Below are 144,179 nucleotides of genomic sequence, written 5' to 3' on the forward strand. Positions count from 1 at the left end.
CCATATAACCATGTATGATCCTAACTTTGTTTTCTTATTCTACAACTTTCAGCGAAGATGTCTCCCCTTTCTGAAGATGACATCCTGCATTTCCGCCGCGAACAACAAGCGTTGAAGAAAAAGCAATCCCCTGCTAAGTCTCTGAACGAACCTGAAGGGAGTCAGTCTGAAACTGAAAAGAATCCAGCTTCGAAAAGAAGAAAGAAAAACCAAAATACTGAGAAGTCTGCTGAGAAAGCCACCATTCAAATTTCGCTGGAGAAATTTACAACCAAAGGGGCGAACCAATATGGTTCCTCAAGCGCTCCACCTCCCTCGTGGAAACACGAACTGAAAGAATTCGAAGACATGACTTCAGAAGAAATCACTTCCTTATGGGATTCCCGCATCAACTTCAACTCCCTTGTGGAGACCAACCTTGTATTTGAAGCTGATAAGGAAAAGATGAGGAAAATTGGGCTTCAAGAAGCCTGCCAAGCCGTCATGACTAAAAGTTTGGAAAATTGCTGCCATTTCCAAGATGATAGAAATTGAGTCCAGCAACTTTGATGGGCTTTCTAACGCTAAGAAGCTGGAAGATAAAGAAAAAGAAAATGAAAAACTGAAGTCCACGATGAAGCTGTTGGAAAAATCTAACAAGGCTAACGAGAAGAAAGCCGCTGACCTGGCTTTAGAACTTGAAAAATTGAAAAAGACCCTGGAAGAAGGTGAAGCCTTACTTAAGGCGAAGGAAGAAGAAACACAAAAAATGAAGGAAGAGGCGAACTCCTTGGCCTTCAGAAAAGCAAATTTTGAACAAGACTGTTGATGATCTCACTGCCGAAGCGGCATCTTTGAAAGCCTCCATTCTTTCCCAACTTGAAGCTGGCTTTAACAAAGCTAAGGAACAAATCTTGTTCCTAAATCCTGACGTGCCTATCAAGACTGAAGGCGTTGATCCTTATGCTAGGATCATTGAAGGAAAGTTAATCACGCCCAACTTTGATGAGGAAGAAGAAGAAGAAGAACAAGAAGAAGAAGAAGACAAAGACAACAATGACAACAACAAAGAGGGCGAAGGGGAAAGCAATTGATCCTTCCTAGGAAAAGTTGAAATGATATTTTGTTCCCGTTGGTCTTATACCAAACGGTTGATTAGTTTCCTGCTTTTTATTTCCTGCATTCCCCGCTTTTATTTAAATGTAACGCCCCCCTCTAATATTAATGCAACAAAGTTTAAGTTCAAAATCTCAGCGTCACCCCTATACTATGCTTTAAAAACACTTATCTTCCTCCAAAATCTCTCATTCCTTTCCTTCTTAAAAAGTAATAACTCAGTAATCTGACTCGAAAGTTATTGTGTTCTCTAAACTTAAATTACTACTCTAACAGCATAAGAATATGAAAATAATGTACTGCGAAAATACCTTTCTTCTGGATTCGGTTATCCACAAAGGCGTTGATCTTAAAAAATTGTCTACCTTATGAAAAAAGGCTTTGACAAATTCTTACAAAACTCAAAGCCCTAGGCTTATTCAAAATTTTCTGTTTCAAGAAAAAATTGATTTTTCTTTAACAACTATTCTTTGAATTCATAAGGCCTTTGCATTTTGAAGTGAATCAAAAATAAAAAGATCAGAAGCGCAATTTGTTCTGATATAGAAATTTGCTCGCTTGGAGACTTTGTGCTTAAGTTGGACAAGCTTAATCCAAGTTAAGGCTATGCTTATGAATTCGTGGCCAAACGCTCTAGTTTTAAGAGACTTACTCTTTCTCAATTGTCTGGAATCGCCCAATTGATAGACCTAAGTTGAAAAGTAACTTAAATGCTAACAAAGCACTCAAGAAATTTTTTAAAGGTTATGCCTCGTTAAAAACTCTCCCGCCTGGGGTAGAGCAAAGAGTGCATACCTGTTTTTTCATTAAAAATTAACATCATGCCTCGTTAAAAACTCTCCCTAATGGGTAGAGAAAAGAGTGCATGCTACCAAGTCTTAATAGACAAACCACATAGTCTTGACACTTAAACAAATACAGAAACCACAAACAACGAACACGACGTAGTCTTTGAACAGAATAAAACACACTGAAACGAAACAAACAGAACACAACTTCAACTGTAGTAATAGCGCAAGTGTTGTGCATTCCATGCCCTTGGAACCCTGCGCCCAGATAACTCCTCCAAGTGGTAAGCCCCTTGCCCCAAGTCTCGCAGAATTCTATATGGACCTTCCCAATTAGGTGTCAGCTTTGAATCGGCTGGACTTTTTGCCTTTCTGCGTAATACCAAATCGCCCACTTTCATGCTCCTAGGCACCACTCGTGTATTATAACGCCTTTCTGACCTTTGTTTGACTGCAGCCTCCCTTAAACGGACTTCAGCTTTTACCTCATCCGCCAAATTCAAGTCCACTAGAACATTTTCCCGATTATGGTTTTCTTCATATGTAGCCACTCGAAAAGTCATGTCTTGTATCTCCACTGGAATCATTGCATCAACTCCGTAAGCCAACTTGAAAGGTGTTTCTCCAGTAGTGGATTGGGGTGTTGTGTTGTAAGCCCAAACCACTGTGATCAATTCATCTGCCCACAACCCTTTTGCTTCGCCCAATCTCTTCTTCACGCTATTCAAAATCACCTTGTTTGCTGCTTCAACCTGCCCATTAGATTGTGGATGTTCAACCGAGGCGAACCTGTTTTCAATTCCCATCTCTGCACAAAAATCTCTGACCTTCCTGCTTGTAAACTGTGTTCCATTATCAGAAACAATTGTTGCTGGCACTCCAAACCTGCAGATTATCTTCCTCCAATAAAATTTTCTAACCTTCTCGGCTGTAATCTTCGCCATTGACTCTGCTTCAATCCACTTCGTGATATAATCCACCGCCACCAAAACAAACTTGACTTGCGCCCCTGCTGGAGTGAAAGGACCCAGAATATCCACGCCCCACATTGCAAATGGCCATGAAGAACTCATTGAACTTAAAACTTCAGGAGGTGCCCTGTGAAGATCAGCAAAAACTTGGCACTTTTCACATTTCTTAACATATTCCATACAATCGCCCTTCAAAGTTGGCCAATAAAATCCTGCCCTCAACACCTTCGAAGCCAAAGATCTTCCTCCTATATGACTAGCACAGACCCCCTCATGCACTTCAAACATAATCCTTTCTGCATCCTCTTTGCTAACACACCTTAACAATGGTACTCCTACGCCCCTCCTGTAAAGTTGTCCACCCATCATAGTATAATGACTCGCCTCTCGTATCTGGTCCTTTGAAAACAGAGCTAAATCTGATCCATCCGCTTCCAGGCACGTTCGAATTCTATCCATCCAATCCAAAGTCGCTCCGCCTGTTACCATCATAACATCATCCTCCTTCACACTTGGACCCTTCAAAGTCTCTTGAATCACAGACTTGTTGTTACCTGGTTTCTTCATGCTTGCAAGCTTGGATAGTATGTCCTCCCTTGTATTTTCCTCCCTTGGAACATGATTTACCTGAAACTTGTCCATCTGCTTCAACAATTCTTGAACCTTTACCAAATACTTAGCTAACTGAATATCCTTCGCCTGATAATCTCCCTTTATCTGATTTGCCACAAGCTGAGAATCAGTTTTTATTACAATACAACGTACGTTCATCTCCAAGGCAAGCCTCACCCCTGCTATTATTGCTTCATATTCTGCTTGATTGTTGCTCGCCTTGAAGTCAAACTTGAGAGATTGCTCAATAATTACTCCACCTGGTCCCTCCAAAACTATACCAGCTCCACTTCCTTTCAGATTTGATGACCCATCAACAGACAAAAACCATTCCATTTCTTCTGGTACTTTTTCTTCCGGAGACATCTCATTCACAAAATCTATCAAGCCCTGCGCCTTTATTTGTCCCTTCTTCTCAAATACTATACCAAATTCTGACAATTCGACAGCCCAAAAAACCATATGCCCTGCTAAATCAGGCTTTTGAAGTACTTGGCGTAGGGGAAAGTCAGTTTTGACTTTGACTTGAAAACCTTGAAAATAAGGCCTCAACTTCCGAGCGGTGATAATCAAAGCTAGTGCAGCTTTTTCTATTTTTTGATACCTTATCTCAGCCCCTTGTAAAGCATGGCTCACAAAATATATAATTCTTAACTCCTCTTTACCTTCTTGCAATAAGACAGAACTCACAGCATTATCTGATATGGAAATGAAAATTGACAGCGGAATACCTGGAATTGGTTTCGACAATATGGGAGGCTTAGCTAGATGCTCCTTTAGAGTTTGGAAAGCCCGCTCGCACTCATCTGTCCATTGAAAAGCTTTGTTCTTCCTCAAACACTGAAAAAATGGAGCCGCCTTACTCCCTGAGCATGGTAAAAATCGTGATAAAGCCGCAATTCTTCCTGTTAACTTCTGTACTTCTTTCACTGATGTTGGGCTCTGCATTTCTAGAATCGCTTTGCACTTATCTGGATTAACTTCAATTCCCCTTCGAGTAATCATAAAGCCCAAGAATTTTCCACTCTGAATTCCAAAAGAACATTTTTCCGGATTCAAACGCATGTTATGCTTCCTGATTTCTCCAAAAGCCTCAGCCAAATCCGCACAATGACCGCCCATTTCCTCTGACTTGACCACCATATCATCCACATAAATTTCCATATTACGCCCCACTTGTTTTTCAAAGACTCTGTCCATCAATCGCTGATAAGTTGCTCCTGCGTTCTTAAGCCCAAACGGCATGGTTTGATAGCAATAATTCGCTTGATTCGTCATAAATGCTGTTTTCTCTTCATCTGGCGCATACATTCGAATTTGATGATAGCCCGAATACGCGTCCATCAAACTCAACATTCCAAATCCCGAAGCCCGATCCACCAACTTATCTATGTTTGTCAATGGGTATGAATCCTTTGGGCAGTGCTTGTTTAAATCCGTATAATCTGTGCACATTCGCCACTTTCCATTACTCTTCTTGACCATGACAACGTTAGCCAACCAAGTAGGATACTTCACTTCCCTTATAAAACCTGCATCAATTAACTTGTTAGTTTCTGTTTTCACCTCCAGTGTTTTCTCTTCGCCCATTTTACGCTTCAACTGGGCGATCGGCTTCACACCAGGGTTCAATGCCAATTTGTGGCAAATGAACTCTGGATCAATTCCTGGAAGATCGCGTGCACTCCAAGCAAACAAATCCATGTTCTCAGCTAACAATTGCACCAGTCTGCCTTCCTGAATTAAAGTTAAATTTACCCCAACTTTCAAATTCCTTTCGCCCACCTTCACTGTCTTTGTTTCCTCTTCCGGGGTCACCTTGAAATCTGAAAAACCCTCTCTCGGGTCCAAACTAACCTCATCTTGTTCAACATCAACTCCAAAAACTCTATGTCCCTCCTTCACTGCTCTTTTCCCCATGTGACCATACTGCTTGAAACTGTCAGAATAGCACTTCCTAGCAACCACCTGATCAGCCTTCAAAGTTCCAACTCCGCCCTTATCCAATGGATACTTAACTGTTAAATGTCTTGTTGAAATAATCGCCCCAAGCTTGTTGAGCGATGGTCTTCCAATAAGCACATTATACGGCGATGTACACTGTACCACAAGAAACTTAATAGCAAAAGCTTTCTCATTTTTACCTTCACCAAACACAGTATTTAGCTCCATATATCCTCTAACAAATACCCTCTCACCTGAAAAACCAACTAACGCCCCATCATACGGTAACAGATCAGTTTCCGTAAGCCCTAACTTTTCAAATGCATCGCCATATATCAAATCTGCAGAACTCCCTTGATCCAACAGTACCCTCCCAATTTCGTAATCAGCAACTTTTAACATTACCACAATGGGATCATCTTCATGAGGCTGTACTCCCTCAAAATCTCTAACAGTAAATGTAATATCGGGCTGATTGATTCCCCAGCTTCCCCAATCGTTTGTATAGACAGCATTAATGGAATGGACATACCTTTTCCTTGAAGAATTAGTCATACCTCCTCCTCGAAATCCTCCAAATATAGAATGAATGCGCCCTTTAGTTTCACCTCCAGCTTGCTTCTTTGATTCAGACTCTTCAATTTCCTTCCCTGTATCATCACGCTTCGTTGAGGTTCCAGCTCCCTCTGACTCTTTTCGCCCATCCAGCTGACGCATGTAGCCTGCTTTTATTAAGGCCTCAATCTCTTTCTTTAGGGTAAAACAATCATCTGTATTGTGTCCCGCGATTCGGTGGTACTCACACCACTTACTCCTGTCCACGTTGCCTGGTGGGCGTTTTGGTTGTTTAGGAAAACGAATTGTGTTCTCCTCCAGACACATGTGCAATGCTTCAGTTAAAGTAACCGCGAGTGGGGTCGACCTGTCTTGTTGGTTTCTGGTCCACGTCATCGATCCATAACCGCGATTTCCATAAGGATGAGCACGATTGCGAAAATTAGAGCGGTTATCAAAACGACTTGAATTATTGTAACCTCTCTCTCCTTTTGTAACCGCTCCGCCCGAACGCTGATCATTAACCACCGCCTTTTTCGAATCTAACTGCTGTTGTTGGCCAGTTACCGCCGCACTCTTACGGTTTCTCTTTTTGCGATCACTTTGCTCCTCCCGAATGAAACCCTGTACCCTGCTTCGCAACTCCGCCATTGTCTACACGGGCTTACGACTCAAACTACTGTTCAAACTTCCTGATTGAAGACCCAATTCAAAAGCCGCAATGCAAATTTCAGGCATTTTATCCTCCAAATGCACGGACAATTGATTGAAACGCCCCATAAAGGATTGAAGGCTTTCATTATGCCTCTGTTGCAAATTAAACAAGGCTGCTGGAGTCACTTTTTGGGCGCGACTAGTTGAAAATTGGGACAAGAATTTCGCTGATAAATCCATGAACCCTGCAATTGAACGCGGTGGAAGCGTTGTAAACCAAGTCATTGCTGACTTCTTAAGAGTTGAAGGAAGCATTTTACACTTCAGAGCATCTGAAGCGCCCACAATAACCATCTTGGTGTTGAAATACACCAAATGATCCTTGGGGTCAGAATCTCCGTAATAAGAATCAAGAACCAAAGTCTTCAAATTATCTGGAACGGTTGTGTTTGCAATGTCTTCTGTGAACGGTTGGAAATCTACCACCATCTCTGCCATTCTACGATCGCCCTCATGCAAGCCCCGATCTTGGTTGATCTCAGCAAGTTGAGTTTGCAGTTGTTGATTGTGTTGACGAAGATCAGTTAGATCCGCCATGATCTGTTGCAAAATGTCGGGCTGAACATTTTCATGGTTAACATGATTGTCCCTTCCGTTTGCTCCAGATCGATTCACCATTTTCAGTGAGTTTGAAGCCTAGGATTGAATTCCTCGGCCCCACGGTGGGCGCCAATGTTCCGGTCTAAATCTCCAGTCAGGGCTAAGCAATTAAGCAAAAAAAGTAGAAAATGACAAGATAGCAAATGAGTAAAAAAGTGTTGGATCCCCCACCGCATGGGCGGTGTCCTCTTTATATATTATGAAGTTTTGACCCGTTCGGGTCATGGGTCGCCTGGACCAATAGTACAAATTCGGTAAGCCCACCTGATACAAATATTGTAAGCCCAATAACAGTACATATGCGATATGATAAATGATAAGAGAAGAGAGATAGAAATAAAAATTATGAAGTGTTTTGAAAATGAGGTGTGTATATATCATTGTTGCTTCTTTCCAGTTTTACCAAAAAAGTTTTGATATCTCAATAAAAAAATATGATATGTCAATTAATTATAATTGGACAAAAGTTACAAGATCGATGGCACCTTAGATAAAATGTGTACGAGGGAAATTATAAACATTAAAAGAATTACAAACACAAAGAAAATGAGTGGCTGATCTTCTCGTTTGGCAAAAGTTGCATCCAAGTTCTATCCTTTAAAATTTATCATGTAACTTGTAATGACTCGCCCAGGGCCGTCTCAACCCTTAAGCCAGTAAAGCCCTCGCTTTAGGCCCCAACATTTTTTAGGCCCCAATTGTTTTTTAAAACAAACTAGTATATATTTCAAAGTAAATTATCCAAAAATAGACAAATTAAATAACATATTGAGTGCCTAAAAGAATGAATCTATTAAATGCAACATTAATTTTTAATTAAATTCAATTTATTGAGTATTTTGAATTGATAAAAAGTAGAAGAGGAGTGTGACCTTTCATTTGATCTCTTTGAATTCGTCTTAATCTTGAACGTTCATTAAAACCTAATGAAAACTCAACTATTGATAGACTGGATTTATTTACATAACTAAATATCTTAAAAGAAATTACACATGTAGAAAATGATACACCAATTGACATACTTAATTATGTAAAAAAGAATTGATTCTTTCCCAAATGCATATATTGCTTATAGAATAATATAACAATTCTTGTAAGTGTTACTTATGCGAAACATACTTTTTCAAAATTAAAATTAATAAAATCATATATAAGATCAACAATATCTCAGCAAAGATTAAATGAGTTGACTTTATTATCTATTGGAAAATAAACTTTAAAAGAATCGATTATGATAATTTAATAAACGATTTTGCATCTCAAAAAGCCCGAAAATAAATTTTATTTAAATTATTTATATAAAATTAATTAATTTTATAAAGGCCCAATTCTTAGAGTTCGCTTTAGGCCTCAATATTGCTTGAGACGGCACTAGACTCGCCCAATCTGGTTCGCGAGCCTCCTGGATTTGATGTTTGATTCTGAATGCTCTTTGCGAAACTTTCTAGTTTATTTCTTTGCAGGTTGTAGGCCCTATGAAATGATAGTGGTTTTTCCTTCACCCTTTTCTATGCCATATGGCATGAGCAAAATGAGTTGATTTTCAGGTTCATTCCTTCCTCTTCAGAGCATATCCTCAGCGTTTGGGAGCATTCTTGTGTGGGCATTTTCAAGCTCAATTTCGATGCCGCAATGTTGCAGACAAGACATCGGGTTTGGAATGATTGCACGCAACAACAATGGCGACATCTTAGCTGTTGCAACCTGTCTTGTTGGGCCTGTTTCGTCACCTCTTGTTGAGGCCCTTTCCCTTCGATGGACTTCCTCCTTGGCAATGGACCTTTGCTTTCACATAATCTATGTGGAGACCGACTGTCTTGCGTTGTTTGATGCCTAGAGGCATGGTGGTGGTTCTTCTATTTTAGCTACCATTCCTTAATGATTGTCTTTTGTTGTTTTCAAACTTTGATGTTTTTTATTTCTTTTTTGTTCATCGGACGAGGAGTAATATTATCGCTAACGCTTTAGCTAAGGCTTCCTTTAGTCTGGGTGATTCTATGTGGATTGAGGAGGTTCCTCCAGTTTTTATTGGCTTAGTTCAATCTGATGTATTGGCCTCAATGACTCGTTTATTCTTAATTGAATGAACCACTTAAAAAAAGATTCTATTAGTGAGATAACTATGAGATAGTTAGATTGCAAGTTTTTGTCTGCTGTGAGATTTCTTTTCTGACAATTTGAGTTGTCAACTTAATTACAAATTTGTTGGATTGGACACCAACTTCTTTTTTCGGAAAACTCAACCTCGAGTTGTGTCTGATTTTGTTATGGCTGTCAGCATATACACCATGTTCCTCGTAGTCAACCTTAGACATCTTGCTTCCACTCATTGCATATTCCCTATCAATTCTTGATAAATGATAGGGATTCAGCAAGCGAAACTCCCAAGTTAGTATTGTACTTCAGGAGGTGTAGGTTACCAGCTGACATATGACCCTCTTACAACATAGCACATCTTTTGTTCATGACCAACGATACCACATTTAAAACAAAACTCCTATAGTTTCTCATGCTTTATCATCATAACTCATGCCTTGGGGTAGATTCTTCTTGGGGGACCCATAACCTAGTGGGTAAAGATTTTAATGATATTAGTGTGGATCCTTACCCTCAGTTTAGGGTTTTCTATCGTAACAACTTCCCCTGTCATATTATCTATTTCGACAGCATTTTTTGTAGACTTTTTATCAAGAGGTAGTCCATTAAATTGTGCCAAGAAAGCTACCAAATCCTAGTTAACTTCAAAAATAGATATATGTGGTGTCCAATTGTTAGCTCGTCAAGTGGCTCATTATCTGCCAATGCTCTTCTGGTTGTTTCCTCCTCTTTAAATGTGAACATTAACTTATTGACTAACGTATCTATCATTTGCATTCCTTATGGGTTGACCCAGAGCAATAAATAATAATATATTTCATAGCATTCTTGTTCAAAACTAAAACATATTATCCTACCTACAATGGTTCTCTTAGCAATATCACTTTTATCTTCTCTATTTGCAGGTGCAAAGGTCGAACTATCTAGTTCCTTGAATGTATGTCTCTTGCTCAACTGGGTCCATACATGCTATGAAAAAGGGTTTCACTTGGCCCGCTAGTGAACGTGGGCTGGATAGCCAACCCACACCCACTAAATTGCTGGTTTCTCCATTTTCTCTCGTGATTAATAGATTTGATTGTTGGTAATACAACATGCAGCGAAAAGTTAGAAGTACAAAAACTCATTTTCTTCTCTTGTGAGAATTTGAACTCGAAAACTTGCAACAAATCCAATACCAATAGTGACAACAATAGAGATAATAAAGCAAAGTAGAGACACAATGAATTTTTAACGTGATCTCAATGTGAGATCATAAAAAACGGCGAATACAAACCAGAAACATCAATTATAAAAAATAATGCTTACAAAATAATGTCTTCCTAACAACACTAACATCACTAGAGACATCTAAATCATCACCTTCAAAAGTGGAAACAGACACAATAAAATCCAAAAAAAAAACACATTACCACATATAATAGAGAAGGTGAAAACTCAAACAAAGTACATCAAAATAATGAGCTTTTGTGACAGAAATAACATACTCAAATTTGAGCTTAAACGGAGTACGAATGGTGTGCCACAAACTCCTATGTCTGTCAGTGTCACTGTTCTTCTTCCCACAAGAGTTGATTGTTTTTGGACAAAGATCAAGGACCCACAAAAGTTTCAATCTCGTTTTCTTCCTCTGTTGCACTCACTGTTGCAACATATTTTAGGTTTTTTTGTTGTCACATATTCACTTTTAGGAGGTTTTTTGTTTGTCACTTTTACAAGAGAAAGATGGGTCACGGCCCATTTCAAAAATAAAGGGTCACGGCCCTAATAGAAAAACTTTAGTTTCCTTTTCTTGGTATTGGAAGTGGTCCCACAAAACATAAACAAGGAGGAGAAAACAGACAAACCCGAAAAATCCGGATATCGTATATTCATTCATTCGGACCAGAAACGCGTATACCCCCATTTAGTTGCACGAATTGAACATGCATGCTGGATTGTGCTGTGTCCTTCAATATTATGACAAGAATTGCGGAAAAAGAAAGACAATTTCCTTTTTATGTTCCATTTGCTCCAAATCCAAGAGTGTCCTGTCGTGAACAAGTCAAGTCAGGTTGTTTCTTAATTCAAAAATTAATAATTAATATGATAATAGAAATATTGTCTTTATTTGTTTGTGCATATACTAAATCTATATTTTTCAAATGCAACTTGTTATTTTGAGATCTACATATAATTGTTTTTCTTTGAACAATTAACTGGTAAGAAATATTCGTGGACTACTCTATAGTGGCGAACATCTTAGACACTTATGTTTGTGGCGGTTTCAAACACCCACTTTTGTGAAACCCGCCACAAAAGTGGGTGTCCAAAGTCCAAACACCCACTATGGTTTAGGTATCACCACTGATTAACTGGTAGCCGTAAAATGTGCGTGCATATATGCAATAATAAGACATATAATGCTAAATAGTACATACACTTTACGAAATATTTTCTCCCTCTTTTTTACAATTGCATCTCATATCACTTATCTCTTATTTTATGGTGGATGTACATCAATCTTTATTAACATATGTGTTTTACAAAATAATTATAATTATAATTTGGCAACCTGTTGTTATTGTTTAAAAGTCCCTATCATTTTTTTTTTGAACGTAAAGTCCTTATCATTTTAAATTTGCAAAAATCTTTTTAAATATTTTTATTAAATAAAATTATATGAGAATCTTTTTTGTCCTTAAAATTATATGAGAATCTAATCTAATTAATAAATTATGGGTTCAAATTATTTAATACAGTTGATATAATATAAAACTTTACCTAATAAAAGATAGTGTTGAAAAAGAAAAGTGTATAAAAATCCACTCCACCATCCGTTCCTTATTAACCTTTTAACTTTTTTTTTTTAGTTCAAAAAAAAACTTTAACTTTTTTATGAATATACTATTTGTTTGCTTAAAGAGATTTTTTTTTTTCTATATCATTTATTTAGAATTTTAAAAGAGTATTGATTTATGTTTTTTAAAAAAATGGTCTTGTGAAAGAATAAATGGAAAGAAATAATACTGAGTAGTTAACTTGGAAATAATCGAAAACGAACTAAAGTGGAAGCATAGAGTCTACCCTTGACCACCAAACAAAACCAAACCGGTTCCAGAAAAAAACACAAGCTTAAGCATTTCTATCTATGTCTATGCCATTCGTCCACCAGAACTGACCAGGTAAACTCAAAGGTTCTTCAACTCTCTTATGCTTCATTCTTCAACTTCATTTTCTGTTTGCTTCTTGAATCTTTCTATTTTCTTGACCTTCATTTTTTGCCTTTTCAATGTCTGATTTATGCTCCTTTGATTCATTATTTTTCAAGGGGTGTTCTTAAAATTCATTAAATTTGGATTCTTTCTTCACTTAATTACCTGGTTGTTCATTGTATGACCCTTTTACCAATTTTTAAATATTTAGCATTCCCCCCACCCCCTTTTTTTGTCAGTAAAGTTTTGCTGATTTATCATTAGCAATCAAATTTTTGTAAACTATTTTTTATTTTGATAAAAAGCACCTTTCTCTAGTCCAACCACATATCACTCTTTTTTTGGATGATGATGAATCTTTGGATTTCTTGCTTTTAGCAAGTTTTTGATACAATATATATATATGGGGTTTGACTTATATGTACACTATCAAGGATTTGAAATTCATGTTCAGATCTTGTGTTAACAGATGATGTAGGCTTTTAGATCCAAGTGATGAAAGTTGAGCAATTGGCAGCAGAAAATAATTTAGTGTGAAGCAATATGGGGAACACTTGTGTTGGTCCTAGCATTTCGAAGAATGGTATTTTTCATTCAGTTTCTCAAGCAATTTGGCGGTCCGAAGCGCCTGAAGGATCTGTGTCTACTAGAGGATCTGTAAATGAGGGAACAGCTAATGAGCCTGAATCACCCTTGCCTGTCCAAAGCAAACCTCCTGAGCAGATCACTATGCCGAAACCGGAAGCAGTGCAAAAGACGAAATCAGAAACAGAACCGGAACCGGAAAAGGAGAAGAATAAACCAAAGAGACCTACTTCTGTGAAGAGAGTTTCCAGTGCAGGACTTCGCGTTGATTCTGTGTTACAGAGAGAAACAGAGAATTTCAAGGAATTCTTCAAGCTAGGGAGGAAACTGGGACAGGGTCAGTTCGGGACAACATTCTTGTGTGTGGAGAAGGCTACCGGTCATGAGTATGCCTGTAAGTCTATCGCGAAGAGGAAGCTGGTAGCAGATGACGATGTTGAGGATGTGAGAAGAGAAATTCAGATAATGCACCATTTGTCTGGGAATCCCAATGTAATTTCCATCAAAGGTGCTTATGAGGATGCGGTGGCTGTCCATGTTGTGATGGAATTATGTGCTGGTGGTGAGCTTTTTGATCGGATCATTCAGCGTGGGCATTATACTGAAAGAAAGGCAGCTGAACTTACTAGGACTATAGTTGGGGTCGTGGAAGCTTGTCATTCTCTAAGTGTGATGCATAGAGACCTTAAACCGGAGAATTTTCTCTTTGTCAATCAGCATGAGGATTCACTTCTAAAAACCATTGACTTTGGGTTATCTGTATTCTTTAAGCCAGGTATTTTCTGATGCTCATACATACTATAGTATTACGACTAAAAGTGTAAAGTTTGAGTTTATCTCATATTTAGGGTGCAAGATCTACAAATTTAACGTAAAAATGCATACACGCATATGAATTAAAACATTTGTAAAGGCCCAATGTATAAAATTAAAAGTTGAGCCGCAAAAATTGAGAAAAGGCATATCTTGAGACCAAAATTGTAGCTTTCCATGATTTTTTTGTATGTACAGAAAGGGAGCATGGGTGGGGATGGAGATATCATCGGCAGCTGAATTTGGTCTCAAGGCTTCAATCATCTCTTGAATTTCATGATATGCTGAATCTTTTATATGACATATGCTTCATTAAACTGGATTAGTAATTTAAGGTGCTTGGAATTTGCGAATACGCAATGCATTACTATTGTCGTGTATGAACTTCCTAAGTGTTTTTGTCCTATAGACTTTTTAGTTTCCAAAAGCCTTGGTAGTTCTCTTCGACTTTGAATATCTTTGAAGTTTTGAAGATTTTTTCATCTTCTATATTCTATGATACTAGGAATAATAGTAAGTCCTTATTAGTATTGATGTACTCATTAGGTATGAGTTATGACTGTTCCTTATGTTCCTGGGACTCTGGGAGAGAATTTTTTTAATAGGCTATGTATCTAGTTTTGAGTTCTATATGGGATGTGTCATGTGCGTGCCTTTGATTTATACTGTTAATTCTGCCACTTTGTAGATATTCATCTAAGTGGACTTGTGTATACTGTAACTATACAGTTGGTGGTGGATCTAAGCTGCTGTTATTTTCCAATTCTTTCTTCATTTATTTTTAGTGTATATGATGATAAGAATCTTTGGTGAACACTGAATGCTGGCATCGCGCCACTTGCTTGCGGCTGAGATACATGGTGAAAGACTTTGACACCAAATAATAAGAATCTCGGGAGAATGATAGGAACAGAGAATTATATTATAGAATAATTATACAAGTGCTGGTTTTCGAGAGCCAGCCTCTCCTAGTTCTGGAATTTGAGAGTCCAGACTCTCCCACCATAACACACAACTTCTGAATAATCCTAACAGAAGATACAACTCCTATTTATAACCACTCTTATATTATTTAAATTCAAACCATAGCAGTTACCTAACTGCTTTAATCATAAAATTACCCAACTAATAAATTAAATAATAACTTCCTAACTGCTACTGTTCACGAGTACTGTTCATGCAGTTTCCTATCAGAGAACCACCCCACAAAAGCTAGCTGTTGTAGTTGGAGAGCCTAAAGCCTTGAACCTCACTCCAGAATCCCATACTTCGGATGGGAACTCCCATACCTTGCAATTGGATCCTAACCATATATGATGTGACAATAAAATCATATACATTGAAAATCTTATTTTTAACATATATACTTTATCGGGTTTCATGTATTGTACTGGTTTCACTATGTGATTAACTTGTACATTTTTTAACTTAAGCTTCATACAATTTGAAGAAGTAAATTAATACCTTGGCGAAAAACTGATTATATTTTGCTTACAGGTGATATATTTAATGATGTGGTTGGCAGCCCTTATTATGTTGCTCCAGAAGTATTGCGGAAGCGTTATGGTCCTGAAGCAGATGTGTGGAGTGCTGGAGTTATCCTTTACATTCTTTTGAGTGGAGTACCTCCATTCTGGGCAGGTGAGATCGGATCCTATGGATTTATTTGAAAATTGTAATTTTAATCTTCATTCTCTGATTCTCGTAAATTTATGCTCATAATTTTCTGATTATTAATTTCCCTTCCCTCTTCGTATGCTTATAATGGTTGTGCAGAAAGTGAACAAGGAATATTTGAACAGGTTCTGCATGGTGATCTTGACTTCTCTTCAGATCCCTGGCCTGCAATTTCTGAAAGTGCAAAAGATTTAGTAAGGAAAATGCTTGTTCGTGACCCTAGGAGGCGGCTGACTGCACATCAAGTATTATGTAAATACGTTTTTACTAGTTTATTTTTAGTGATTATCTTGGCATTATTTGGTTTGTGCAAGGATATGGGAGTTTGTTGAGCAATACTGATGTCAAATTTTGTGGCTTTGCAAAAACTTGCTATGAAGTTGATGTTAGTCACTCATGAAGAAAAGGTCTTCTACCAAGCTATGTAAAATAGCTACAAGACTTCTGCCTGGGGAAACCGGCTATGTTCGCAAACATTTGCCTTTTATGATTCTCAGCACAGAAGTCTTGTATACTTTAACATTGAAAAGTCTAAGTTACCTCAAGAAATGGTAATTATTAAAACATATTTTTGAGTATTAAGCCTTGATTTACCTTCCTAAGCCATGCTCTTGACATGGTCTACTATTTCTTTTGCGTGTCAATGGTGCATTCTGATTGTTCATAGTGCTGTTTGTATTGTAAAAGGAAGTCTAAAAGATTTGACATTATAGTACATCTAGATCAAGTGCTCATTTTAACATTCTTTTAATGTCACTGCAATATATGATGTTTGTGTGTGGATTGCTTGTCCTATTTATATCACAAGATTGATTGAGCTTCTCCTTAATGAATAATAGTGGAAGAATGATATCTCTTCCGTGATCTTGTGGATTTTAACCATTTCTATGCTTTATGGGAAAGCCCAAGCCAGTTGTTTGGACAAATTATTTCCAATTATCATTACCAGATTTGGAGTAATATGGCATTCCATGACACTTCTTTTTTCCTTTGTAGCTTATAGATGTTTAATTTCCTGCAGGTCATCCTTGGATTCAAGTTGATGGTGTAGCTCCTGACAAGCCACTTGATTCTGCTGTCTTAAGTCGCTTGAAGCAATTTTCTGCTATGAACAAGCTTAAAAAAATGGCTCTTATAGTAAGTATCTGGATGTGGAAGCTTCGAAGTTATTTGATATATGATTCGAACTTGATATCCATGAAATTGAGTACCAAGATACCTATAATAAATGTGTTAGATTAGAATTGGAAGTCTTATTACGGATATTTCGATGCAAGTTGAAAATGAGATTTTATATTATTTGCACCTTCTCATTTCATTATCCTTTGCGTTTTCAGATTATTGCAGAGACCTTATCTGAAGAAGAAATAGCTGGCTTGAAAGAAATGTTTAAGATGATAGATGCAGACAATAGTGGTCAAATCACCTTTGAGGAACTTAAAGCTGGTTTGAAAAGAGTGGGCGCTAATCTAAATGAGTCAGAAATTTATGATTTAATGCAAGCGGTAAGTATCATTCTAAGCATTGGTATAAAATAGAAACAAGTGTTATTATTAGACGATGACAAACGGAATGAATGATAAGTGAAAATCTTTATAATTGTTAAGCTTTCTATATTTAAACTAGGTCTTAAGTCTTACAGTTCATTTTGGCATAAATTTCTTCCCCTTAACAGTTAGATCTGCCATCCTAGAAGAATGGCTTGATCATAAATTCATAATACATTAATTAGCGATTCTTCGTTAATATCTTTTTAAGTCCTAATTTGTAATTTTAAATGAGGCTGTCTATATTAAGTTATCATTTCAATGGGAGGAGGCATTTTTGACACTGGTGAACAATACTTAGTGGAACAGGCATGAAAATCAAATCCGAACCCATGGATATCCCCAACCCCGACTTTGACAGTGAAAACCAGCTTTGATCGGAGCCGACTCCGACATGAACCCAAAGAAGCGGTGATGGGGATGGGTTTGGGGGTGCTAATATCCCACCCGAACCCACCCAGATATGATAATTATATAACTTGAATTAAAATAGTAGAAAAATAACAATATTTAACTCAAATTTTGCTAAATGTATGATTCTTAAATTTCTTATTTTTAAATATTTTTTGAATTAAAATGTAGTTATTTAAATTTATATATAAATGAATAGGATTAAATAAAAAAATTAAAATAATGAGGACATGGGTTCCTCTGGGTTTCCCCGAACTCGGCCAGCTCTTAGTATGGGTGGATGTGAGGAGAGCTATACCCGCCTCGACCCGCCCCGTTGCTATGCCAGGAGAGGAAAAACAGGTAAGGATAACTTATTTTTCTAATTTGGGTGCACTGCAAGCAACAATACTATCCTGACAAAATTTCATAAAATCTTTCGTGAAATTATTCATTTGTTGACTTGATGTTGGCAGAGTCATTTTTAATAAGTTATCTTAAAAAATGTCAAAGGGATGTCTGAAACATGGCAAAAAGACTTGTTTCATATAAAAGTGTCTTAGAAAGTGTTTTTTCTCCTGTTGCGTCGATGAAAATGTAAAATAAACAAGGCTTAATTGCAACTTTGGTCCTCGACGTTTACCAATGCCACGATTTTGGTCCCCCACCTAATTTAATTACATGGATGGTCCCCGACGTTGTAGGTCGTGTGCAACGTTAGTCCTATCGTTTATTTCTTAATGGAGGAGACTTACGTGAACGTTTAGTTGGAGAGAAAAATGAGGTATGAGGAGAGAGGGAAGCACGTGAGTATCATGTGAACCTTATATGAACCCATTATACCCAAATCTGAAACCCTAGGGATCTAAATCGTGTTACCTTCTTCGTTCTAGGGAGGTCAGGAGTTTGAGTATAATGGGTTCAGATAAGGGTCACGTGATACTCACGTGCTTCCCTCTCTCCTCATACCTCCTTTCTCTCTCCAATTGGACGTCCACGTAAGCCTCCTCCATTAAGAAATAAACGGTAGGACTAACGTTGCACACGACCTACAACGTCGGGGACCATCCATGTAATTAAATTAGGTGGGGGACCAAAATCGTAGTATTGGTAAAAGTCGGGGACCAAAGTTGCAATTAAGCCATACATAAATAGATAAAAATCATATGAACTCTAGTCTGAGCTGAATTGGAGCTCATCATGGATTCCTTATGACATTCATGAAAGAAATCTCAGACTTATATTTAAAATATTCAGAACTTTGGTGTACAGTCAAAGCATGTGGGCAGACATGGAATGGAATACTGCACAGAATGGATTTGGATAGTTCCTTAAGAATAGGCAAGAATATGACACATGAATTGGGTCTGACAATTACACACCTAAATGTGTATATTTTTTCTGCTGGGTTACCAAATCTATGGCAGCATAGACATGTACATTTAGATATATACTAAAAAATAGTACAAGATGGAAATTTAGATCAACGACAAGCAACATTGAACGCTTAGGTTAGCTCTAACATATTATAAACAAAATTCAAACCCTGGCATTGAATGAGGTTGGCTGGGCATTGATCTTTGAACCAGCAAAATTTTGGTTATATACATTAGGATCAATATATTTGAACAAGCATGAGAACTCAAAAATGCTTAGAAATCACTCTAGAAATGTCATATATAAATATTAAATAACTTTTCCGAGGAGAAATATTTAAAGGTGTACAAGTTCAGACTTTGTGTTGTTCCAGAAAAATACTAGACATGGAAACAGTTTGTTATTTGGATTGTGTTGGTGCTTTACTTGCTTATATTTTTGGGGGCAACAACCTCTTTGCCCTGACTTACATTCCAATCCTCCTACACATGCTGCAGCCATTCAAGATAATTATAGTACACATTTTCATCTAGCACCACATGCTATGATTTGTTTTTCATTCACATATCTGATGCCAAAGTCATGAACTTTGATGTTATTAGTAAGATTTACCATATTCACTCACACTGGATAGTTAACTAAGAAGGGGATTTGATGTTTCTTAGAACTATCATAGATTCATAGTAAAAAAAATTGATGTATATTGTTTGATATGCTAACTCAAATCTCTGACGTATTACTATAACTTGAAACTGTAGGCTGATATAGATAACAGTGGGACCATTGATTATGCCGAATTCATTGCCGCTACATTGCATCTTAACAAGGTTGAAAGAGAAGATCACCTATTTGCAGCCTTTAATTACTTTGATAAAGATGGAAGCGGATTTATTACTCAGGAAGAACTTCAGCAGGCTTGTGATGAGTTTGGCATAAAAGATGTGCGCTTAGAGGAGATAATCGGGGAAATTGATCAAGATAATGTTAGTGGTTTACAATTCTGTACACTTCCTTTTCCTTTAGCACAAATGAATTACTTGGTTTGCTCATTCTTACTAGCTACCTTCTCTTTAATATCATAAGCTCAAGACATCCCTTGATTAACTTTTGTTGGCATTTCTCTCTAGAAACTTTTTCTCCATACACTGAAGGGTCCCCATGCATAGAGATTCGTTGTCAGTTGAAAATGGTTTTCGTCATTGTTTCTACTTATTTTGGATGGATTAAAATCTTCCGTCTCATATTCCTGTCCCATCTGTGAAATTTTGACAGTCTGGTTATAAGGGTATTTTTTATTGACATGGCAAAATCTTATTATTGATGGGAAAAAAATGGCACAGGAAATGAGGACGAACGATTTTGATCCAGTTTGGACATCATAGTTTTGCATCTTGATACATATATTCGGTTGTTTGTGTGGATTGTGAACAAGCCCAATTAAAAGAATGCAGGGTGTTATGTTCAATGTTTTACTCAATAATTGAACACCTTTTAGTAAAAATTTGATGCTTCTTTACATTTATGATTGATATCAACTTTGTGTTTCCGTATGCAGGATGGACGCATAGACTATAATGAATTTGTGGATATGATGCAGAAAGGAAATCGTTCTCTGGTTGGTAAGAAAGGCCTGGAAAACAGCTTCAGCATTCGCTTCAGGGAGGCATTAAAATTATAATTTCCATTGTCTTCATTGAGAATTTTTTTCTTCTTGCCTTACGTCCACTCTTATTTCCCCTTCTTTAATTGATCTCATGGGGACTAGTTGGACCTTTCTTTACTGCAGTTTTTTTTTTCTTTTTTCCTGTGTCAAAATTATAGTATAAATGGATTTTGTAATTACGAGAATGTATTGAACAGAGATACCTGATGGAGTTTTACTATTGTAGAGGGAATTGATTATTTATCAATTGGATTAATAGTGAATGCAAACACCTGCGGTGGTGGCTTGGCTTGGCCATAGTTTATACTCTGAAGTATGAGGAAATGTGATGTAAGAGATGAAAGAGAGGTGCTATTGTTAACTGTTAAGAAATGATAGTGATCCTTATTTGAGAAAGGAACAATCTCTCTAAGATGAATGTCATAGAATGCTAGAATCTCGCTTATTACATTCTCTGATTCTCTAAATAGAGCTATGTAATGATTATTGGCCCTAAATAGTTAAGGGGTGTGTGTGAAGATGTTGCCTCTACCACCACATTATGGTACTAGGGAGGCGTATACGTTTTAGATGAAGAAAGGTGATGCATCCTTTTAGTTTATTAGAGTTTCTTTTATTTTAGATAATTAACACTTGAGCCTCTAGGGTTCCCGAATGAGAGCTCAAGTGAAGGTTGGGTGAGATGAATGGTCCAGGGTTCGAACCCTTATGATGACTAATTTACTAACATTTATCTATTAAAGAAAACTTGAGCCTCTAGGCCCAAATGTTGGTTTTATGTGAACAAAAAGGAAACTAAATACGCTTTCTCCACATCTACATGCAGGTCATACACTAAAAAAAATACACCATCTCAGCTCGCCTAAAAAAATACCTTCAGGAGTTTTTATCTATCACAGTCTAAAATGCAGAAGCTACTTTTATTTTTTATGCTCTACAGTCTAAAATGTGGAAGCTGAATATACACGTTTCATTCCACAATGTCCTTTTAGTGCGGTATACAAATTAACAAAATGACTAACCTCGAATGGTTGGTCTATTGGAACATAACAAGGTCTCGTCCCTCGCAGATCCCAAGTTCGAAGCATCACCAATCCTATTGGATGAGGAAAATGTAAGTTTTTTGTAAGTGCTCTTTGAGCCAGTAGGTTTCCTTGCTTTAAATTGGGGCACCATCTCCTCACCCTAAATTTAATTTAACCAATTTTTTTTTAACAAAATGAACCACATTTTTTGAATTTACGAAAGCTTGTATGATGTCTCCTTTTATTGCTGCCACAATCCTAGCGGTTTACTTTAATATCATCCGACAACAAAGAACCCAAACAACTTTAATAGGTATCGTAAAATAATTTTAGTATGTAAAATAGCTTCTAAAGTTTAAACCCCTACGAGAAATTTAACATAAATTATAAATAACATATGACCACATAATGTACGAGGTAGCATCAAAACTCTACTTGACCCCTCCATTATCATGTCGCTGCTATCACCTATAGTTGTGAATTCTTAAAGTTGATAATTATCGTGACTATTATGAATTTACAAAATTGACAACTAGTTTTTAAAACTCAAAACCACAAAAAACAAAAACCAAATTCATAAAACTCAAAACTAATTTTGATTTTAAAAATTTTCAAAACATAAAACCAAAAATCACTTAATCTTTTTTTTTTTTTTGAAAAATCACTTAATCATTCAATGATGAATGCCTTCATTACATGAATTATTTTTTAGAACAAATAGAGTGAGGGGAAAAAGTGAATTTATTTTGTTTTTATTTTAATTTATTTTTTATTCTCCTCACTTTTTTTTCCTCTACCATTAAAACCCTAATTGTTCACGCTCCACCACGTTCTCTCAATTTTGAACATCCTGTACCGTTGTTCTCTCTCCCATGGCGACGGCGCGTGAAGAGAACCCTTACGAAGGCGGCGGCGGAGGGTTCGGTAAGTTCCGCAAAAGACCGTTCCGGCGAACCCAAACGACGCCGTACGATCGTCCACCGACAGCGCTCAGAAACCCTACCAGGAACAACGGTTGGCTCTCGAAGCTCGTTGATCCCGCTCAGAGACTCATCACTTATAGCGCCAACAGGCTCTTCTCCTCCGTTTTCCGCAACCGCCTCACTGCACCTCCTCCTCCTCCTCCTCCAGGTTTCTTCTTCTTTTCCCTTTTTTATTTATTTCAAATTTTCAGTTTTGTCATTTTCTCTCAAATTTTTAATGTGAATTTGTTATTTGTAGTTTTTTAATGTGAGAATATTGATCACTTTCGGTGTTATTATTGCTAATTAATAATGTCAATGTCTTAAATTTTGAGGGCATGCAAGGTGGTGTTTAAATTAACATTGTTGTTGTTATGGCTTCGAAAACAAATTCAGTTTAGTTTGTCTTTTAGGATGTTATGTTATGTTTCTGAAAGGTTGAACATTTTGAAATTGTCTGATAGTATGTCTCTGTTCTGATGTTTACTAAAAAACCAGACTTGTGTTGTATGTTTTCGTCGTAAGTTGTGTGTGCCAGGGCAGTGCTAGAGGGTGCTATACTGATCAGTAGATTGTGGTAAAAGGCTAAGTGAATGGTTAAGAAATCCTTGTTATATATTGTATTGAAATTTTAGGACCAAACAGGATCTGAGTCACTCTCTAGCCTATAAGAAGTGAGATAGGTGTGTGTATAGTTATCAAATTGGACTGCATTACTGAACAGTGAACAGGCTAGGATTAGCTTTGGGTTGGTGCGTGGCACGAATGAATTGGATGCAGAGTGTTGGACTGGTCATCCTACCCCGATATGATGTTAGTGTGTAAAACATTTTCTCGAAGAACTTGATAAATATGGTATAATTTATTTTCATTAATTACGTTGTTCCTCAGCACTAAGGCTATGAAGGTTTTTGGTGGGCTTGCCATGGTTCTTTTCTTTTGGGTATAAAAATGTGGTGATTTGTCATAATGGTACATACTATGGGTAGCTTGTTAGTTGTAGCTTTTCTCTGATTTTTCAAATTTTATATCCTTTTCAATTTTTTTTGTGCTAGTCTTCTCGGATGTTAAAGTGAATATCATGATTCATTGTTTTTCCTTTATGACACAGAAACAGTTCCGGAAGTGAGGGAAAATCATCACCAGGAATCAGCTATCACTGTAAGTAAGCTTGCTTCTGATATGTTTCCCACTTTTTGCATCTCTTTGGGGATAATTTTTTGGATGTGATGAGCATGTATTTGAATTTTGAAACATCTCGTGTATCATTTTATGTTTTCATAGTGCTACTAATATATCTTGGTTATTCCTCTGCTTAACCACAGCTTTTAATATGATTTAGTGGACCCTACATGAGTTTTGATCAATCGAAGAGAGGGTTAGAAAGAGTGTTGCTAGCATTTCTCTTGGTTGGTAACATCAAATTAGACAATAGTAGTAAATAACTTCATGTTTGATGGGGCTTCTTGTAGTCCTTGTTTGATCATTCTCATGGTTAGGAACTCCTCTGTTCTTTTAGATAAGTGAAAGATTTGATGGTCTTTACTTCCATATTTCTTATGCAGTTTCTTGTGTAATTTTCCTTCTTTTTTACATTGATTTTGTTTTTGCTTTCATTATTATTATTATTATTATTGTCGTTGATATTTTGTTTGTTTGTTATATTAGGAGGAACAGGTTGCTAATGAATCCAACGGCAAGCAAAAAGTAGTAGGTGAAAGTAGTGTTCAAAATAACTGTTCTGATGGAGGTGGATTAACTGAACTTGAGAAACTATTCAAGCAAAAGACATTCACTAGGTATGTTTTGTATGATGTGCATGTGGTACCACTGATCTAGCATTTGGGTTGCTTGATCTGTATTTAGTTTCTACATTTAATTAATCTTATTTCCAGCAAATTTTGGGTGTAAATATGTAATTTTTAACTTGAAAGAGTGAATTTTTTTATGAAGGCTTGTTATTTGTATAAACTCATAGATGTATGTGTGTGTGTGTGTGTGTGTGTATATATGTAACGTATATGCACATGTATGTTTATATGTTCCTATATAAATAATACATTCCATGTTGTGCATGGCCATTAACTATTTTTGAGCCCCTCAACTCCGACAGACAGTCTGAAAGATTGAAATTTTGAATTCTTTCGCCGTGACTTGTGTTTACTTGAATTTGCTCCTTGCATGCCTTTTGTACCTGATTTGTGTTATCTATTTATTACCTATTTTTGGTTGACTTGTTCAGTTGTGTACGAAGTTTTGTTGGGGAATCTGCTGCTGACATATAACTTAGTTGAATCTTGATAACGTGGGTTGAGGAACAACAATACAGTTTCATTTTTAATTGAGAGCCATGTCATTATGTGGTCTATAGTTGAGCCCACCTGGTGGGGCATGCTTGTGGCAGTTGTTATGTAATTTTACTTCCTGAATAATTTGTTGAAGCCTTTGAAGTTCTTGTTGCAAGCTTGCAATTTACTTTTTCCTTGTCCATATCAAGTTCATGTTGTTCTGTATTCTTTGACTATATTCCTTCTTGGTGGAAGCTTATTGTTGATGCCATGTGTTATGTGTTTATTATTCCACAGATCAGAGATTGATCATTTGACAGAACTCTTGCGTTCAAGAACTGTGGATTCACCTATTGGGGAAGGGAAGAGGACAGAAGTGGTTCCACCAGATTCAACATTGCCTTGTAAACAAAAGGAAGAATATTCCCAAACTCCTGTGCTAGAAAATGGGATTGGAAGTGATCTTGTTTCAACCCCATATGTTACCTCTAGTGTATGACAGTTTGCTTCCTCTTTGATATATATATATGTGTGTGTGTGTGTGTGTGAGACTGTGATTGTGTGCGTATGCTTGTATGCTTGTATGTTCTGGACGAGAAATTATCCCCTATCATGATCCATTTGACATGTAGAATCATATACTCTGTATAGGTTTCTATTGAGGATGTTGCTTCACCTGCCGAGCTTGCAAAGTCTTACATGGGAAGCAGACCTTCCAAGATAGCTCCATCAATGTTAGGCTTGCGAAGTCCGCCCAAGGAGGATCCTAATTTACTAAAAAGCCAACACTTCGCTCATAAATCCCCTATTATGTCAATTGTGCCAAGGGCTACTACTACCGTTGCTAGGGTTCACGAGAATGGTTTTGTGCCCCCAAGATCTCGTGGAAGATCAGCAATATATAGTATGGCTCGAACACCTTATACCAGAGTTCATCCAGCCTCCACACTCAAGGTTTTCCATTTACTGAATGGTATTTTTTATCATGATGTTTTTGGTGTTAAATTTTATATCTGGTTCCTCTGTCTTACAGAGTGCTAGGGTTGGAGTTGAAGGTGAACTTTCATCTTCGTCTCAGTATGCATTGGATCATGATATGCTTTCTGGATCTAAACAAGGGGTATATTTACTTGTGATCATAGTCCTATCCTTTCATTGTGTATTTAGGAACTTACTCACAGGGGTGTTACTGAATCTTTCCATTTTTCCTCCCCAAATTTTGCAGGCATTAAAACGGAGAAGTTCTGTATTGGACAATGATATAGGATTCTTTGGTCCTGTACGTCGAATCCGTCACAAGTCTAATCTTCTGTCATCTAAAGGCTTGACCTCACCTCATTCAGGAGGCCATCTATCTATAACTAGGAGTGAAGTTAAGCATGGCCATATGAAATTGTCAGCTGAAAATATTGATGATGCCATGCCTAGTACTAGCTTTCCTCCTATACCCTCAAAATCTAGCGATACAGCCTCAAAAATACTGCAGCAACTTGATAGATTGGTTTCTCCTAATGAGAAATCATCAGAAATGAGGCTACAAGCTATGAATGATAAATCTCCAACAAAATTGTCACCATCCATGTTGCGAGGAAAGGCTCTTCAAAGTATGGAGACAGTAGATTCATCTAAATTGCTCAATAATATCCGAGATAGTGACATAGATGACTCACATGGCTATTTGTCTGCTAGTGCTAAAAAGTTATCAAAGATTGACAAGGTTGAAAGTGGTCCATCAAAGGTTGTTTCTCCTGATCATGGATTAGTTCCTTTTGCAACTGATGCAGATGCTACAGTGACAAGAAATCAAGATATGTCTACTGTAAAATTTGGAGATTCTTCCGTGACAAAACCTGTTTCTTATCCTCCCCAGAAAAAGAGGGCATTCCATATGAGTGCACATGAGGTTTGAGATTGGATATTTTCCTTAATTATTATTTGTTTGATGGTTTCCTGTATTATCTTCATTTTATGTTATTCTAATATTTGGCTTTATGTGAATTATTGTTTGATATCATTGTGGGAAGAGGTGGTACTATTAGGGCCCATTCGTTTGAGTTATTAAAGAATGAAGGGTTTCTCATATTAAAATACATATTTTATAAATCTTATGATTGTGTAAGTTCTTTGAAAATTAGCAAAACCTTAATAGATCTGTTTTAGTGCTTTTCTGAGAACTTAGAAATTAGACGTAGTAGCTTCCAAAAAAAGCTTAAACAGAAGTTGTATCATAGAATCACTTTTTTAATCTTAAACAAAATGCCCTTAACCATGTTGATGGCAATTGTTTGCCTTTCTCCATTTAGCCCTGCATAATGATGATTGAAGCAATTACTGGAATATTTTTTGTTTCATTATTACTTTTGATTTTGATTCCTGAATTCTAACACAAAAACTTGAGTTGAGTTTCCAATTGAGAAATATGATTTAATTTTAGATCATGTTATTTACTGTCATTTCTCTCTCTCAAAAGGATTTTCTGGAGCTGGATGATGATGCTTATCCTAATGGAGCTGTATCTCCTTTCTCTACGTCTGGGAAAGAAGCAGGGTCTACTGCTGTGTTCGATAACTCTGCCGCTGAAACAGCTGTACAGGGGATGCCCCGTAGTTCCTCTGTAGAAATGCCATCCAAAAGTTCAATAGATGGTAAACCTCATGTTAGGACTGCTGATGGATCTATAGTTGATGGGAAGGTCAATGCACTGACCTCAGTAACTTCATCTATTACTGATACTACTGTTGAGACAACTACGGGTGCAGTTAAAGCTTCCACACACACAATTTTTGGTTCTGACAAGTCTGCCTCGCAAAACGGATCAGTTGGTAATCCTTCCCTGTTTACCTTTGGGAATAAAATTGTTCCATCAACAGAGCTCGCAGGTGCTGAAGCTCCATCAAAAGAGTCTATTAAATCAGGTCCAGTACTTGGTCTGGAGAAAGCTGCATTGTCAAAGGAGCAAAGTACTGATGCTCCATTAGTTAGTTTTGGCATAAACAAAAATGTTGACAATGTTCCCCAAGTCCCATCATTTGTATTCTCTTCACCAGTTGGTGGTAACTCTGCTGGTTTCAAATTTGGTGCTTCTTCTGACTCAAATCTGAGATGCTCAACCAGGTCAGTGTATGTAATCTAAGACTTGCATTTAAAATTTCTCTCAAAATAACTCTTTACTCATTTAGGTTATTTTTCTAGATTACTAAACGATTTGTGTCTGTTCCTCTTGTTCTGTTGAGTATTTGTCTGTGAAAAAAGAATCAGTTGCTGAAATTTAATCTCATTGGGAGCATGCCTTTTTTCTTTCATAACTAATATGTACAATCCCCCATGTTTTCTATGATAAGCTTATGTGTCTTTTATCTAATACCTTTCATGGTTCCCTTTTATTTCTCTGGTGGTGGATTGATTTGCAAAACATATTGCATTCACAGTTTGAGGGTCACAGACTGGTTGATTCAGCAAATTTATCACAGTTTTTTCTTTGTTATGTTGAACTTTGAATTTATAGTCTCATTTACAATAAGTTTGAAATTTTGTCCTGTTTACCTTTTGCAATTTGACTGATTTTTGTTTTGTATCATAATTTTTCTTATTTGATGCATTGTTGAGATGAAATTGAAGGAGATATTGCAATAATCAATGTGCTAAATCTGCCCTTCATTTGCAGCCCAACTCCTGTTGCTGGTACTGTTGATTCATTGCCAAAAGTTGGTGAATCAGATAATGCTGATGCGAAGACTACTGTAATTGCTGGATCCTCTGCTTGGTCATCAGAACCAGCTGTCTCCTCTGCAGCATCAACATCATTGTTGACATCACCCACAAGCATCTTTACTTTTGGAAATGTTTCAAATAAAAATAATGGGCCTGCTGTTTCAAGTCCTATATTTTCCTCTCCATTTCCATCTGTGGCTACTAATAATTTTACAAGTCAGAATATATTCAGTAGCTCATCCCCTGCAGCAAGCAGCAGCGCCACTGCAACATCCACTAGCAGTGGCATGACATCTAGCAGCCCTGCTATATTTGCATCCAGCAATAACAGTTCTTCCACCCAAATGATGAAATCTTCATCTCCAACAACTTCCTTTTTCAAATTTGGATCCACTCCTTCACCGTCAGCAAGTTTACCTGTACCATCCTCTGAACCTGTGGAAACCAAGAGCAGTCAGGATGCTGGATTTGGTAATCTAGGCAGCACTTCCTTTGGAAGCTCTTCTGCTGTTGGAAGTACTGGGAATGGTACTTTTGGGTTTAGTTCTTCGGCAACTACAACTGTAAATAGCAAGTCTCCGGGATCTGTCGTTGGCACTAAAACTGAGTCTGTCCTTGGTACTCTAGCACCTTCTTCTACTAGTGGTTTTGCAACTTCCACTCAGATTCAATCTGTGTCCTTTGGCTCATCTGCATCATCCTCGTTATTTGGGTTGACTGGGAATACAACTGTTTCTTCAGGGAGTTCATTGTTTCCTTCTGCAAGTTCTGCCTCAAATATTTTTAACTTTGGTACAACTTCTGGACAAAGTTCCCCTGCTTCCTCATTGGGAGCCAACCCTGTTAACTCCAATAATGGTACGAGTTCTACTTCATTTGGACTTTCCAGTTGGCAGCCTGGCAAGTCTTCTCCCTTTGGTACTTCCTTTAGTTCATCATCTTCATCCACCTCAGGGTTTTCCTTTGGAACAACCACTCCTTCTGTTGCTACCACCAATTCTCCCATGATGTTTGGATCATCCACTGGTGCATCAGGTCCTCAATTCTCATTCACTTCAGCTGTGGCTACGACCAACACGCTGCCTTCTTTTGGAAGTCCTAGTCCTGCTTTTGCATTTGGTTCCACTTCCGTTAATAATGATCAGATGAGCATGGAGGACAGTATGGCTGAGGACACAGTTCAAGCAACTCCACCTGTGACTCCTGTATTTGGTCAGCAGTCTGCCCCAGTTCAATCAAACTTCGTATTTGGAGGAGGATCCACTCCAACAGGAGCTAATCCTTTCCAGTTTGGGGGTCAACAGAGTATTGCTCAACAGAATCCATCTCCATTTCAGGCTTCTGGAAGTCTAGACTTCAATGCTGGAGGGAGCTTCTCATTGGGTACTGGTGGTGGTGGTGACAAATCTGGTCGAAAGATTGTGAAACTTAAACATAGGCAGCGTAAGAAGTAGGACTATTGTATATTGAAATGGTTATTTATGTCACTGCTGCAGTCCGCCTTTCATCAGTGCAACAGATTAATAAGTTCAAAGGTAAGTGATTCCTGAATTTGGCTGTTCAACAATCTGGAAAGGGACACTATCACAACATATGCCAGCAGCAAGCTTATCATTCGCACATTTTCTTTGCTTCTTATACAATGCAAAGGCTTAATTTATCACAATTTTGTATGGATATGATAGAACATCATCTGCTTACTTTTAATGGTTTTAGGTCACAATTGGAGATCGAGATTTGGTCAGTTATGTTCACGGAATCCATGTATTTGTTACATGTATCATAGGCAGATAATAGGCGGCATGAATTATGGTTTAGTTGGTTGTCATAATTCAATGCCCTACTTTGATGGATTAGATAGTGAACTGTCTGTACTCTATGTGTTAAGTTTATAAAATACTATTATCAAGAGGAATGTTGCTATGGACATTTTTGTTGAGTGATCATCATATGCTTGTAATTTTTCTTGACCCAATTTTGGAAATCCTATAGGTGTTTTACAATGATAATTGTATGGTACAAGAGGGTGTCCTTCATATTTGATATTCCCCTTCTGCCTGTGAAAACATTGTGCAATCTGTTTCTCCTTTCTCTTCGAACAACTATTAACACAAGCACGATTCTGCAAATGTTGTCGAAGGTGAAGGAGTTGGAAGATGGCTTGCAATGGAGGTCATACTGTAGCTCTTAATTTTGTTTCCTTGGGGCTACAATTTTATATTTTGTAGGTGAATCGTGATGAACACAAGTTTGCAGGCATATCCTGTCAAAATGTAACAACTATGGATTACACAGCAATGTCACCACCGAGTGATATGCATAATTCTTGTATAGAATCTTTAGTTTAACATACTTGCGTCCTGTCCTTTCTATTGTGAATGTGAGTGCATAGATTAACCAATGATCTTATTCACAAGAGGGCATATGGGACTTTTGATATGTTTGTCCTTTTAAAGTCTAACAATGTCTGAGCACCCTTATCCTAACAATGACAACATGGTGAAGTACAATAGAATAGATGCATGAATGTGGTTCATGAAACATAATGGTAATTGTTTCTCCTTTTTCCATAATGTTGGTTTTGCATTTTGACTTGTTATTTGAATCTTGCTGCAAGTTAACTGGACGTACTCTGGACCAAGTATCTCAAAAGTTAACCATGATTTTCTTTGGAGCAAAGGCTTCCAAGCAAGCTTTATTGATCAAGAAAAACAAGGCATCAGAATATGGAAGTATGAAGAAAATTTATGTTAAAGATAATGATAGGGTGTTTAAAGTGGGGTGTGTCATATCCAATATAATGTTGATTTCTATGGGAAGATATAGGTGATAATTTGTTTAGTTAATAGAGATTTAGTAGAATTACTCATTATAAGCTTACTGTATAATGGAAACAATGATATCAATGATAATTTGTTCATCTCTGTTTAGTTCCCAGCACCTTCTTCAGCTATGTATTGATTTGTGGCTACACAAACTAATTCCAGATACTGGGTTCTACTTTATGTATTGATTTGTGGCTACACAAACTAATTCCAGATACTGGGTTCTACTTTCACTAACTAATTTATTCAATGGTTTTTGCTTCCATAATTTTACAGAAAAAATCAATCTATAAAGTGACTGATTTATTCAATGTATTAATTTCACAGTTTGATATAAGCACTGGCCTGCAAAAAGACAACCCAAGAAGGCTCCGAACTCCGAACTCCGAAGCTAAGACGATATTTAATTAGAATTTTTTATTAAAATTTTAACTATGAAAGATATTTAATAAATAAGTGAGCAATTAAATTAAAATTGAAAATTAATTAGGTTAAGCACAATTTATTAAATGCTAAAACTTAGTTCCCGAAGAATAACTCAAGTGGTAAGAGCTGAGCGACATATGGATTGGGGAGCGAAAGATCCAGGGATCAATCTCTGGCGAGCGCAATTTAACTTTCAGATGTAGAAAAAAATGCTAAAACTTAATTTTTTTTATGTCGAAAATTATTAATTTTTTATGTAAAAATGTTAACAACAAATGCACAATCTTTTAATTTTAATTTTTTTTATTATTAATGAAATGCTACAACAAAAATAATTTCATTCTTTTTAGAATTTTATCATATATGAAAACTGCAGTAAAAGTGCTGGTAAATTAATTTTATCATATATGTAAAAATGTTTATCTGATTGGGGAGTTAGTTCTCAAATAAGTATCACTAGCATTATGATCATGCATCTCGTTTCGTAATGTTGAGTATTTCTCATTTTCATAAACTTGGGAGAATGTCTTTTTAGAATAAGCTCAAAATAGCTTATGAGAGAGTTTGTTATTTTCATAAGCTCTCCCATGCATACACATGTGTAGATGCTTATACTTTAAAATAACATGAAAAAGGTTGTAAATTAGTTCTGCCAAACGCACCCATAAAGGTGTTACTTTGTCAGGGTTTATTTATAAAATGTTAAAACAATAAAGATTTAATTAAAAAAGTTTTAAACTGTGGGATTTTAAATCAAAATTGGTTGCAACTATAGGGAATTGTAGATTAATCTAACCATAGTTTTAACAAAACACAAATTGTTGAGCTGAGTGGCGCGGAATCAAAATCAAACATCTTGATTTGCCAATATGAACAAGATGCAAGATCATGACACTATTGGCTAGATGTTTGAAATATTCCATACCACTTAAAATTATCAAGATCATGTAAGATGTAATAAAGCAAAAATCTTTGGGTTATTTCATTTCATGTTTTATAACTAGTCCTATGCATTTTTCAAATAGCTTTATTTAATTCTTAATTAACTTTTGATTACCACTATCCGTTTGGCCATAAAATACAAATATACACAAGAGCTAGGTGCACCTTTCCAAGCACAAACTGTCTGAACTAAACAGGAAAAAAATGTTAACAGATAACAAAGGTAACAAGATCGCAGGTTACGTTGCACGAGTCCTGAATCTACAATTTGGACCTTTTCCATTACAACTCTCTTGATTACTTTGAATTCTGAGTTAATTTTTTTTATCAGTCTCCCTAATCCCTATTAAGATATCATCCCTCTCCACCTAATTACAAAGTCATAGGGTGTCAATGTATTAAAAACCCAAGTTTGTTCATTTCTCCAAAAGCAGAAAACTGTCATGAAATGAATACCTTATCAACCATTTATCTTGCTGCTTTTACGGAGGTGTTTCTGGCCCATGAATTCATTGAAAACTATTATTACACAAACAAAATAAAAGGGAAAATCTGTCAGCCATTTATCTCTTTTGAGTGCATATTGCCATACCTCATGCCACAGCTGAATAATTTGGCACCAAGGTAATGCTTTTAAAGAAAGTGATTTCAAAATTGTTAGTGATCTAGACAAACCAAGGAATATCATCCTTTCCTCTTGAGCCATCCAACCAAGTCTGATGTAAGTGCATCCAGGTAAACTCATTTGGTGCATCAACCTGCCAAAATCCACATCCTTTTTAATAGGTAAACAAATATCAGAATATTCATGGAAAATAAAGTACTAAAAATATAAGAACAGAAATGTGTAAAGACGGTGTAAAAAGATATACCTTTGAATTCATCAAAACCTTTGTTAAACAACACCTTAAGTCATTCCCTGATTTTGGATGACAGAGTTAAACAAGTCAAAGAAGTACAAGTAATAGAAAGAGGATTCATAAAATCACTTTATATAAGGAATGAGAATTTTCAAATACTTATCTATCTAAAGAGGCTAAGATGAGCTGCCTAAGTACAATGCAAATGATCAAAAATTGAAAACAAAAGAAGGAAAATCAGCACACTACATTAGATTATGCAAATTTCTGGACAGAATCACATATGAAAGTTAGGCAATCACTCAAACAATCAATCTTTCATATCATCTAATCCAATAACAGTTTCTGTGAAATAGGCACTGCACCTTGAAACTAAATACTAAATAGATATGTATTTATCAATTGCAGCCACATATACTCTAATACTATTTTGTTGTTACACTTTCAAACCTTGATCTGTTGATAATTATGAAATTACTTGTGTATGTCAATGAGGATATCTGCAATAAATGATTGTTTCCTATTTTATGTTTGAGAAATTAGGAAATAGAATCAAGAATATTCCTATTTGAATGTACAGAATTAGACTTCCTAATTTAGGTTGTGCAAATTAGGAATTAGGGTTAATTAGTCATTATTGCTTGTAAATGTAATTGTATTATATATAGAAGAGAATAGAATCAGAGAAGGATCAAGCCAATTATTCTTGACATGGTATCACGAGTCTTCTCACTTCTCTTGTGCCGTTTCCTTGTGTGCTAAGAGCGACACGCTCTTGCTTCTCCTATCCGTATCAACATCGTGCCTCCTTCGTGGTTCATCTTGGCTCTCTGGTTCGTTGCTCTGATTCTGGTTCGTGTTGTGCTGCTGTAGCCCATCCTGGTTCGTTGCTTTTATTCCTGGTTCGCTGCTCTGTTTCTTTTCTTGCTGTTCTGTTTCTGGAACGTTGCTGTTTTTTTTGTGCTATCTTGTTTCTGGTCAGTTTGCTTTGCTCCTCATGGCTTCCGAAAAGACTTTTGAAAACTTCTGTGTCAGCTTTACGGGCAAAAATTATGGCGCTTGGGAGTTTCAGTTCCAAATGTTCGTGAAAGGGAAAGGCCTTTGGGACGATCATGTAGCTCAGTCCACTGCTCCGGCAGAGAAAACGGCATTGGCGGCGTGGCAAACAAAGGACGCCCAAGTTATAACCTGGATTCTGGCTTCTGTTGAACCTCACATGATCAACAACTTACGTGCTTTCTCTACTGCTAAAGATATGTGGGACTATCTGAAGCGTCCATACAACTACTTAAACAGCAGCTTCAAGCTTCCTTTCACATGAAGGATCTTGGGTATCTTCACTATTTCTTGGGGCTTGAGGTTCATTCTGACTCCAAAGGTATTTTTCTCAATCAGCACAAGTATACTGAGGACTTAGTTTCTTTGGCTGGTCTTCAATCTGCTGTCCCTGTGGATACTCCTCTTGAAGTTAATGTCAAATATCATCGTGATGAGGGTGATCTTTTGCCTGATCCTTTATTGTATCGTAAATTGGTGGGAAGTCTTAACTATTTGACTATTACACGTCCAGATATTTCCTTTGCAGTACAACAAGTTAGTCAATTCATGCACACTCCTCGTCATCTTCACTTGGCTGCTGTTCGTCGCATCATTCGCTATTTGAAAGGAACTTCTTATCGAGGATTATTTTTTCCGGCCAGTACATCTCTTACTTTGCTTGCCTATAGTGATGCTGATTGGGCAGGTTGTGCTGATACACGAAGGTCGGTGTCCGGTTGGTGCATGTTCCTTGGTCCGGCCTTAATTTCTTGGAAGAGCAAAAAGCAAGCCCGCGTTTCCAAGTCATCCACTGAGTCTGAATATCGAGCTATGTCCACTGCTTGCTCTGAAATAACTTGGCTTCGTGGTTTATTGGCTGAACTCGGATTCCCTCAAATCAATGCGACGCCTCTCCATGCTGACAACACAAGCGCTATTCAGCTTGCTACTAATCCAGTTTTTCATGAGCGCACTAAGCATATTGAAGTGGATTGTCACTCCATTCGTGAGGCTCTTGATGATCATGTTATCTCTCTTCCTCATGTCTCCTCGCAGCTTCAGCTTGCAGATATCTTCACTAAAGCGGTTCCTCGTGCCCGTCACCAGTTTCTTCTTAGCAAATTGATGCTTCTTGACAAACCGCATCAATTTGAGGGGGGATGTCAATGAGGATATCTGCAATTAATGATTGTTTCCTATTTTATGTTTGAGAAATTAGGAAATAGAATCAAGAATATTCCTATTTGAATGTACAGAATTAGACTTCCTAATTTAGGTTGTGCAAATTAGGAATTAGGGTTAATTAGTCATTATTGCTTGTAAATGTAATTGTATTATATATAGAAGAGAATAGAATCAGAGAAGGATCAAGCCAATTATTCTTGACAGTGTATTTGATGATAAATTAACTGCGGGATAAATTTTGTATCATGATCTCTTGTAATAAAGAGTAACAGAGTTGGTTAGTTAGTTTCTCTTTCTGTTATGATATGTAACTAGTCTATTCTGATCTTATAGATAGAAGCTTCTATCTCAAACATCCATTTAGAATACAATTCAAAAAAAATTATTCTCTTCTACGCTCTTCTCTCTCGAACTCTGATGGTATCAAGAGCTTGATTTATCAGATACCGTGGCTGATGCCAGCTCTCCTCCATGTGCTTCACCGCTGCAACGGTCATTTCCAGTCCGAGCAACGCCAATTTTCACTGCTCCTCTGGTGCCGCAGATGGCCATTCCGATGCCAACTGCTGCGTCATTTTGACAAGGGAGGTATTTATGCATTTTCAAATGGATTTCTACAAAAAGAGGTCTTTATGACACAACCACGAGGATTTGAGTCAGCTGACAAAAGTCTAGTTTGTAAGCTCAATATAGACATCTATGTGCTAAAACAAGCTCCAAGCTTGGTCAGAAAGACTTCAATGAGCTCTTTTACAGCTTGAGCACATTTGAAGCTGTTATTATCCATCGCTATTTGACTATTTGTCCATAGTGCCAATTTGTCTACAGTGCCAATTTGTCTATGTGGATGATATCATAGTGATTGGCAGCTCTTCCACTCTTGTTCATCAGTTTATAGATAAGCTCAATTCTGCATTTTCTCTAAAGCAATTGGGCTAGTGGAACTATGTTCTGGGTATTGAAGTGAAGTGCTCAACTTCTGGAAGCTTGGTTCTCACTCAGCAGAAGTATATTTATTACCTCTTAAACAAAGCCAATATGCTTGGTTGCCGCCCTATTTGTTCTCCTATGGTAAGCACATCTCAGCTCTTACAAAAACAGTAGAGTTCCATTTCCTGATCCTTCATATATAGATCTACAGTGGGTGCCCACTACAGATATTATTATTACCCTTCCAGAATTAAGTTTCCCAGTTAATAAAATCTAAAATCCGATAGACACAACACAAGTTTGATAGCCGTAAAAAGGATTCTTCGGTACCTAAAGGGTACTATCTCATATGGTCTTTTGCTAAAACCTGCAACATATTTTCCTCTTCAACTTAGAGGATTTTCTGATGCTGATTGGGTTATAGGTGTTGATGATAGGCGTTCTACATCAGGTGCGGGTTTATATCTAGGGCGAAATCTTAATTAATCGTGGTAAAGAAACTGACTAGGGCACATTCTTACTTAATCGTGGTCAAGAAAACTGACTGTTGTTAACACAACTCTCAGCTGGGGTACTTTGGGTTCAATCTTTGTTACGAGAATTAAAAATTTCCACTATTATTACCAAGCTGTTTTGTGATAATTCGAGCAATGTTTTCTTAGCTCATAATCCAGATCTTCATGCGAGAACTAAACATATGGAGCTTGGTTTGTTTTTTGTTAGAGAAAAGGTTAAGAAGCAGCTTTATGTTCAACATTTTCCTGCTGATCTACAGGTTGTTGATGCTTTAACAAAACCCTTATCTACTCAGATTTGGTACTCTAAGGTCCAAATCAATGTTGTGTATGGGTGATGCATCTTCAATACATCAGTTACAGTTAGTTTCTCTTTTTGTAATTATCAGCAACTAGTTTATTCTGATCTTAAATAGATGCTTGTATCTTAAACATACAGCCAGAAAAAGTCATAATTTCTCATTCTGTTTTACCCTCTTCTCTCACTCTATGCTACACATCCACAATTATATCTTATCAATGCCAAGAATTTTAATAAAATAAGAAGCTACTTCAATGATTATGATGCTGATTGCAAGAGGTAAGCTGAACTAGACAAACCTGCACTAAACAAGGGAGTTCTATGGAATAATTTAGTGTCCCTTTCTGATCCTAATATATGATGTCTCAAAACAGAACAAACACAAATTCACATATTACTAGCCTGCTCTTGCAAGCCTAAACATTCATTTTAAAAAATTCATGAAGGAAATAAAGATGCAAAGCTACAAAAAGGAAGATCATAAGGAACAAAATATAAGATTAGTTATTTACAGTTAGAAAATAATCTCACCAGATAACTCCCACTTGTCAAATTTGACCAGCCATGAGCCCAAACTAATTTCTGCAAAAGACGTACGATCAACCCAAACCCGAAAGCCTAGGCCCTGATTCTCACCAAACTGCATCTTTAAGGTATCTATAATTTGGTGCATAGGTCGGTCAATTCCAGAGGGATGGACATAATTTCCTGTAGAATGCTACATATAGACAAAAATTTGAAATTAGTGGTGCCTCTTCTAGTTTTCAAAAGCTACATAAAAGGTGACTCTAGTTTCAAATTGAAAAAAACACCTACCCTCATTCAACTTTTCAAATAAACAGATGAAAGTTAATTGGACTATTGGAGATATAAAAATCTGAACTTTATAGACCACATATTAACTGGAACTTCATATGTTTTGTTTCTCCTTTAACTCTTAACTATGATAAAACATATGTCAGGTCAAAGTGATGGAACCCTGATATTATTCACAACAGAAATGTACAAGAATGCTGAGATATTCGAGAGTCTCAGCCACTCTCCCTAATTCCCAATCCCAAATGATCCAAAAGATACCTAAACCCTCTTCACACTCTTGTTTATAGGCTAACTCTTAACTAACTAACTAACTAACTCACTCTATAGGCTAACCCTTAACTGACTAACTAACTCCAAGTACCCATCACAAAGCAACCAAGAGTCTTCGCACTTGATTTTAAACTTCTCTTTGCTTTCTTTCAATACCCTATCGGTTTCAAATTATTCCAATTCCAAAAGTAACATTAAATACCCAAGCATGCGAGACACTCAGCTCTGGCCAGTGGCCAGGCTTAGCAGTAGATTTCTAAGCAATTTTGCAATTGCATTTAAAATATCCAAATGGGACAAAACTTACTAAGACAGATTTTAAATATTGCATATACTGCTCAGAATTTTCAATTTCTCCACGCATCCATCTCTCATAAAATAGGTAGAACATCACTACTTCATGGCTAGGACTAAGAACTTTCGTGTGGAACACTGAGTCTCTAACATCTCTTGGAGACAAATGTGGACCTAGAGAGAAGTTACCAATGGCTTGTATAATACCAGCCGCACACCTCTCAGTTGCATGAAGTATTTGTAGATTGCCCCTTGCATTTTCCGCATACCATTGAACCAATTCTTCCTGTGCATTACTTACCTGCAAAAGTGCAAATTAGGGAAGTGGATGATAATTTTTCACAGTATAACCAAAGTTAGGAAACACGACAGACAAGTATATGGTAAATTTTACTAATTCTAATGATGTTACGAACCAGCACCCCATAAACTTCAGGTACACTGAACAGTTCAGCATCATTTCCAGAATCACCACAAACAAGGGTGTTGTGTGGTTGTAGTCCATCAGCTTTTAACTTTTCAAGCAGAAAAGCAAGAGCTCGTCCTTTGCCAGCAGCTTGGGGTAATATATCCAAAGCAATACCATTGCTATAAATGATTTTCACATCTAACTGGAAAAGAAAGGAGGAATATCACATATCACACTGTTAACCATAAATATAATGAAATTGTGCCATTTAAAAGAAAAAGACTACCTGATCAGCTATCTATACACACTAGATAGCCTGTACAGAAAAGAGAAAGAACGAGGATTTTAACCTTTAAATGTTAACCAAAAAATAAATATCTAGGTAAAGCTTTTAAATGAAGCACAAAAATTCCTGCCACTGAAGTTGTTTTATGAACTATAATCTTATCATGTGATTTTATAAATAATGATAATAATATTCTTACCCCGCGTTTTTCCAAACAATTTGAGAGAGCTTGCATGACTTTTGATGCCTTTCCTTTCTCCAAATAAAAGCTAACCTTGTGAGGCCGTTGCTCTGTATCTGACTGCAGTTACACCAGAAATTTATAAGATAAAAAAATGGATGACAATGTTTTTAATAGATAATACAATTGTGCATTTAAGGTCATTTTCCCGAGAAGGATTCAACTAATAAGAATTCTGATAAATGAGGAGTAGATTAATTTTCATAATTAACAGATTCCATGATAGATAGATACATACTTGACTAACTAGTTCACGAAACTTGGCTGTTTCCTCCACAACTATGTCCCTGTTCCACTTATGATCCAGATACTGTGTCCACTCATCATCTGGTACCATGGATTCGCCATATGTAATCTCAGTCCCCACAGACATTATTGTTACATCTGGAGTTAACAGAGGTTTTTGGTTTCTCAACTCTCCATATATAGTAGGTGATCTCCCAGTGGAGAAAAGTAGCAGAGAGTTTTGACGATAATAAGCTTCCCATAGCGCATTAAACCTAAGAAGAGCAAGGTTTTCTGGATCATCATGGTCAACCTGCAATGAGATACACAGGCTTCACCACACTTAACCTCAGACATCATTCCAAATCACTACCAAAATTATGATATCTACCATTGTCAAATCAAGATCAGACACTATCATTAGATTGGCAGAACCGCTGAGTCGATCCATATAGTTCTCTTTGCTTTACTAACACAGGAAACCCCTGAAAGTTAACCTTGTAAATTCTCTACAAGCATAGATTCAAAATAATGTGTTCCATCTTTAAGTCCTATGTTCTTTTATTCAAGAATCTATAATATATGCAAGAATAGGAACCAAATCTCACAAAAAACAATATGGAAACCTACCCAGGATTGTTCCAAAAAATTAAAATGCATATATATATTTTTTGCCACCATAACTTTCCTTCAGTCACAGTGTCATTGGGTTTCACTTCATTTTTGAAACAAAGAAAGATAAAAGGAGTAAGGGAAAGCATAGGTACCCACTATCGTGCATCAGAAGGAGATGATTTGCAGCTCAAGTCGGTGATCCCCAAACTCAACAATCAACATGAACTCGGAAACTGTAGTACAAGCAATTTTTGTTACACTTTGTTTGGAAGGCGAGAAAGTGAGAATAAAATAAACACAATTCTCATTTTTCGATAAGGTAGAGTGTCAGTGAAGTGAAGCAATAGCATCTACCTTTTCTTTTACATGCAAATTGCAAACAACTTATTTTCTATTTTTTTTTTTAACTTTAGTAGAACTCAAGGTAAGGTAAGGAATTTAAGTTCATCTATTTATCATTGACTTAATGATAAAATTAGTCAATAATTTTGTAAGCGAGTTTAATTTTAGGTTTTTGGTGGAAAAATGACGTTTAGTGGCGGTTTTCGCCGAAATATGACGTTTAGTGGCGGTAAAAAACAGCCACTAAACGTCATGTTTTCACCGAGAGACTAAAATCAAACTCACTTATAAAATCAGAGACTAATTTGATCATTAACCCATTTAAATTTCATATTTTCAAAAGAAAAAATTCATAAAATTTAGATTTTGATATACAGTAGGTTGAACATTGAATCCGAAAGGGCAATTAAGGCTAAGGTGGAAAGATTAAAGCGTTGAAAAAAAGTTGTCAAGTTAAACGGTAAGTTATTTGGCGGGGGAGGGAAACATAAATAAAATCTCAATATCTAATCCAAACGGTCAATTCTTGTTCTTCTTCTTTGTAACAACTGAGAACAAACCCTCATTTGGAAACTCAGAACAAACCCTCATTCATTCATTCATTCCAATCATCTTCTTCCTCTTTTTTCACTTCTTGTTCTTGTTCTTGTTCTTGCTTGTTGGAGAAGGAAGCGATTTCAATTTCATCGAAAATGTGGAGTCTCGATCGTGATTGGTACTCTCCCAGAAGCCTCTTCAGTCCTCCAACCCATTACCATTTTCCGGTAAGTAATTCTCATTCTCTTGTTCATCATTCTTCTAGGTTTTCCATTCTGCGACGACTTTCCTCACTTTTTGTTTCAATTACAGGGTGATCGTTTCATACCCAACAGGAGCTTGATGGATCTTGATCAAGCTCACACTTTGCTCACAAGCAGGTTCAACATAACTCCTCACAACCCATCATTCAGTGTATGTAATTCTACTTCTATTCCCTCTGAACTCTTTCTTTCTTTCTTTCTTTCTTTCTTTCTTTCTTTCTTTCTTTCAAGAAGTGGCATGTATTGAGGATTTATCTCTTATAATAACAGGAATCTTACAGACAGAAACTGGATGAGACACTCAATTTGGGTTCTGATGGGAAGCCATTTAGGATGTTAGTCTTCAGAGGAAGTTCTAAATCAACTACAAAATCTATTCGTCACATCGATCAGGTGCGACAAGCAGACGCAGCCGCACTTCAAAACAGTATCAATCAGCCCCGCCCTCGTGCAATGCCTAAGGTGATTGAATGCATATCTATCTATCCAAAAAAATACTTTTATTTGTCATTGGTGTTAACCTTGTTTAAACTGTTCCTCAATTTTAACTGTTTCAACTGAAAATGGAATGTACTGTCTAAGGTAGCATTATAGCAGCATAAATACTTAAATAATTCATTGCAGTGTGATTGAATACAGTGGTCAATTTACTTTTTTTGTCTTCTGATTCTGTTTTTCTTGTTTCCTTTTTGTTTGAGATAATGCAATGCAAGTATTATCATTTTGTTAGTAAAATCCTAATATCTCTAAGTTTGCCTTCTGCAATTTGCTTTCTCTTGCTGTACACTGATTTGATAAACTGAATAACTATGCATGCAGAAAGAGGCCAAGGTCTTGGATGCACCAAATATTAGAAATGACTACTATTCAAACTTCATGGATTGGGGGAAAAACAATATTCTTGCTGTTGCTTTGGGATCAGAAATTTACCTTTGGAACTCTGTGAACAACAATGTACATAGGTTGTTTGAAGCCACTCACAATGATTGTCCCACAAGTGTTGCCTGGTCACGGGATGCCAAACTTTTCGCAGCAGGATTTATGCACTCTAAGCTTCAACTCTGGGATGCTGAGACTTCTAAGCCAGTATGTATCTCTCTATTTATCTGCTTCTCTAATTATACAATATGAACGTCTGGACTCAATTCCTAGTTTTTAACTTTCAGATAAGAGTCCTAGAAGGTCATCGTCAAAGGATTGGAACCATTGCATGGAGTGGCGATACTTTAACTTCTGGAAGCCATGACAAATCTATAATCAACCATGATGGTACGTATAGTTCTTTTTAACCCTTTAGATATATTTTGAGTACAGAAAGCTATTGATTAAATGTGATGATATAACATCTTGCTTTATTACGTTACTGTGAGCAGTTAGAGCAAGAAGAAATGTTATTTCATGGGTAAAAGCACACGGAGCAGAAGTTTGTGGCTTAAAATGGTCCAAAAGGGGAAATATGCTGGCAAGTGGCGGCAATGACAATCATATCTACATATGGGAATCATCTAAAATGAATTCATCGAGTTTCTTGCATTGTTTTAAGGACCATTCTGCTGCAGTCAAAGCCCTTGCTTGGTGCCCTTATGATTCAAATGTGCTTGCTTCTGGAGGTGGTACAAATGATAGGTGTATTAAGATATGGAATATTCAAAAAGGAACTTGCATTCGCAGCATAGATACTACAGCTCAGGTAAGATACTTATTGTTTGTTTTTGGAGAATTAATAATTTCCATTCACCACAAATAATTAATCACCATTGTTTTAATTGATTACTATTTAGTCTTTTGGACAAATGCATCCATTGTTTACTCTTGCTGAATGATAGTTTGGCATTATGTGCAGGTTTGTGGATTAGAATGGAATAGGCATCACAAGGAGATATTAAGTGGCCATGGATTTAGCACAAGTACATCCCACAACGAACTTTGCTTGTGGCGGTATCCATCCATGAATAAAGTGAGAGGCTTGGACCCTCATGCTTCAAGAGTCCTCCATCTATCTCAGGTATATATGCTTCCTATAAGTAAAAACTTTAACAGTTTGTTTATTTCTCTCTTCTTTTCCTATCACACCACTCATCATATATCTCACTTCTCTCTCTTTTATTCCAATGTGGTGTGGGGTGGAATTGGGGTGTCAAAGTATTATTTTCCATAACTTAAACTCTAGAACCTGGTCCAATTATAAATATTTAAAGCATGTAATGTAAGGTATGCAATCAGGAAGAGCATCTTCTGTAGTACCTGTATTTGTTTGAACACTAGTGCCATATTATGCTGATGACTCCAATGAATTAATCCATTTAAACTCAATCCTGGCAATTATTTCTTTCAAGTTAACACTAGGTTCTTATCTCTTGCAGAGCCCAGATGGGTTAACAGTGGTGTCAGCTGGGGCAGATGAAACTCTTCGCTTTTGGGATATTTTTGGGCCACCTGCTACTGATACATCAAAGATCTCACATCTGGATAACCTTTTGTCCCTGAAGATATCCGCATTAAGATAACATTTTCTTTTACGAGCTTGTTTGGTTGCGGACCAAAGAGCACTTGTTGGAGCTTATCTAACTCATTTTTTAGTAGCTCCAATAAGTGTTCTTTAGTCCGTATCCAAACGCGCTCTATATATTTTTTCTCATTTTGCTTCCTCACTTTTCACTCTAATTTGTTTTAATTTTTCTGTTTTGTGAAGGGTGATCGTTTCACTCCCAACAGACGTGGGGCTACTAAATTGATATGATCTTGTTGCATGCAGTTGGGAGGAAACGGCCTTTGGAAGTTCTATTGAGCTAGCAGAGGGAGGGTGTTTATTATCATCAAGACATACAGGCCATTGACAAGAGACTTTGGCCTATTAGTTTCATTGTATGCTATTATGCATATTATACACAGTTTCCAATTATTAAAGACAATTTGTATAGATTAGTAGTGACTAGGCAAGGCAGAGATAGTGCTAATTAGTACTGATGCAAGACATAAATTGCTACCCATCAGTAGCATCATTTGCCTTAACAGCAATTGTAAAAGTTCACAGGATCACTATTAGTAATAAGTAGTAGTACAAGGACTATATTGTAATAATATAGAAGTTCATTGTAAGCTGACATGAGCTGGCATGTTAGTTACTGATTAGTTTAGAGTTTGTTAGGTTGTTATATAATTAGTTAGTGTCTAATCTAGGTATAAATAGCTATCTACAGTGTTGTATTGCAATTCAGTTGAAATCAGAATATCAAAGTTTCTTCTTCTTCTTCAATCTCTCTCAATCTCTCTCAAGAGTTCTCACATTCTTTGATGGTATCAGAGCCCTAGATTGGGCTCTGCCATCACCAGCTTCCGCAGAAATGGTGCGAAACGCACAAATCAACAACAACAATGGAAATCAGCAAGCACATGTGGTTCAGGATCCAGCGCAAAATCCGATTTCGCCGTATTACATTCATTCCGGTGAAAATCCGTCGGCTACAATGGTATCTCCACCTCTCAATGGAAGGAATTACAGTGCCTGGGCTCGATCGATGAAGCGAGCACTTGTGGCGAAGAACAAGTTCAAGTTTATCAATGGCGAAATTCCAGTTGCAGTACCTGGTGATGCCAACTACGATGCTTGGGATCGCTGCAACAGCTTGATCCATTCATGGATACTCAATTCGGTAACTTCTACAATTGCTAATAGCATAGTTTTTGTTGAAAATGCTTGTGATGCTTGGAAGGATCTTCGTGATCGATTTTCTCAGGGAGATTTAGTGAGAATTGCTGAATTGCAAAATGAAATCAGTAGCTTAAAGCAAAATTCTATGTCAGTAAACGATTATTACACTGAAATCAAAACTCTTTGGGAAGAATTGGAGCACTATCGACCAATACCTCAATGTAGATGTACTGTTCCCTGTAGATGTGAAGCCATAGAGCAAGTAAAATTGTTTAGGGAGCAAGATAATGCTATTAGATTTCTTTTGGGACTGAATGAGAATTTTGGAGTTATTAAGTCTCAGATTTTGATGTCTAATCCTCTGCCATCCATAGCAAAAGTTGTTTCTTTAGCTATGCAACATGAAAGACAGTCAGATTTTGAAGAAAGTGATGAATCAAAGGTTATAGTGAATGTTGCAGAAGGAAGAAAGTCATATGGCAGGGGAAAAATGCCTAATTCTAGTTATTCTGGAAATTCTAGCTATTCTGGATACAAGGGTGCAGGAAAATTTTGTACCTATTGCAAGAAGCCTGGTCATATTATTGACATCTGCTATAAACTGCATGGTTATCCCAACACTTCCAATACTAAATTTACTTCTAATTCCACTACTCATGTAAACAATGTCAGTGGAGGTAGTGGAGGTTATGATACAGAAGATGATCAAGGAGATGACTCAATTCAAATAAAAGAGAGTGAAGAACCATTCACAGCTGATCAGTACAAAAGAATAGTGTCTATAATTCAACAAGTTGCTGGTTCATCAAAGAAAGTTGCAGAAACATGACAAGTTGCAGTTAATCATGTGATCAGAACTACTAATCATAATTCAGGAACCACAGGGCATGGTAAGCATTTTGCTCTCTCTTGTTCACAAAAGTATGATAGTAGAGATTGGGTGATTGACTCAGGAGCTAGTGACCACATTTGTTTTAACAAGTTGTGTTTTGAGACTCTAGCTGAAGTAAAGCCTATAAGCGTTAGTTTGCCAAATGGAACAATCATAGATACCTGTTATGTAGGAACAGTTAGACTTACAAGTCTAATATTGTTAACTCATGTCTTATTTGTTCCTGAGTTTAGCTACAATTTAGTTTCAGTACATAAATTGGCAAAGAGAAATCATTGTGACATCATTTTTGGTGAATTCACTTGTGATATTCAGGAGGTGCATTCCCAGAAGAGGATTGGTTTGGGTAGCTTGAAGGAAGACAAGTTATACCATTTAGTAGTTACAAGTCCTTCTAGTGTATGTTTTAGTGTTCAGCATTCTGTTTCTGAAATAAACAGCTCCACTCAGGTTATTCCACCTGGAGCTTTGTGGCATTTTAGGTTGGGACATTTGTCTCATGATAGGATTCAAGCTTTGAATAAATTCCATAGTTCAGTAAATATTAGTAGTTTACTAGTATGTGATATCTGTCATCTGGCCAAGCAGAAGAGGAAAATGTTCCCTGACAGTTTACATAATTCTAAGAATTGCTTTGACCTTGTGCACATGGACATTTGGGGGCCACTTGCTATTCCCTCAGTACATAATCACAAATATTTCCTTACTGTTTTGGATGATCACAGCAGATTTGTTTGGATAGTCTTGCTTAATAATAAAGGACAAGTTCAGCATCAGGTTCAGTCATTTGTGGCCATGGTACAAACTCAGTTTGGGCATACTGTTAAAGCTATTAGAACTGACAATGGGCCTGAGTTCATCATGCCATCTTTCTATTCTGCAAAGGGTATTCTACATCAGAGAAGTTGTATTCATACACCTCAGCAGAATGGGAGGGTAGAAAGGAAGCATCAGCACATTCTGAACATAGCCAGAGCATTGCTTTTTCAGTCTAAATTGCCCAAGAAAATGTGGAGCTATGCTGTGTTACATGCAGTCTTCCTTATGAACAGGATACCAAGCAAGCTGTTAAATGATAGGTCACCTTATCATTTACTTTATCAAGAGAAAGCAGATTTAGAGAGTTTAAAAGTGTTTGGATCACTATGTTTTGCTAGTACAATATCCTCTCAAAGATCTAAACTAGACCAAAGAGCCAGGAAGTGTGTCTTCTTGGGATTTAAGCAAGGTGTAAAGGGATTTGTTTTGCTAGACATATCTACTCATGAGATCATAATTTCCAGAGATGTGGTGTTTCATGAACACATTTTACCTTATAAGAGTTCTACACTACCTACTTGGGAGTGTTTAGATTTGCAAGCACAAGACAAGAAACCTGGAGATATTGAGAAGTCAGAAGTGCCACAATCTATACTTGAAAGTCAGATGCTGCAGAATGAAAAAGATTCTTCTGTTGTTCCAGAAGTGATTACTGATAATTCTCAGGCAGAAAGGCTAACTTTATCTCCTCAGACTGAGAATCTGAACTTGCAACATTCCATAGATCTTGATGCTACAGAGACAGAGAAAGAAGGGGAAGTTCCAAGTTTGAGAAGATCAAGTAGACAAGTAAAGAGGCCAGCTTTTCTACAAAATTTTCAATATAGTTCATTGCCTTCCAAAACTAGTACAGTACATAGCATCACACAGTACTATTCTCATGATAAACTCTCATCACCACATCAATCCTATGTACTTAGTATCTCATCAGATAAAGAGCCTACTACTTTTGAAGAAGCTAATAAGCATTCCCACTGGCAAGAGGCTATGAAGGCAGAGATATTGGCTCTAGAGAGAAATGGAACCTGGAAATTGGTAGACTTACCAAATGGTGTAAAACCTATAGGGAATAAATGGGTTTACAGGATTAAGAGGAATGCAGATGGCACTTTAGCTAGATACAAAGCTAGGCTGGTAGCAAAAGGATATAATCAAGTTGAAGGACTGGATTATTTTGACACTTTTTCTCCAGTTGCCAAACTCACCACTGTTAGAGTAATACTGGCCTTAGCAGCAGCACAGAACTGGCATTTGCATCAGCTGGATGTAGACAATGCATTTCTTCATGGAACTTTAGATGAAGATGTGTACATGCAAGTCCCGGCAGGAGTTTTGACAGAGAAGCCTAATCAAGTATGCAAGTTGCAAAAGTCACTTTATGGACTTAAGCAGGCTAGCAGGAAATGGTATGAAAAACTTGCTGCTCATCTTATACATCTTGGATACACACAAACTGCTTCAGATTACTCTTTATTTGTTAAATTTCAAGGAGACATGTTCACAGGATTGCTTGTTTATGTGGATGATGTTATTCTGGTTGGTAACAGTCTCTTAGAATTTCAAATGGTTAAGGATTCTCTACATTCAGCATTTGGTATTAAAGATCTAGGTGTTTTGAAATATTTCCTTGGCCTAGAAGTAGCTCATTCTACCTCTGGAATCTCATTGTGTCAAAGGAAATACTGTTTGGATTTGCTTCAAGAAACTGGAAATCTTGGTAGTAAGCCAGTTTCCACTCCATTGGATCCAGCTCTCAAGTTAACAATCGATCAAGGAAAACCTTGTGAAGATGTCATGGGATATCGCAGATTGGTAGGCAGATTGTTGTATTTGACACACACTAGACCAGATATTTCTTTTGCAACACAGCAACTGAGCCAGTTCATGAGCCAACCTACTGATATACATTACACAGCAGCACTTAGAGTTTTAAAGTACTTGAAAGCATCTCCAGGACTTGGTTTGTTTTTTTCCAGGAACACTCCAATCACTTTACAAGGTTATTCAGATGCAGATTGGGCAGGTTGCTTGGATACGAGAAGGTCAATATCAGGGTACTGTTTTTATCTTGGTAATTCACTCATATCTTGGAAAGCAAAGAAGCAGGTCACAGTATCCAGGTCTTCTAGTGAAGCAGAATATAGAGCTCTTGCCTATGCCACTTGTGAACTACAATGGCTACTTTACTTGTTGAAAGACTTGAGAATTTCTTGTCTTAAAACACCTGCTTTGTTTTGTGATAACCAAAGTGCTTTGCATATTGCTGCCAATCCAGTGTTTCATGAAAGGACTAAACACTTGGAAATTGATTGCCATGTTGTCCGAGAGAAGTTGCAAGCTGGAGTTGTCAAGCTATTGCCTATTCCAACAGCTTTGCAAGTTGCAGATATCTTCACTAAAGCTTTGCAGCCTCGGATCTTTCAGGGATTTCTGGCTAAACTTGCAATGATCAATATCTTTCCACCTTCAGCTTGTGGGAGGGTGTAAAAGTTCACAGGATCACTATTAGTAATAAGTAGTAGTACAAGGACTATATTGTAATAATATAGAAGTTCATTGTAAGCTGGCATGAGCTGGCATGTTAGTTACTGATTAGTTTAGAGTTTGTTAGGTTGTTATATAATTAGTTAGTGTCTAATCTAGGTATAAATAGCTATCTACAGTGTTGTATTGCAATTCAGTTGAAATCAGAATATCAAAGTTTCTTCTTCTTCTTCAATCTCTCTCAATCTCTCTCAAGAGTTCTCACATTCTTTGAGCAATTGAAACAGGATGCTTCAATTAGTTAATGATATTCTGTCTGTTATCTTCTGTTTTCGATATCAGTATGTCATAGTATTATTGGGTTTGTTAAGCTAAGTTGTTACAGATCAACATGTATGATGTATGGAGTGAAGATGAATGAATTAGAATTTATTTCATCAAGGGATCTTCAACTTAAGAACATGGGAATTTTCCTAACCTCTTCCTGAATTCCAATTTCTGCATATTGCAACCTTTTAGACAATAACATAGTTGTGATTTTAATTACTTGTTACTTGTTAGTTATATTACTTATTGTGACATCTAACACTAAATAGCTTTTGGACAAGAGTAAATTAGTACTGTGTATAATATGATAATTAATCCGAATTTGTTTGGTTAATTAATTCACCTCATGGTGAACCCAGTCAAAGAAATTGAAATCAGTTCAATATTTTATTTTTTGGTACATCGGAAAGAGAATCGATCCCTGAACCTCCCCTACCCAACCCATATGTCCCCCAGCTCCTCCACATGAGTTATCCTGCGGGGACAGTTCAATTTTTTATTTGTTCTAAAACTTAAACAAATCTGAATATGTGATTAGTTTTTTTTCATATTTAAAATTTATATTTATATCGCTTCCACTTTTATATTTGTTTCCTATTTTTATCCATTTTAAATTTGCCATATTGATTATCATATTCATTATTCAAAAAATAAAATTAATTAGATGAAGGGGTAAATGAGTTATGTAAAGTTTTAATAAAAATAATAATATTAATCAAAAGTGATATCAATATTTAAAATTGATCTTGATCTGACTATTGCATAAAATTATTAAGGAAAAATGAGTTTTTTTGTAGCGACATAAAATTCAAATTTATGTACACAAAAATGTTTCTCATTTTGCTATTTTATTGTTACTCTGACTTCAAGCTTCTTTTTCAACACTCTCGTGTTGACTTGAGCGTCGAAGTGCCTTTAGAAGGACCTCACCCACCGTGGCAACATCTCACCATATAGTGCCACAAAATCCTTCATAATCGTGCACCACTACGAAAGATCAAGAGCATCCAGGAGTTCAAGTTTAGAATTACAACTTCAATGAAATTGTCGAACAAAGATAATGGAATTTTGAGACTTATCTTGGACGAACCATGACAATTCTGGAACACATTAGTGATAACACTTAAAAATGGGCAAGTGGATATTGATAGGTTGAAGATGGAGAAGGGGTTGACGACATTAAAAGACTAAAATTGTGTATGAAGCGAGTGACGTGGCTTTAGGGGTGTGTTTTAAGGAAGTGGGCGAAAGAGTGTGTTTGTAATATTCCTCATTTGCTAAAATAAAAACCTTTTTTTTCCTAGAAATATTAAAGATTGAGGTGATTACACAGTTAAACTGTTAAGCACTTTAGATTTGGGAGGAATCAAGCTATAGAAATTATAAAATTTGTTGAGGATTAAAAAAAGTCACATGTTGTTTAAAAAAAACAGTCACGTGTTAATTAGAGATATGAAAAAAGAAGTCCTTCTAAAGGACAAAAAAAGTTAACAAACTTGATTCATGCAATATTTAAAATAAAAAAAATTCACTAGGAAATTGTCATTATTTCATTACATGAATAACGAAACTAATGACATTATTGAACAAAATTTAGGATATCGACCATAGAACAAAATTTGCAACTTGAAGTGATTGAACCTCTCTATAACACACCTATAACTGGTGCTAAGGATTAGCCATTTTGAACTCTTTCTAGACTAAACTAGAAGTTTTGCCCGTGCGTTGCACGGCGAAATATTTTATTGTGTTTATTGCTAATAAGCAAAAATAAATTAGAAAGAAATGCCAATCATAATAAGTAATTTATGGCTTTAAAAAATTTAAATTTATTTCACTGAAGCAAATATTTAAGGTTTAAAACTGAGAACTCAATCTTAAAGAGATCAAAATATGAGGCAAATAATTACTTAAATAAAAACTTAGATTTACGCAATTAAAGAAAATATTTGAAGTTTAACACTGATAAACTCAATCATAATCTTAAAAAACCAAAATAAATCAACATAAACATGTCCAATAGTTCAATTCTAAGAGTGTGAAAACAACTATTATATATCTTCTAAGAATAAAAATCTCGAATGTAAGATGTTCATTAATTACAAATAGTTAGTTATTTTCCAATATAAAACACTTGTGTGCTAGCACAACTTTATGTAGATTGCCCTCAATCAAATCAACCATTTACAAAAATATCGTTTTTAAAATACTACTTTTAACGAACCTATTATAATATTAATCTATAGATGAGATTACATTTAGTTTTTCTTAATTTATTTATTATCATTGATTTAAATTAACTTGTTTTGAATAACATTTCAAACATTATGTTATTTAGAAAATAGTAATTTATTATTATTGTTATAATAAACATTCCTCCCCAAACAAATGTCCAGAAATTTAATAAATTAAACATGTACGTTAAACTGAAAAAATAAGTCTTGGGCAATTGAATCATTTGAAAAAGAAGTCTTGTAACATTGATTTTACAAATGGGGATCAATAGCATTAAATGATTAAACGACTATATATTGAAAACTGAAAATTTAATTATAAATCGAATAGCCATGAATTCAAAATTCTTATTGGATAGTACTCCGCACATACACATTAACCCTATACCTCCAACTGAAAAATACATATACTCCCTCCGTTCCAATGTTTAAAGATGCCTAAAGAAAAGAGCACCTCCTAAGCAGTTACCGAATCTTTGGTTTTAAACAATCTACTTCTTCCTTTGCCACCATATCTTTCCTTAACACATCAAAATTTTATTTTAACATTGTAACTCCCGGCATAGAGATTAAAGCTCATCTCTGATAGCAAGAGATGTTTGAAAAATTGATCCGTCCAAATCAGTAACCACAACAAGTACACAATCTAATTAAAGAAGACAAATAATGAATACAAATTCAAATAACTGGTTTAACATGTCCAGTTTTTGTTATACAACTAATACTAGCAAATAGCCCCCAGTTTCCATCACTCAATCTACCATCGTCTGTTATTTAACACCTGAAGAAAACAATATTTCATAGAAAAATATTAGTATCAGTCAAAGAATAAAAACAAGGCTTAAATAAGTTTTTCGTCCCTAACCTTTACATAATACCTGGTTTTCGTCCCTTGCCGGAGCAAAGGTGGGGTTTAGTCCCTAACCTTTGTCAAAACGTTTGGTTTTCGTCCCTCCGGAGCTTTGGGTCAACGCCGGAGCTCCGGTGGCCCATGTGGCATGGCCACGTGGGATTAATGAGGCCACGTGTTAATTCTTTTAATTTTTTTAAAATTTTTAAAAAAGGAAAAAATTATATTCTTCAAGCATTTTCTTCATCATCTTCATTTGAATCTTCAAAAACCCAGACAAAAATTCCTTCAACAAACATTGAATATTCATTCACTTCACATATCTTCATCTCCAAAGTCCAAACCCAGAATATAATTACCCCAAGCCTGGCAGCCCCCCAAATGCACTGAGATTTGGGAAGTTTTAATTTGCAAAATTAGAAGCAGATTTCAGAAACCTAAACCTAAGCACAAAGGGGACAAGTTAATTGCAGCAAAGGAGTGAGTGAGAAAGAGAGAGATAACAGGGTGAGAATAAAGAGAGCAAATTGAATTGAGCACCAAAGGCCACTGGAACCGGGGCGGTGACTGCAACTGGTGGTAAGTCCCTGCGTCTCTCTCGCACAAACCTTCTTTGTATCTCACTACACTCAGATCTAACAACATCAACTCAGATCCACAAAACCCAGAAAATCCATATCGAAAACCAATCCCTGCCTGAAGGAGAAGAAGGATCCATCAGCGCTGCTTGTTTGGGCATTTTCAGCTTCGTTCTTCAACCTTCAGTTTCGTTCTCCAGGAATCTACAATTTTTGGGGTTTCGTTCTCCAATTTGGGCTACTGTGACTCTCTATGCATGCTTCATTCCTCAATTAGGGTTTTTCTTCTTCTTCCAGATCAACACCACCATGAACTTGAACATCTTCAAGAAGAAAACCTCATCCAAAGGTAAAACCCAATCTCTTATCCTCTCTTCACAATTCCCCGTTTTTGTTGGAGGTTTCAATTTTGGGATTGTGTGCCCGTTCTAAAAATTCTTACTTTGGTTTCTCGTTGGCCAAATTGGCAATTTTTTGGGTGAGCGTGAGAAAGATTAGAACAGAGGTGAGGGATAATGGTTGGGGTTCTTTTGTGTGTTAGATGATATAGTGTGTTTATTTTATTTTCTGGATGTTATGATGAAGATGTTTGAGGAAGATGAAGAGCTAATGAGTATTTTTGGTTTTTTATTATTATTTTCTTTTTAAAAATTAATTAGATTTTTTTAATTTAAAAAAAATAACACCTGGCCTCATTAATCCCACGTGGCGATGCCACATGGGCCACCGGAGCTCCGACGTTGACCCAGAGCTCCGGAGGGACGAAAACCAAACGTTTTGGCAAAGGTTAGGGACTAAACCCCACCTTTGCTCCGGCGAGGGACGAAAATCAGGTATTATGTAAAGGTTAGGGACGAAAAACTTATTTAAGCCTAAAAACAAAGAGTAAAAATAACCCTGACAGAGTAAAAAAAACATAATGCCTATTCCTGATAAACAATCTTTGTCATACAAAAAATAAGAGCCATAGCACTATAAAACCTCGTGCACCCAGAACTCCTTCAATTTACAAACTCCTTCAATTTACAATTAGCTTTTAGCTTCAACTATAATATACTGATTTACAGAAAAGAACCACATTCATAGAATAAACCACTTTTACCCTAACTAAACTATACAGATCTTTAGAAAAAATTCTCATTAATAGAAGATACAACTGATACATTATGATAGAGTTTCTATTTTTCATCACAATCTTCCTACTCATTGATTACTTATTGCAACATTGTAAATTGAGTTAAAAAATGATAAGTGACAAAAATAAGGCCTCTCTCCGGCTTCATGGTTGAACTCATATTTAAACAGTCACCAATCTAAAATTATAATCATATGTTATATCTTAAGCTATCAAAAAACAGACACCAATCAATCTCCACTACATGAACATGACTCTTGCTTGTGCTATTAAAATGCTCTATAACTTATTTCCCATTTCTCAGATTCCCTAGCCTATTTTAATAACCACTACTTCAAAACTTGGATGAGGAGTGCCCTTAGAATCAGCCCTTAGGCTTTGTTTGGATTGATGGAACATAATGGAGCGGAATATAATGGAGCCGAATGGAATGGAATAAAAATACCATTTCATTGTTTGGGTATTTTATGATGGAGCGGATCAGAGATACCATTCCATTGTTTGGATAATAGATGGAGCGGAATGAGTTATAACTTTTTTATTCCTATATTACCCTTTCTTATATTTTTTATTTCTTTTAAGTTTATGCATATATGATTTCTCATATATAATTTAAACCAACAACCTAATTGAAATGCATCAAACCCACCGCTGAAAAATGGACTAACCACCAAAAGGAAATCCTACCTGAGACAATAGCACAAGAAAAATGCAACGCCAAGACAACTTAAAATTACAAATTCACACTATTAACCAAAACACAATAGAATGGATCTACAACAAAACAACACAACCTGACAACTTGACAGCAAATCAAAATTACTCATATAATTTCAAATCTCACAAGGCAATCGAACTGCCATACTACAAGTACATACTCAAATAGTCATAAATAAATAACAAGTTGACTCAAATTTTAATTCATATCCAGCATTGTCTATAGCCACACCTCATAGTCCAAAAAAACAAGTTTCACAAAATAAATAACAATTACAATCCAACAATTATAATCCAGAGTCAATATTTTAACCAATGCTGGTTGCAAACAATAAAGATAAATATGGTTAAGTCTCCAATGCTAGATAATATTCTTCTGCACGACCCGCACAAAATCTGCACACAAAAAAAAATAGGCTAATAAGGGGAAAAATCATATGAATATACTACCATAAATTAGTCTCTGTGTCATGGAAAAATAGACTAGTTTTAAGTGTCAAGAAGAGGAAAAAAATCATATGAATATACTACCATGAAATTCAAGAGGCTAATAGGAAGGTCGATAGTTTGGCACAATAAAAGGTAACATCTCCTTGCGCATATGAACTGGAACTCCAATGAAAGCCTTCATAGCATCTGAATGTTGACTAAGGTGCATGTATACATGAGGTAGTGAAGCAAGTTCAACACCTATCTCCTCCAATTGTGCCCAAAGATTCTCAACACCAGTATTTTTCATTTGTTTAACCAGCTCAAGTGTGCTCTTTTCATGTGCATCAACCAGTCTATTAATAGCAAGAGCAATATCACTCATCTGTGTATCATCTTCCATGACTTTCCTTGCACGTTTTTTACTCTTAGATGATGATGAATCTTGAGAAAAGCCAGGAGAAGGCCTTTGAGGAGAAGTATTGAGATGAATATCCGCACCAGCTTCAAAACTCTCTAAAGTAACCTCATTGGCAGACACTAAATTGTCAATTTCTTCTATGGTTTCAGGATACATGTTTCCATTATTTCTAGCCTTTCTAGCCCTAATTTCAGTTGCTGTTTCTGCATGTTCTCCCGTGGCTCGATCTTTCCCGAATAGTTGAGCTAATTTATCATAAAATAAGATTGGTTTGTTTCTCCATTCAGCAGCTTCAGGTTTAGCCTGAAATTTAATTAAAGAATAAAACAACTACATGACAAAAATTGGAAAATTAAACATTATAAAAAAAAAATACAAAAATGTAATGTTTTTACTTTAGTCATACCTCAATAAGCTTCTCCCACACATCAGGGTCAGCAATCCACATATTTGTTGTTGTGTCCCAAGCAAACCCACTCAAACCATTCTTGAAAAGATCATAACAAGAATTGAACTTTGTTTTTAAATTTTTCATGTGATCTTTTATCTTTTCTTTAGAAATAGGTTTCTCTGGGAAATGCTTTTTCATCTCTTGTAGAATGCTATCCATAGCACTTGTTGTCATAGCGTTTCCGTTTTTGTTTCCCAAAATTTGTTGATGCAAATATGCATCGATCAAGACTTCATTCATAGATGGTGTCCAACACAATGTGTCACCACTTTTCTTTGGCCTTTTCAGATTCCCTTCCATATCTAAGATAATATAAAAAACAATGACATTTACCACAAATTATTTTTAAACTATAGCATAACAATCAATAAAAGCTTGCAACTCTATATTAAAATGCATCAAGTCACTAACTCAAACCAAAGTAGAAAATTCAAGTATATAGTCAAACTGAATCTAATAAAATCACATCAAACAACAATAAGTTTGAAAATTGTACAATCTACCAAACAGAATATGTTTTTTAGTAATGTAGCCACATATCATTTGCAATGTTATCTCTATTTAACTCTCCATTAGCTGAATCCTCATTATCTTCTCTACGGCGTTGATTTTCTTGGACACTCCTTTCATTTGCAAGCTCATGCTGCACCTCATCTATGAGAGTTTGATCTGGATCAGCACCCATCAAGTAATTGTGCAAGATACAACAAGCAACAATGATTTCATTTTGAGTCGTAACACCAAATGTGGGATCAGTTGTAGTTTGTAAAATTGGAAATCTCTTTTTTAGCACTCCGAACGCGCATTCAATGAAAATTCTCAATGATGAGTGTCGGTTGTTGAATAATTCACGAGAATTTTCAGGTGGATTTCTAGAATATTCTTGTAAGTGATACCATTCTCCCCTATAAGGTGTGATGAGGCAAGACTTTAAAGGAAATCCGGCATCAACAAGATAATATTTTCCTAAAAAAAAAGTTAGTTTATTAATTTGGTAAATGATAAAGATAATATTTTATATTTTTCATTACCTGGTGGAACTTTAAGAGGATATTCACGTGTCAATGCACTTTTCACTATCCTTGAGTCTGAAGCTGTTCCTTCCCATCCAGGCAAGACATATGTAAATTTCAAGTCAAATGAACATGCCGCAAGCACATTTTGTGTAGGGTAATCTTTTCTACCACGATACCTAGGGGCGTGTTCCTTTCGAACTTTAACACGCACATGTGTACAATCAATTGCTCCAACACAATCCTGACATCCATTTATCTCATTATACATGTTTTAAAAAATCATTTCATTAAAATATTTTAAAAGTTATGCTTACCTTAAAATAAGGGTAGAACCTATGGCTGTTAAGTATCTCTGGAGGAACACGCATCCCATCGGGTTATTTTAAATATATATGTAATTCTGGCTACACACAGGACAGATGTTGTGCCAAATGTCTAAGACATCGAGTACAACATATGGCAAGTAAAAACAACACAGAGTAATGAATATAACAGTAAAGCAATATAGATGGACACCAAGAATTGTTAACCCAGTTCGGTGCAATATCACCTACGTCTGGAGGGTTTTCACCCAGAGAAAGTTCTTCCACTATTATAGAGAAATTGTACAAAAGAGTCTCTCAGAACTGCCACAGTTCAACCCTTTCTGCCTAACTCTACCCATGAAAGAATACTTAGTCCTCCCCCTAAGTATGAGAACCCCTCTCACCTTCTCTAAACCACTGCCACAGTGATTTAACAGTTTACAACAAATTTAAGCACAGATCTCATGATCAAACACTAAGACACTCAACTCTCAAACAAGAATGAAACAATTGAAATGCTGAGAGAACAACAGTACAGACTCACAAGAGTAAAACCTTATTTTTACTCAACAGAAGCACTACTAAACAACTAGGTCTAGGTCTTCACATATAGCAGCCGTCCAGGCCTTGTCTTCAATGGGCTTGGGCGAAAACACAGAGTCCATACACAGCCAGGGAGTAAAACAGGAAACAAATCAGAACCAAAAGTCTTCAATTAAAAGTTTCCTTTTCCAGAAATAGAACTCCCACAATTCCTCAGATCAAATCATTAAACCGGATTTGATCATAGTCAATAAAGTCCTTGACGGCGCACAGAAGCTTCCAATCAACCCTAGTTTGATTACTGAATAACCAAACACAAAGCTTCACAGTAACCCTAGCCAACTCACATCAGACCTCGCAGGGACAGATGTCATAGACAGGATGTCATGACATCGGGTCCGACATTTGGCTTTGAAACATACATTAGCTAAAATGAAGACAACCATAACAAAGGAACAACAATCTCCCCCTTTGTCAAATTTTAGCTAATACAATCCACTACCTTAAAACTCTTCAGAACAGTTCTTGCAGCTTGAAAAATCAGTGAAGAGTAACCACACTAGCACAAGGTAGTTTACACAAAAACACACTTCAACATAGCTAATAGCAGCAGCAGCCATGCACATTTTAACATAACAGAACCATACTCACCCCAAACACAGATCCACACACAGTGCAGTGACATTTTCCATATCAGAGTTTTAGCACAGCCAGCACACACAATCAGTATAATGCAACAGATCAATCTACTGCAACACATCTTCAGAGTTCAGCACATCCATCAGCAATCTCCACAACAACCAGAGTTCAGACTTCATCAAAACAACTACACTGCACTACTACACTACACTACTACTACTCCCCCTTATTAGCACAATTTGACAAAGGATCAGAAGAGTAGAAACTAAAACACTTATCCATTAGCAATGAAAGAGCATTGTAACATCACAGAGTGCACACATCTGAAGTACTTAATTAATACAGACCAGTAACCAAGTAGTCATGAAGCCAGCAGGCAGTAGTAAAATACATCCAAACAAAAAAAATCAGAGAGATGTGCTGTGAGTGGGTGAACTGGTAGAGCCAGTGACATCCTCTTCCTCATTGTTGTTATCCTCTTCTGCTTCCTCTTCATCTGCAGTGGCATACATTGCATCTTCTTCTCCTTCAGCATTGTCATCATCAACTCCAAGATCTGCAACCTCATCATCATCTGTATCCTTCTCAACATCCTCTTGGGCCTTAGTCAAGGTCTTGATCAGTTGATCAACATTATACTTCCTCACTTTGCTTGCCAAGATTGTATCATGTAGGGTCTTGGAAATTTCTCTCATTTCAGCAACAATATCCTCCTTTCTAGAGCTAGGTGCTTTAGAACCACTAGCACTTGTAGTTCCCTTAGCAGCAGACAGTGTGATGTCTGGAACGTGTGTCCCAGCAAACAAGCGATAATCAAATTTCAGAGGCAGAGGCTTCTTACCTTGAGGCTCATTGGCTCGCAAAATGTCAGGATGCTGATGAACCATAAGTTCTGAGAGAAGACAAGGAAACAGAATAGGCAGCTTCACAGCAAATGACCCAGCATGTTTGAGAGTCTGCTAAAAAACCAACTTACCAAAATCAAACTCACCACCAGTTCCAACTAAGTAGAGCATTCTGGCCAAAGGTGGAGTCACACCTGACAAATGATTAGTTGCCATCCAGTTTGCAGTGCCAATCTTGTACAGCACAGCATACTTGGCTGTCAGTTTTCCTGAAGGAAGCAGACCTTTTGTGGGCCATTTTCTAACCAGCTTTCCAGTAAGGGTGTTAGCAACCCTATTCAAGTTTGGTTCCTCCTCAGACACAGCACAAGGACTTCTTTCCAAAAATTCATTCACCACTTCAGGAGAAAAATTAATGCACTTTCCCCTCACAAACACTTTCCTGTACTCATCACTTGATTCATCATCACAGTCAGCAGGGATGTTTACAATGAACTCCCTTACCAAATTGGTTAAACATCTGCCAAGACCCTTGACAGTCTTCATTAAGCCAGCAGCATTCAGAACCTCCACAATTTCCTTGAGTTCCAAGGCATCTTCATGGAGTTCTTTCTCAATAGCCATCCTCCTTTGAACCACAAATTTCCACCTCTGTGCAGACTCAGCAAAATGGAAAGACACATTATCCACAGGTGCATCAGGCACATTTGATGGAATCCTTCTTCCCTTCATCCTCTTTCTAGCAGTGGTTGAGATGTCAGGAACATCTGGCTCGACATCTGACTCAGAATCAGAAGCATATTTCCTCTTCCTTCCAGTGGAAACATCACATTTCTTTTCTTTCTTTTTCTTCTTCTCAGGGACTTGGACCTGAGAGCTTCTATAGGTCTTGGGAGTCTTCGTATTTTTATTCTTTTTGCTTGAAGAAATAGCAGCCTTCTTCACAGCTCTTGCAGACACAGAGACTTTCTTGATCAGAGTTTCATCATCAGAGTCCTCTGCTTCAGAATCAACAATCACTTTCTCTTTTCCTTTCTTGGACTTGGGTAATAGAGATTTCTCTTCAGGGATCTCAACAGAGGGAGTCTTCTCACTAGAAGATTCAGTCCTTGCTATATCAGAATTATTCCCTTTTTCCTCATCAGCACTTTGTGACTTTCCTGCAGAATCATGATCCTCCTGTGTTTCAACATTTGATGTGACATCCTGTGCAGTTGCAACATCAGCACGAGTTTCCAACACATCATTGATGACTTGAGTTGCTTCAGCCTTGGACATATTTTCTTCTTGATCCACATTGACATTGTGATCCGATAGGGAATCATCAGAAATATCCTGAACACTTGTAGCTTTTCCCGTGCCCTTCTTGACAACATGCTTGATTCTCATACTCCTTGTCCTTTTCGCTGGCCCAGATGATTCGGGAGAGACAAAAGTAGCAGAAGAACGCGTGACTCTTAATGGTGTGGATGATGAGGGTTTCAAACCAAGAAATTTTACACCATGGACATTCTTGATAGTTTTGGGACCGGTGGCACTCTTTCTTCCAGAATCTTGAGACATGGTTAATTGAGACAACAGAGATATCAGAAAGTAACCGTTAGAGGTTAAGCAATTTGAAGAAGAACAGAATTCGAAACAAGGAAGATGTGGAATGACACGATCATGAGTGGTTAAATAGACCACAATATAGCCGTTGCCTATGACAAGTGTCATTAACTGCTTTATGTCAGTTAATTCACAAATCCCTAACTTCCTTTTTAACCTTTCCAATTTAACCACAGTTTTGGCATAAATAACTTCCGGTAAAAGGGTACTTTCAAGATACTTCACCACAAATTTTCCTTCTATGGACCTCATGACATAAAAGTAATTCAATTTCTTGCTCCTATCTGATTGTGCCAGATTTTTCAAGTAACTGATTACTTTCTGATTATCCGCACACGATGTCCTGACATAAGTATTGACATCACACTCTTTTATCACATTAGTCCTTGTTGATCCAGTGATTCTCAACACAACCACCCTGGTCCATGACCCATCAGCTCCTTTCATCAACCAACATTTTTCAGAAGTTTTAAGCAGATTATCTGATCTCTGTAAATGAGCATCTAGATGATTCAGCATGAATTCTGTCAAGCAAACATCAGCAAAAATCTTCTTGGGGCTTTCTAGGTCAAGATTTGAGATGAGACACTTATCTGCACAATTTTTCTTACTTTGCTTCTTTTCAAGAACCTCTAGCATTCTGATGAAGGTGGCCTCCAACTCCCTCATATTCCTGTTTTCTTCTTCTGAATCATCAGTAGTCATGATTCTTGTGTCTGGATTTTGAATTATTGAAGTTAATTCTGCATCTCTTTGTTTAGCCCTTGCATCTACTTCCTCTTTCTCTGAGTCTATCCTTCCTCTTTGCATATTTATCTTTCTGGTGATGATCTTTTCACAAACTTTCTGAGTTTGACATCTTCTGCCTTGCTGGTCAAATATCCTGTGGGCATGCCTTTGTAATGAGGACACCACCTATAACAATTATCCTTTGTTCTTTCACCTTTCATCACAACCTCTTTGATTTCATTTGTTACTTGACATCCACGCTTACCAAAAGTCACATCCAAATCCAAATCACAAAGTTGGCTTATACTGATTAAGTTAGCTGTCAAGCCTTCTACCAGTAACACTTCACTCAGTTCAGGTGAAAACCTATCATCAAGCTTTCCAGATCCTATGATTTTTCCTTTGACTCCACCACCAAAAGTTACATCCCCAGCTCCATGTGGTTTCAGATTAGCAAAATACTCTTCTACTCCTGTCATATGTCTGGAACAACCACTGTCGAAATACCAATGCTCTTCCATAGATGTAGAGCCAACAAGTGCATTCACATTATCTTTTGGCTTCCATTCTGAATTCTCTTCCTTCTGAGTACAAAAAATCTGAGGATGCACATGTTTGACCTCATGTTGATACATACGGTCTGACAGATGCAATGCAGAGCTTCTTATAATAGGAACAAACTGATGAGTTGTTCCCTTGAAAGCATGAGTGTTGGTGTTACACTCATATCCCAGTCCTTTCCAGTCTCTGGTTATCTTTCCTGATTCTAACATCAAATCAGACATATCAGTATCATTATTTAACAAACATACAAGTTTGATCATACCTTGAACTTTACACTTTGACATTGACACTTTCTCCTGAAGATTATCATTTGTGCTGTGAAAATCTTGCTTTTCTCTTTCGAATTTCTTTCCATAGTTACAGGCCTTGTGCCACCTTGTAGATAAGAGCTCATGATTTTCAACAAGTTCCTTTTCAGAGACCTTCTTTTCAACTGAGTTCATCTTTGAGTTACACTTCACCGTTAATCCCATTACAAGATCCTCATTTCCATCTTCTGAGTCATCATCTGACCAAGTAGTCACCAAACCTTTTCCTTGCTTCTTCAGAAAAGTAGCACATTCACTTCTGATGTGACCATACCCTTCACACTCATGACACTGAACTCCTTTTGATTTGATGAACCTGTCTTCCTCTTTGTCCTTCAGTGGAATCTCAGAATTTTTGATAGTGTCTGACTGTTTGTCTAAGACATTTGGTCTGTATTTTCTATCAAATCTTCTGATTACCTTGTTAAATTTTCTCCCAAGCAGTGCAATAGCCTCAGAAAGGTTTTCATCTGACTCTTTCTCACTCAGATCATTATCTGCAGTATTTGACACAAATGCAATGCTTTTGTTTTTTTTCTCTGATCTTTCACTGAGAGACATCTCAAAAGTTTGTAATGAACCAATGAGCTCATCAACTTTGATGTTTCCAATATCCTGGGCCTCCTCAATAGCAGTAACCTTCATGTCAAATTTCTTAGGTTGAGACCTGAGGATTTTTCTGACAAGCTTCTCTTCAGACATGGGTTCCCCCAGAGCAAATGATGCATTTGCCATATCTCGCACCTTCATGTGAAATTCTGAAACAGTTTCCTCCTCCTTCATTTTCAGGTTCTCAAATTGAGTAGTAAGAAGTTGCAGTCTTGACACTCTCACCCTTGTAGTACCTTCATGAGCCACCCTGAGAATTTCCCAAGCATCTTTTGCCACAGTACAGGTATTAATCAATCTGAACATGTTCTTGTCCACTCCATTGAATATTGCATTCAGTGCTTTTGAATTACCTAAGGCTTCTTCATCTTCTTCCTTTGTCCATTATTCCTCAGGCTTCAATTCAGTGGTTGAAGTTCCTTCTTTGTCACTCTTCACAGGATGCTTCCAGCCTTTGACAATAGATTTCCAGGTCTTGCTGTCAAATGATTTCAGAAAGGCAATCATTCGTGCTTTCCAGTAGTCATAATTGGTGCCATCCAAGATTGGTGGTCTATGAACAGATCCTCCTTCCTTGCTGTTGTCCATGATACCATAAATATCTCCCTGAATCTCACCCAAAAACAGAACAGGGGTGCCTGCTCTGATACCAATTGTAATTCTGGCTACACACAGGACAGATGTTGTGCCAAATGTCTAAGACATCGAGTACAACATATGGCAAGTAAAAACAACACAGAGTAATGAATATAACAGTAAAGCAATATAGATGGACACCAAGAATTGTTAACCCAGTTCGGTGCAATATCACCTACGTCTGGAGGGTTTTCACCCAGAGAAAGTTCTTCCACTATTATAGAGAAATTGTACAAAAGAGTCTCTCAGAACTGCCACAGTTCAACCCTTTCTACCTAACTCTACCCATGAAAGAATACTTAGTCCTCCCCCTAAGTATGAGAACCCCTCTCACCTTCTCTAAACCACTGCCACAGTGATTTAACAGTTTACAACAAATTTAAGCACAGATCTCATGATCAAACACTAAGACACTCAACTCTCAGACAAGAATGAAACAATTGAAATGCTGAGAGAACAACAGTACAGACTCACAAGAGTAAAACCTTATTTTTACTCAACAGAAGCACTACTAAACAACTAGGTCTAGGTCTTCACATATAGCAGCCGTCCAGGCCTTGTCTTCAATGGGCTTGGGCGAAAACACAGAGTCCATACACAGCCAGGGAGTAAAACAGGAAACAAATCAGAACCAAAAGTCTTCAATTAAAAGTTTCCTTTTCCAGAAATAGAACTCCCACAATTCCTCAGATCAAATCATTAAACCGGATTTGATCACAGTCAATAAAGTCCTTGACGGCGCCCAGAAGCTTCCAATCAACCCTAGTTTGATTACTGAATAACCAAACACAAAGCTTCACAGTAACCCTAGCCAACTCACATCAGACCTCGCAGGGACAGATGTCATAGACAGGATGTCATGACATCGGGTCCGACATTTGGCTTTGAAACATACATTAGCTAAAATGAAGACAACCATAACAAAGGAACAACAATATATCCTCCAACTGTATGATAGCTTGTAAAACTCTATGAAAATGTCGACTAATAGTTTCACCAGAGCGTCTAAAGAAAAAAGACATTACGCGATTCCTCACATTGTGACCTACAATATGAAGAAACTTTGCTACTTGTTCTTCAATTGTTGCTCCTCGTGTATGTTGAAGTCCACCTTGATCTCTTAATATGGAACACAAGTTTAAGAAAGCACGAGGGCCCATACGAATTATATCACGACAACGATCACTACCCACAATTTGTTTCATTAGTTCATCTCGAACTCTTTCTCTATGTTCTGTGATATGAGGAGGTATTTGGGGTCGTCTAGGCTTGGTTTTTAGTGCACAAAGTACAGCTACAATACATAATATTTGAGAAGCTGTTGTTTGAAACATGTGAAATAATAGCATACATTTAGATCTTATATCTTCATCATCCATCTACAATAAAATATAAAACATGTCAAGTTTTTAAAAACCGCATTGAATGGTAAGACTATGTAAGACAACTAATTATATCATAGTATCTACTAGTTCTATCTATCTAATTTTTTACCAAAATTGCACAGACCTTATGTATATGTACAAAAAAAATTAGAAAGCTTGGGGGAAATATGCAAAATGCACGAACAGTACTTGTGGGGTGAGCAAAGAACAAGATAAAAAAAAAGGTATTAAATAAAGCAAAACCAATCAAGAATGAAAGACGAGCAAATATCAAAATATCTCAGAAACATGGAAGAATTGGGGAACTATGAAACAAAACGCAAGACATGGAAGAATTGCGAAACCAGGAAAATAACTCAAAGAATAATGATAAAGGAAACAATCAATTTACCTTGGAAGAAGAACGATGGAGAGACCACAATGAAGACTGTTGCAGAGATCAGACCACACAGGGAAGAAAGAACGATAGAGTTTCGTTGGAGGGAAGAAAGTGTGACAGTGAACAGTCAAGTTAGGGTTACTTCTATCACTAATTAGGGGTAAAATTGTAAATTTGATTTTTTTAAAGGAGGGAAAATGTGGTTCCATTCCATACCCCCATATTGGGAGGGAACCAAAATGATGGAATTCAATGGAATGGGATGGTTCACCTCCCACCCCTTCCCATCCCATCCCACCCTCCATTAACATACTCAAACAATGAAATATAAAAATATTCCATCCCATCCCATCCCACCCCACCTCATACCATCAATCCAAACAATGCCTTATAGTTTTATCATTCGAAATTTCCAATCACTAAACCAAAGAAAGTGATCGGAAAAGTAAGGTCAATGATGCATTTATTGCAATCTATAACCTACCAGATGTGATTCAGGTTTGGACATGTATCATAAATCATCACAATTATCATTATCATAAAGTCACATCAATTCTCTTCAAAAAGCAAACTTTTCAAACATGCATATCCATGAAAAAGGTGTTGGGAAGAGCTCAATGTGGTTGATCTTCGAAATGTAGGAATTACATATTAACCGGATCAATACTAGCAATTAGAACACCATAATAAAATTAGGATAAATTAAGTACCTCTTTCTTGAAGATAACTTACAGGTCCTTTTGATTTGCTGAAGTATGCACACAATTGTATGCAACAGCAGCAAGATCTTCCACTTGATCTCTTGTCTCTAGCAAACTACTATTTGATGGAGAAAGCAGTTAAAGAACGTTCAGAGTCAAGTGGGGATCCTGCCCTCTATTAATAAAACATGGAAAACCTAATGTCCATCCATCATGGATATTAGGCCCATTGGGCCCTACACAAAAGCTTACACACACTTGTCAATTGGGCTCAACCCAATAAACTTACATGCACATGGTGATTCCCATAATAGCCTATAAGGATCACATTAACATATAGACTCACAAGGAAAAAACATATCAGACAACATTCAACTCATTTTAATAAAATAAAAAGCCATCAATCAATATAAGCTCAAATTAGAATAAAATTCTAACATTCTCCCACTTGGGCGATATTGATTGAGTTTTATTTATTTTTCAAATTCATTTTTAAAAACGACTCTTGAGTTGAACAACTGTGGCCACATAAATAATCTGATATAATCACCATAAAAATACATGACCATCACAGCCAACAAAATCATTAGCTAAGAGCCATAAGTAAAGATAAACTATTCCAAGTTTAGTTTACCTATAACTACATAACCAACAATCTCATTAACATGATCATAACACAAGTGTGCAGTGTAGGTACACAACATAGCATAGTATGTGATCATCATTTTCATGCTATCGTGTATAGATCCACATTGTGTCTTCCCAAGAAAACACAATCAATCTCGCCAAGAGATTACAAGCAAGTTTCTCATGAAACATCATTTCCATATAGGAAACCAACATCTTTCAAATGAAAGATCAAATGTTTTCCACCAAGAAAACATCAACATCTCCCCAAGGAGAAAATAAACATGTTTCACATTTCACAGGAAACATCAACATCTCCCCAAGGAGACAGTAAACATGTTTTATATTAAACATCATTCCTTAAAAGGAACAAAACATCTTTTGGTTAAAGACCAATGTTTTCCCAAGAAAACATCACCATCTCCCCCAAGGAGACAATAAACATGTTTCTTAACAAAACATCATTCCTTAAAAGGAACAAATCATCTTTTAGTGAAAGATCAATGTTTTCAAATAAAACATCATCATCTTCAGATATTATAATCATACCAAAGTATATTATTATAACATCATAATTTATAACCATATGCATATAACAACAAAAACATGATATTCATGTGAGATACAATTACAGATAGATTTAATCTCAATTTCTAATCAACTCCCACTAACCCATCATATCAAGAAATCATAAACTACATAGGTTTATATAAGTGATAAAATAACAATATCACTAAACTATCACACTTTCTTAAGAGAGTGTTTTGCACATCTCTCACTCCAGAACCAAAACAACTGGCTTCTCTTTGTATTCATGTTGTCAAATTTCTTGCATGACATAAATAAAATAAAATAAAACACAAGAATATAATCTAACAATCTCTTGATTAGGCACAATCATATTCTCTATAAACTTCAAACATATGCATGTACAACCTATTTTGAGTAAAATATATAAAGCATATTATGGCTCCCACTTTTCAAGCCAATTAACACTTTCTTGTAAAGAAGAAAATCCACTCAAGTTTAAACTTAAGCATATTCTCACGGATAAAAGTTCATATCCATCATGGCAAAAGATCATCACTTTATAGGTATCTACCATTTTGAAGATTTATAATTCAACTTTAAAACATCTTATCTAGTCATTTATCAAGGAAGATTATGATATGAAATTGAGAGTAAACACACAATCAAACTGATTAAATGGACAATATTTATTTAGTCAAAGAATTTTAAAACATATGAATATAAACTCCTCTGTGGAAGAGCATATACCATATACAACAGTTTCAGAAAATTTGACACATGTGGGTGAAATTTTCACTGTCTCGGCAACAGGGATTCAATAAATTTTGAATATAGGTTCTCATGTACGTAGAACATCTACCACATACAACAGTTCCAGAAAATTAAACTCCTGTGGGCAAGTAATTTTCACTGTCTCAGAATCCCAAAATAAAATTTCATGTTACTCAAAACAACTCATGCAATAAACTTCTTGTGAGTAGCCTAATGCACTATTTGATTCGAGTAACATGATCATCTTCAAGTTAAAACGACAAGTACCTCCATTAACATCAAAAACTAGTCACTGTGGTGACAATCATTCATATCCATTAAAAGCACTTTAAAAAAAATAAGGATGAAATTATAGTCATTCTCAACTTCATACATATTTTCCTTAAATCATGTTTCCCAAGAAACACTCTGTAACACCCCGATTTCGGTGACGTCACTTTAGTAACCAAAATAAACTTAATGCGGAAAAACGTAAATATATTTTTTTTTATAATAATAACTAAGACAAGACTGAATTAAATAAAACCCAAAAGCGAAAAGCAATAGAACTAATATACAATATATAAACAGCCCCCGCTGTAAGTAACAACCTCGTCACGAGTAACCTCCAGTGACGGAAAGTAGAAAAGTGTAACGCCCGTAGGCAAAATGTACAATCCCAAAATGTTAGGTCAAGTGTCAGCAACACAAGCCCTCAAAAATAAGAATAAGTCAGAGCTAGGACACTAACACCCAACCTTAATAGACTCTAATCACCCATCCCCCATACTTCCATCATCGACTCCCATCTGGTCATGCATGAAGTCCGGGTCTACGTCGAAGGCTCAATAGTAGTCATTTCGCTCCGGGTCTTCCCCGAACGACGAGGAATCACGGAAGAATCCACCAACGACATCTGACAAAAAGGGCATACATAGCCCCCCAAACACAGGTAGCACGTGCAAGGGTCAACTTACGGAATATAGGATAGAGAATACAAGACACCAGATAAAGTATAAGGGGTATATATATATATGTTGTCTACATACATATAAGTTCTGCATTGTCTACCCTAAGGTTTAAACATAGCATGTTATCAAATCTCTAGTACAATTCCATCATCAAAGCACATAACGATATCTATCAACATCTACTCATCAAAACACATAACGATGTTTATCAACATCAACTCATCAAAACACATAACGATACAATTAGAGTGCATGATATGTCAATGCAACGTCACTCTTGACGGTTCCAGAAAGAATAGGCTGGGCACGTTTGGGTTGGTCCTAACACTGGCATTGTGTCGACCATAACCCCGGAGTGTCACTTACAACCTTGACATAGCCGGATCAGTCCTAACCCTGCGGGTCGACTTTTCCCTCCGCTATGCCCGACAATCAACAGGTCGATCCTAACCTCACGGTCGATCATATCCCCCGTCGATGTCCGAATTACCCGAAGGTATAAACTGTACCCGAAGGTATAAACTGTACCCGAAGGCATAAACTGTACCCGAAGGCATAAACGGTACCCGAAGGTATAAACTGTACCCGAAGGTATAAACTGTACCCGAAGGCATAAACGGTACCCGAAGGTATAAACTGTACCCGAAGGCATAAACTGTACCCGAAGGCATAAACGGTACCCGAAGGTATAAACTGTACCCGAAGGTATAAACTGTACCCGAAGGCATAAACGGTACCCGAAGGTATAAACTGTACCCGAAGGCATAAACTGTACCCGAAGGTATAAACTGTACCCGAAGGCATAAACGGTACCCGAAGGTATAAACTGTACCCGAAGGTATAAACTGTACCCGAAGGCATAAACTGTACCCGAAGGTATAAACTGTACCCGAAGGCATAAACTGTACCCGAAGGCATAAACTGTACCCGAAGGTATAAACTTAACTCATGATGATTCCTCGAATCATCCGACTCATCTCTATCCGATGGTCAACACTGCTCAACGAGCAAAGAGCATCAACATGCTCGGAAACTACCCGTTTCCCGGCTTATCTCTCAGATAGCCCAACAACACAACTGCTCCCAGAGCACAAGAGTATCAACATACTCAAAACCTCTCAATATCTCAACACTTGGATCCGACGACACTTCTCGTTTTTCCAAAACTAAGATTCGACTCCTAAGCTTCCTTCGAGATTATTATCATTACTTAAAGATTTAGAGGTTGTTTAAGGTCTTATGAGTTTTCTTCACAAAATAATATCCTTTTAGCCTTATCGCAATTCTTATAAGTTCTCGGGATCTCCAAATCCCCAAATGACTCCAGAGAATGTCTCGATCCATAAAACACCATAACAAGGCCCGAATCTCATTCGTCCTATCAAACTTTCCCCAAAACTCTCAAAATAAAATCGGCATGACCTGCCCGCTATTCTCACTATTCAGAAACTCAGATTTCATTGCTAAAGCATAAATAACTCAGCACCATCAATCAACATGTCATATATCAGCATAATAAGCAATAACCACATAGCACTTAGCATATAAGGCATGCACCACACATCCTAGATTACCCACATAGCACATAGCATGTAAGTCAATCTCCAAAAACATTCAGTAGATGAATCATCTACATTGTCAGCCGAAGCCTCATAAAACATTTTCCCAATCATACACAAACAAGTGCATAAACAGTAAATCAAGTCGAATGCGTCGACACCTAAAGCATTAGCTAGTAAGGTAAGTTGCCCTTACCTCTAGTTATTCCAGCGTTCTCCTCAAACGTTCCTTCACAATGAGCTCCTTGATCTTCAGGAAATTCTTCAAAAGAACCTTTAAAGTAAAACCACAGAATTCTATCAAAATCTATCGGAAACTAAGCTATCAATGCTCACTAAGGTTACACGAAGTAGTTCATACTCCGAGGTACGATAATCTAGCGCGAAAGGACAAGTTTTCGGAAAAGGAATTTTCCCCCTCCTCCCCTATAGGGCTCGGCCACTTTTCACAATTGTGGGGCTCGATTTTTCTTCGATCAAACTTGGTTCCTATGCTTTCATTAGCCGTAACTAAGGGTATTCTGAACTCGGAAAAATTATCGGATCAAAAACTGTCGCAGGGGTATTTTGGTCATGATTTTTAACTTAGAAATTTCAAAACTGAAATCCCAAAAACCAAATTTTGCAGGGACGTTACTAACGACGTTTATGACAACTAATCCTACTAACACTAAGCTAAGGCGATAGTTTTTAGCCTAAAGGTTGAAGCTTTACCTCAAAAACTCCAAAAATGGGTATTTAAGACTAAAATTGATTCCGGCGGAATTCCGGCGACATAACGGAAAATCTAATCCGGCAGAAGTGATCTTGGGCACATATAGAAGAGGTTTAGAATCAGAAATGAAAGATTCAGGATAGTTTTGCAAAAACCCATAAACTATCCACTCAGAAAACTCTACAGAAAAGCTATGGAAAAAGCGATCAGAGGTAAGGATTAGCGACTATACCTCGAAGCCTTGAAGCAGCAACTGATTAATCGACGATCAAGCAAGAGATGAAGAAAAACTCTTCTTCCTTCCTCTTCAATGGAGCTCGCGGGTTTGGGAGAGAAATGGAGGAGTTCTTGTAAATTTCCTCACCTTTCTTGCTATATGTAGAAGATGGAAATTCGCGGCGAAATGAAAGTTTCGCGAATCTGATTTTTCCGGCGTCATTCTTCATGAATTCTAAGATATGTTTTGGCGAAAGAATTCCAAAACTAAGATGAGGTCTCCTTATATTTTTGGCAACAAATGCATAGTCGGTGTAAAACTATTTTACCCGATAAGTTGCTTTTTGCACCGAATGTCGGAATAGAAAACTTCCTTCGGAAGAAAGATTGAAATCATCAAGAGAAATGGGTGTACACGTGTGGAATATTCATTTGAAGCTCTGAATAGATAAAGTCTTCATTGTCGAGAAATTCTAGGGTTTTGAAATACCAGGGATCCGGTTTCGGCAAACTTCCGATGATTGGAATCGGACGATCGTAGATCCTAGAGTTTCGCCTCGAAACGATTTTGATATATGGAAAAAGAGAAGTTCTAACATTTCTCTGAAGATTTTTGGAATTAACTTCCGTCGTGCCTAAAAGTGAAAATTAGCTATATACTAGGGTTTCTGACCTAGGTTTAAGCGTAAAACGTTCGTGCTATAACTTTTATCGATCATAATGCAATCCTTGAACTTTTCCTGAACTTTCTCCTTCATAAATATATTTCATTTAATAAACTTTCGTTCAGGTTTCCCTTCACATTACATCAAGCCTAATCGTAAATGGAAATCTCTTCCACTTATTCTAAGCTTAAAATCTTGGGTCTTACACACTCAACAAACATTCAGTTAATTTCTATTAACATCACACCCTAGTCATAAAACTTATAACAAAACATGCAACCATATACCATAAAATATAAGACATGGTATAAATATAGTAACAACCAACTAAGTTGAATATGTAGAATTTCATATTCTGTTGCATGTCAAAATAACACAATTTTATGACCATGTTACAATTCTCTCCCTCGACTGGAACACAGTCGCAAAAGTAAAAGATATAAACTTATACATTATATTAATTGCATATGAAAGTTCAAGAAATTTTATAGCATGTGACAATATGGTTCAACAACTATGAGAATAGGCTCAACTTCACTAATTGTCATGTCTATATCTAACAAATTGAGGTCAACTCAAAATCATAATTCCACCTCTTCATTAATTAATTACTCTATATAATTCACAGAGTTATTCATGGAAAAAGTCACAGGAGCTGAAAATACACATCAAGAAAATTATTAACATGAGCAAATAACAGGTAACAACAGTTACCAAATTTGATAGGGATAACACATAATATAAACTCCCCTGTGGGTAGAGAATATATTATACAAAATCAACAGTTACAAAAATCAACACCTGTGAGTGAGGATTTTACTGTCATGCTCATTCCACAAAATAACATGTCACCACAAATTAATTATGAGTTAACTCCCTGTAGGTGAGGTAAAACACAATTTAACTCAAATGACATCATATCCCAATCATATTTTAAAAAAAAAAACACAGGTAACCCCATTAATTTTATAAATGACACACTGTGGTGGGACATTTACTAGATTAATAGAGCTCCAACCAGGATATATAATTGCCCAGATTTTTTTTTTCTTCCTCATTCAGCTCCAAAAATTTTCAAATATGTAAAATATATATGAATCTGTCCTTCTGAAAGAATTCAGAGTTCTATCATCGCTCACATATCAAGAGTTTAGGTAAAAGGTTGAAGAAAATAAATAATGTGAATTAGTATACCATTAGTTTCATAAGGACCAAGATCATCAATAACATAAACACCACAGCCCACAGGTCCTTCTTCGTTTTTAGTTTTTCTTTGTTCTTTCATTAAAAAAAAATTTCCAATCTCCTCACCGGTCGCAGATCAGAAAAGAGGAGAAAATAATTCACAAGAATATGGATTCATTATACCACTTAAGGCAACACCGCAAACAGTCCAAACAATATGGATTCAATACACCACTCTCTTGAAAATCATTTTAAACAGGAATGGCTTTACCATAAATCCAATTATCACCCGTAATTAGAAAAGAGAGGCATATAGTCTCTTGAAAAAGAAAAAAAAAACGGCACCCAGGTAAAATATTCATCACGATCATATTTCCATCGACACACGGACAAAGACAAGAGTATCACAAACCACAAATACCCACTAGAGGTTTTTACATCGGATTATTTTAGAAATTTTCAATTGATCAACGAAAATCTATTCTAATCCGCTGAAATAGATTTCTATTTTCTAATTCCATAATTTCAATTCATCCAGAAATTCTAGGTCCTAATCCTAGTATAACCAGGCTCTGATACCACATGTTATGAATTACATATTAACCGGATCAATACTAGCAATTAGAACACCATAATAAAATTAGGATAAATTAAGTATCTCTTTCTTGAAGATAACTTACAGGTCCTTTTGATTTGCGGAAGTATGCACACAATTGTATGCAACAGCAGCAAGATCTTCCACTTGATCTCTTGTCTCTAGCAAACTACTATTTGATGGAGAAAGCAGTTAAAGAACGTTCAAAGTCAAGTGGGGATCCTGCCCTCTATTAATAAAACATGGAAAACCTAATGTCCATCCATCATGGATATTAGGCCCATTGAGCCCTACACAAAAGCTTACACACACTTGTCAATTGGGCTCAACCCAATAAACTTACATGCACATGGTGATTCCCATAATAGCCTATAAGGATCACATTAACATATAGGCTCACAAGGAAAAAACATATCAGACAACATTCAACTCATTTTAATAAAATAAAAAGCCATCAATCAATATAAGCTCAAATTAGAATAAAATTCTAACACGAAAATATGAACTTTGGTTATCCAGGGACCTTTTACTACCACGCTCTTTTAATAAGAGCAGAACCTGAATATAAAAATAAGAATATCATATGAAAAAAAAAGAATATTAATTCCAGTAGCAAATTATACCTCTAATTTTTCTTTACCTATCTTTTTCATTGGGATGGCGGTGAAATAACTGTGAACATACTTTAAGCCTTAGGAAAATACTTAATGGACCAAAATATAATGTGCTAGGCACCAATTACATGATAATTCTTGCATAGTGTGTGACTCTATATGATAAAATTTTCATCTGAATGAAGCAATTATGCAATATGTTAGGCTGCAAATTTCAGGTGGTAAAATGCTTCACTTGATAAAAAAAAACGACCAAAATTCAGTCAAAGAAAAATTGAAAGAAACGTGAGAGTGAGAAAGGAAACGAAGACATCAACCTGCTGGATGGAACACATGCGCTGGGATGAAACTCTGTAGCTAGCTCAAAGAATGCTTCATGTGAAAACATTATCAGCAAGTTTGATCTGCAAAAATAAATTTTTAAATATACACCAATGACTAGATACATTCATTAAATGAATGAACTTAAAAAATGTTTTTTTGTTTATATATGTGACCGAGGGTGTAGTTCATAGTTCAATTCAAATTCCAATATTGTACAAAAGACAGATACAATAAATTAAAGAAGCTATTAATAGCCATGGCAGAAAGGAGGAAATTTGGAAGACAAGGAGGATCCTGAAATAATGAAGCAAGAGTTGATACAGCAAGCTACATACCTAATGAACCTTAAATAGGAGAAAAGAGACGGGGAATGGCTCCATCTCTAAATTGAATTCAGGAGTCATCTCCATTAATGATGGTTGATGTTCCCAATAACCCATCTCTGGTAGAGAGTGCGGGAGTTATGGCTGAAAGCAATTGAAAGGGGAAAAAGTAAGGTTACTTTGGGCGGCTGTACATAGAAAGAATGGGAAAGCCCAAGGTTTTTCCGGCTCCATTACATGGCATTTGAACCACACGCTTATCAAACATAGTCGAAGGAGAATTATAGGGACTCGATGAAGGAGATTTTTTTCGGTTGGAGAAAAAGTAGGATATGAAATAGCATAGAAAAACAGATAAAGGAGAACACCAAAAAATGATAATTAATATTTGGGTGAGAAGTTGTTGCTTTTAATTTAAATTAAAAGTTGAAAATTCAAAAGGAGTAATTAAAGTGCTTTTCGGTATGCGTATACGTGATGATTATTAGAATATGGAGGTAGAGAGCGAGGGTTTTTGCGAACAACAGAAGACTGTGCCACCGGCTGGACGGCCGCCGGAGAATGCAGGTCGGAAACCAACTTTCAAAGAAAAGGTGTTTGGTGCTAAGAAGGCCAACGAATCCAGCGAGTTCGTGAATCTGGTGGATAAGGGTGTCATGCGTATGGAGTATGCACATGGGAATATTTCTTTCCCTATGTTCTCGATGGATCCCAATATGTATAAGGAGATTTGCAAACCATGGGAAGATTGTTTGGTGGTTAAGCTATTAGGCAAGCACATTGGCTATGTAGCACTTTGTGAGAAACTCAGAACGATGTGGAAGCTCATAGGAGGGTACGAGATCCGTGATGTGCACCATGGATATTTCTTGGTGAGGTTTGATAAAGAGGAGGATAAAGCTAGGGCTATTTCTGGAGCACCATGGCTCATCTATGATCACTATCTGGCTGTTAAGCCTTGGACACCGGACTTTGTTGCGGCGAACTCCAAGATTAGCACCACGCTGGTCTGGATAAGGATTCCGGGGTTAGGGTTCCAGTTCTATGATAGAAACATTCTTCTCACACTTGCATCAGTGGTTGGAACTCCCATCAAGATTGATTTGAACACCAACGATATGCAGCGGGGGAAGTATGCTCGCATCTGTCTTGAGATCGACCTCACGAAACTTGTATTGGGCGTGGTTGGTCTCGAAGGAACGTGGTATCATATTGAATATGAGGGACTGCATTTACTTTGCCGCAAGTGTGGATGTTATGGCCATATGGCACGAAACTGCCAGTCAACAATCCCTAAGGAGGCACCAGGAGGTGATGCTAGTGCTGCGGCAGTGACACCAGAACCGATAGTTACACAGAACAGTGGTGAGTCGCCGTCGGTGATGGTGGTTGGCAAAGAAACAGTATGTGGAACCCTAGCAGGTGGTGGCAATGACGCAGTTATGGTGCCCGATATTCTAGCCGTAATTCCTGTAACAGAACCTAAACCGCTCATTAAATGCCCTGAGCTGGCACATGGAGAGTGGCTGGTTGTAGAAAAACGTAAGAAGAAGGTCAATGGGAACTTGAATTCAAATCAGAGGAAGCAACAAACAGTTAAGGGGTCCGTAACCATGGAGAAAAATAAGGGGAATAAAATCGCTGCAATGAGGGAGGAGATTAAGGGCTCCACTGGAGGGAAGAAAACAGAAATTAAGGAGAACATACCAAAACCGTTAAAGCCACATAATGCTGCCACGATTCAATTCAATGCGCGGCCATTATTCAATGATGGGGCTGCTGACTCAGCTACTATTGCTCAGAGAAAGAAACGCATGAGGAAAGAAATTCATCTTGGGGAGGGCCCACCCATGCACATGATAACAGCTTTCAAAGAGACTCAAGTGAAGCCAGTAGCAGTTAACGGTGACACGCCAATCTTCATGGCAGCTGACGGCACTCGCTCCACCTTGCCATTAGTTGCAAAAGGAGGCAATAGATGTCAAGTGTTTGCTCTCTCGGAGGAACCACAAGGTATGCAGGCCATGGGTGACCAAGCTCTGGGAAATGGGGTGTCATTTGATTGTGGAGAGGTAGCGGGCGTGCAGGGGAAGCCTTAACGTGTGTTATGGCTAGGGCTCGCATCGCGATTATGTGTATATGGATAGTGACAACTTCAACATAATCGCTTAGAATGTACGGGGAGGTGCTGGAGCCCGTGGGAAACGAAGGTTGGAAGATTTAATCCAAACTTATCGACCTTCTTTGGTGGCACTGTGTGAGACACACTGCAAATTTGATCGCGTTTCTGTGTTTTGGCAGCAACAAGGCTTTGAGTTAATTCATGAGGTGGAAGCTTTGGGCCACAGTGGAGGTATATGGCTGCTTGCGCCGCAACATAGAACATTTGGGGTAATCTTCTTAGAAGCACATGATCAAGCCCTTTCGGTGGAAATCAATTCGAATGGAAGGAGATGGGTATGCTCTGCTTTGTATGCAAGCCCTAACCCAACTAGACGTCAGGAGCTATGGAGATACCTCGCGGACTTCCGGGGGAAATGTGCTAGACCGTGGTTGGCTCTAGGGGATTTAAATGAGGTGTGCTCTCCGTCGGAGGTGGTTGGTGGCGAGTTCTCTACAGCAAGAGCATCGAGTATGTTGGGCATGATGGAAGAATGCAACTTCATAGACCTGGGTTTCACTGGTGCACGGTTTACATGGGAACGCAAGGTCAATGGCATACGCGCGGTGGCGAAGCGTCTTGACCGAGCTCTCGGTGATGTACCATGAAGGTTTCTCTTTGCGGAAGCCTATGTTGAACATCTTGCCCGAGTTTATTCTGATCACTCACCTCTTCTCCTCCGATGTCATGCACAATCTGGGAAACGCTATGCTCGTCCCTTCCGTTTTCAGGCGGCATGGGTCTCTCACCCGTCCTTTGAGGCGTTGGTGGATGGAGCGTGGCAGAGGGAGGAGAGCACCATCTTGGGAAGGCTCAAGAATGTGCAGACGGCAGCTTCAGACTTTAATCGTGATGTGTTTGGACATATCCATAGACGCAAGAGAAGAGTGGAAAGACGCCTCCGCGGAATCCAGCAAGAGTCGGATTGGAGAAATTCAAAGGCTTTGATCCGATTGGAGAGATCCTTGCAGAAGGAGTATGGGGAGGTCTTGTATCAAGAGGAGATGCTATGGTACCAGAAGTCTAGGGAGAATTGGGTGCGGTTTGGGGACCGAAATACTAAGTTTTTCCATGCGCAAACTATAGTGAGGCGGAAAAGAAATAAAATACACGGACTTTTTCTGGAGGATGGAGCTTGGTGCACGGACCCAGTTGGCCTCCAAAATGAGGCACGCCAATTTTATAATAATTTGTTTGCTATTGATGTTCAGGTACAGAGGAACCAGATCATGGAGAATCCCACGCCTGTTATATCTTTAGAGGAGAGGGAGAACTTGATTGCACCAGTGACTATGGAGGAGGTTAGGGGAGCTATCATGTCCATGCATTCTTACAAGGCGCCGGGCCCGGATGGCTTTCATGCTCTGTTTTATAAACAGTTTTGGCACATTCTGGGTCATGACATGCATAATATGGTGGCTTCGACTTTTCAGAATGGAGGGGGAGACCCAGGACTTCTAGAGACCCTTCTTGTGCTCATTCCAAAGGTGGAAAATCCAGTTAGGCTGAGGGATATGAGACCGATAAGCCTTTGCAATGTCTCTTACAAGCTGATAACCAAGGTGTTGGTGAACAGATATAGACCTCTATTGCAAAAGCTAGTGCACCCACTCCAAGGAAGCTTCATCCCTGGTAGAGGGACAAGGGACAACATCGTACTTGCACAGGAAGTCATGCACACTATTCACAAGCAGAAGAAGGGTGGTGGATTGGTGGCCCTCAAGATTGATTTAGAAAAAGCTTATGACCGAGTCAATTGGGATTTCCTTCGTGCTACACTATATGACTTTGGGTTTCCACCACCGACTGTGGAGCTCATCATGTGGGGAGTTAGAACCCCTAGTATATTGGTGCTATGGAATGGCTCCAAGCTGCCCTCTTTTGCACCTCAGAGAGGTCTCCGTCAAGGCGATCCGCTCTCACCATATCTGTTTGTTCTCTGCATGGAGCGGTTAGCTATTCAGATCCAAAGGCTAGTGCAAGGAGGGGAGTGGCGTCCGATCCGGGTTACGAAATACGGGATTGGAATATCACATTTATTTTTTGCTGATGATGTACTGTTATTCTGCCAGGCTTCTAAGGATCAGTTGCGGCTTGTGAACCAGACATTAATGGAGTTTTGAGCAGCATCAGGTATGAAGGTTAACCTTGATAAGTCAAGGATGATTTTCTCTAAAGCAGTTGATCAGAGGAAGCAGCGAGAGCTATCTAGTATTGCGGGAATCTCTAGAGCAAGCAACCTAGGGAAATATCTTGGGCTGCCGTTGTTACAGGGACGGGTGAAGCGAGATCAATTTGCACCACTCATTGATAAGGTGAAGGCTAGCTTCGTGGAAGAACAGTCTCTTGAATAGGGCTGGGCGTGTTTGCTTGGCCAAATCGGTCCTTACATCCTTGCCGGTCCATATCATGCAATCTCTTTGGATCCCGGAGTCGGTGTGCGAGCATGTTGATCGAGTGGTGAGGAATTGTGTTTGGGGAAAGGGAGGAAACACGCGTAGCTAGAATCTTGTTGCGTGGAAAGACATTACACAGCCGAAAGCTAAGGGAGGGCTTGGAATTCGAAGTGCTAGAGAGAATAATGAGGCGTTATTGGGGAAGCTGGTGCATAGCATGATGAACGAGAAGGGGAAGCTATGGGTCCAGGTCTTGACGGAGAAATATTGCAGAACAGATTTTATTTTAACAGAGCAAGTGAGGCTGGGCAACTCTTATGTGTGGCGTGGAATTTTGAAGGCTAGAGATGCGGTTCAACATGGGTTTGGTGTGAAGCTTGGGGATGGCCAATCCTCGCTATGGTACTCGAATTGGCTGGGCACGGGGAAACTGGCTTGCAAGGTTCCGTTTGTCCATGTTACGGACACAAACCTTGTAGTGGCAGACTTGTGGCAACATGGAACTTGGCACTTTGATAGATTATACACTATTCTTCCGGAGGAGATGCGTGAGGATATTGAGAATATCACGGTTCCTGCTCAACCAAGTGGGGTTGATCGTGTGCTCTGGAAGGAGGAGGATAGCGGGATCTACTCGGCTCGTTCAGCTTATAGGTTGCTTACTGATGATGATGGCCAGGAGTCGAGATTTTGGAAGATGATTTGGAAAGCTAGTGCTCCAGAAAAAATGCGTTTCTTTCTCTGGCTTGCGGGTAGGAACGCTTTGCCTTCCAATGCACGGAGGCACCACAAGCACCTTGCCATCTCTGCGGCGTGCGTTAGGTGTGGCGCAGTGTCAGAAGACGCTGATCATGTACTCCGCCAGTGCCCTGGGTCGGTATGGATGTGGAGCCTATTCGCGAGGTTGCTCGCTAAGGTGCCTGTAGCAGCCCCTCTCCGTTTCTGGTTGTATACTCACCTTCAAGTCCAGGATAATGCTCTGTTCTGTGCCGTCATCTGGAATGTGTGGAAGTGGCGCAATAGTTTTGCATTTGATCATACACCATGGACGTAGAATCGGTCTTGATGTCAGTGAGTTCCATCATTGGGGACGTGATCCAGCTCCTAGTTTGAACATTCCTAGCCATGGTGAGATGGGAGTGATGCTGCATACGGATGGCAGTTGGGCTCGTGATGTTGATAGGATGGGAGGCAGAGGAGTAATTCGTGATGCACATGGTAGATGGATATCAGGTTTTGCTGCTGCATTTGGCCACGGGGATGCCTTCAAAGCTGAGCTGCTGGCGGTGATTTGTGGTTTGACTCACACATGGGAGCTGGGTTTTCGACAGGTTATGTGCTATGTGGATTGTCTCCAAGTGCAGTCAGTTATGACGAGTAGTGTGAATGTGGATAGCTACTGGCATCGTGAGGAGATCCTTGCTGGGCGAGCGTTGCTAGCACGACAATGGAGCGTTCAGGTTATTCGAGTTTCCCGGGATAGGAACATGGTTGCAGACGCGATGGCGAAGATTGCAGCCACTGAGAATTGGGATTGGAAGGAATGGAAGATCCCACCCTCAGTTGTGGTTCCCCTGCTTTGCCAGGATGTAGTTGCTTAGTTTGTTTCTTTTCTTATTTCCAATTGTTACCAAAAAAAAAAGTGCTTTTCAGTTAGAGCACATGTGGTGGGGTTCAATGTGTGTCGTTTATTATTTTTTTGATGGCAATGTGTGCCGTTTAGATAGAAGGGAGATGAATGAAATTAATAATTTGCATTAATGGTTAATTATATTATGGCATTAATTAGCATTTGACCGTGGGAGAGAGAATTGTTAGTTAATAGTGGAAGAGGAATTAAAAAATAAGGGAAAAAACCTGGTGAGGACACGTGTGCAGAATTAACAATGGAGAACTGTGGAATGGACACGTGGAATTCCACTATGGTGAGATTGAATGAGAGAAGAGAATGCACCAGAGTGCGACACATCAGCATTGGGTTCTTATAACCCTTACTCTTTTAATATATGTATTGATAATATTGACTTATAATAACTCTTAATTTCATTTTATCACTGTTGTTCGTATTTCACACTTTGCTTTGTAGTTCACACTTTGGAGTGAGAAATAGTTGTTCCGTTCACTTTCAGGATAGCTAATCATGTCTCTTGTGCTCATTGAAGAAGTTGATAATGTGGCTGAAGGGGATCATATCAAGGTGGATAATGTGAACAAAAATCATTGGGTTCAGGTACTCCCTCCGTTCCAGAAAGTTTGTAGTTTAAGGTTGTGGCACAAAGAGTAAGAAAACAATTATTGATAGTATAATTTGACTAGATTGCCCTTATTTAATTTTACTAGTATAATGTGCAACTATTAAATTATACTTAGATAGAGAAGAATGTAATTAATAAAGAAGAGTTGTGGTTGTTAATATGAAAGGTGATAAGTAAGAGAAAATGTATTAAATGAGGGTATAGGTGGAAAAAATTAGCATAAAATGCATTGGTTTTCAAAAACAATAAACATTTTGGGATATTGAAAAATGGTGCAAAACAACAAACTTTCTGCAACAGAGGGAGTATTAAACATGTTATACTTATCTAATCTGTAATAATGTGTTTTCATGTTATACTGGTCTAATCCCAATCGTTTTCTTCATAAAGGTACAATTAAAGGGTGACCATCCAATCCTACGAACTGCTCACCAATGGAGATATCATCGTGACTCAGATGTAGTGGGGTGGGAGACCTCTTACAAGGGGCGAATGACTCAATATCAAAAAGAACTAGAAGGACAAAATTGCACAAAAGAACTAGACTCATTTTGGTGCATAAAGGAGGGTGGGGGATTAATTGAGGGGGTGTTAAAACTAATGCCCTTTTATTATTCTCATCATTTCTAAATTAAAATCTCAAATTTACCTCAATCTCAACAATGAAAGATCTTGAAACCCATAAATAGAAGAAACTCAACTCCGTCTTACTTATTTTCTCTCCCTTCGGTTGTTCCCATCTCCCTCTCCTTTGTTCCCTTTCTTTGTGGGCTTCTAAAACCAAGAAACTAACTCTCCCTCTCACCTTCTCTAGAAATCCCTAGAAACAAGATTCAATCAATAAATTGATATCGGATGACAATAGAGATGTTGAGACTGCCTCAACAACAATGAGTTTTGTGCACATTTTTTTCATTGAATTATAATTGATAACGTACTTGTTTCATTGAATAGTTATTTAATTCTTTTGCTGGGTGTTAACCTAGAGTTTTGCCAAGGCCATGATTATGGACAGTGATTTCACCATAAGAAGATTTATCGACAAATGGTGAAGTTGGGTGAAAGTCACAACGCATCTAATACTAAACGCTAATTTAAAATAACAAGGCAAATCGCGAGAAGTAAAACTTGACAAGCTCAACGGATGGAGCAGTTACCGAGTAGTGGGCGGTTACCAACACGTGCACTCACCCACGATGCAAGAAACGGTTGAAGAAGAAAGTGCCTTTATCGACAATGTCATGCAACCCACGTTGCGAATGAGCAGTTACAACACGTGCACAAAAAGCTTCTAGAACAAGCAATAGAACGTGGGTATGGCGCCAAACATTCAAAAATCCACTAGCCCGCTCATCAGAGGGAAAAAACCGCCAAAGACGTGTGCAGCGACAGAGTGCTATAAATAGGAGAAGATTTGTCAGAAAAAGGGTTCCCAACTCAACTCTAAAAACTCACTAAAAAGCTCACACGTCCGCATCAATGAGACTTCAGGAGCCTAACATGATGATGAAGGAGTATGTTGCAGAACCAACCTTTTACAATTCTTGCATTTGATGCTTTCAAGCTTGTTGGTCTGATCACTTTTCTGTCGATTTTCACTTTTATGTAATTTCCTTGGTTTATTTTCAACCTGTTTGCTTTGTAATTACGTTTCAATTGATAAAATCAAATTTCCAGTATTATAAGTTAATCGCTTTCTTTTCAAATTGACTCATTCACTTGCGTTTGCCGAAAAACACCTAATTGCACACAACACTTTGACAAGACGTTTTCCCAAAAGAACCCTTAATCTTAAACTTTTTCCAGTCGAATCTGGAGAATGTTTGTTTACCAAAGATCACTGTAAACACTGGGTAAGTTTAATCAACCGAAGAGGTGGTTGGATATAGCTTCAGATATAAATAGATTAGGAGCACCATATGTGTCATCAAAGGTCTGGGTAGCACTTTAAAATATGTAGGTTCTAGATAGTTAAGCAGGGCATACACAAGGATTTTGGTGTACCAGAGGTCTAAGAATAAAAATGGCAACATCACATCTAGCTCTAGATCTAGATGATTTGGATCTTTGTGATTATGTTGTTGGATAATTATGTTAAATAATTTGTGTTTATCTTTGGATAATTGTAGTCAAATAATTTGTGACTAATGTTGTTAGATAGTTGTAGTCAAATAACTTTTAAATGTGAAATACTCTTACTAAATTAAGTCAAATAATCTATTCCGATGCAAAGAGACCTATTTTTCATGCAGACATTTGGAGGGAAATTGCAAGCACTCAATAGGTATTGTCAACATTTGTGGTAATTAACATGATTCTTTTTGTGAAAAGGAAAAAATATGATTGAAATTAAGCATAGTAATTTATTTTATAAAAAATACTAGCCTTTCTTTACCCGTGCGGTGCACGGGGAATTTCATTTTTATTATTTAAGTATATATCAATGATTAATATCAAAATTGATATATTGAAATCAATCAATATTGCTAATTCTTTTACCTGCTAAAATTAATAGGCTAAAAAAAATATGAGAACTCAAAAAAAATAAAACCACAACAAATATCACACAAACTCCAAATTTTTACCCAAATTTTACAAATTTTACCCCTAAAGTTATTTTAAAAATTATTATTGAATTTGGTACATGATGACCGGGATATTTTAGTCTTTTTGAGTCCTTTTATTTCATTTATTTTTATTTATTTTGAGTCTCATTTAATGTTTTTAGGATTAGTTGTGTCATTTTATATTTTTAGCGTTACCATTTGCATAATAGTCCTTGTTGAGTCTTTTATTGCATTTTAACCTTTAATTGAGTCTTTTAGCACTTTGGTTCTTGGTCTAGCATGTTAAAGGAATTGAGGGCAAGATTGGAAATGTGAAATTCTAACATGTGCTAAATATAATCTGAACTCCCATGGTTTGATGTGCATAATTTGATACTTTGTGGTTACAAAGATGACTTGATTGTGTGTTAAGTGTGCAGCTCTTAGTAATGACACTTGAAAGTGAAATTCCCTTGTCCATGAAATCGTTTTGATGAGGAATAACAAGAGTTGATGGAGAGTTAGAGCATAAAGGTTTCAGAAGTGGGCAATGAAGGCTAAAAGAGTTGTTGGAGAGGAGTTACAAAACATTAATGAAGGAACTTGAGCTGATGGAAGTGGGTAATGAAGCTGATTAGTGCGTGGGACATATCTCATAGCACAAACACTTTCTTGACAATCCAACTGGTCAGATTGAAGACATATGTGTCGTGAACAACATATCCAAAGCTCATCAAAATCCGACGGTTAACAAATCCGCAACAGCCATTTTACTAAAGGAGGTCGAAGCTGTCTGGACAGGCACGCATGTGCGTACCGGAACTGCACACACATGCGTGGAGGGGCAGTAACTTAGCCATTTTGCACGCATGTGCGTGCTAGAAGTGCTCGCACATGCTTTACCAAATGAAATAAATTTATGAAGGAGAAAGTTCAGGAAAAGTCTAAGGATTGTACCAAAGTCGATAAAAGTTATAGCACGATCGTTATACGCTTAAACCTAGGTCAGAAACCCTAGTATATAGCTAGTTTTCACTTTTAGGCACGATGGAAGTTAATTCAAAAAATCTTCAGAGAAATGTTAGAACTTCTCTTTTTCCATATATCACAATCGTTTCGAGGCGAAACTCTAGAATCTACGAACGTCCGTTTCCAATCATCGGAAGTTTGCCGAAACCGAAACCCTGGTATTTCAAAACCCTAGAATCTCATTTTCTAATGTTAGTTGATATCTTATCTTGGGAGGAACTTAGGACCATTTCTATCTCACTTTTTATGAACTTAAGTTAGTTTTACTTTCAAATAATTAGCTTTAGTCAAGGATTATAGAGGCTTTTGAGAAGACTTCTCTTGAGGTATGATCATGAATCTCTTAGCCATGCTTGAGCGAGGATGATCATGAATCTCTTAGCCATGTTTGGGAAGCGTTGCTTGAGCGAGGATGAGTGAAACTTTACCCAGAGTGCGTTCTTATTCTGAAGTATTATTCTTGCTTTTTGTGTTCTTGTTACTAAATCAAAATCTTCATATAATCTTGTTACTTTACAAATTCTGAACTTGTTCTTCTTGAATGCGAAATAAACTACTATCTCTGCAGTTCGATCTTTTTATTACTTTGGTCATTTTGTATACTTGCAAAAAGGCTATCAGTACACCAATATATATTTTGATTATAAACAATTTGAGGTTACAAAATAACAATCATAAAAAATGAAGATATTAAAAAAAACATAAATTGAGACACTGAATTATAGTTTCTTGTACTCATACATCGATTTAACTAATATAAAGATTTTGAAAAAAATTTAATTAATTAAAACCTTCAATTTTGCACATGCATATGAATATTTTTGTCTTGAAGATGTATATTTGGATATAGTACGCAGGGGACTTACAAAGTGAAACTAAAATACGTAGATATTAATAATTGAGTTTAATTTCTATGCACCGACGGTGTAAAGTTTTTTTATACCGTCAACCAATTAGATTTCAAAATGTGAGAAATTTTCTCATTTTATTTAATTTCATTAATTGACGTGACACATCATTGAAATCTGATTGGTTGACAACGTAAAAAAAATTTACACTGTCAGTGCATAGAAATTAAATTTTTAATAATTTCTACAAAATTTATTTAAAAATTATGAATATTATACTTAAATTATTTGAAAATGAAATTTTCTATTAGTTTTAACATGAATGTGTTTTTAGGTAGAATATTCTTAGCTGTGCTAGGTGGATTTTACTCTTATTATATATGCATGTACCAATACAATGATTTAAAACAAATTTGATATACTAAAATTAAAATTTGCTGACTTTTTTAGCCACAAGAATTAAGAAATTTATTTGATATATTTTTATCGAAGTTTCTACCAGATTTTACTTTCATATATTTTTAAAAACATAAAGGGTAGAAACTTCGATAAAAATATAGTAGTGGTATAATTTGCACAAACTTGAAACATCAGGGCCAAAAGTGTTTTTTAGCCAAAAAAAAATTACCCGCGCAATGAGAGTTTTTTTTTACTACATATAACATATTTCTATTATTAAAAATTCATACTTTAAATATAATTACTCTTAAAAAATACATTTTTTTGAAAGTCAATATATAGGTTATTGGTTATTCAAACTAATATTAATATGAGGACAAAGTAGAACTTATTTTTAAATTAATATAAAATCTAATTAATTCAAATTGATTAATTGTGATTTTAAAATTAAATTCCAATCTATATTTTAAATTGAAAAAAATTATTATTATAAAATAAAATTTATTCTTTTGCTCCTTTAGAAAAATAAAATTAAAATATATAGATTAGAACAAATCATTTCTAAAATTATAAATAAATTCTCTTTTCAAAATTAATAAATATATTATCTTTATTTCAGATATGATTTAAATTAATTATCTAGAAATATACTTATTTTGTTAGTAAATATGGGTCTCAATGGAAAGAAATATTAACTTTGACAAAGTTGGCTTATATTTAGTGATACGACAGTCTCAATGTTAGCTTATAATTAGGGACGGATGAGTATATAGCTTAATTTTTATTTAAATTAAGAGGGGTTATATAGTTATCTTTTCAACATATTTTTTGGGATTTAAAAACTCAACATTTCAAAAAATGTCTTTTCACTTGCAAATAATTACCAATATCCTTAAATAGAACTGACCAATATAATCTTCGTTAGTGTTTAAAAACCAAAAATATGATTAAATCCATAATACAAATCCCCAAGATATTTAATCTAGTCACCACACAAAATTCTCATGATTTCTGAACATGAAACACGTTCTTTCATCCTCTCTAGTACTTGCAACACAACCTAACTCAAAAGATAAAGAAATCCAATGACAACCATCTATACATGGACAATGAGTGAGAGTTCGATCTTTTCATCTGGTCAAAGTTTCAGTTCTTTTCATCCATTAGTTGTTGTCACTTGCCTTCCTTCTCCCCCTTTTGGACCTTCTCGATGATAAAATGATCATCCATGTTTTTTTATAAGCAAAAGATGAGATCTTTGGCAATCATCCACACTGCAACCTGCAAAAATTAAGCCAGACTAAGTTGATGGTAATATTAGATATGAAACAAAACTTCAATAGGTTGCAGGAACTGAGTGAGGTCCAGAAAGGTTTGTTGAGAAAGCCCCTGCTTAGTTTAATACTAGTTGATTGTGTTGGAAATTGAGAGAGAAATTGTTGTGCCGTGGTAAGCCACTGCCCTGAAGCAAAATTTCCGGCGGACCTCGGTGCAAATCCTAACTGCCGATTTTGCCCCTAAGGGTTTACACAACTACGATCTAACTCGTGCACTCGAGGTAGACCGCATGGAGCCTTCACAAAATACCGCCCAGAAGAGAATAGAATAATGAAAGGGGAGAAAGGAATTGACCCAAAATGATCACCGATTGCCATCTAATCTCTGATCTTTCCACAGCTTAATATCACTCTTTAATACAAAGGGCCATGATTCACAATTGAATGCTTCATTCAAAACCAATTCCGTTGGTTTCCAATATAGAGACCAACCATTTAAATGCAATGATTCAAGATAAATGCCATGGGAATTTCAACTTATTGACTTAAAATCAATTGAATGAGAATCTTGAATCAGCGAAGATAATAGGAAAAATAACCGTAGAGGAATAATGCTGAGAGTAAATGATATTTGACCAATATTGATTGTCATTAACTCTCATTCCCCCACTAATGACAATCAAGATAAGAGTGAGAAAAGAAGATATTCAAAGTAATAGAAAGAACCATGGGACGGAGGATTTTCTAGTCAATCGAGTGAGAGGGAGAAATTTCTGGGCAATAGAAGGGTTTGAGCTTAAGTGTTAATGTCAAGAGGATTGAATTAACACGTAGTGAAGTGAGGCAATGACACAAGTCCAGTAAGTGAATTTCTCTTGAACTTAATGGACTCGAAACAAGACCCGCACAACACGCCCCTAACCTTCAAATTCGCAAAGGCTCCGCGATAATATATTTCACATTTAGGCCTTTCATCACCTTGGGTCGCTCATGAGTGCTCTAGAAAGATTGCCAAAATCTTTCATAGAAGGTGACCTAAACCTTCACACTCACGTAGATACATCAAGTGCGTCTCTATAGCACCACCCAAACAATGGGTTATGTATCAATCATCAGATGTGTAGATACATCAAGTGCGTCTCTTAGCACCACCCAAACATTGGACTATGTATCTATTATGAGCTCTGCAGATACATCAAGTGCGTCTCTATAGCACCACCCAAATCCTGGGTTATGTATCATAAAAATTCAGCTCATAATCTCACATCAAGCACTACCGCACGCCATAGGGATGAGATGTAGTGCATAGGAGTCTTCGCATGGCTTCGTTTGACCACAAAATGGGTATCCACCACACGTTCCTCCACTCAAGGCGCTCATCCCCCTCGACGCAGTCAAGACAACTTTCCTGACTAATCCTTTGAAAAAGGATCCACAAGATTTTCTCACTACTCACATAGTCAAGTGAGTGTGCACCAACTTTTGTTAAGTGCTCAACAACACCATGTCTCATGCCAATGTGTCTCCTCTTGCCACTATAGGCATCATTGTTACCTGCACTAATTGAACTTGTGAATCACTATGGATAAGTACCCCCACACTGGTAAACTTGTCATAAAAACAATCCTCTAGAAGCAAAATGATTCACAATCTCAAAATTCAGCTACATAATAATCAGATAAGTTCATCATGGAACCACCATATTCAGCAAGTAAAAGGCATCAACCCCAGTTACCGAAAGAAAATTATCAGACTTAAATGACAGATTAATAGAAATCTCAATAACATCCTTTTTCTTTTCTTTTTGTTTGTTTTGTGTGCAGCCTACCTTAGTGCAGCATGTAACTTCTGCAACATTTGTTTATATTTATATTATAGAACTAAATGTTACCCGACAATGATGAATTAACCATTACCTTTTCAGTCATGCAACTTTGACCTGCAAATTTAAATTTAACTCCATTGTTGACTTGACTCTGCACACTTATTTTACATATTTTCAAGACAACAATGCACCACCTCCAAGTGTAAGCACGCTGCTTTGTACATACAGAAGCGTTAAATGAGGTCACACCAAATACTTGTTTTATCAGAGCTCTATTTCACTTCTCATATCTTTCTTTGAGGGAACACAAACATACACACAAAAGGAATTATTCACAAAAATCAGTGTCTCTGGATCCACTAATAGTATTGTCATTCTAAAAGCAAGAGTGTATGTGCAATTTTATTATGATGAACATAATCAATGAAACGACGTAAATGACTTCACCTCCACTATTATTCCATTTGGAGGGATGGACCGTTTACCACTCTCAAAATAGCCAACTTTATGCCAATAAGCAAAGTCAAAAGCCAGGGCACTCTAGAACGAGCAGGATCAAATATTTACCTTCAGATTTTCCTGATACCATCTGCTTATAGCAACTAGTATTGATTTCCATTTCCAGCTTTAAAAAAAAAAACTCCAGAATGGACATCACTATCACAATGTAAAAAATGCTCGTGAAAATTAAGGCAATAAATAAGCAAGTTTTGATAGTGTCAAATTTAAGATCAAGTTAAACTAAGATACTGGAGTATATAAATGACACAGCAATTAGTCTTTATATTATAATTGTCTTATTCATTTGCATTTATGGTGCTTAACATAGGAAATGATATCTCTTGTACCTTGAAATTTCAATATGCATTGGTTTTATGCAGATTGAATCACCTTTCAATGTAAAGGTGTACCCACCTGTGTAACTCATTTCATCACTATCAGAAACCACTTTACATCACAAGATATCTTCTAACACTTAAGAGAAGTTAGTGAGATATAAATCGTATAGCATTAACAATATGACTAAATTAATGAATTAAATGAATTGTACTTGAATCATATCACCACCTGATAATCCAATATAAAGTTGTTCATCAATAAACCAATCAATGGCCGTCTTGCAAATCGAAAGACTTAAAACAATTATACCTCCCAAGATTGACTTGTCGAAATAAACTACCATTCCACACTTTCATATGAATGAGTATCAAGATCAGTTTCAAAGAATGGGATTACCTGGGTCAGTGTAAACCTAGCCAATACATGCTGATATACATCTTGGTGAAATCAAAATAAGTATGTTACACGTAATAGGTGAACAGATCAATTGAAATAGATTTAAATGACTTGTAATTAGGAAGAGCAACACAAAAAATCCAGCCTCAGAGACACTAGCTTTATATATCAGGTTTCTGACCACACACAGATACTCTAATGCATGGCATGCTCAAGATGTAAATCTCCAAACAAGAAGGCATGACAAGCAGATAGTTAACAAAAAAAATTATTGTATAATTTTGTGGGATAGAAAGATACTTATCTTTTAGACTAATTGCTTCCTCCTTTCTTATTTTTTTTGAGTAGTAGCGCCATCAGCACAAACAAGACAAATTTTGCTTCAGATTGTTAGAAATTGAGAGAGAAATTGTTTTGCCGTGGCAAGCCACTGCCCTGAAGCAAAATTTCCGGCGAACCTCGGTGCAAATCCTAACTGCCGATTTTTCCCCCAAGGGTTTACACAACTACGATCTAACCCGTGCACTCGAGGTAGACCGCATGAAGCCTTCACAAAATACTGCCCAGAAGAGAATAGAATAATGAAAGGGGAGAAAGGAATTGACCCAAAATGATCACCGATTGCCATCTAATCTCTGATTTTTCCACAGCTTAATATCACTCTTTAATACAAATGGCCATGATTCACAATTGAATGCTTCATTCAAAACCAATTCCGTTGGTTTCCAATATAGAGACCAACCATTTAAATGCAATGATTCAAGATAAATGCCATGGGAATTTCAACGTATTGACTTAAAATCAATTGAATGAGAATCTTGAATCAGCGAAGATAATAGGAAAAATAACCGTAGAGGAATAATGCTGAGAGTAAATGATATTTGACCAATATTGATTGTCATTAACTCCCAGATTGATCCCGTGCATTCCCGTGCAATGCACGGGTGACTTTTGTTATACAATATTTAAAATTTGCGTAATATTATATTTCTTAACATTTTATAATTTTCAATTGCACAAATAGATAAATCTTTGTTGGAAATATATTTTTCTATGTAAAATTGATCTTACAATTTTTATCGAAGTATGATGAAAGTCGAAGGTCTATTTAAGAGTGCGGTTTGTAGGAATTGAACTCTCGTCCTAAAAAATAAGATGTTAATGTTAATTGAGAAAAATTTCTTACATAATAATTTTACGTAAGATGTTCACATTTAAAATCATGATAATAAGGAATAGTTTATTACATCCTATATGTGCATGATATTATAAGTTTATACAATATACATTATGTGTTCCATTGTCCGTATTTTACCCAATGGGGTTAGAGCTTGCTGGTGTGTGGCTTGGTACCATTGCTTGTTTCCGAGAGTGTTGCTCAGTCCATCTCCTCAAGTGTCTGAGCTCGTTTGAATTAGAAGCATAGCGGTGCCAAGAGGGTTCCAATGCCAGTATAGCTATATTGTTGTAGATTATAACAAAAATATTCTACGATGGGAGATGGGTAAGAAGTGAGAATTGAACCTTTCTGAAAATAATCAGAATGGCCTGGATGTTGAGTTCCGTGATCTGTGGCAGGTACTCCCTTTTTCTCTTACCACATTTCTCTGTATCACTTTCGAGTAATTCTTTATGAGGTTGCTTGTTGTTGCTCCTGTGAAATATGCCTTAGTTTTACTTACATTCCTAATAAATTTAGTTTCATTTTCAGTAGTCGATAAAATTATGGTGCTCGAGTCATGTTGGCCAAATTGTGCATATTCTCAGCAGACCTTTAATGTCATTCCACTTGGGTTCATTAGATTGATATTTCTCAGTCATATACTTTGTGCAATTTTATTGTTTTTTTGTTTCACCATTTTCCATTTGAAAGCAAAACTTCCTTGTAAACTTTTCACTTCTTCCCAATTTTGTGCAAGAGCTATGTTTTGCATTGAGATGACTAAAAATAAGAAATATAATTTCACACAATAAAGCATAGTATAGTAATATGAAAACGATCATAGACATAAAAATAATGGATACAACTAAATTATACTTTCATACACTTATATGAATTTATAAATCTAAAGATCAAAATCCAAAATTTAAAATAAAACACCAAGTAGAAATAAAAACCGGTTAATGGACTATATAAATTTATAATGAAGAAAAATAGGCTAAATTATTGAAGAACATGCATAGGTTCAATATGATCAGCACTACATCAAATAATATCGCCTATGGGGAATAAGGCTTGACTAACCTGAAACCATAGAAAAATGCAAATATGTGAGAAAGAACGGTTGGAGAGAAGATTTGGTTGAATGAGAAATTAAAGATAAGATGAATTAAGATGAGATGAAGAAGGAGACATACCATAATCTTTGAAATTAGTGCAAAAATTGAAATAATAAAAAATGTTAACATGGAAAGCATGAGAATGCAAATTAACCATTTAAAAAAGGGAAAAATACACTTTACTACCTTAACGTTTAGCTTCCGTGCGAATTAAACCCTCACCTTTTAAAAGGTGTTTTTATAACCTTAAGCTTTCTGAAGTGTGCAAATCTAACCTTGTGTTAATATTTTATGATAAATTTTAACAAAATATGTCACAAAAATGTACATGACTTTTTTTCTTCCAAAATTACCCCTTGTAAAAACTCATTGCCTTCTCTCCCACTCCATCTAAAACCTAGACCATCTAAAACGTTTCAATTTTTCTGTGTTTCAAATACAAATTCTATTTTCACACCGCCAAGGAAGACACAACGAAGACATTGCATCTGATCCCCACAACAGCGTCCTTTCTTTCTGCAAGAGGAATATTCAAAGGTATGCATCGTCCTATTGTTATGGTTCTGTAGTTGTGGACTTGTGGTATTGCTTATAGGGTTAGCTTTTAGCAAATAGATAGAAAGTGTCATGCTTTTTAGATTGTGGACCTGCCAAGCCTTCTAATTCCCTTATAAAAAATTGATCTTTCTTCTTCATTCTTAATGGGTCTACTCTCTTGGCTAAAAAACTTGATAATTTGCCTCTAATGTGAAATTGGTATCAAATGGTAATAATAGTAACGCTTCATCTGACTTAAAATGTTCTAATTGGAAAATTTTAGTTTAATCATTGTAGTTTTTAATATATTGAATAAAAGTGTAAGCTACTGTCATATTAGAATAAAAAATTTAACAATTCTTAGCTTGTCATGTCACTTTTTGTGAATTCATCTCTAACTCATACACTTATTTTTACAGAAATGTCATATATCAGATGCATGATCCATTATGGAGGGAAGTTAAAACATGTACCTTCAATGGAATATGTAGGAGGTGTTTGTGAAGAGTTTAAAGAGTTTGATATTGATTTGCTATCCGTGACTCATTTATGCTCTTATATAAAGAAAAAAGGATATAGTGAACCTTGCTGGTTTTTGTATAAATTTTTAGAAGAGCATTTTGATGATGTAAAGGACTTTTTGTGGGATCATCAAGTTAGAGACCTGTTAAAATCATTGGAGGGTAAAACCAATCTTGTCTTGCAAGTTTATACTTTGCATTTGGCAGACATTGGTGATAAGACAGATATGCTAGCTGGAAAAATATCTGATGATATGATGAGAATGATTTTCTATTCTAGGGATAGTGGTGTAGTTGAGCATGAAGTTGTGACTGAACCCGTTCTTGAAAAGGGTCCTGAAGGAGAGAGTCAAGTTGTGGATAGTGATGGAGGTATATTGACTATGAACATTTGTGAGAAGGATAAGAGTGAGAAAATTAAAGTTAAATGGGACAAGGGTCAGCATATTGGAGATAAAAAAGAAAAAGCTAAGGTCAAAGGGAAAGAAGTACAGTTTATAAATTATGGTAGTGGTCTTAGCTTGGAAGGTTGTGACTTTGAAGATAGTGAAAATGAGAACCCAGACCTTTTCTTTGATGACATTGGTACCCAAGGAGTAGGGGTGTCCACCGGTCGGGTTCGGTCGGTTTCGGGCCCAAAAAGCTCCACCGACCGAACCCGCATGGCATAAAACTGGGCCCGTAACCGACCATGAGATGTGTCGGTTTGGATCGGTTTCGGGTTGGTCGGGTAACGGGCGGGTCGGGTCGGTTACACAGGTTTTGCAGAGACCCTAATTTCATGAACATAGAACCCTACTTTCAGTAAGATGAACATAGTCAGAACCCTAATTTTTCAGTAAGATGAACATAGAACCCTAATTTTTCAGTAAGATGAACATAAACCAAACCAAGAACAAAATCGATGTCAGATCAGATCCGGAGAGAACGATTCCATTGCTTTCCTCATGCGAAATAGATTGTTCACTTCGTCCTTGCGATTTCACATCAGAATCGATGGTAACGAAGATGAACAGACTATTTCGGATCAGAGAAGCATGGAGGATGAAGCATGCAGGTGCACTGTGGTGGTGGAGTGGCTAGGGTTTGAGATGTGTGAGGAGATTCTGAGATGTGTGATGGAGATGTCGAAGTGGCGGCAGAGTGGAGGAGGAGGAGAAGGGTGGTGGCGGGAGGATGAGGAGAAGCGTGGTGGCGGCGCAGTGGATGGCGGCGCAGAGGATGAGGAGAAGGGTGGTGGTGGCGGCGGCTGGTCTGAGAGAGAGAGCAGAAGTTGAGAGAAGAAGAGAATGAGAGTTGAGAGGTTGAGAGAGAGAGAGGTTGGGACGGCGGGTTTGGGAGGGTGAGGGAACTAGGTTTAGAGTATTTATGTGGGTGGGGTAATGGGCTAGGGTTTGCTGAAGCCTTTTTTTTTTCCCTCCCCTCACCACACACAATGGGCTGGGCCGCTGGAACCTCCTTTTTTTTTTATCCCTAATCGGTCGGGCCGGTCGGTTTAGAACCCAGACCGACCCCGACCGAACCAGACCGGTTAAAACCGGTTTTTTTAATTGCCAGACCCGATAACCGACCCGGCCCGCCCGAAAAGCCTTTTTTTTGCCACGGGCCGGTCGGGTTCGGTCGGCCAAAAAAATTTTGGACAGGCCTACCAAGGAGGAGGTGTTGCTCAGTCCAGCTTTGACATAGATGTTGAGATGAACCCCAATTGGGATGAAGATGTTGATAGTGATGCATTGCTTACCCCTATTGCATCTGATGAAGAGGGTAAGTTGGAGAACTTATTATTATATTTTTACATGTACTCTTTATGTAATGACTATTTTAACTTGCTAGTTTCCTGTTAAATTATTTACATGCATTTACAGATGGGGAACATAAGAAGAAATTTCCAGAGTTTAACCAATTTATAGACATACAAAAAAAGATTAAACTTGAAGTTGGAATGAAGTTTTCCAATCACAAAGTCTTTAGGGAGGCTGTACAACAATATGGGATAGAAAATGGGATAGACTTTTTATGGGTGAAGAGCGAGTCAAAGAGAATTACAATAAAATGTAAGAAGGGATGTGGATGGAGGATGCATGCAAGTCATAATGAGGCAGAAAATTCCTTCCAAATCAAGACTTGGACAAATATAGAGCATAAAGATTGTGGGTGGAGTAATAAGAATACAAAGGCCAGTGCGAAGTGGTTATCTCTCAAATACCAAGACCAAATAAGAGATCATAAAGGCAAGTGGGAAAATGAACCTTTCATAAACCAAGTTGCTAGAGATCACAAGATATTTGTTTCAAGATTTCAGGTGTACAGAGCTAATAAAATTGCAATGGAAAAGCTCCAAGGAAGCCATGCAGCTCAATATGGGTTATTATGGAATTATTGTGAGGCGGTAAGGCTTTATAATCCTGGATCAACCATGAAGATGAAGGTTGAGGATAATCGATTCCAGAGATTATATGTATGTTTAGACGCCCTGAAGAAAGGTTTAAAGTTTTGCAGACCTATTATCCATCTAGATGGATGTTTTTTAAAGGCTGGTTATGGAGGGCAATTGTTGGTGGCTGTTGGAAGAGATGGGAATGATAATATATTTCCTATTGCTTATGCTGCAGTGGAGGCTGAGTTGAAAGATTCATGGCAGTGGTTTCTTGATTTATTACTTAAAGACATTGAGGCGGATCGACCGCCCGGCTACCTAGGGCATTTGCCCAAGCTCTAGCCAGAAATAATAATTTTTTCTATAGACCAGATCATATTTTGGGCCACAAAAGAAAAAAAGAAAAAGGGCAAAATTTTAAAGTAAGGGCAAAATTGAAGGATTATTACATATAAATAAAATTTCTTACTCAAATTTCAGAAAAAGAAAGGAAAAAATAAGGAAATTGGAATGTGTGGATTTGCGGTTTTAAAATTTGCCCAAGCTTCATAAAATTTCTGGGTCTGCCATTTGAGCCTATTGCAGAGCATGGTTGGGTATTTATGTCTGATAAACAGAAAGTATGTCCAGTAGTTAACTAACCTTTTAACTTTTTCTAAATTGTCATGCACATGATATTTAAACATTGTATATCATTTTCCACAGGGATTGAAAGAGGTACTTGAAGAAATAGGCGTTGAACACAGGTTCTGTGTTCGACACCTGTATGCAAATTTCAAGCTACTATACAAAGGAAAAGCGTTTAAGGTTCTGTTATGGAATGCTGCAAGGGCAACTACAGAGACTGGGTTTTTACACCAAATTGCAGAGATTAGAAAATTAAATCCTGAAGCGGCTTCCTGGTTAGAAGAACGGAATCCTAAAACATGGTCAATGCACAAGTTCTCCCCAAATGCTAAATGTGGAGCATTACAAAATAACATTGCAGAGTCATTTAATTCTGCCATTTTGCCTGCAAGAGACAAGCCAATTATCACAATGATGGAGACAATTCGCCGAATGTTAATGAAACGTTTGGCGGCAAAAAAGGAAGGCATGAGGGCCGGCCCAAGGGTAAAGCCATCCAAGCAAGGGCTTTAAGCCTTCAATTTTTTTTTATTTTTTACTAAGTAAAAAATGCCTCAAAATTTCTTTTTTCTAAGTTAAAAAGGCCCAAAAAAACTAAACATTAAGTCAAAAAGACCCAAAGAAGAGGCCTCACTTTAAAGTTTGCTTTAGGCCACACTTAGTGTTGGGCCGGCCCTGAGTATAATGGGGTCATATGTCCAAGGATTCAAGCCAAACTAGAGAAGTCAAAGGGGGATGCAGTATTATGTATATCACACATGAACGGGAATGGAAAGTTTGAGGTTGATACTTTTTTCGGTAGTAGGAAAGTGGTGGACTTGGTAGCTAGAACTTGTTCTTGTAGGCTTTGGGATTTAACTGGTGTCCCTTGTGCACATGCTATTAGTGCTATCTATGCACAAAGAGAATTGCCGGAGGACTATGTTAGTGACTATTATAAGAAAGAGACATTCTTGGCTAGTTATGGGGCTACGATCAATCCTATTGCTTCTTATGAGGAGTGGCCTCAATGTGATTATGAACCTATTTTGCCACCCCTTGCAAGAGTACAAGTTGGAAGGCCAAAGAAGGCTAGAAAGAGGGCAGCTGATGAGAAAAAAAGTGCAAATAAAGTGAGTAAATCTGGAAATAAGCAGAGGTGTGGAAATTGCAATCAGTGGGGTCACAATAGTCGTCGATGTTCTGAACCTGAAAACCCAAACAAACGCATTTACAAAAGGAAAAATAAGAGTGTTGGTTGTGTTGATCCAAATGAGAATGCTACTGGTATTGACTTCTTATCCTTTTCAATTTTAGCAAAGCATTGTAGATCTTATTTATCCTTACAATTCTATGTTGGATCATTTGTAGGTTCAAGTACTGGTGATGGTACAGGCCCTACCAAAACTACTGGCAGCAGAAGGAAAACTGTCAGGATCTCTAAGAAGCACTAAGCTATTATTCTCTGGCTAGGAGATTAGATACTGTTGAGAAGCCAAATTTGAAATATATTTCAGACTTATTTTGCATACAGATTTTGTATACAGATTTTGTATATGTCAAATGTGGTTTTATTTTGCTTACAGATTTTGACACTGCAATTGCAAAGATGCTTTTGTTTAATTTGTACGGTTGCAGGGGATTTTTCTTTTTTGTTTAAGATGATTTAATGTAGCAAATGCTATCAGCCTATGGGATAAATCATAATCACATTGTCTATGTGTTGCTTTTCATCTTATGCAGTTGATGGTGTTACATAAGGAAACACAACATCAACATGGGAGTTCACCCTTTAAGATCCACAATTCTCACTCTCCAAGATCAAGGAAAATAGCATCGATTGTTTTTATCCTGGCACAAAAATCTAGAGCTATCTAAACACTTGTAAAATCAGCTCGTGTAATCTTGAAAGAGACAACAATAACGCATCTTTTGTGTTGTGTTTTCCTATGTTTAGAAGAAAGATCTTAATTTTCAATAAGGAAATTATTTATTCTATAAAAAAAAGTAGACTAGTTTTTAAATGTACCAAAAACAAACTAAAATATTAAACAGTAGTAGACGAAAGCTTAGCTATAAGAAAAAATAGCGGGAAAAAATTCTGGAAAGTCAAGTATTTTTCACACAATAAAGATTCATTTATAAGGGGTAATTTTGGAAGAAAAAAATTCATGTACATTTTTGTGACAAATTTTATTAAAATTTATAATAAAATATAAATAAAAGGTTAGATTTGCACACTTCAAATAGCTTAGGGTTATAAATACACATTTTAAAAGGTGAGGGTTTAATTCACACGGAAGTTAAACGTCAAGGTAGTAATGTGCATTTTTCCCTTTAAAAAACTACCTCTATCGTCATTGTATCTTTCTCAATTTAAAATTGTTACCTCCACTACTGCTAGGACCCAAAACGTTGGAACAACAACTGTAACTTCAAGAAGGAGACATAATACATTGATTCAAAAGAGATTGCAACAACTAAGCAATTACTGGCAAAAGAGGATTTGGGTTTTGGTTATCACCGTAATTGAAAATTAACCGAATTAAAGTGATGATATGTAATGAATAATGCTATTTGAATGAAGACTGAAACTAAGGAATTTAAATTTCTCATATTTTAATTTAAAAAACTTCCTTTTCTAGTTCTTTATTTTTAAATTTAATTTTTTTATTGCAGACTATTGTCTAATAAATTTCTCAAGTATTATTAGTTATTTAATTATTTTTCATTTTTTATTAGTAGTTATTTAATAATTCCAACTGGACTGGGCGAGCCTCTGGCGGGGCAACGCCCAGGGGACAGCCCGCCTAAGGGCGGGCACCTGGCCTTAAGTTGGGCCTCAACCGGGGAGGCCCAATTGGTCCAATATAAGAACCTTGGCTATAAATAGGAGGTAGTTACCAATTGTAAGAGACTTTCAGCTCATTTTGAGAAATTAATACATGAAATTCAACATCTCTCTCTCTCTAGCACAATTTCTCTACTCTCTTGGGGCTACCCCCTCTCTTGATGTTCAATCCTAGAACATTTGACGCCGTCTGTGGGGATCGATAAACTTTCGATTCCCATTCACGTGGATTGATTGTGCAAGAGATTGTTTCTGGTTTTGATTAGGCGGTTCCGGTGTTATTTTCGATCGATTTCTGAGTTCAGTATACATTCACAGTAGCTTCTCGTTTGTTTGCGTCTGGTTCAGATGGAAACTCGACGTAGGAAGCAGCATCATTCACCGAAGCGACGACGAATTTCGCCGCCTCGTCGGCCTCAGCGAATTGTCCTGGAATCTTCGGTGCGAACAGCAGGAGTCCAAGCAACGCGCACTTCTTTACCGCCTTCTCCTCCTCCATCACCACCGCCTCCTCCATCGCCTTCGCAGATAGGTTCTCCGGAGCGTTCACTGGAGAATTCACGAACACCGGAGTGGCAAGCGGTAGTGACACAAGAGGAGTGGCGTCATATGATGCGCAGTATTGGCGACATCCAGCAGCGGAACGAGCATCTACAAGCTCAGTTGGATTTCTTCCGCCGCGAGCAACAAGATGATGGAGGTCGAGAAGCGGATTCTGTAGCAGAGTTTCGTCCGTTCTCGGAGAATGTAGAGAGCGTGGCGATACCGGACAACATGAAGACGTTGGTTCTGGATTCATACAGCGGAGATTCCGATCCGAATGATCATCTTCTTTACTTCAACACGAAGATGGTGATAATTGCTGCCTCGGATGCGGTAAAGTGCAGAATGTTCCCGTCTACTTTCAAATCAACGGCGATGGCATGGTTCACAACTTTGCCGCGCGGATCAATTTCAAATTTCAGGGACTTCTCATCAAAGTTTTTGGTCCAATTCTCAGCAAATAAAAGCCAGCAAGTGACGATTAATGACTTATATAACATTCGTCAGCGGGAAGGAGAGACGCTAAAGAAATATATGGCGAGATACAGCGCGGCGTCAGTCAAGGTAGAGGATGAGGAGCCACGCGCTTGCGCTTTGGCGTTCAAGAATGGCTTACTTCCAGGGAAGTTGAATAGTAAATTGTCACACAAACCGGCGCGCTCAATGGAAGAAATTCGAGCTCGCGCCAATACTTACATTTTAGATGAAGAGGATGACGCGTTCAAACGCAAGCGCGCGAAAATGGAAAAAGGTGACACGCCGCCCAGGCATGCGACACAAGGAAGAAAAAGGAAAGGTGGTGGCTAAACCGTCGAAAGAACAATTATATCCGCGGCGCGATGACTATGAACAACGCCGGCCTTGGCAGCCCAAGACTCATCGCCGGCGAGAGGAAACCGACATGGTGTTGCACACAAGCTTAACGGATATGTTCCGCGAGGCGAGAGAGGCGCATTTGGTTGATGAACTGGAAGCCCCAAAATATCAACCGCGGGATGCTAATCCAAAGAAGTGGTGTGAATTTCATCGATCCATTGGACATGATACAGATAATTGCTGGACTTTGCAGCGAGAGATTGAAAAGTTAATTCAGGCGGGACATTTCAGGCGTGGAGGACGACGAGATGATCGCCAAGGGAACGATCGCCCGCCAGAACGATCGCTCGCGGACTGGCCAATATGGAGGGAACCGCCAAAGGGAGTGGTATTATAACGGCGATCGCAACAGAGGTGATAGGCGGGTAGAGGAACGAGCAGATGACAAGGGCGAGAAAAAGCAGGAGACAGCAGCCATCGCCACAAGAGGGGCTGATGATACGTTCGCGCAACACATGGGACCGCCTGCTGGAACTATAAACACCATCGTCGGAGGGTTTGGAGGTGGAGGTGACACCCATGCAGCGCAAAAGCGGCATGTGCGCGCAGTTAATTCAGTCCATGAAGTTTCTTTTGGATTCCAGCATCCCGATATAACAATTTCAGTGGCAGGTTTCGAGGGAATAAAGCCTCACAAGGATGATCCAATAGTAGTGCAGTTGAGGGTGAATAGCTTCAATGTTAAAAGGGTGCTTCTAGATCAAGGGAGTTCGGCAGATATTATCTATGGCGACGCATTTGACAAATTGGGATTGACCGATGATGACCTAACTCCATACTCAGGGACCCTAGTAGGCTTTGCAGGTGAACAAGTGATGGTGCGGGGTTATATTGATCTAGACACAATATTTGGCGAGGATGAATGTGCTAGAGTTCTGAAAGTGAGGTACCTGGTCCTCCAAGTGGTGGCGTCTTATAATGTTATCATTGGGCGAAACACATTGAATCGCCTTTGCGCTGTCATCTCAACAGCCCACTTGGCAGTCAAATACCCATTAAGCAACGGCGAGGTAGGAAAATTGAAGGTTGACCAGAAAATGGCGCGGGAATGTTATAATAATTGTCTTAACCTGTATGGAAAGAAAAGCGCGTTAGTTGGACACAGATGCAATGAGATTGAGACTCCGGATGAAGATCTTGATCCAAGAGGCGAGGGGCGAGTGAACAGGCTCACGCCGATTGAAGAAACAAAGGCGCTGAAGTTTGGCGAGCGAACTTTGAAGATTGGGACCAGGCTAACTGAAGAACAAGAGACGTGTTTGACGAGGTTGCTAGGCGAGAATCTAGATTTGTTTGCTTGGAGTTGCAAAGACATGCCAGGAATTGACCCTAATTTCATCTGCCATCGATTAGCTTTGAATCCCAGCGTAAAGCCAGTTTCACAACTTAGGCGGTGCCTGGGTAGGGAAAAAGGAAAGGCGGCGCAACAAGAGGTGGATAAGTTGTTGGCGGCTGAGTTTATCAGAGAAGTAAAGTATCCAACGTGGCTGGCGAACGTAGTGATGGTTAAAAAGGCGAACGGAAAATGGTGTATGTGTGTGGACTACACAGATCTGAACAAGGCGTGCCCGAAGGACTCTTATCCCCTTCCTAGTATTGACAGCCTGGTTGATGGTGCCTCGGGAAATGAACTGCTCAGCTTGATGGATGTTTACTCCGGTTACCATCAAATTCGTATGCACCCAGCTGATGAGGACAAAACGGCATTCATGACTGCCAGAGTCAACTATTGTTACCGCACTATGTCGTTTGGATTGAAGGACGCTGGGGCAACTTATCAGAGATTAATGGATAGGGTCTTTGTCGGGCAAGTTGGTAGAAATATGGAAGTCTATGTTGATGACATGATAGTCAAGTCTGTACGTGGCGAGGACCATCACCAAGACTTGGAGGAGGCATTTGGCGAGATAAGGAAGCCCAATATGCGCATTAACCCAGAGAAATGTTCTTTTGGCATCCAAGGTGGCAAATTTTTGGGCTTCATGATTACGTCAAGAGGTATAGAGATTAATCCAGACAAATGTAAGGTGATTCAATAGATGAAAAGCCCCACTAATGTGAAAGGGGTTCAACGCTTGACGGGGCGAATAACAGCTTTGTTTAGATTCCTCCCTAAGTCTGGCAAAAGGTCCTCTTCTTTCTTCAGGTGTCTACGGAAGAACGCTGCATTCAAATGGACGGCGGAGTGCGAGGAAGCATTTGTTCGCCTCAAGGAGCTTTTATCGTCGCCGCCAGTACTGTCAAAGCCGGTACAGGGGCACCCACTTCATTTGTATTTTGCCATGAGTGACAGTGCGTTGAGTTCTGTGATACTGCAAGAGATAGACGGCGAGCAGAAAATTGTTTATTTTGTCAGCCACACGCTCCAGGGCGTGGAGATTAGATACCAGAAGATTGAGAAAGCGGCGTTGGCGGTCCTTGTCACCGCCCGGCGATTGAGGCCTTATTTTCAGAGTTTTCCAGTGAAAGTGCGAACAGATTTACCTTTGAGGCAAGTGCTACAGAAGCCGGATTTATATGGGAGGTTGGTCGCCTGGTCGGTGGAATTGTCTGAGTACGGATTGCAGTATGACAAACACGGGAAAGTTGGCGCGCAGTCGTTAGCAGACTTTGTGGTGGAGTTGACTCCGGACTTAGTTGAAAGAGTGGACACTCAGTGGACTCTCTTCGTAGATGGGTCCTCCAACAGTAGCGGCAGCGGCGCGGGCGTGATGTTGGAAGGACCGGGGGAATTGGTTCTTGAACAATCATTAAAATTTGAGTTTAAGGCAACGAACAATCAGGCGGAATATGAAGCGCTTATCGCCGGGTTGAAGTTGGCGATTGAGGTGAAAATTGGAAGGTTGCTTATAAGGACGGATTCTCAATTAGTAGAAAGTCAAGTAAAGGGAACTTTTCAGGTGAAGGACCTAAGTTTGATCAAATACCTTGAACAGGTAAGGTATTTGATGACGCGTTTTCAGGAGGTGGTAGTGGAGTATGTTCCCCGTGCCAAAAATCAGCGGGCGGACGCGTTGGCCAATTTGGGGAGCACGCGAAAGCCTGGTAACAATAAAAGTGTGATACAAGAAACGTTGACATGCCCCAGCATTGAGGGCGAGCTTGTAGGTTGCGTGAATAGGGGGCGACGTAGATGGGCCCCATAATAGCTATTTTGGAGGGAGATCCGGCAGAGGTCGAGCAGTGCACAAAGGAACAACGGCGGGAGGTGAGTCACTACACTCTGATTGATTGAAATTTGTACCGTCGGGGTTTCTCGACGCCACTTTTGAAATGTTTACCGCCAGAGAAGTATGAGGCGATCATGTCTGAAGTTCATGAAGGGGTGTGCGCTAGTCACATTGGGGGAAGATCTTTGGCTTGTAAGGTGTTGAGAGCAGGTTTTTATTGGCCCACACTCAGAAAAGAATGCATGGAATTTGTGAAAAGGTGCAAGAAATGCCAAGTTTTTGCGAATTTGCCGAAGGCACCGCCGAGGGAGCTAGCGACGATGAGTGCCCCATGGCCTTTCACCATGTGGGGGGTGGATTTAGTGGGACCATTTCCGACCGCCAGGTCGCAGATGAAGTTCATTCTGGTGGCGATGGACTACTTCACCAAATGGATAGAAGCAGAGTCTCTCGCCAAGATAACCTCTGCGAAGATTGTTAACTTTTACTGGAAGCGCATTGTTTGCAGGTTTGGGGGTGCCACGAGCAATTGTGTCGGATAATGGAACCCATTTTTCAAGCAATCAGATGCGGGAATTTTGCAAAGAAATGGGTATACAGATGAGATTTCCGTCCGTGGAACACCCACAAACAAATGGGCAAGTGGAATTTGCCAATAAGGTGATCCTGCGTGGATTAAGGCGGCGATTGGATAAAGCCGGAGGAGCCTGGCTGGATGAGCTCCCTGTAGTTTTATGGTCATACAACACCACCGAGCAATCCACCACACGAGAAACCCCGTTCAGAATGACGTATGGGGTGGATGCTATGTTGCCTGTTGAAATTGACAATTTTACTTGGCGGACCCAGCCAGATTTGGAAGGCGAGAACCAAGCCAACATGGCGATGAAGCTTGACTTGTTATCCGAGACGCATGATGAGGCGCACCTGCGTGAAACAGTGATGAAGCAACGAGTGGCGGCCAAGTACAATACCAGGGTTCGCCCAAGGGAAATGCAGGTGGGCGATCTGGTCCTCAAGTGGAGGACGGGAACCGCGGGCAACAAGCTAACTCCGAATTGGGAAGGGCCGTATCGCATTGTCAAAGTCTTAGGGACAGGAGCCTATCACCTGGAAGAGCTGAATGCAAGGCGACTGCCAAGGTCCTGGAATGGTTTGAGCTTGCATTATTGCTATAGTTGATCAAGGGCGAGGAAGCTGACGAGGTGGAGGTCTCCAGTGAAGGAAAAATCTCCAAGAAAAAATCTCCAAAGAATTCTCCATTTTGAAAATGTAATCGCCAAAATAAAAGCGCTCTCTTTTTCTCCCTAAGTGGAGTTTTTTAACGAGGCGCTCAATCAATAAAATTGAAAATTCATGTCTACAAGAATTCCAGGGATTTCCTGACGATCGGAATTGCCGGTCGATATACAATGAATAACGGCGATCACTAGGTGGGACAAGGTTGATCCCCAAAGGGGCTTGCTGGAACCCTGAAGGCAGCGGCGATTCCACAAATGGCCGTTGACGCCTGGGAATCACCCCCCGCAAAGTCTGACGTGATCGCCGGACCCGTAAACGATGTGCTGGGTAAGTCTCGCCAGAATACGACGAGCACCTCTAACTAGGCAAAAGTATTGGGACCCCCAAATGGCCATTGGGACCCAAGCACCGTAATCCCCGAGCGGGCAAAGCCCCGGGCGAAGCCCTCAAGAATGGAGGCCATTTATCCCATTGTGGGAAAATGTTTAAAGTCTTGGTGGGGAAAAGCCAAGCAGAAAGCCCTAGTTAAAAATAACGCACAAAATCGTTAGGTGTAATTCAATCGCATATTTGACGCGTGAAATAACAGCGCAAGTTATAAGGTCGGCGAATGAATAAGGTGGAAGGCGAGTGCATTGTCACTCAGGATGTTGAGTATTTTATTACTCTGGAGTGTTAGGACGTTTGACTATAAAATTCATTCTTAATTTTTATCTACAATAAGAATGCGGCGATCGACGTAAAGGCGGTTAAAGTGGCGATGGCGAGAACAAGCAATTGAAGCAATTCACAAAGTTAAAGTGTTCACAGGCGATTAAAACAATGGCGAAAGAAATATTTATATTAATATGATTGAAAGTACATGACAAGGTCAAATAAAGCAACAAAGAGTGACAACAAGAGAAATGGTAAAAATTACATTTAAACTATTGATTGTTGTTTTCTTCTCCTTCTTCTTCTTCCTCCTCATTCCTAGCCCAGAGATTCGGATCAATCAACGGAGGGTCGTCTTTGCCAACCAGCCCATCTGCAGTAATTTCCTTCAAGACTCCCATTGGACTGAAGTCGAAATCGGGGAACAAGAACTGGGCTTGATCCTTGGCGCGATAAAAGCCCCGCTCGCGATTCTCATAGGCAATATCAGCGGCTTTGTCTCTCGCCTCAGCAGCCTTCCACCGCCAACTCAGATTCCAGTTCCTTGAGTTTAGCAAGAAGGGGAGTCATCTCAAGCTCCTTGGCGGCGAGAGCCGCCCCATGGGCCTCGGCCATTTTCCTGACCTCCTCGGCGGAAGCCTTTTTCACCGCCTCAAGGTCCGCCCTCGCCGTCTCCTGAGCTTCAACAACCTTCTTCTCTTGCTCCGCCAGCGCCTTCTTGGCCGACTTCAGTTCAGCCACCAAAGATTTAAGGTCAGATTCCTTGGCGGCGAGAGCTTCACCTTTGGAGACCAAGTCTTTTTCAACTTGCTCCTTCTCTTTTTTGCAAGCCTGGAGACTTGCATCAAGACCATCAACCTCTTCCTTCATCAGCTTCAAGTGGTCTTCCAGCTCGCCAATCTTGTTCCCTGCCGCGCCAATCATCTTGTCAGTACGGATCTTTTCCTTCCCGGAGTGATCCAAAATCTTTTCGAAGCTTTTCTTCCAGGCAGCACCGTCCTCACCGAGCTTAGCATTCTCAGCTCTCAATTCTTCAGTGGCGGCGGCAGTGGCGCTGAAGCTGTCAAATGCATGGGCAAAGATACACCCGACACGCAGAAGACAACTAAGGCTTTCCTCTTTGGTCTCATTAATACCCCGACTCAGAACCTCCTTTTCTATGACCTCACGGTTGATACCAGTGAGCAAGAATTCAGAAGGTTCAATGGCATCGCGCAGCATTTGAGAATGGCTGGAGGAGGCCTCTTTGTCGCCAGTTGCTTGGCCAATCTGGGCCGGCGTGATGGTGGCCTTAGGAATGGGTGGCCTTTCCTCTTGGCGAGGCGAAGGAGTTGAAGTACGTTCAGCGTTCGTTGGAGGCGGTCCAGGAGGAGTGACCTGGCGAGTGGCGTCGGGATTTTGGCGAGGAGGGGACTTAGGGACTTCTTTTTCTTTTCTTTTTTCCCACTCCTGCTGTTGTTGAGAAGTGGCAACACCAATGATTGCAGATTCGGAGGCCGTGGCGGAGGCAAGGGTGGTGGATGCGGCTCTGAAGGCGGCGGTCGCGGCGTTGACGGCAGCGAGTTTAGCGGCGGCAGTGGTAGCGCCAGCGGCCGTGGACTTGGTGGCAGCAGAGGTGGTAGCGCCAGCGGCTGTGGACTTGGTGGCAGCGGAGGTGGAAGTGCCAGTGGCCGTGGGCTTGGTGACAGCGGAAGTGGTCTCACCAGCTAAAGGCTTAGAGCCTGTAGCGGCGGCGTTGGCATTTTTGGACTTAGTGGCGGTGGCGATGGGAGCTTGGGAGTTGGGGGTGGAGGTATCGGCAGCTTCGAGCCTAGTGGCGGCAGGATTTGCGGCGACAGAGGAGGTCTTGACCAATTTCCTCCTTTTCGGGGCCTGGGCTCCCTCGCCTTTGTTCTCTTTTTCGCCGCGTTTTTTCTGTGCATCCCCATTAGTGCTGAATTTGGGGGAGAAGCGGGCCATTTTCCTTTCCCTGACCTTCAAGAGCTCAGCATTTGCAAAGTTCATGTCTTCTGCAAAAAAAAAAAAAAAAAAAAAAAAGAGGAAAAACGTTAGTAGCAACACAAGAAGTTTTCAAGAAGTTAAAAAGGAAAAAAAAAAGACAATGAGGAAGATGGCGATGGGACGGGAAAGAATTGTTGGCGACCTAAATATTTGGGTGTCTTTAAAAGGCGAGCGCCCTCAAGAACTGTTTCACATTCGAGGATGGGGAGTGGGGCGAGAAGGCTTAGGAATGCTTTGTCCTTGGCGGACAAGGAATCCTCTGAAGGGTCGGTAATCCCATTGGGCTTTTCAGTCCAATAAAGGGGAAAAAGGGCAGTTCCATCCCTAAGAGTGAAGGCCTCGGGATAAGCGTGGTGGACCGCCACACGGAAATATTTCCGGGCAAAGGAAGACTTGGCGTTACTCTTGTGGGGGTTCAAGCACTTCCGGCCGGTCCAGGCTTTTAGTGAGATCCACCCTCTGTTCTTTATGGATTTGGAGTCGACGTCGTAGAGGTAGAAGAAGCTGGAGGGTGTTGGGGCGGTGCCAACGGCGGTGCACAGAATCTCGAAACACCGGATAAAGGCCCAGGCGTTGGGATGAAGCTGGCAAGGGGCTGCATTGATGTCGCGGAGAATAGTCTGAATAAATGGCGAGAAAGGAAGTCTGATTCCTAACTCGCTGAAAAAATACTCGTAGGTATAAAAAAAGTGAGACATCCTCACGTCGTCGTCTTCCCTATGGAGCCAGGGGCGATCATCAACGGTGCAAGGCCAAATTCTAAGCTTGGCATTCACCTCGTTGTAAGATCAAGATTTGGTCATGTGGTACAACTCTATGTTTTGATGATAACAAGTATTTATTTGTGGATGAACAACTATGATACTCTAATGTTTGTCTTGAGTGTTTTGACAAACAGGTTCTGATTCTGACACCAGAAGATATATTCGTCAGAAGTTCTGAAGATCAGAGGATCTGAAGATCAGAGGATCAGAGGATCAGAGGATCAGAGGATCAGAAGATCTGAGGATCAGAAGATCTGAAGACCAGAAGCTCTGAGGGACCAGAGGCTCTGAAGGTTCAGAAGCTCTGAAGGTCCAGAAGCAGAAGTTACGAAGGTCAGAGGATCCAAGCATCCCTCTGACTCTGATCACCAAGCTTCACAAGTTCCAACACGAAGCATAACTCTGATCAGAAGTCAATGGTTAAAGGCAAATGTCTCTATCTAGAAGTACAAGAGCAGTGTACTATTCTGAAAAGCCTAACTACCAAGGTTCAGCCACAGCAGGTTCTGGAAGTTCCAGAAATGCCCTCCAACGGTCATATTCTCTCAACAGAAATATCCTTTGCACCTTGGACTATAAAAGGCTGAAGAAAAGAAGAAAGCTAAGTGAGAGAAAACAAAGAGCTGCAATACAAGAAAAGATTCAAGCCTCTACTTTCTTCATCTGTTCTTATTTAGTTTACACTCAGCTTATTTAGAAGCAAACCTTTGTAAACACCAACCTCAAACAGTTGTTTGATTTTCCTTAAGGGACCGGGTAGGTCAGTATCCTTAAGAAGACTAAGAGAGTGAATCTTAGTGGTGATTCCTTTAGGAGATCAAGGTTGATCGGATCCTAGAGAAGACTAAGAGAGTGAATCTTAGTGACAGCTAAGTCAGTGTATTGTTAGTCACTTGTAGGTTTCAAGTGCAGTTGTAACAATTATCTGATTAGTGGATTGCCTTCATTCTAAGAAGGAAGAAATCACCTTAACGGGTGGACTGGATTAGCTTGAGGGATTTATCAAGTGAACCAGGATAAAATACTTGTGTGCTTTTCTCTTCTCTCTATCTTTATCCGCTGCACCATCTCTCTCAGAGAAACCGAAAAGATTTTCTTTAAATCTTAAAGGGAAAGTTTTTATATTCAAAACTCTATTCAACCCCCCCCCCCTTCTAGTCGTTTTTCACACCTTCAATTGGTATCAGAGCGCAAGTTCTGATTACCACACTTAACAGTGTTCAGTAGATCCGGGCCAGTGTGAAAAACTCATGGATTCCACCACTACTACAAGCAAATATCAATACAGTGCAAGACCACCTATCTTTGATGGTCAGAGATTTGATTTCTGGAAAGATAGAATCAAGAGCTTCTTTCTTGGCTTTGATCCTGATCTCTGGGATTTTGTTGTTGATGGTTACACCCCTCCTGTTGATAAACATGGTGTAAAGATCCCAAGGGAGAAGATGAGTGAAGATCAAAAGAAGGAGTTCAGAGATCATCACCGATCAAGAGCTATTCTGCAAAGTGCCATTTCATATGAAGAATATGTGAAAATTACTGATCGTGATTCCGCTAAGTGTATCCTTGATTCCTTAAAGATGACACATGAAGGAAACAAAAAGGTGAAAGAGACAAAGGCGTTGTCTCTGATCAAGCAGTATGAATCCTTCCAAATGGAACCTGACGAATCCATTGAGGATATGTTTTCCAGATTTCAGTTGCTCGTAGCTGGAATAAGACCTCTCAACAAAAGCTACACTACAAAAGATCATGTCATAAGGGTCATCAGAAGTCTTCCTGAAAGCTGGATGCCTTTAGTGACTTCAATAGAGCTTACAAGAGATGTTGAGCATATGAGTTTAGAAGAACTCATCAGCATACTGAAATGCCATGAGCTGAAGCGCTCTGAGAAGGCTAAATCTGAGAAGTCAAAAGCTCTCCAAGCTGAAGCAGAAGAATCTGAAGAAGCATCAGAAGATTCTGATGAAGATGAGCTGACTCTGATATCCAGAAAGCTCAACTGCATCTGGAAGCACAGGCAGAGCAAATACAAAGGTTCATCAAAGGACGAAAAGTCAAAGAAGCATTTCAAACCAAAGAAAAGTCTGATGGTGACTTTTGATGAATCAGAATCAGAGGATGTTGACTCTGATGGTGAAGTTCAAGGACTCATGGCTATTGTCAAAGACAAAGAAGCAGAGTCAAAAGATGCAACTAACGCTGAATCTGCATCAGAGGAAGAGCCAGACTCTGACGATGAAAATGAGGTATTCGCTTCTTTCTCAACCTCTGAACTGAAACATGCTTTGTCTGATATCATGGATAAGTATAACTCTTTGTTGTCTAAGCATAAGAAGCTGAAAAAGAACTTATCTGCTGTTTCTAAAACTCCTTCTGAACATGAGAAAATCATATCTGATTTGAAAAATGATAACCATGCTTTAGTTAATTCTAACTCTGTGCTTAAGAATCAAATTGCTAAGTTAGAAGAAGTTATTGCCTGCGATGCCTCTGATAGTAAGCATGAATCTAAGTATGAAAAATCTTTTCAAAGATTCCTGGCTAAAAGCGTAGATAGAAGCTTGATGGCTTCATTGATCTATGGCGTGAGCAGAAATGGAATGCGTGGCATTGGGTATTCTAAACCAATTAGAAATGAGCCCTCTGTGCCTAAAGCTAAATCTTTGTATGAATGCTTTGTTCCCTCTGGTACCATATTGCCTGACCCTGTACCTGCTGAAGCTGCTAAACCTCCTCTTATAAAGGGATCTTTCTCCATGTCTAAATATCATGCAAAAATTCCTGTATATTATCCTGTTGAAAGACCCAAAGTTGTCAGAACTTCTGGGCTAACTAACAAGAAAGGACCCAGAAAGTGGGTACCTAGGGATAAGATTATATATGTTGCAGATATCTTCAGTAGGTCCATCGAAACTCCAACCATGGAACCTGGACAGTGGATGCAGGCAACACATGACGGGAGAAAGGCATATGTCCCAAGATCCAAAACTTGAACCTGAAGGTGAAGTTGATCTTGGAGGCATCAGTAGAGTAAGATTTGGTCAAGTCAAAGCTAGCTGAAAAAGCTTGCAGAGATGAGCATGACTGTTTCAGATAGAAACAAAGACTCAGAACTTGTCAAACCAGAAGCAACAACATCAGAAGATGCTTAGCTCAGAATCAGAAGAAGAGTAGGTTCATAGCTTCTCATTCTGAAGTATCTGAAGATGAAATTTTGTCCAGAATGGAGATGTCACCAGAACCACACTTCTGCTCTCATCAGAAGATACACTAATCAGAAGCCAAGTATCCCTTGGTATTCCTTCTGAGGGGGAGTATTTCGTCTTTTGCTCTTACTATTTTTTTTCCACCTTCATTCTTTTTGCTTATGACAAAAAGGGGGAGAACTTATAGTATCTTGACAACTCCTATTTTATTTAGCTCAGAATCTAGATATTACTAACATTGATATTAAGTATTAGATTCAGGGGGAGCTTAGCTCAGAATCAAGCACGAGTCTTGGATTCAGAAGGAGCAAGATAAACTATACACATCAGGATAAGTTTTAACTCTGATACCTTATACTCTGAGTGTATTCAGTTTATTTGTTTAGAGTTGTTCATCAAAATACATGGTTTTGTCATCATCAAAAAGGGGGAGATTGTAAGATCAAGATTTGGTCATGTGGTACAACTCTATGTTTTGATGATAACAAGTATTTATTTGTGGATGAACAACTATGATACTCTAATGTTTGTCTTGAGTGTTTTGACAAACAGGTTCTGATTCTGACACCAGAAGATATATTCGTCAGAAGTTCTGAAGATCAGAGGATCTGAAGATCAGAGGATCTGAGGATCAGAGGATCAGAGGATCAGAAGATCAGAGGATCAGAAGATCTGAGGATCAGAAGATCTGAAGACCAGAAGCTCTGAGGGACCAGAGGCTCTGAAGGTTCAGAAGCTCTGAAGGTCCAGAAGCAGAAGTTACGAAGGTCAGAGGATCCAAGCATCCCTCTGACTCTGATCACCAAGCTTCACAAGTTCCAACACGAAGCATAACTCTGATCAGAAGTCAATGGTTAAAGGCAAATGTCTCTATCTAGAAGTACAAGAGCAGTGTACTATTCTGAAAAGCCTACCTACCAAGGTTCAGCCACAGCAGGTTCTGGAAGTTCCAGAAATGCCCTCCAACGGTCATATTCTCTCAACAGAAATATCCTTTGCACCTTGGACTATAAAAGGCTGAAGAAAAGAAGAAAGCTAAGTGAGAGAAAACAAAGAGCTGCAATACAAGAAAAGATTCAAGCCTCTACTTTCTTCATCTGTTCTTATTTAGTTTACACTCAGCTTATTTAGAAGCAAACCTTTGTAAACACCAACCTCAAACAGTTGTTTGATTTTCCTTAAGGGACCGGGTAGGTCAGTATCCTTAAGAAGACTAAGAGAGTGAATCTTAGTGGTGATTCCTTTAGGAGATCAAGGTTGATCGGATCCTAGAGAAGACTAAGAGAGTGAATCTTAGTGACAGCTAAGTCAGTGTATTGTTAGTCACTTGTAGGTTTCAAGTGCAGTTGTAACAATTATCTGATTAGTGGATTGCCTTCATTCTAAGAAGGAAGAAATCACCTTAACGGGTGGACTGGATTAGCTTGAGGGATTTATCAAGTGAACCAGGATAAAATACTTGTGTGCTTTTCTCTTCTCTCTATCTTTATCCGCTGCACCATCTCTCTCAGAGAAACCGAAAAGATTTTCTTTAAATCTTAAAGGGAAAGTTTTTATATTCAAAACTCTATTCAACCCCCCCCCCTTCTAGTCGTTTTTCACACCTTCACTCGTCATCGTCGAACATGCCACCAATACCACTCACAAACTCCACAACAAGCAGAGGTCTAGGAAAATGGAGGGTTGATCTATGGCTTCATGGGTAGGCGCTTCCTGAACTAGAAGAAGAAGGGTGGCAAAGATTTTTAGCCGGAAGGGGGCTATTTCAGGATGCTCCAGGCGAAGACCGCCGGCAGCAGTGGAGTCGGGGTCGGTCTCAGAAGAAGAAGAGGTGTGGTGTGGGGAGTTAGGGTTTGAAGCCATACTTGGTATAGTGAAAAAGTAGAAAGGAAAACAGAAAGAAGCAGAGATAAGGAGGCAAGGACTCACCAGGAAAGGAGGTAAAAAGTGGATAGTGAAAAGGATGGAAGGCGACGGCACTAGAGCGAAAATTTGCAGATGGAGCTTGGAATGCAATTAGAGAAGTAAAGAGAGGTTTCGGAAAGGGATAATTGAAAGGAAGAAGGGTTTTTATAGGCAAAGGTGAGAAGTTGGAGGGGTGACGCGTGGGAGACGCGTGGGGGAAGCTGTGTATCATCATTACCTTTGGGAAGTGGGACGCGTGTAGTGAGGAGTTACTGCACATGATTTGACAGTTATTGAGGAGAGAGGGCCGCGTGTAAAGAGGAGTTATAATGAGTGAAGTGACAGTTAAGGAAAGAAGGGAAACTGACGTTTCAAATGGGGCAGTTGAGATTTGAAAAGATTTGAAAGGATTTGAAAATCTGAGGAGACATGCGGTTCCCGCCATTTTAGGAACAAGAGCGCCATCGCCAACCAAGTGTCATCACCAGATAGACGATGTCGCCAATGGGACCCTGTCATTCACTAAATGCATCGCCAACCGGGCACTCAGATTGCCAGCGTCGTTCGCTCGACCCGCCGGCAAGAGACTTTCGCCTCACTTTTCCTTTCAGCTGATGAGCCTGTGGACTCGACAACAAAAGATGTCAGTCCGTTTCTGTTGACTCGCCGGTCTAGAATTCTCGTCCTCTCCACCTGTGGACTTGTGGACTCGCTGGTTAGGGCTGCTCGCTTTATCCTGTGGATCCGCTAGCTGAAAACGCCAACTGAAGACGCCTGTTTTCTTTCACACTTGCGCCATGTTGGCGATGCTGATTTTTCTTTCTTCTATCAAGCCATGTTGGCGACTTAGATTTCTGCGAACGATAGGGTTGCATGTAAAAGCATTTAAAACACACACTTAGCTCTCATACTTCGAGCTCGGTGTCTTGTGGACTGGGCGAGCCCCTAGAGGGGCAACGCCCAGGGGACAACCCGCCTAAGGGCGGGCACTGGCCTTAAGTTGGGCCTCAACCGGGGAGGCCCAATTGGCCCAATATCAGCACCTTGGCTATAAATAGGAGGTAGTTACCAATTGTAAGAGACTTTTAGCTCATTTTGAGAAATTAATACATGAAATTCAGCATCTCTCTCTCTAACTCTCTCTCTCTCTAGCACAATTTCTCTACTCTCTTGGGGCTACCCCCTCTCTTGATGTTCAATCCTAGAACACCAACTTTTTTTTTATCTCCAGTCCTAAATTTAGAATTTCCTATTGAGTTTAATTTCTTTGCACTAACGGTGTGCAAATTTAGAAATTAATTATAGACTAACGGGAAATTCTTGATATATTTTAGAATTAATTAATTTATGTAAGAGACCACTTAATTAATTTCTAAATAAAATTATTTTTAGAAATTTAAATTCTCAATTTATTTTAGAATTAATTAACGGGTCTCTTAAGGTTATAGTTACTTAGTTAGAATTACATAATTAACATTAAGATCGGGTAATTAATTTGAAAGAAAGATACGATAAATAAAAAAAGAAAAATATTAATCTTAAATTAAATTTTCATCCTAATTTGAAAGTAATGATGTTTATATTAGAAATAGAATTTAAATTAATTCTAATTTCAGAAGAATTAAAAAAACAATTAAATAATACTAACTAAAGAATATTTTTTTGGTTATTTGTGGAAATAAACTAACTAAAGAATCTAAAAGTCAATGGAAGAATGAATTTAAATTTTTATTGAATATTATTGTCAAATAAATATATAATATTTTAATTTTATGAAATCCCTTTTAAAAGATTTTATATATCATAATTTCGAATTTTAAGTATTTTTAAAATTAGTTATTAATTACATTTGTTTTTTTAACTCAGTATTAATTAAAGTTGTTAATTTCAATTACAATTACAGTAATGATGAGAGTCTCAAACAAAAAAATATTTTTTTGACTTGAAAATTTTAAAAAGAATCAAAATTGGAAAATAATGACCTTGAAAATTGAAAAAAAAAATAATCTCTAATTGATTTTGAAATATTTATTTACTCATCATACCTATTTTATAACCAGTCAAAAATTAATGAGATATTGAAAAATTATTTTATTAAAAGAAATTAAAATTTTAAATATATATAAACTTATCTATTTACCCTGAATTTATTTTTTTAAATATATTGTTATTCCTGATTTCGTTTTTAAATATTATTTATATTCAACACCCTCACAACTTCTTCATTCTGCATACAGTTTGGGGCATTCGATTCAACTTCATTTCCATCTTCAACCCATCGAAAGAAGTTGCAGTTAGATAAATGACCCTGTACAACAAAACCCATACAACCCAGAAATTATGAATTCATGCCAACATATGCAAAAATGGAGAACCCAGAAATCATTTACTTGCCTTTGGTAGATAGCAACTATAGAAGGGTTTTCCTGGGTTGGCATCACTTCTGGAAACCCTAACCACTGCTTCTTCACCGCACTTGCAATGGGGCACTCCATCGTTCATCCCTGAGCTAGAACTTCCCATGGGTTTTTTCGATAGCCTCTGTGGAAGTCGTGACCTAGAACCACCACTCATCTCCCTTCTCCCTTTCAATGGCAACGAAGATTGAAGGTTGGTGGAGGAAATTTCAGGATTCAATGGCAATGAAGATTGAAGGTTGGTGAAGCTTGACAGATTGAAGGTTGATGAATTTGGGATTTTCCCCCAAATGTTAGGGTTCATCTTCATATAGATAATTTCAGGGACTAATTTAAAGAGTTTAACATAAACCCCCAACGGCTATTTCCACGTAGGTATTGATTGTGGGAAAAAAAAAATTTCATGTCAGAAAATGGAAAAAAAAAATTCCATGTCAGGGACTATGACTATTTTTTGCCACTTTTTTGGACCGCTGGCCTAATTAAATTCATCCAGGGACGATTTTGAAGTCGGTGGGAACTTCCAGGGACCAATGTGACCATTTACCCTTCATTTTATTGGACCTTCCGAATTCACCATTGTCAGGTATTCATTATTCACAATTTTCAATGTTTCTTTCTCCGTCCATTTCAAAAACCAATATCTTCTCACCTTCTCTCTCGTTCTCTCAGATTCATCCGTTCCTCTAACCTTCGTTCTCTCATTCTCTCAAACAAAGATCCCATTTTCTGTCGCTCCTCCCATGGAATCCGTTGGTTCTACCCGCTCTGTGCAAGGTCCGACGGCTGGTGTTGCTTCGATCACCATCTCTTCTCCGGCTTGCTCCGACGCCGCTTCGGTTGTCACCTCCGGTTAGACCATTTGCTATCTCTTGTATAATTTTAACTGTTTCTTTTGCTTAGCTATAGACAGTTAGGGATAGTCGGTGAAAATCTTGAATTGTTTCGTTCTAATCCATACAATTAAAGAAAATTGCATTTACTTTCAATTGAAATCTAAAAGTTGACTCCTGGTATCTCAAAATTTGGGGTTAATGTATCATTGCTCTGTGCTCCGTAACTAATCAATGAATCATACATACATCTTTCTGTAGTGAGAGCATCAAGAATTCAAAATTGTTTTTTTTTTGTGTGAAAATTATCCCGTTTTGCATGAACATTAGAGAGCATGGAAATTTCAAAACCAGGGCATGAATCGCATAATAGAGACTCTTATGAAATAGGTGTGTGAGACATAGACTGCGGAGAAATAGATGAGGTAGGTGGTGGTGGCCGCTTGGCCGGTTAGGTAGCTTACTGGCGGGCGGTGGCCGGTGCGTGAGTGAGTGTGTGCTTGGCGGCTTGACCTAGGTTGCTGCGAATAAAGAGGGTGAGGCTGTGTTTCTGTGTGTACGTGTGCGAGAGAGAAAGAGAGAGAAGAGTAAGTGGGGTTCAAGGTGCAAAATAAAAATCTCAGAAGGTTAAAAAAAAATAACTATATACAAGGTAGTAAGTTGAAATTTTTATTTTTCCAGTCCGTTCTACAAAACCCCTTGACTATAATGTGGGCCCGCCCCTGGCTATAAACTAATCAATCATATTATCAAATTGCTTTCCATGTTCACATTCAAAGTAAAAAGATATACACCAAATACGGTGCAATGTAAAAAATTTCCCATGTGCTGAAGTGCCATAAGCGTCTGATTACTTGGTTTATTTCATGCATGTTTATCTTTTTACAAAGTACTTGGAAAAAAAAAGATCTCCCAAAATATTTTATTGGTTTAGAAAGGAAAAAAATAATTTGTGCAACTCGCGTTTCATGTTCCTAAAATAAAGTTGGGGAGTTTGTCGTTTATGGCGAGTTCTTGTTTTTCATTGAACTTTCTTTGTAATAATCTTCTTTTTGAGTTATGTAACATGTCACTAAAGATTTAACTGAACTATCATTAGGGAGTTTGAAGAAAGGTGAAAGATATTGCTCTGCAAATGTTGTGGAACTTGAAGAGAGAATTAGCAGACTTGAGAAAGTGACACAAAGGTTGAAGAGAGAAAAATTTGGTAACTGAGAAACCGGATGCAGAGGTCGGCCAATGGGTTGCAAGGCGGCTTATTGTATTGTCATATTTTTTATATACTTAATCGTAAGCTCAACTTAATTATTATTGGTCGCCTTATTATTTAAAGTAATTGCCTACAATAATCTTTTGCTTTCACAACACAATCTTTTACCATTTCGTGCTGACCTATAATATACTTTGGTCGCCATATTATTGAAATTAACTTTTGCTTACAATAATCTTTTGCTTTCACAACACAATATTTTGCTATTGCATGGTGCAAGACCTAGACCTAGTGGCAACCGTATTTAATTCCAGATATGAAATAAACATATAGAAGCAAAAATTAAGTTTCAATAACCCAGTGAGAAACCCGGAAACAAAGATGGTAAAAGAGAGAGCGCGCCAAGAGTCAAATAAAACAGTCTAAATGACTAAATGCATAGATGATCTAATCCAAATCGAATTAATAAAACCTCTAAGTTGTGTGCAAATCCTTAACTTTCTCCGCTCGAGAATCCAGTGCGGAGTAACCATGGCTAAATATTCGTTCAAACCCTTTTAATCACGCAACACAATCTGTGATCCAAGGCGGCAATAGATCTTCCATTTGGTAAAATTTTCAATCCTTCTCATTCTACCTCTTATTCAACGATTGCTAAGTTTTTCTACATCCATGAACTTTTCCAATAATTAAACGATGGAAAGGTGGAAAGGTTTTCTGGTAAAGCAAGACCACTGAACAATTTAACTTTTTTTTTTGGTAATCAAAATTGAATTAGAGAGATACTAGGTGTACCTCAAACCATGGTATGTACAAGGGAAAAAGAAAAACAGAGAGCAATGGTGACTTTGACACAATGCTTGTAAAAGCACCATAGGAACCGACCAAAATCAAATTAATACACTAACTCCCCCAACAAATGCACCTTCATCAAAATGGCGTCTTCATAATGAATGCTGAACAATTTAACTGGCTTAAAAATATATTGTAAAGTATAATGAGACATTTTCTGCGCAGAACATGTGTCTCTAACTTTGGATAATTGTACCCTTCATAAATGACGCCTTCATAAATTAATTGTAGTCTCTCTATGTTAATTACTACTCCCTCCGTTCCAAAATGTAAGTTGTTTTAGAATTTGTACTATATTCCAAAATATAAGTTGTTTTACAAAACCAATGCATTTTTCTCTCTTTCTTCTGTATATACCCTCATTTAATATTATATCTCTTAAATACCACCTTCAATTTTCACCTATCACAACTCTTACTATCTACTTAACCAATAATAACATTTCTCTGTCCTTAATATAAATAACTTTAAATAGGGGTATTTCAATCAAAATATTTATCAATTAATGAACTCTTAAACAATGTGTACAACCTAAAACAACCTATATTTTGGAACGGAGGGAGTAATTAGTAAGTATAGGAACCTTTAAACATCAAATCTGGCAGTGTTTGGTTTTATGTCATTTGTATGCTTAAGAATTAACTTACAACAATTTAGTTCTACATCAGCGCTGTACTCGAAACTTTAGTTCTACATCAAGGATTTGAAATAGTAGACAATTTATAAGGGAGGAACTTTATAGCTATGGAACGGAATTACTCAGATTGAAATATTGCAGTGTGCACAACTTAAAATAAAGGGACTGGAAAAGAACTTGCGCATCAAACGGAAATTAACAAGCATTAAGCAAACCGTTACATTATTCCTTGTAAACATAAGTCAACAAGGCTCTCATGTCTGCGACGTCAGAACTTATCTGTCGTTGCGAGACATTGAAATAAGTCATAAATGACGATAATTGCGCTTCGGTTTCGTTGATTCTTGCTATCATGGCATTGTGTTGCACAACTTGCTCTTTCCTCACGGAGATCAAATTATCTTCAATGCGCGAAAATAGGCTGTTTGAGTACGCAGCACAATCATTCGGAGTGGTAGTGGAAGACATTTCTCCCACTACGCATTGTTTGTACGCAATTATTTCGTGTGGCATATGCACACGGAATTTGCTGGGACTAGTCATTCTAGTTTTTCAAGTATGAATAATCGAAACACTACAGAGGATATGGATTACAACCAATCTATTTATTTATAGGAGGCCTAGCAGATCGTATATCTAGGTAAATAAGTAAAGTTCTATATTCTCACTACCGATTTAGGGTATACCCAGATGAAGTGATAAGCAGTGATGGTATTATCCTGTCATGTCCGCTTATAAATACTGTGAGGCCCCTGCGTGGCCCATGTGGTGTGTGAAGCACTCCTATTGTCATGAGTCGCGTGATACATTACCCACTCAAATCACATGACGTGACAACACAGTAGCTAAGCCGTCACTGACAAACAGTATCGTTGCATGTGCCTTAACGTTTCCAACACGCTTACAAGGCCTTCGGACGCAATAAGTGACAATTGATTTGATACGAAATTGCTCTTTGCTCTTTGCATGTAACGTGATACGACAAGTGATAAGCCGATAAGTGTGAATGATTTGATTTGTCAATTCGTTTTGTAGTAATTACCCATGCTTTGTTTCAGTTGATGGGACTTCCGTAAGTGTTTGAATGGCTAAATAGCAAAGACCCATAATCAACGCCTTTCAAAGAATGCATGTTAACGGATTAGGAAGCAGTTTTCATTGCGTATAAAACTAAGCGGGGACAAGGCCTTCGATAAACCTCAATAAAAGCACCAACACATCGTTCGAAAGGGTCTCATTCCACGAAATATAATGGTTTTAAACCTTCAACCAACACTTTTTTTCTTTCCAAAGCTCTACACTACTCCCTCCGTTCTAATTATAAGACCTAGTTTAAAAAAATTTCATGTTCCTAAATATAATATCTGTTACAATAATCTAGCAAAAAATATTGTACTCTTCCATATATACCCCTTGCATTAATTGGGTGTTTTCAATTCGAAAGTTTTATTTAGCACCTACCATTAATGCATTGATTACTAGTAAGAGAAAATGGCCAAGTGTAACTATAGAAGAATGTATGCATTTATTTAAAACCAATACACTAATTAGACACATTTAATACTTCCTTAATAAGCGTGTTTTTTAAGTTGGTTATTGAGACCGCGTTCAAGTTGGTTCATCTTAATACTACTCCCTCCCTCCGTTCCTGATCTTTGGTTGTTATAACTTTTGGTCTAAATTCCAAAACTTTTGATGTTTTACAAACCCAATGCATTTTTTATTAAGTTTTTTCCATGACTACCCTCATTTAATATTATATCTCTCACATACCATCTCTTATTTTCACCAATCAAAATCATAATAAATTTCTTAACCAATAACTATTATTCTCTCTCTTCACTCTAACTCAACATTAAATCAACAAATTTATAAATTATTGCATAAACAACAAAAGATTAGGAACGGAGGGAGTATATACTTAATCTGTTATTATCATCCCATTTACAAATTCCAACTTCCTCCACCGCTGATGTCTTGGAGAGTACAAAATACAAGTCCGATTCTGATTGTTGGCTCGTTCTCAACTCAAACATGCGAGAAATGTGCTGGGAATTATTGAGAATGACACTATGATTTTTGTAGCGGGGATAATTATAAATAGGTAAATTATGTGGTACCCTTAATTTTTTATGGGTATGGTACCCCATTAAGTAATTCTGTAGATTGTTATATTGTTATTCAAGGTAAATACTGCATTTTTAGATTTTACTTTACTTATCCATTAACTTTATTTCATGAAATTCATTTTTTGATGAAAAATGTACGAGTAGTGGAAACGAATGATGGTGATAGAGATGCACGTAAAATAACCATGGTTGATGGATGCACAAAGCTCAGAAAACACAACTTTCAAATCTCATGTCCCTATGAATTGAACGTTGCATTACTAAGATAGAACACAATCAAAATTTTAACCGATACATGAGTCTTTATCATTGAACCGACTTATTTTGGTTACCACACCTTAGTCTGGCTTAAGTTACCACAGAAAGCACCTTATAAATATGGTGATAATATAATGTTTTGGCTAAGTCCTTATTTAAGTGAATACTTATCCTGGTGATAATGATCTAAAGTGATAGACCTCTCATTGGTGGATGTCGAGAATCCTTTCATAGGATAGAGTGTATGATATATCTAGGGGCCCTATATCTAGGTTGGAAAGCGGTTAGAGCGGAAACGAAACTCTTGGCGTACTGAGATATGTGCATCATATGCTTTGTATAGAAATATGTAAGAAATAGAGTAGATTTTGAATAGTCTTAATTGCACTTTTGATCCTACACGAATTGAAAATGTATATTTTTTGTCCTAAACGAATGAAAATAGCAGAAAGAGTCCCAAATGTTTATCTCCCTTAGCAATATTGATCACTCCGTTAAAATCCTGCTTGACACTTTGGCAGATCATGTGAGTGGCACGTGAATTTTTTTTTATTTTGCGGTATTAATAATTCCCAAAATAAATAAACCTAAAACAATAAATCCCTAACCCCAATTCCTAAAATCAGAATCCAACGGTGATTACCCAATTCCCAAATTGAAAGCTTCGAACCCTAGATATGGGGGTAGGGGGCAGACGCCCTCATGATGGCCACGATGAAGAGATGAATTCACATGGAAAGAAGTGATGAGAGGCGTCGAAGAAGGCAAGTTGCTGATTATGGTACCGAGATTTCTTCTGCTTCTACTGGTAATGGAAGGTGGAGAACAAGGTTGAAATTATGTGACTGTGGTGTTGAAACTCATCTCACTACATCAAAAACTGGAATTAACCTAGGAAGGAGGTTCTATGGCTGTGGTTTATTTGCGGAATGCATATTGTAACTAGCTTTTTAAATTTTTGGCTTCCATTTTTTTTTGCTATCATAACTGTGTTCTATGGAAAAACCAGAAGCATGGAAGGAAAGTATGTGACTTCTTTGAATTGTATGATGAGATTGGTAGTGAAAGCCAAAAACTACTGATTGCTGCGCTGAGAAGGAACATTGAAGCTATGAAAAAGAAAATTCAGATCCTAGCTTGTTGTTTGGTCATTGCCATGATGCTGATTATGGTGTTGATAGTGGTTTTTGTAGCCAACCGTCACGTTTGCACTGTCTAACCACCTTCATGGTCGCTCCGTCGCACCGTTCGCACACACCACAGTCGCGTTCAATGTCAAGCCTGCGAAGATAGTTCGCCGTGGCTTTCAATCATAATGTTTGGGAATAGGTTTTCAAAGTGTGCAAAATAATCCTCAACCTTTGTTATCTCCGTCAGATTTTAGGGATTTATTGTGTTATTTGGGATTTCTCATTGTTTGGGAATATTGTTTTAATTGGGAATTACTGAGTCAGCATAAAGAATCACGTGACACTCACCTGATCTGCCAAGTAGGATTAAAACATTTGGATTTTATCGGAGGGATCAATATTTTGCTAACAGAGATAAACGTTTGAGACTGCTATTTTCATTCGTTTACGACCCAAAATGCACATTTTTAATTCTTGTAGTGCCAAAAGTGCAATTAAGCCAATATAATAACACCATCACCGGCACTTTCTTCGCAAAAGGAACAGGGGAAAAAAATGGTAGGCCCCACATTCATTCTTTTCGGCTCTTTATCCTTCCATATTCGTTTCCCAGGTGATTTACCTTGATCTTTTATGGCCTCTGGGGCTCTTCATTATTATTTAATTTTTTTTTTTGGTCGATTGTATTATTATTTCCTTAACCGTTATCAAATTGTTCTCAACTTATCACGAGACCGGCCATAATATGCCGAGGCATTGAAGTTTGTTAACATGCGAGACCCAAACACATTATAGCACGATTAACACATTGTACACTATTACCATGAACACATTAAACACACTGGAGTGAATTCTGTCCTAAATACGTAAATGAAAAGGGATGAACAAGAAATTACATTCCACTAAACACGTTTAACATAGACAGAACCCAGTGAACTTGTGAAGCTGCATTGCACTGAACATGCGATTCTGTTATAAACATAAACGCGCTTGCACCTAAGAAAAGCTTTATTTTCGGCCAATTCGTCGGAGAGTTTCCTTGATGTCAATTAAATCAGTACATATTTCATCCTGTGCCATCGTTAACTTTGACATAAGTACCTTGAGGTGAGATTCCATGTGATTGTATTTTACAACCAAGGTATTATGGTGGACAACTTGGCTGCGCCTCAAAGACTCTACTTCTGCTTGCAAACGATAAAGGGCGGCATGGGAGATCTCACCATCAACTTGCAAACGATGAACGGCGGCAAAAGAGGTTTCACCATTAGCTTTCACCCTACGGTTTACCTTGGTTTGAATCGTGCGATCTGAAACTTTAGGAACCCATTTTTTGGTTGTTTTCAGTTTTAAAGCTTGAAGAGTTGATAGTGTGATCAACCTGTGATCATAGTCCCAAGTAACTTTTGAATAATCAATTTCTTCCAAGTATTTGCACATTTCAGTTATCATGTAACCATAGGGCAGTAACCCTTTTTTGCCGCTCTTTAAATACTTTTCAAACTCAGTGTAGATAAGGTGTGGAAGATTGATTGGGGTATGGGACAACAGGTGATATAGGAGGAAGATATCTTGGTCATTCAGAACATGCAGGTTATTGGTTCTCGGCGTAACAATGTTGGTAAGAAGGTAGAATAGGAATCGGCCCTCGGGAACAAGGTTCGACGCCAGAGGTGCATCAACCACTGGAGCTCTCTTGCCGAAGAGGACACGAAAAATATCTTCAGTAGCATAGCTATATGCCCATTGGGGATGGTAGACAACACCCTCCTCCAAACACTTGGTGGAGGCAGAAATGGTGAAAGGAGTGACAAATAAACGCTTCCCTTGGACAAGACCAATAATACGACCGTCCTCCATTTGGGCGGTTGACCAAAACTCGCTGATGAAATCTATGGCAATCCTTTTATTGTCTTTGTATGGAATGTCAAAGAAATCCATCCACCCGACACAATACATCATCGATACAACATCTATTCCGAATTGTTGCATATACCTTAGACTCACCACAGTGTTTGGAAAGACAACTACATCCAAAGTAGTGTTTGACATAATAATGACCTCCGAGGCACAAGTTTGGCTACTCATTTGTTTGTTTGGCCGGAATTGGGAAATACGATGAACACATGACATGCTGTATATAAGGTGAGGTTCATTATTTATGTGGATTTAAACAAGCAATACGGATGGGAAAAAAACAATCCAATAGATCAAATCACGAGTTTTGAGATCCGTGGACATGTTCTCGAGACATGCAACCACGTGATGTAAGTAAAGAAGAAAAGACGTAAGAATAGTAATAAAAAAACTTTATGTCGTGTCAAACCTTTCTTCTAATGGCAATAATGGTCAAAGTTTTAGACTGATAAAGCCTGAATGATGCTTCTATGATCGACTAAAGGCACGTGTCGCAAAACAACTTAATACAGCGTTTATAATAACAAGCGATTTACCGTTTATCTATAACCGGTTTGAAATAAATTTAAAATTAGTTTTATATAAACTTAAACTCTTTCTGGTAAGCTTCTAAATAGCTTTTAATTATTTAGAATATAGTATGAAAATAAACTTAAAACAGCTTATAGTCGAAAAACTGAGCTGTTTCAAAGTCTGATATAAGCTGTTTAGATTAAATAAACTCTTCTAAATGTGGACCAAATGATAGCAGATCGTGTATACGCGTTACATTTTAGCAGCTGTCAGCATTTTACATGTTTAAATCTGTGTGTGTGATATATTCTGTATAAAATCGCCTTAGTCTAAATTCATTTATCGGTTTCCGTTTTTTCTTTTCGTCACCCAACCAAACAAAGGCAGACTGAAGTTGAGGATGGCGTGTAGGCTTAATGCACCGACGGATTTAAAATGCATTTTGCTGAACATGCTAAACCATCTGATCTTCAACCCTTTTTCAGGTGACCACTGTTTTTCTATAAAAGGTGATGCTACCCACTTTTGTTTACTTGCTGAAAAGGAAGTACACGGACATTAAGTGACCACTTTGGAGACATTCTGTGTGGAAATCTCTGCACTAGTAGTTGTTTCTGAGTGCCCGCACATAAATGGATTTTGCCTTTTTTTGGTTTATTTTTTGGTTGAACCCGAAGAGGTATGTCATATTCCAACGACAACAGACGTACTCCACATACGAGTTGTGGACCGCTTGACATGATCTCGTACAGATCTTGCTGTTAGTACAATTAGTACGAGTAAATAGTAGGACCTACAATATTGCAGGTAAGAAGTGTTTATAACCGTATGTGGGAGTAGTTGGGTGTAATTCCTCTGTCGTTAATTATAAGATAAAGTTTTAAAAATCACATTTATTTAGAAAGTCTTAAATAATGCATTGGTTTTCAAAAAAAAAATCAACTTAAATTATCGCAGTGCAAGGTATGTATGAAACTGTTAGAACAAATACTCATAAATATACCATCAAACATTGTTAATTAGGTTTGCTGTTTAATTTACCCAAAAGTTTATACGTTATATCCTACGATGTACGATATGACACTGCTAGACAAGTACTCAGAAATTTACCGTCAAACATTTGTTCATTAGGTTTGGTTTTTAATTTACCGAGAACGTTAACTTTATATCCTACGATATACGATATTTTTCACCTTTATATTTATGTCACACGTAAACTTTAAGTCAACGACGATATTTAACATTTTTGTTACCTGTGAAATGATGCATTTTAACATTACGTAACGTGTGATTTATTATAAGAGTTATAAGAAGGAATAACTTTAAGTAACATGTTATAGTATATTATTGAAGTTTTGTCCACGTTACACAATGTACATATAACACATGTTTGCCTCTTTATATTTCTTTTTCACAATTTTTATCTCCTTGTATCAATCGTGAAGAGGCTTATCAAAACATGATTAGAATTTTATATTTTCTTAATTTTTGCTCTCTTCGTTGTAGTTGTCCGTTGCTTAGAGCCTATTTGGTAGAGAAAAGAGAGTATAGAAGAGAGAGATATGTTAGAAATAGAGTTAATTTTGAGGTTATTTAACATAATAAAAAGAGAAGACCTTTGATGTAGTCAATTACTCGGCGTTAGAAGTCAATTACTCGGCGTTTGAAGTGAATGTTTGTAATATGAAACAATTTTTCGGATATGTTAGAAATTGAGTTAATTTTGAGGTTGTTTAACATAATAAAAACAGAAGACCTTTGATGTAGGCAATTACTCGGCGTTAGAAGTCAATTACTCGACGTTTGAAGTGAATTTTTGTAATATAAAAAAAAAAAAAATTCGGCGTTAGAAGTCAATTACTCACGGTCAAAAACCGAGAGTAAAATGCATTTCTTTATTAAATTAACAGTATTATAAATTTGTTTTGCGGTTAGGTGAGATGGCGGGCGTCTCAGAGAGCCAGTAAAGTGCGTAGTATCTGAAAAAAATAAAAATATCATGGATCAGCCCATCTCTCAATGAGAGAGTTCATCTCTCGAATTGTGAAAGTAAAAAAGTGGTAAGTCCCACAACACTTTTCCTCTCCTCTAAATCTCTCTTTCATCTTACCAAATATATGTACTTCCTCCTTCCTTTCACTAACTCTCTCTTCTCCTTATTTCTGTACCCAAACCTCTCTCTACCAAACAAAGCGTTAATGCTACCACGCAAATTTTGTTGGTTTATATTTACCAAGGTTATTAAAACCAGACCGGTGATGAAACCAGTGAGGGTATTGGTTCAAGTTTCATTGGTTAAACCGTAGTTTAACCGTGGTCAATAAGGTACTACCACTATAAGTTAAATAATATTATTCTAAGATAAGTATATATTATGGGACGATATAATATATAAGGTAGTATTAAAGAAAAAATAGTATTTATAACTTCTTCTAATAAATAAAAGTACCCGATCAAAACAGTAGGTCATATGTCCTAAATAACAATAGACATGTTTTTGTTTATAGTTCATATTGTATTTTTTACGAAATAAAACATGGGCTTCCATATAGCATACCTGTAAAAATTAAAAAGCTGAGAAAAAAGGTTAAAAATAATTAATCTTATATATTGTTATCAATTGTTAAGTTGTGTGTTCTTGTAAGTTTGATAAGAAAATATAAAAATAAGATCAAATTTATTAATCGAAAAAATGAATACATGAAAAAATAATCGAACAAGTCAAAGTGGACACCATAGCCAATTTTGTGTCCTTGTATATGCTCCAGCGTGAAGAAGGTAAACCAAAGATTCACCTTGGTCAAACTTCCTATCATTTTTATGTTTTAATTCAAATTCCAAGTTTTCTCATAAATGTGACTTCTCTTGAGACGCACATAGTTGGATATTTTCTGATCATTTTGGAAAAAGAGAGTCCAGCCGCTTGCATGTCTTGGGAAGGGTTGAAGTTGAAAGACGAAAAATTAATTTATTTTAATGTGATTTTGTGAACGGTTGAACCGGCCGGTTCGGTCCGGTTTTCATAACCATTATATTTACCTCTATATATAAATACACGCATGCCACTTACCAACTCATAACAACACAAGACGAGCCATTATCACCAACCAGCTTCCATGAGAACTAATTCTGCAGTTGAGGTAGACGTCAACCTCTCATGCTTTTTTTCCCCCCTATTATTGTTCATTTCTCTTAATGGATTCTTTAAACCTTTATTGCTTAAAACTTTTATTTAAGGGTATCCAAATTTAATTATGGCGGATTTCGTCTTTCTTGGTGAACGTCGACGACAGCGGAGGGGCTCCAACCAATATACTCCAGATGATAGCGATTACGAGGAGTGGGATATAACAGATGACAACTGCTGGAGTGTTACTCTGACAACTTGCCAAGCATCTGGCAATCAAGTCCTGGTGTGTGTCAATGCTATGAAACTAATCTCTTTAAATTTGTCATTCCCTTTGTTTGCATGATTTGGTTTTCTAAAATCTATCTTATCTATAGAATATCCCGGCGGCCATTGTGGAGGCACATTTTCGAGACAAGCCTGAACAGATCGCTGTCTATGGGGACGTGCAAAATCTTCCCGGATTTTCGCCCGTTGAAATTACCATGAGACAATGGTCGCTGGTTTTCGACTCCAAAAACCACAGAAAAGCAATGTTCGGCACTGGTTGGTACGATTTCTGCAGGGACAATGTAACTCCCCGATTTCTCGTGCGTCACGGAAAACCAAATATCCATTTTCACAAAGAATTTTCGTCGTTCAATTAATTAATCTTCATTTATTGACAAACCGTTCATTTAACGAAAACTCTTGAAACTTAACCTTTTCAAAAAAAAAAAAAACACGCGGAGGTAATCAACATCGTAAATCTTTTTAACTACCCAACTGTAAAGAGTACAAATCAAAGGCCTGAATGAAAATAAGGATTACATCAAAACTTGTTTAACGAAAGTAAAATAATTTGTCCAATGCCCAAACTCGGTAACTCTCAACCCAAAAAGAAAATGAAATGCGCTCAACCCAACCCTAATCCTCTTCCTCTTTCTCTTCCTTAGAAGTGTAGTCGTCCTCCGGTATTGGCACGTCGGTCACCCAAGCCTCGTCCTTGCCCTCGTCACGGAGTTTCAGAGTCCAGGAGTGGACTGAGCTCGATGTCAGCACCATCTACCCCCCACAAATAAACACATAGCAAACAAGCAAGGGTCAGGTCAAAAAGAAAACAACAACAATTTCACAGTGGGATACAATTTGTATGTTTAGTATATCTCTTATGGAATTAAAGTCAGTTAGTCAGTACTAACAGATTCCTCACTTCACACAACCCACCAAAACACCTTGGCCAATCTCGATCATCCGCAGATGAACAGTTCTCGGAGGGGACACACAGTACAACCCTCAATTCACATGGGGACACACAGTACAACCCATAAATCTCAAGGGACCTCAGTCACGTTTATCACGTGGGGACACACAGTACAACCCACAACTCCCTCGCGTCCAAGTAACCGTTTGTCTCTAACGGCACCATCGTTCTCATGGTACATAGTCTCACCTAGACCTATGTTCCAATTATTTCACATTTACTTGCAAGCGATTAAACCTCAATTCTCTTTGTTTAAGGCTCTAATAAGTCAACCTAGAGTCTTCACAGTTCAACGTCAGATAAAACATAAACGACATGAAACATAATAAACAACAGAAGGAACTACAGCTGGATGAACGACCTTCTTAAAATAAATCTCAGTCAGGCATTTATTCATACTACAACAATACTTATACTCACATTCACATGCATCTCAACACACAATTCATAGCAATTACATCAAAACAGTACCATTGAGGAAGATATTCAAAATTCAGAAGAACAACCAACTAAATAACCGATAGATACAAGTTTTTTGAAAATCAAGTGTTAGGGTCGTTTTCTAAAAAAAAAAAGCAGAAACAGCGGTCACTAAAAACGATCTACAGAACTTATTTCTAAACCAAAATTTACGTACTACACATGACTGGAACGCTAATTTAAAATCCTACAACTTTCTAGTTTACTACGTTTTCGTTTGAAAATTGGAACTGGGTGATATTGGGCGACGAAGTTCGCTGTCCAGTACAGAAAACTGGCAGAGTCACTTCCGCTTCAAATTTAAATTTTGAAAACTCAAGTTCAGAGTTCCTAGGTCATTCTCCCAATAACATACATCATATAAGGATTAGAAATCATGGTTTTCATGGAAAAAAGTACAGCAACCATCATGTTCACAAAAGCTCATACAAAAACATGCAAGAATACAACTTTTCTCCAGGATTTCCATGGCAAAGTTCCTAACTTCTACCCTTTTCCTAAACCAGCCCTTACCTTAAATCTTTAGTATGAAAAGAAGTGGAAGATGAAGTATGAATAAGCTATTCCTTACTGTCCCTTTCTGGCTTGCTCGATCTCTTCCTCCTTCCCTTGGTCTCTCTCTCGTTCTCTCTCCCTCTATCTCTCGCGTGTGGTGCCGGCGGTGCTAGGGTTGCAAGGTGGTGGCTCCTCTCTCTCTTTTCTCTCTTTTGTTTTTACGTGATTAGAAGAGTGTGGTAGGGTTTCTACTTCAGACTTTGGTTGCTTGAGTGGAAAGAAACTCCCCTCCCTCACTAAAACCCAACCCGCGGCCACCCCAAGCCCATTAGGTTTTTTTTTTTTTCTAAATAAATCTCTTGTGTTTGAAAATATAATTTTAGATATTCAGTTTTTATTTAAAAGCAAAAACTGAATATAATCTTTAAATAGGGAGATAATCCCCTTCCTTAAATCAAAATCAAATATTTCCCAAGATTTAGCAAAATCGCATAGGCTGGACAGCCAGACCTCCGCTCACTAAAACTCAAATATCTTGAGCTACAGAGGTCGGAATGACCTGATTCCACTTCGAGAATTTTCTTAACTAGAAGGGCTACAACTTTCATGAAGAAAGTTGTCCCAAAAGAGGTCGTTAAGACCCTCGAAAAGTCACATAAGTTGACAGTTCTAATCTGCCAGTTATCAAACTTGGCTAAAAACTCCAATTTTATTCAAACTTTCATAAAATTGTTCCAAAATGAACTTAGGGCCTTACAATACCACCCCCTTAAAACAGTTTCGTCCTCTAAACTACTACAGAGTGACACACCACGCATCCACTGCGCACTCTGATACTTCTCGCGATCGCTTGCCAATGGCCAAGCCAACTGTGTGTTAGATGGATCATGTCATGGTGATATCCTTCAACCTTCACGAGTTCCTCATCTAAGTTCACAGTCCACACTAGGGGTGTCCACCGGTCGAGTTCGGTCGGTTTCGGGCCCAAAAAGCTCCACCGACCGAACCCGCATGGCATAAAACTGGGCCCGTAACCGACCATGAGATGTGTCGGTTTGGATCGGTTTCGGGTTGGTCGGGTAACGGGCGGGTCGGGTCGGTTACACAGTTTTGCAGAGACCCTAATTTCATGAACATAGAACCCTACTTTCAGTAAGATGAACATAGTCAGAACCCTAATTTTTCAGTAAGATGAACATAGAACCCTAATTTTTCAGTAAGATGAACATAAACCAAACCAAGAACAAAATCGATGTCAGATCAGATCCGGAGAGAACGATTCCATAAGGTGCACTGTGGTGGTGGAGTGGCTAGGGTTTGAGATGTGTGAGGAGATTCTGAGATGTGTGATGGAGATGTCGAAGTGGCGGCAGAGTGGAGGAGGAGGAGAAGGGTGGTGGCGGGAGGATGAGGAGAAGCGTGGTGGCGGCGCAGTGGATGGCGGCACAGAGGATGAGGAGAAGGGTGGTGGTGGCGGCGGCTGGTCTGAGAGAGAGAGCAGAAGTTGAGAGAAGAAGAGAATGAGAGTTGAGAGGTTGAGAGAGAGAGAGGTTGGGACGACGGGTTTGGGAGGGTGAGGGAACTAGGTTTAGAGTATTTATGTGGGTGGGGTAATGGGCTAGGGTTTGCTGAAGCCTTTTTTTTTCCCTCCCCTCACCACACACAATGGGCTGGGCCGCTGGAACCTCCTTTTTTTTTTTATCCCTAATCGGTCGGGCCGGTCGGTTTAGAACCCAGACCGACCCCGACCGAACCAGACCGGTTAAAACCGGTTTTTTTTAATTGCCAGACCCGATAACCGACCCGGCCCGCCCGAAAAGCCTTTTTTTAACTGTCTACGGTAATTCTATATTATGAAATTATTATGCTAGGATTTTGCTGCTTTGGTGTCTTTATTTATCTGTGCAGGTCCTAAATCTGGTATGCGTGTTCATATTACCTGTTGTGAGGATATGATGGAGGTAGCAGAAGACATTGGGGCTTGGATAATATTATTATTCGAAGCTATTTGATGCTGATGATTATAGTTATAATTGGAATCAGACATGAGAGGAATTGAACCAGAGGATGCAGAGAGGACTGTTGATCTTGCAAGAACACAGACTTATGCTGCATTAATTGAATGAACTATGTGGTTGTCAAACACTTCTTGAAGGAATTGTTGAGTAGCTCGTGAATTTGGTTCTGGTATCTTAATTCAAGTCACCTTTTGGTTGGTAATACTTTCAAGGGAGACATGAAGCTGATGGTTTAATTTATAGTTATTTATGTGGCAGATATTAAGGCTCCTAATTTTTGCTAGAACTGGCTGGTGTAGGGACAGTAATTTGTGTTATGAATATGAACTGATCTGTGCTGGCTTTTTATACTCCTTTGAAGGGACGCTTTGATCTTAGTGAGGGGGTACTCTTTTTCCTTATCTAGGTTTTCCCAAGGGGGTTTTATCCTAGTAAGGTTTTAATGAGGCCTCTTCCTAAGATCTTTCTTCCTTTGAGGGGTTCGAGGGGGGTTAGAAATGGTGATATACCATCATACATAGGCTTTTGTTAATTATTTTTCCCTTTTCTCTTTCTCAATTTGTATTAGGTTGAAGTACCCCTTTTACTTCGATTTAATATAAATCTCCTATTGCCTATAAAAAAAATGAAATGTTCAAGTAATTTGCTTTATCCCTATACAATTTATGCTATTGCTTGTTCATAAAGATGTTGAAGTCATTATTTTCGCTTATTAAACGCTATTTAGGCGACTAGATAGACTTAAGTGTCACTAATCTCACAAATGTAACAAAAGGCTTTTCAAATCCACCTCAGATAAGCATTGAAAGTTAGAACCGATCGTTTAAGGGACAAGTTTGTTTTTTTAACCGACAAATTGAATTAATGACAAGAAGTGGGGTCTTAGCACATTCACAAGGGCTGTCACCTGCAAGTTACAAAAGAATATTGACATCCATCGTTCTTCTTAGAGGAAGCCAAGAAAGGGTCACAAAACTTGTTGTTTAAGATTGTTTAATAAAAACTAATATGACAATTATTGATAGTATAATATTACTATACTACCCTTATTTAATTTTACTACTATTAGGTGCAACAATCAAATTTTACTAAAATAGAGAAGAATTTAGTTAATAGAAAATAGTTGTGGTTGGTAGATATGAGAGGTGATAATTGAGAAAAAATTTATCAAATGAGGGTATAGGTGGAAACAATTACCAAAAAATGTATATGTTTTATGAAACAACATACATTTTTGGATCATAACATACATCGCTAACATTGTGCGTTGAAAAGAAAAGGATATTGATGACGCTGCTATGCTTGTTTTTCAATTGGGTCTTCCAAAAACACTTTCAGTCTTGTGTAACTTTGTGCCATTTTGTTTGGCAATTTCTAAACCCACTTTTACTCAACTCCCTTTCTACCTTAATCCCAGTTTCACTCAACTCTACCAATTCAACACTTCTACGTTCAGTTGGGGTCTGTTGGAGCATTGATTGAGAATTTAAAATCATCCCCTAATATTTGATGACAATTACTGCCCTTCATTATCTGCTTCCTTAAATCACGGTACATTATACTCCTGGTTCCTTCAACGTTTGCATATTTCAAGTATATACATTTTTTATTTTCTTCTAAATTTAATATTAATTACAAGAGTTGAGTTCAAAAAAAAAAACTACAACAGTTAAGAAAATATTATTGCTTTAAATAATAAATGTAGTTAGAAAATAGTGAATGAAACCCTTTTTCATATTAATTCTATTATAAAACTCATACCCTTTTTAGTAATTAAGCAACTTAAAAGTGCTTTGAATTAATATCATCAAACATGGTTCATGTTATCAAACTCTGTTTTGAAATAAAAGTACCCAAACATAAATCACATGACAACCAACCCACTTTAATGCAAACTCTGTTTTGTAAACCCACATTTGCCGAAACTTTTTTTTGCAAACTGAAATCCAAACACACACGCAAGTGACGTGAAGTTAAAGGGCACGTTTTCGGCAATAGTAGATGGTGTGCAATGAAAAGACAAGTATATTGATGACGGGGCAGCAAGTTCAAGGGCACATTATCGGCAAAGTAACTGATTGTACGTGAGGAATCATAACATTTGAATTGGACAAATTTGTTATTTTGGTAAAAACAAATTCTAAATTGTTTACGGGACCATTGTTTACTAAGAATATACTCCCGAGTAATGATATATACCAAGGTTTTGAAAACCGGACCGGACCGGCCGGTCGGACCGGTTCGATCGGGAACCGGGCACAGTGCCGGTCCGGAGCATAAGGAAAACCGCCTGCTGTTCCAACCGGGGTTAAACCGGTCCTGAACCGGCAAAACCGGAAAAAACCGCGGTTAGGCCGGTTATTCCCGGTTCTGAACGGAAACGTCAAAACGACGCCGTTTTGGAGAAAAACCGGGTCAAACCGTTTGAAAAAACAGAACGACGCCGTTTTGAATTATTTTTGAAAAAAAAAAAAGGAAAATAGAAAGGCAGAGAACGAAGAAAACGTTTGAGAAAGAAACCGTGAAACAGAGCAAGTGCAACGTGAACGTGTCGTCTGGAACCCTTCTCCTCTTGAGCGTCGACCTTGACCCTCCCTGCGGCGGCGGAATCCGACGACGGCGGTGGTCCCTGCGGAGGCGGTGGTCCCTGCGGCTGCGGCGGCCCTCAATCAACAGCAGGGTGTTTCAGAGTTCAAACATAGTAAGTGAGGAACAGAGCAAACTTGGTTCAAAGTTCAAACATGGCTACCACTCAACAGGTTCTTCTTCTTCCAAACTGATTTTTCTTTTCTCTTTTCAGTTTTCAACCTTTTCTTTATTTGATTTCCATAGGGTTTGATTTCTCAATTCTCTTACTGTTTATGAATTTGAATATGATGATTGTTTAATTGTAGAATGATGGAAGAAATACTACCCCGGTTGATGCTTCTCCTAATGTTGTTGGGACACAAGAAGCGGCGGAAAACGCTGCTAATGTTCGTGGGAAAAAAGATCCTGCTTGGGAGCATTTTGCATTTCAAAAGGAAGGAAGGTCATGTACGTACACTTGCCTCTATTGTGGAACGTCATACAAAGGCGGGGGAATAAATAGAATGAAGCACCATCTTGCCGGCATACCAGGTCAAATATTAGCTTGCAAGAAAGTTCCTCCTGATGTTCGCCATAGAATGGTAGCTTTATTAGAAAGTATTGAACAAAAGAAAAATGAAGCCAAGAATAACCGCAATGAAGCATTTGGTGATGGAGCTATTGATGAAGTTAGTCATGAACTCAATGCTTGTCCAACTGTAACACCAGCATCTACTCAAAGCAAAGGAAAAAGGAAAGCTACTGGTGAAATTGACAATTACTTTGCTCCAAGAACGACTCCTGGATCCCAACCAACACTTAAAAGTGTTTTGTCTAGTAAAGAAGCTGTACACAAAGCTAAGATGGCAATTGCTAGATGGTTTTTTGATGCTTGCATTCCATTTAATGCATTACAATCACCATATTTTCAGCCAGCATTGGATGCAGCTGTTGCCATTGGCTCTGGTTTTAAAGGTCCATCTTATGATGAATTAAGGGTCAACTTGTTAGGAGATTGCAAGAAAGAGTGTCAGTTACTTGTTGAAAGCCACCGGGCCAATTGGGCTAAGTATGGATGTACAATCATGGCTGATGGATGGAGTGATCAACGACAAAGAACTTTGATAAATTTTATGGTTTATTGTCAAACAGGTATAATCTTTGTGAAACTTGTTGATTAATTGTTTGATATTGTTCATAATGTTGAAACTTTGTTGAATTCACTTGTTTATTGTATGGTATAGGCATGTCGTTTGTCAAATCTGTGGATGCGTCTGATGTTGTGAAAGATGCTTCAACATTGTGCAACTTGTTTTCTGAAGTTATTGAGTGGGTTGGACCTCAAAACGTGGTTCATGTTGTCACAGATAATGCGGCTAACTATGTAGCTGCCGGTAAATTGCTTCATCAGAAATATGAGAACATTTTTTGGACTCCATGTGCTGCTCATTGCATAAATCTCCTTTTGAAGGATATTAGTAGCTTGCCACATATTGCAGATCTTGCCTCAAAAGCTTCTAAGGTGACTATATTTATTTACAATCATATGATATTTTTATCTTGGCTTAGAAAAAGAAGTGGTTGGAAAGAAATTGTTCGTCCAGGGGTGACTCGGTTTGCTACCACCTTTATCACATTGAAAAGTATTTCTGATCATAAGTCTGATTTGCAAGCTCTAGTTGTTAATCAACACTTTATTGGTAATAAGTTATCAACGGGTATAGCTGGGAAACGTGTTAGTGAAATCATTTTAGATAATAAATTTTGGAGGGATTGTGAGGTGGTGTCAAATATTGCAGCTCCCATTATCCGACTACTTAGAATTGTAGATGGGGATGAAAAACCCTCGATGGGCTATGTTTATGATGGCATGCAAAGGGAAAAGAACGCAATCAAGCGGATGTTCAGGGATAAGAGTGAATTGTATAAGCCGTACACAGATATTATTTCAGCTCGATGGGATAAACACCTGAAGCGTACTCTTCATGCAGCAGCTTACTTTCTAAATCCTGGATTCTTTTATGATCCAAGTTTTGTTGAAAAGGATAGAGTTGTGCAGTCACTTGTTGATTTGTTGGAGGTGAAAAGTCTATGTGCTAGCTTACCCAAAGCCCTTCTAGAGATGAATGTCTATCGTGAGCGGAAAGATTCATTTAGTCGAGCAAGTGCTTTGCAAGCGGCAAGCCAAATTCAACCCGGTAAATAGTTATCTAAATTGTATTGTGTAAATTTATTTTATTGCAATATATAATAGTTTTAATAAATTTATTTATTGCAACTCAATGGTGGTCAATATATGGGAGTAGTGCTCCATTGTTACAAAAGATAGCAATTCGTATTCTTAGTCAAACATCATCATCTTCAGGGTGTGAAAGAAATTGGAGTCTCTTTGAACGCATCCATACCAAAAAACGAAATAGACTTGAACATCAAAGGCTAAGTGATCATGTTTATATTACTTATAACTTGCGTTTGAAGAAAAGGTATATTACTAATTTACTATCACTTATATGCTTTCATTTTTTTGCAATATATCTTAGCTCTCTAACTTGAATTTTTTTTAATGTTCCATTTTAGGAGTGAATTGAAGAAGAGAACTTATGATCCTGTTGATTATGAATGCATCAATAATGTTGACTTTTGGGTAGTTGAGGAAGAAGCACCTCCTGAGTTTGATGATAATGAGGCTGAGCTTGTGAATAACATTTATGAAGATGATGCAAGAGATGTTGCAGGTAAAAAATTAATCATTTAATCTTATTGAGCTTGTTTCAAATTTAGAAGTATTATTTCAAAAGCTACATTTAAGTAAGTTTTTCACTTTCACGTTATGTAATTAGGTGGTGAAGAAGTTGACATTTCAGAGGAGCCACTGATGGAGTCAGTTGATTTTCAAATTGGGGCAAATGTTGAATCATCGCCGTTTGATGGAATAGAGTTCAATCTTAATGATGTTAATGATTTTTGATTATATTTGTTGTGTTGTTAACTTGTTATTCATACTTTGTTAAGTGTTGTTAAATTTAGACTTTTGTCATTGGTATTGATTTAAGGTTGTTGTTGAACCTAAATGTTATGAGTTATGACTTATGTAAGTTGGTGGTGTTTGCATCTAAACAAACTATCATTTGGACTTGTGGAGTTACATTTGTTGGCTTATATATTTTAGCTTTTGTTATTTACTTATTTTACTTTACAACAATTAGATTTAGTCATTTAGATGACCTAAAAAAATTATGTATATATATTTTTATATGTATATAATATAAAATTATATTATTTATATTGATACGGTTCAACCTCGGTTCAACCTCGATTCAACCCCGGTTCGACCTTTGAACCTTAAACCAGTGTCTTGACCGGTTCGATGACCGGTCCGGTTTTCAGAACATTGATATATACAAACCTCATTCTTAAATACTCTATCTCAACCTTTTTTTATTTCTATCTCTCTCTTATTATTATCTATCACATATCATAATTTTTCTATTTTACTTTTTCTTTTCTTTCTATATCTCTCCTCCTTCACCTCTTTCCACCTTATTTTTTGAGGTATCAACAAACAATTATTGTATACTCCCTCCTTCCCATATAACCATTGTTTGTAGAATCGGACTGGACGGGTAATATAAATAAATGAAGGGTACAAATTGTTGAAAAATTAATACTCCTTCAACTTTGTAAAGTGAGATATAATTAAGAATAAAATTTAGCTATAAATAGTACCAGTTTTTTCGGAAAGAGTATTAACAAATATTACGATATCTTACTACCTACACCTCATATATAAGGGGTTATTTAAGAATATTTTTAGTCCCAAATTAGAAGTTCATTATTTATTTATTTATTTTGGTCGAAAGGTAGTATTCCATTAAAAGTTGTAGCCAAGCGGCCCAGTTACAACCATTTAGTGGCCTCAGGCCCAAAAGCAGCTAGACTATTCAAATTAATAGTATAGACTGGGCACCTAGACTATAAGATACGTACAACAAGACTTGTTATAGTCAGGACCTAGTAAAGGTTACAAGCTACCTAAACGTAGACAAGACAATACACTTCACTGGTAAGTTCCTTTAGATGACCCCGTGAGAGTCTTCCCCCAAGTTCTTGTCTTGGTCTTACCTACCCTGCGTGGGTCTCCTTTTCCTTCCTCTTTTTCTTGAGTGAAGTCATTGTCACCCTCTGACTTGGTCAGATCTACTTTTTTAACTTTTCTCTCTACATTTATGGCGTCGGAACGTGGAAAAAATTTAGTGCTTACGCAAGAGGAGACCGAACCTCTTCTGATTACGGAAATCGCTGATGACGATGGCCCCTCTCAACATTCTGAATACTGGCTAGTGGGTAAGGTGGTTACCCAACACAACTTCAATGCTCGGGCTTTCAAAAACACCATAGCTCAGGTGTGGAAAGTGAAGAACGGAGTGGAAATCCGAGAAGCTGGAAAGAATCTCTTCACTTTCAGATTCTTTGATGAGAAGGATCGTGCCTGGGTATTGAAGCAGGGCCCTTGGTCTTTAGACCGTTTTCTAGTAGCGATTCAGATCTTAGACCCTCAGGCGAATCCATCTGAGGTGGTTCTAGATCGTATCCCTTTCTGGATCCGAGTTCATGATCTCCCATTGGCTTGGCGTAGGGAGTCGGTGGCGAAATCTATCGGCGATTCACTGGGAGGATACCTAGAATGGGACAAGAATGAGGACAATCGTTTGGGTGTCTTCTTGAGGTTCAGATCTTGGGTAAAGATAACTGGTCCTCTAAGGAGAGGGACAGTGATTGCCCGACCTGGACGAGAACCGGTGAAAGTTTGGTTCCAATATGAACGCTTAGGGAATTTCTGTTATATCTGCGGTGGTTTTGACCATGTGCTTAGAGACTGTGAGAATTCTGCTGGCGATGAAGATGAAGTGGGTTCGGTGGATCTGCCTTACGGTGCCTGGATCCGGGCACCACCGCTACGCTCTAATGTGGTTTCTGGGATTCGTGGAAATGTCTCAAACTCGGGTGTGCAAGATCTTAATGGTAGCCCGCACAACAACCAAAAAGTTTCGGTTGTGTCGGGGGTGGTTGGTGATTCTTTGGGTGAGGAAGTGGCTGGGTCTGAAGGTTCAGTGGAGGCCCTAGTCTCTACTCTAGCAAAGGTTAATGTGGAGCAGGAGATTCAAAAGGAGGCTGTTGAGAGCTCTCAGCTGGTGTTAGCCCCAGGGAAGGAAGCAGCTCTTTCTGCTGGGTGCTCAAATGCTTCTGTACCAGAGAAAAATGAGCTCCAAGTGAAAACACCTGAGGATGCTCTCGGGGGAAGGGCAGAGTTGGTGGGTAAGAATGTAGCTTTGATTGAAGCTTTTTCCGAGGAGTTGGTGAATAGGGATAACACTGTCTGCCCAACTCTTTCAACTGAGGTGGAAGAGCCTGAACCGTATGCAAATAAGGGGAGTCCAGATATGAAGTTTTCCATAGGGAAACAAGATCGAACAAAGGTCAGTGGGAGCAAGTGGAAGAAGAAGGCAAGGGAGATACATTTAGGGGCTGCTGAGACACCCTCTCATGAAGCTTCTAAGAGAAAGTGTTGTGTCTTGGATGACCCTATGGTTCTGGATAATAACGACTACAGTATCCCTCAGAAACGAGTTTGTGAAGACCTAACGGTGGAGGCTGGAGACCAGCCCCGCCGACAGCCATGAAAATGCTATCCTGGAACTGCCGTGGATTGGGGAATTCACGGGCAGTTAGAGCCTTGTCAAGGCTTTCTTTAAAACTTAAACCCCAAATTGTCTTCTTAATGGAGACTAGAAGTTATGTAACAGAATTTGATAGAGTTAAAAATGTCACTGGTTTGGACTGTTGTTTGGCTATGAATTGTTTAGGTAGGAGGAGAGCAGGTGGGATTGCTATGCTTTGGAAAAGCAATTTGGATGTGAATCTTCTGTCCTGTTCCGCAAATCATATTAGTGTGATTGTCGCTGATGAATGGGACCAAAAATGGTGCTTATCCGGAGTTTATGGCTTTCCAGAAGAAGAGAATAAGTTTAAGACTTTGGAGCTGCTAGGCTCCCTAAAATTCCAGTATCAGGGTATGTGGATATGCCTTGGAGATTTTAACTTAATATGCAATTCCTCTGAAAAAAGTGGGGGTAGATGTGCGAATCTGAACCAAATGAGGCAGTTCAAGGACACTTTGGAAGAATGTGGCCTAACAGATTTGGGCTTTACTGGTTTCCCCTTTACTTGGAACAATGGAAGGGATGGTGATCAAAACATTAAGGAAAGATTAGATAGGTGTTTGGCAAATTCTGAATTCAGTACTGGTTTCCCTTGTGTCTATGTTGAACATATGGGTAGCTATGGATCCGATCATACAGTTCTGGCGATTTCTCTGAATAATGGTATAGAACAGCAAGAAACAAGAGTTAGGAAAGAAAGGCCTTTCAGATTTGAAGAAACATGGGCTAATTCTGAAGAGTGTGAACAACTTATTCATGGGGCATGGTTTAGACCTGGGGCTTGTTGTATTGAAAGAGTGCAGGCTGTCAAAGAGGTCCTGGTGCCTTTTCGTAAAGAACAAGGCAATCTTCAGAGACAGAT

At 38.0% G+C, this 144,179-nt stretch overlaps 7 protein-coding genes and 1 long non-coding RNA gene across 15 annotated transcripts; 6 read left to right on the top strand and 2 right to left on the bottom strand.

Annotated features, from left to right (window-relative positions):
• The first annotated feature begins 12,408 nt into the window (after positions 1–12,408).
• LOC130722293 (calcium-dependent protein kinase 1) lies at positions 12,409–20,928 on the top strand. Its single transcript, XM_057572977.1, has 8 exons — positions 12,409–12,540; positions 13,040–13,930; positions 15,466–15,609; positions 15,745–15,897; positions 16,667–16,782; positions 16,983–17,150; positions 19,718–19,942; positions 20,515–20,928. Exons 2-8 carry the CDS (start codon positions 13,114–13,116, stop codon positions 20,635–20,637), a joined length of 1,746 nt encoding a protein of 581 aa, XP_057428960.1. The 5' UTR covers positions 12,409–12,540; positions 13,040–13,113; the 3' UTR covers positions 20,638–20,928.
• A 1,535-nt stretch (positions 20,929–22,463) lies between these two features.
• Positions 22,464–30,554, top strand: LOC130721934 (nuclear pore complex protein NUP1). 2 transcript variants are annotated; one of them, XM_057572520.1, is made up of 9 exons: positions 22,464–22,778; positions 23,721–23,770; positions 24,278–24,408; positions 25,195–25,390; positions 25,549–25,851; positions 25,931–26,017; positions 26,123–26,800; positions 27,368–28,017; positions 28,562–30,554. In XM_057572520.1, the coding sequence occupies exons 1-9, from the start codon at positions 22,520–22,522 to the stop codon at positions 30,060–30,062; spliced, it is 3,855 nt and encodes a 1,284-aa protein (XP_057428503.1). In that variant the 5' UTR covers positions 22,464–22,519; the 3' UTR covers positions 30,063–30,554. The 2 variants fall into 2 exon arrangements, with proteins under 2 accessions (XP_057428503.1, XP_057428504.1); XM_057572521.1 differs by having other exon boundaries at positions 27,368–28,011.
• A 2,643-nt stretch (positions 30,555–33,197) lies between these two features.
• LOC130723434 (sucrose-phosphatase 1-like) lies at positions 33,198–41,125 on the bottom strand. 6 transcript variants are annotated; one of them, XM_057574483.1, is made up of 9 exons: positions 40,942–41,124; positions 40,566–40,659; positions 40,188–40,487; positions 39,908–40,009; positions 39,436–39,624; positions 39,027–39,314; positions 38,162–38,348; positions 33,674–33,720; positions 33,198–33,559 (listed from the first exon to the last, which is right to left on the bottom strand). In XM_057574483.1, the coding sequence occupies exons 2-9, from the start codon at positions 40,623–40,625 to the stop codon at positions 33,467–33,469; spliced, it is 1,266 nt and encodes a 421-aa protein (XP_057430466.1). In that variant the 5' UTR covers positions 40,626–40,659; positions 40,942–41,124; the 3' UTR covers positions 33,198–33,466. The 6 variants fall into 6 exon arrangements, with proteins under 6 accessions (XP_057430466.1, XP_057430464.1, XP_057430463.1 ...); XM_057574481.1 differs by having other exon boundaries at positions 39,430–39,624; positions 40,946–41,123; XM_057574480.1 differs by having other exon boundaries at positions 39,430–39,624; positions 40,942–41,123.
• A 541-nt stretch (positions 41,126–41,666) lies between these two features.
• Positions 41,667–45,179, top strand: LOC130723262 (cell division cycle 20.2, cofactor of APC complex-like). 2 transcript variants are annotated; one of them, XM_057574237.1, is made up of 8 exons: positions 41,667–41,895; positions 41,981–42,082; positions 42,202–42,393; positions 42,751–43,017; positions 43,098–43,200; positions 43,305–43,621; positions 43,775–43,936; positions 44,295–45,179. In XM_057574237.1, the coding sequence occupies exons 1-8, from the start codon at positions 41,824–41,826 to the stop codon at positions 44,436–44,438; spliced, it is 1,359 nt and encodes a 452-aa protein (XP_057430220.1). In that variant the 5' UTR covers positions 41,667–41,823; the 3' UTR covers positions 44,439–45,179. The 2 variants fall into 2 exon arrangements, with proteins under 2 accessions (XP_057430220.1, XP_057430221.1); XM_057574238.1 differs by lacking the exon at positions 43,775–43,936 and having other exon boundaries at positions 41,669–41,895.
• Positions 45,180–53,989: 8,810 nt separating this feature from the next.
• Positions 53,990–83,982, top strand: LOC130726758 (uncharacterized). The gene is made up of 3 exons (XR_009014976.1): positions 53,990–54,116; positions 82,949–83,049; positions 83,465–83,982. It is a non-coding gene; the product is annotated as an uncharacterized LOC130726758 (long non-coding RNA).
• A 13,284-nt stretch (positions 83,983–97,266) lies between these two features.
• Positions 97,267–98,291, top strand: LOC130722946 (uncharacterized). The gene is made up of 2 exons (XM_057573844.1): positions 97,267–97,336; positions 97,438–98,291. The coding sequence occupies exons 1-2, from the start codon at positions 97,267–97,269 to the stop codon at positions 98,289–98,291; spliced, it is 924 nt and encodes a 307-aa protein (XP_057429827.1).
• A 10,107-nt stretch (positions 98,292–108,398) lies between these two features.
• Positions 108,399–109,895, bottom strand: LOC130722950 (COP1-interactive protein 1-like). Its single transcript, XM_057573848.1, has one exon. The coding sequence runs from the start codon at positions 109,893–109,895 to the stop codon at positions 108,399–108,401; it is 1,497 nt and encodes a 498-aa protein (XP_057429831.1).
• Positions 109,896–134,366: 24,471 nt separating this feature from the next.
• Positions 134,367–140,565, top strand: LOC130722954 (uncharacterized). The gene is made up of 7 exons (XM_057573851.1): positions 134,367–134,514; positions 134,920–134,972; positions 137,924–138,749; positions 138,842–139,795; positions 139,852–140,080; positions 140,175–140,332; positions 140,438–140,565. Exons 1-7 carry the CDS (start codon positions 134,367–134,369, stop codon positions 140,563–140,565), a joined length of 2,496 nt encoding a protein of 831 aa, XP_057429834.1.
• The last annotated feature ends 3,614 nt before the right edge of the window (positions 140,566–144,179 follow it).

This window comes from Lotus japonicus, chromosome 6, assembly GCF_012489685.1.
Source record: "Lotus japonicus ecotype B-129 chromosome 6, LjGifu_v1.2".
Classification (NCBI taxonomy): Eukaryota; Viridiplantae; Streptophyta; class Magnoliopsida; order Fabales; family Fabaceae; genus Lotus; species Lotus japonicus.

What these genes read in the sequence shown, in the direction of transcription:
- LOC130722293 (XM_057572977.1), top strand. Translation starts at nt 13,114, where the DNA reads ATGGGGAACACTTGTGTTGGTCCTAGCATTTCGAAGAATGGTATTTTT. An exon ending in ATCTGTATTCTTTAAGCCAG is followed by an intron (nt 13,931 to 15,465) that starts GTATTTTCTGAT and finishes TTTTGCTTACAG; the next exon opens with GTGATATATTTAATGATGTG. An exon ending in AGTACCTCCATTCTGGGCAG is followed by an intron (nt 15,610 to 15,744) that starts GTGAGATCGGAT and finishes ATGGTTGTGCAG; the next exon opens with AAAGTGAACAAGGAATATTT.
- LOC130721934 (XM_057572520.1), top strand. Translation starts at nt 22,520, where the DNA reads ATGGCGACGGCGCGTGAAGAGAACCCTTACGAAGGCGGCGGCGGAGGG. An exon ending in AAGCAAAAGACATTCACTAG is followed by an intron (nt 24,409 to 25,194) that starts GTATGTTTTGTA and finishes ATTATTCCACAG; the next exon opens with ATCAGAGATTGATCATTTGA. An exon ending in TTTCTGGATCTAAACAAGGG is followed by an intron (nt 26,018 to 26,122) that starts GTATATTTACTT and finishes CAAATTTTGCAG; the next exon opens with GCATTAAAACGGAGAAGTTC.
- LOC130723434 (XM_057574481.1), bottom strand. Translation starts at nt 40,625, where the DNA reads ATGGATCGACTCAGCGGTTCTGCCAATCTAATGATAGTGTCTGATCTT. An exon ending in TTCGTGAACTAGTTAGTCAA is followed by an intron (nt 40,010 to 40,187) that starts GTATGTATCTAT and finishes GTGTAACTGCAG; the next exon opens with TCAGATACAGAGCAACGGCC. An exon ending in TGACAAGTGGGAGTTATCTG is followed by an intron (nt 33,721 to 38,161) that starts GTGAGATTATTT and finishes ATCCAAAATCAG; the next exon opens with GGAATGACTTAAGGTGTTGT.
- LOC130723262 (XM_057574237.1), top strand. Translation starts at nt 41,824, where the DNA reads ATGTGGAGTCTCGATCGTGATTGGTACTCTCCCAGAAGCCTCTTCAGT. An exon ending in CTCACAACCCATCATTCAGT is followed by an intron (nt 42,083 to 42,201) that starts GTATGTAATTCT and finishes TTATAATAACAG; the next exon opens with GAATCTTACAGACAGAAACT. An exon ending in ATGCTGAGACTTCTAAGCCA is followed by an intron (nt 43,018 to 43,097) that starts GTATGTATCTCT and finishes TTTAACTTTCAG; the next exon opens with ATAAGAGTCCTAGAAGGTCA.
- LOC130722946 (XM_057573844.1), top strand. Translation starts at nt 97,267, where the DNA reads ATGAACCCCAATTGGGATGAAGATGTTGATAGTGATGCATTGCTTACC. An exon ending in TATTGCATCTGATGAAGAGG is followed by an intron (nt 97,337 to 97,437) that starts GTAAGTTGGAGA and finishes ATGCATTTACAG; the next exon opens with ATGGGGAACATAAGAAGAAA.
- LOC130722950 (XM_057573848.1), bottom strand. Translation starts at nt 109,895, where the DNA reads ATGAACTTTGCAAATGCTGAGCTCTTGAAGGTCAGGGAAAGGAAAATG.
- LOC130722954 (XM_057573851.1), top strand. Translation starts at nt 134,367, where the DNA reads ATGTCGAAGTGGCGGCAGAGTGGAGGAGGAGGAGAAGGGTGGTGGCGG. An exon ending in GTTGTGAGGATATGATGGAG is followed by an intron (nt 134,973 to 137,923) that starts GTAGCAGAAGAC and finishes GTTTAATTGTAG; the next exon opens with AATGATGGAAGAAATACTAC. An exon ending in GGCAAGCCAAATTCAACCCG is followed by an intron (nt 139,796 to 139,851) that starts GTAAATAGTTAT and finishes AATATATAATAG; the next exon opens with TTTTAATAAATTTATTTATT.